Source organism: Lepidothrix coronata, unplaced genomic scaffold, assembly GCF_001604755.1.
Source record: "Lepidothrix coronata isolate B3197 unplaced genomic scaffold, Lepidothrix_coronata-1.0 Scaffold61, whole genome shotgun sequence".
Classification (NCBI taxonomy): domain Eukaryota; kingdom Metazoa; phylum Chordata; class Aves; order Passeriformes; family Pipridae; genus Lepidothrix; species Lepidothrix coronata.
In genome coordinates, this window is record NW_016690241.1 from 1,389,571 (window position 1) to 1,533,749 (window position 144,179).

The 144,179-nt window shown below is 40.9% G+C and overlaps 2 protein-coding genes across 5 annotated transcripts; one reads left to right on the forward strand and one right to left on the reverse strand.

Annotated features, from left to right (window-relative positions):
• Positions 1-52,898: 52,898 nt before the first annotated feature.
• Positions 52,899-62,015, reverse strand: DLL1 (delta like canonical Notch ligand 1). Its single transcript, XM_017817445.1, has 11 exons — positions 61,100-62,015; positions 60,548-60,859; positions 60,220-60,280; positions 59,702-59,959; positions 57,235-57,295; positions 56,625-56,755; positions 56,312-56,481; positions 55,957-56,173; positions 54,170-54,962; positions 53,939-54,053; positions 52,899-53,576 (listed from the first exon to the last, which is right to left on the reverse strand). Exons 1-11 carry the CDS (start codon positions 61,157-61,159, stop codon positions 53,571-53,573), a joined length of 2,184 nt encoding a protein of 727 aa, XP_017672934.1. The 5' UTR covers positions 61,160-62,015; the 3' UTR covers positions 52,899-53,570.
• A 6,476-nt stretch (positions 62,016-68,491) lies between these two features.
• Positions 68,492-117,622, forward strand: FAM120B (family with sequence similarity 120B). 4 transcript variants are annotated; one of them, XM_017817615.1, is made up of 10 exons: positions 68,492-68,538; positions 69,277-70,324; positions 74,259-74,439; positions 80,210-80,305; positions 86,186-86,358; positions 90,355-90,447; positions 106,331-106,537; positions 110,396-110,504; positions 111,732-111,845; positions 115,644-117,622. In XM_017817615.1, the coding sequence occupies exons 2-10, from the start codon at positions 69,305-69,307 to the stop codon at positions 115,694-115,696; spliced, it is 2,046 nt and encodes a 681-aa protein (XP_017673104.1). In that variant the 5' UTR covers positions 68,492-68,538; positions 69,277-69,304; the 3' UTR covers positions 115,697-117,622. The 4 variants fall into 4 exon arrangements, with proteins under 4 accessions (XP_017673104.1, XP_017673105.1, XP_017673106.1 ...); XM_017817616.1 differs by having other exon boundaries at positions 68,512-68,538; positions 70,141-70,324; XM_017817617.1 differs by having other exon boundaries at positions 68,531-68,538; positions 70,144-70,324.
• The last annotated feature ends 26,557 nt before the right edge of the window (positions 117,623-144,179 follow it).

Here is a 144,179-nt window from a genome sequence, read left to right on the forward strand (position 1 = left end):
CACAAATTACTCCTTGAAGCTCAGTTCCTATTGGGAGTATCTTCAAATACTACCTTATCTAAATTTCTTGCCTCCTTGGAGACAAGTGTCCTATGGGTGAAACTCACCTGGCCTAACTCTAGCCACCAAATCTGTTTCGCTTGGCCATGGGTCCAATGTGAATGCCCTGGAGTTTGAGAGAGCCCATAGCCCTTTGGCCTTGACAAATCCCCAGTCAGTGCCTCACTCAGCCAGGCCAAGCTGCCATCCTGGTCTTGCAGAAAACAGCAAGCTCTGCAAGTCGCTATGCCGCTTGCATGTATGTCCAGCCAGGCTTGAAAACAGTACCAACCCTCCCATGATGCAACAACAGACTGCTTTAGATGGGCATGATCATAAGAGAGGGCTCCCTTCCTTCTCCAAAATATGGCTTGTTCCATGAGACCATAGGCAGGTTCACAAGACTACATGTGAGACCACAAAGCAAGTTCATCTTCATGCCCATCACTAAGTGATCCTGTGATTACCTAAGAAAGGCCTCGATTTTCCAGACTCACTGTCTGGAATAGCCCCACTGTCTGCTCAGAATAATGTGAGCTGTAGGCACTCATCATATGAAACATATGGATTTAAGTGTCTAACCTTTATTCCCCATGATCAATCATTTTAACCCTGCCACGGTGTTTAGACATTTAGCTGGAGGGGGATGCAGCAACCAGCAATCAGACTTCTGTGGGGTGTAGCCATGTAAACGTCTTCTCAGCTATGCAAGTATGTAAAACTGATGCAGACATTTGGAGAAAAAGAGAGGAGCATCTTCTGCTCACCAGTTTGGACTGGCTCAGCTCTGATGCATGCCCCACTGCTGCTCCATCAGCCACGAGACACACACACTGCCTGCAGCAGCATCTGCTATTCAGAGAGATGGAAGGAGCCATTTTTTTGTCATTAACAAAAGGCAGAGTGTCTATTAAAAAATAAAAGGCATCACAAAACAAACAAAATGATTCATTGGGATTTTAGAACTCACCTCCAGACACAGCAGGAGGGGAAGAGCCTGCCATTGCCCATTCTGGCTGCAGAATGGGATCAGCCCAAGAAAAAGCATGTTCCCACAGTAGAGAGTTTGAGCTTGTTTTGTCAGACACTGAGGTTCAAATGACCTTTCTTTTTTGGCACAAGGATTTTGGCAGCCTGGAGAGTGCTGGTGCTAAATAACAGTAACACCAGCTTTTCCTTGAAACCACATACAGTAAACAATGCAAACAGTGTTTCAGGGACTTGGTGGGGCTGAGCTGCCGATTGGGATGCAGAGACAGATGAAACTTTGGTGAGAGAATGAATAGCTCTTATTTACTTGTAATCCCCACCTTGATGGGGGGCACAGGCATGCATATGAGAGCAATTCCTTTTTCAAAAAGATTTTTCACCTTTTCTTGTCTCTGTGCTCTGTTTCTTCGAATACCTTCTTGGATGTCATCTCTTCACCTAATGTGTCATGCAGAAGAGGTATCCAGTCACAAGAACAATATTGAAAAACAAATGTACAGTATTAACAGCTACAGAAAAAGCCAACATAATCCTGCACTGCAGGTTCTCTACCTCAAGTTACCTTTTAATCCAGCTATTTGTGACTTTATGTCATTTTTTTGTTTAAAAACTTTTTAATGCATAAGAAAATTTCAATGAATTTTGACAGAAGGATAGAGATATTTGGTACTTCACCTTCTCACAAGGTTTGTGAAAGGCTTTGTGAGGAAAGAGTCCCCCTTAAATTCTGATACAGATGGACTCTGCTGTCTGGAGTCTCTCAGTCATTGTTAGACATAAAAGAATCCAAGCAGAGGCTTGGCCGGATTCCTTCTTTAGACCTGTCTGGTCTGCATCTTACTGAACAACACTCCATCTAAAAGAGTGAGCATGCAGGTATCTACAGCTCCCTTCAACTTCCTACTAGGAGCAGACTTCTCAGAATACCAATAGAAGACAAGAACAGACATTTCAGTTGGAAAAAAAAAAAAAAGGCAATCCAAAAAACCAAAGTATCACTATCTTTTGATCAGCTTGGCTTTAGAATCATTCTAGGCAGCAAGGCAGAAGGCTTGCGGGGAACTCTCAAAGACACAAGAAAGGTATTACAAGGCTCAGTATTATCTGGAAATGTTTGATTTATTTTCTGAAGGCACTATGCCTCTCAAATGCTCCAATAGGCTTACTTTCTGTCTGGCTGGTTTTCCTCTGTTCCACTCCAGACCACGCTGTTAAAAGACATCTTTCAAATTAAGTATTTTACACATTATTACAATATTTAAATGAATCCAGGTGGTAGTTTTCAAAGGAGCGAAAGGTAGAAAGTCAACATCTCATTTCCTTTCAGAACCTTTGAAAATCCCATTTTTAACTTCTATCCCAACTCCCTGCAGCAGTTAGTGTAGGAATTCATGCAGGGAGGACATGCAGGGAGGGTGCAGTCACCCACCAGCTCAAAAGATGAACTAAGCTGGTGGTCATTACTCTCTTGGAAGGCGCTCAGGTATGGTATCCATTTGGCAGGGACCTATGTCCTCTTCACTCACCAGAAAGGATGTGGTGACACAGACTGAGCTCCCACAAAAACATGCAGCTGTCCAAGTCTCAGACTGCGGGGAGTGCCAGAGTCTGGCACTGGAATTGGATAACAGCAGAGATGACAGCTATGTGACATGCGAACAGGCAGATGATCTGCTCATCCTGGTGGCAGAGCTGAGAGACGAGGTGTAAAGGTTAAGAAGTATAAGGGACCCAGAGGAGGAGATTTACTGGTGGAGCCACTTTACACCAGTGCTGTGGCAAATGCACCAGCCGACTGCATCACAAGAAGCATAGGACCCCCTACCATCTCACTACCAGGCAGAAGAAGGGGACCTCAGAGATGGGGGGAATGGAAACAGGCAGCCTACCTCACCTTCTCAGGTGCCCTTATACAATAGATATGAGTCTCTGGGAACTTGAGTTCCAGGCACACGACAATCTGGATGAAAGTCCATCCAAGCTGGGCGAATTGCGTAGGGCAAGTCAGCCTACCCCCCGAATTACGACCTCCTCAATAAAGAAAAAAAGAAGGGTAGTTGGTATCAGTGACTCCTTCTGAGTGAAACAAAGGGCCAACCAGTCCCAACCCATAGGGAAGTGTGCTGTCTCCCTGGGGCCTGTGTAAGGGCACTGCCAAGAAACTCTCTTGTCTGGTACGGTCCTCTGATTATTATGATTTTTCAGGTGAGCAACGATGAAGTCCAAGCAAGAAGTCTGAGAACAAACAAGAGGGACATCAGGGCAGTTGGTCAAGGAATTTTGAGAAGTAGTATTCCCCTCTATCTTGCCAGTTTCAGGGAATGATGGGGATAGAAACAGGAAAATCATACAGATAAATATATTGAGGTGCTGAAGTGCGTCCAGAGAAGAGCAACAACAAAAGCTGGTGAAAAGTCTAGGGAACAAGTCGGGTGAGGAGCGGCTGAGGGAGCTGGGGTTGTTTAACCTGGAGAAAAAGAGCCTCAGGGGAGACCTTACAGCTCTTTACAACTACTGGAAAGGATGTTTTAACCAGGTGGGGGTCAGTGTCCTCTCCCAAGTAACAAGTGATAGAAGAGGAAATGGCCTCAAGTTTCACTAGGGAAGGTTTACACTGGATACTAGGAAAAATTTCTTTGCTGAAAGGGTGATCAGGCATTGGAATAGTCTACCCAAGGAAGTTGTGGAACTACAATCACTGGTAGTGTTTAGAAGGCATGTGAATGTGGCACTTAGGGATATGATTTAGTGGTGAACACTGTGATGCTGGGTAAACTGTCAGACTTGGTGATCTTAGAGGTCTTTCTCAGCTTTAATGATTCTATGATTATAATGGGGATTTCGAGTTTTAAAAGTTACCAAAAAATTGCAAATAATCAAGCATACTCTCAAAAATGCTAGAGCCTAGAAGGCATATTTTCAGTACTTGAGTCCTTGACTGACTTTAGGAAAGTGTCAGAGAACACGATGACAGCTATAATCTGTCTGCATGTGGGTTTATATCCTGTCGTCTAAAGTTTCCACCTGGCAGAAAGCTCACCACCTTGTATTTTTAGTTTGGTTTTGCTATAAAGTCACAGTGGTGTGAAAACTCAGCATCCTACGGAGTCAGTCCGGGAGATGGGACCCATAAGGACATACTCAGACCTCTTCTAGAGAGACAGACTGCCATCTCCACCATAGCCATCACCTATCCTCACACTTGGTGCCAAGATAACTTGGCACCAGGCAGTGGTTGCAAGGCAGGTCTACCTTTCCAACAAAAGATAATCAGGGCCCTTGCCAGCTTTGATCAGTGCTGGATCAGTGCTGATGACCTAATCTGCCAGGCAGAGTTGTCTTCCTCACACCTCACATCCTGGGACTCTGCTGCTTCAGACATACCTGCACATTTGGGTCTTCTGTGGGGCTTGGCAGCTGGAGATGTTTGATAAGTGCTTTGTGACTGAGCAGTTCTCTTTATTATGCATTTTGTGTTGGGAATACATAAAAGAAATTATTTCTAGTGTGTAGTACCTGGACTTCTTCACTCTGAATTAAAAACAATATGGTCCAGCACCATCTGTCTGGTTACTTCTAGGCAGAGAAGAAAGCAGAAGCAAGGAACATACCAGCATCTTCTGCTTTCCATAGAAAAATCTGATATAAAAGTTCTTTGAAAGAGAAATTTGGGTTTGTATTGACCTGAAATATATTAAAAAACATGAGGAGGTGTTTGTCTTCCTCTGAAAACTGATTTTTTTTCACAGAAAGAATATATGTGTTATTGGTTTTGATCTGTTCAAGTATAACAAATACTGACTTAACTTCATGGAAGCAAAAAAGTCAAGATTGAGTCAAGAAAAACTTGCACAGGATCAAACCCTACTACATGCTGATTAACATCTACTCCTAAGGAAGACATTTATCTGCAATACAAAACTATTTCTCCTTTTCACAACACGAAATTATTTTTCTGAGAATAGTGGGTGCCTGGCACTTTTTTATAATCTGACCATAGATTATCCTTCTATATATCTTTCTGTCTGTCCATCTGCTGATCTATGTGGTTCTGTTCTCACCACAGAGATACCCGCAACACCTCAAATATAAACAACTTCAAATTCCTCGGAAAGATGAGAGCAACATGTGCTCTTTCTTCATGCAAAATACCACTTTCTCACCAAGGAGATGAGGTGGAGCGCTGAACAGAAACATCCAGGGGTCCCACCATCAGTGGGAATCAGAAGAGAACTAAATTAAATTATTTATTTTCCTATTTATCTGAAAGAATGCAGAAGAAGGAAAGGCCAGAGGCTACCTACAGGATCTGCATGCATCAACGCAGCTAACAACAGGCATTTGATCACCTCAAGTAGAAATAAGTCATTTATATTTAGAAACGTAAGCAAAAGCATCATCTGTTCAGAAAATAGCTCTCTCATTTAACTGTGGTGGAGACACAGTGTGTCCACATAGATGTCAGTGGCACAAATCCTATTTTCTCGGGTCTGGTTAGATGAGTTGAGAGTATGAACAGCAGATTTTCAGAACCAAAGGAGTATTGGAGATGGTTTGGTCAGCTACCTGGGTATAAAGCCACAGCCCATTCAAATGCCAAGAGAGCTGTTAAACATTTCTTCCATTAAACTCAATCAATGCTACCTCTGCTTTCCCTGTGGGCAGATGGTCATACCACCCAAACCCAGCCTGATCCTTCTTGCACCCCTTATATCGAGCTCTGTTCTCAGCTCTCAGGCCTTTCCTCCCCACCAAAATTAGAGTTCTGTTTCTCTGCTTCAGCCTCTGCCCAAGGAAGTCTGCCTGGCTGCTGCTAGTGATGCTCTCAGACTGGAGTGGATGGTGACCAGAGTTCCTTTCTGCTTCTGCACTCCTGGAATGAAGTGCCGCATTTTCAAATCTAGACAATGAAGTTTAGCACCCTGACCCTGCATTACGTTCCACAAACATCTATTAGATTAGTAAAACAGGTATTTAGGGACCAGTGCACTCATTTGAATGTTCAGACACAGTAATTTGGCACCTGATCCTGGTTTGAAAACTGGGTCAACTGTTAAGTTTCTCCTCTGATCTGCCTTCTTTCACTGGTGACAGTCAGCAAAAGCTACTTTTCTAATCTGAAACAGCCTTGCAGATTAATATGTCAGAACATTCTCAGAGAATTAGCATCTATTGGGCTGCAAAAGTATGTGGTGACTTTCTGAAAAGGTAGACTCTCACCAGCCTTTGCAGAATTACATCCTGAGAGTTAGGAAAATTCTCACAAAAAACTGATATATCCAATGTGAGGGACCTCTAATGTGTCTTCAGTCCTTGAAAAGTTTTCATAGCCAGGGCCGGGTGATGCTGTGAGTGTGTTCGATAGGCATAATTTTCAGCTTCCCCTGAATAGGGGGAAGTAAAAGACTATATGAAGGACAGCTGGAAAGACTGAACAGGGGAGTGTTTGTGAAAAATATATTCTATAGGCTGAGTGGATACTGAGTTTATATCAGTTTCAATTCTGATCACCTGTGTGCCAATGTATTAAGGAGGGCTTGCTGATGCTTATTTCTCAATTTTATTATTTTGTTGTGTCAATCCTGTACACAAAGCCGCCCACAACCTGAAAGCTTGTGTTTCTATCTATTTCAATTTAGAAATTACCAAACTGAGAGCTGATGACCTCAAGCTCTTTGTTTACTAGAACAAACCCAAAAGTCTACAAAACCACATTAACTCACTTGGATCAGCTACACAGAAAAATCATGGTCAGGCTGGGCTCAGTGTTTTACTGGGCTGTGCCAATCCTGAACCCCATCCACTTCCATGGAGCCTGTGAGAAGGGATGACTGAGGCAGGAAAGCAAATCACAGAATCAGAGTCTTGCTGCCTTTCCGTCAGAGAGACCATTGTGCCTAACCCCCAGCCCAGCTTTTCTCACCTGAAAGTGATCCAGTCCTGGGTGAACACACAAGCACTATCACTCTTTAGCGTAGTTGCTACCTGGGAATTTAAGAGGCAGCCTAGTACCCAGTGACATCTTTTCACCCTGATTCATTAATAATAACTTCCTATACACCATAATTGGTGAGAGTGACATAATTGTATCCAATCCCTCTGGTTGTTGTCTGCAACCTACCATTCCCTCTGTGTCATCTTGTGTGAACTCCTGCCAGTTAACCTTCAGTCCAGCCCAAACCTTCTGTAAATATTAGATCATCCTTTCCACCACACCAGCAACACCAACTGTGGTGAAAACATCCCGCTAGGTTTCAGCCCATGCTGCAGACACCACCCTTGGAGTTTTCTGGCTCATCCTCAGAGATGGGACACTTGAAACCTCTGAGATCTCCAAAGGGAAAGAGATGGAGGTGACCAGCTGTTGATTGGCTTGATTGTAGCTTTGGGTATTATCATGAGCTGCTTACAGTGACCTTGTGCTGGCCTCTGTTATTCTCAGTATGCTGGACACACTTTAATTCAAATTATCATTTATACTTAGTGTTTCAGCATCACCCTGTAAAATTCAAGTTCCCATTTTGAGCAGCATGCTTCATGTTTATGGTGATAAGTCGCAAGACACTCATCGACAGATGCTTGTTGCTCAGGCTGGCAAATTATATCTGGGATCATGTGCTGTGTTTTGGCTATGATTTTTTTTAAGTCTCAATTCAAGACAATTTTTTGCCAGTTTTAAAGCATAGCTGAACTACCAGAGGGATTCATGCTTAGCTTGGATGTGTTTACTATCAAGTGTATCATTACAGCTCCCCTTTTTGTAAATTCGCTGACCTTGTGCATTTCCCTTGATTAAAGAGCACACCTGACTATTTTTCTGTTTTGAAAGAGATGCTCAGGAGGAATGGGAGTTCCTCAATGCTCTAGTGAGACCTATCCATCTCCAAACCCTACTTAAAGAAAGTTACCCTGAATACTCTCATGATGTTGGCAGAGGCTGGCTCCAGCGGTGTGTCACTCCGGCCAACCCTCCCAATGATAGAGCCAAAGCAGGGAGATGTGAGGGCCAGCTCCACAGCCAGGAACTTCCAACTAGTCATGTCAGGATTTCTCCAGCCACACACAGAACTGGAGAGTAACAAAATACTGTGTCAGCACAGGGCATGTTTAAGTCTTCCAGAGAGTTTGTTTAATTTTTACAATTCTGCTAATATAACATAGGGAGTTGTTCACATTTCACATTGTTTCTTCTTTACTGCTTCTTCTATATTTTTCTTATCAATTGTTCTTCCCATAAATGCTGCTGCTGGAGAGGTGAAGTTACTCCATTAAAAAAAATGTCATTATCATTTCTGCAGCCTGACCAGGCTCCTCTCTTTGTTACACTGTACGCCACTATGAGCTGGGAGGATGAGCTCCACGGCAGGACCCCCACTTCGAAAGCACTGGGGTGCGCACGTGCGTGAGCGTGTGCGCGTACGCAGAAAGGGAATGAGAGAGGGAGAGAATGTGTGTGTCCCTAGTTTAATTAGAAAATTTAATTGGATGGAGTTTGGGTCATTTTTCCCCCCTCCCGTTTAGAGCTGGCTGCAATAAACAGACTTTTCTCTTTCCCTTTCATCCTTCAGTGGTTTGTAGTTCTGCATCTGCTCTGCTGGCATTGTCTTTGCTAACGGCCATACCGATCAGGAAGCCAGAGCCAGGAGGCAAATGAAGGGACTGCATTGATACCACTGATCACTGAGCCCCACATAACTGGCAACTGTTTCTGTCTTTTACCTCTGGAGATGAGTTGAACAGATTGTGTAAAATTTGGTGGCTTTCAAAAAAGAAGGGGGGTGGGGAAAGAGAGAGGGACATCTTATTGCTTCAGCCCTCTCTCTACCTGGTACCCAGGGGTCTGTTGAAACAACATCCTTAGCACAGGAAGCAAAAGTGAAAAATTCGTGGAAGTGAGCAAATCCGCTGATTTCAGGGAATGTTTGTACAAAAAGACTGAGAGACTAAACACACTGCTCCTTTTTCTCTGTGAGCAGATGCTGCAGGCTTGAGTCCTACCACAGAATCCTCCACCTCTCAGCTTTGGCTCTGCTGTGGCAAGAGAGCAGGCAAAGCCTCGCACCATATGCTTGGGAAAGTGTTCATCTTGGACACAGAGGAACAAGTGCCAGGAACAGCAACTCACATTCGAGAGAGTCTGAGGATATAGGACATTTCTCACAGATGCTGTTTTCCCTTGCTCAGCAGCATCTCATCACACAGGATATGGGCCACAGTCATAGGGTGAGATGGGTATTTGTCATCTCTACCCAAAAGAAATGGCCTGAGGAAGATGACTGATGGCTTTCTTGCTCTCCTCAGCTCATCTTCCAAGCAAGACAGTGAAGATACTCTCCCTCACCATATTCTGCTACCTTTCTGCACACATCAGCAGCTCTCCTGATGTTTGCTGTGTGTTTGAGAATGCAGAGGTGGGTGTTTGCCCATCCTTGTCTAGCATTGAGGAGGACTATGAAAAATAAACCTCTATTAGAGGATAAAGTTTTATGCAAACAGTTCCTTTCTCTGAATTTTAAGACTAAAAGGACAAGGCGGGCCCCCACCATGTCATCCTGTTGGTTCCTCAAGTGGATCAACTTCAAACACAGGCATTATATGGTCCACACACCCTATAATCTCTCTCTCTTTTTCTTCTTGCTCTCCCTGCCCCCTTGCCACCACATTACACAGTCAGGCTGGGATCAAATTCAGCTTACTTGAATGTATATCATTTCCAAGTTGAAGTCTAATCTGCAGCCTTGTCCCCAATGAGATACTCAATTTACTACTCCTGTAACTAAAGCTCATTGTTACGGCTATAATAATCAAATGTATCACTTTCCTAAAGGATACTTCTGGTCAACATTTTGCATTTTTTAGAAAGTTCTCTATAAAACTCTTCTCTTTGTTATGCCACACGCAGGCTTCCTGCTTCATTCAACCTTTCCTTTTCTTTCTGTGTCCTATTCATTACACCAATGTAGAGGCAAAAAAAAATTATATTTCCCTTAGAAGAATCAAAATTGTTCATGTCTATGAGAGAATAATAGCATGACCAGGGGACTACAGATCAATGTTATCCAGATCAGCACTTAAATGGAAATCACTCTGCATGAAAAATTCACGATGCCCTCTATCCTTTACATGGATAATGGGGACATCTGGTTACAGCAGACAGAATCATTTTACGTACATATATATGTGTGTACGTATTGTGTGCTTTCGATGTAATCCAGACAGTGACTGACATTGCCAGAATTAGTTTTTGTAACTATTTTGAGGAGACTAATAGACCTTTTCCTAATGAATACGAGTTCCTAGTAGAAGCATTATCAGGATAGGACAATGGGCTAGATAAGATCACTGCTGAGACCCCATGATGCCTGCAGGTTACCTGCTGCTATTTTTTAACTGATATTTTTCATATTGATAAAAGGAATGGTGGCCAATCCTCTAGCCCATTCATTTCTCCTTTGATCTCAGCTCTGCTGAGGTTTCTGCAGCCCTGGAGCTCTTGGCATCACCTACATTAAGGAGGAGGAAGTGCAGAGCCTCTCCACATTCCATGCACTTTGCACACTTTTTGCCCACCAGTGTCAAAAGCAGTTTATTCTGTGACAGCCTCATAGAGCAGCCAGGGGAAAACTGTGTCTTAAATCTCTGACCACCATACTGAGGACTGTACAAACCACGCACTTATCTACCACACTGACTCCCCTTCTGAAGGCTGATGCCTCAGTGCTTTACAACCTAGGACTGAACAGGACCCTCTTACCCTTTGAACACAACTGGAGGACAAATGTCAAGAGCTTCTCTGGCCTTATAATGTGGTGTACTTGGGCTAGAAAGTGGAAAACCCAAACTTGATCCCATGCTCCCACCAGTCTGCAGAGGGAGTGCCTTGAGGAAGAGGCTGGGAATGGCTGAGTGGAGACGCAATGCCTCCACCTCTCCTCCCAGAAGTGGCCACTGCATGAAGGCTTTGAGGGCCAGGAGAAGCAATGCCAACATAGCCCTGTGCTGCAGTCTCCACATTTAAAGGCAGACACGAGTCTCAATTTCTCAGCCTTACCCCACTGTGGATTTCACTTAACATGATCCGGTCTTTGGATAGAAGTTGCTCATTTTGATTTGTGATGGGGATATCTCTGTCTTTAGTTAGGCTTTTGAAAAGAACATTAGGCCTATATTGTATTTCTTCTCAAAAACTCTCACAGCTGCTTCAATTTTGCCTGTAAACACATCAAAAGTTTAAAGAAATCAGTGAACTTCCCTCCTCTTTCTTGGGAAAGTCAGGGGTCAGTGTGCAGTGTTGCTCAGCACCCCAGAGTCCACAGGGTGCATCTCCTGGCTATGCCCACTGGTAGCCAAGGCCAGAGGACAGGAGGGCAAGTCCAGGGTCTGCGAAGAGACAGGGCAGCACCACGCTACTCACCAATGTGCAGTAGCATAAAGGATGGAAAGGCGGGCAGCAGTGCTGCTTTTAATTGTTAGGCCTCAATGTCAAATGTAAAGGAAGAGGGCAACATGGAGAGAAGACCGACCCAAATGTTTTCAGGATACATGTATACAAAGGTGCACATATGTTAGCATTAGAGATTAAGAAAAAACCTCTCTTATACCTGGAGAAAAGACATGAGCAAAAGACATACAAGACCAGCAATCCAGAGATAGAAATGATAACAGATGAATCAAGATTATCTCCAATCACAAAGGAAAATCGAATAGTACATTAGCTGTTCAAGTTAATGATACGTCAGCATATGCTTTTATTATCTATATATATTCAGCTGTCTTGGATAATATAATCAGATGAGATCAGCACAAGAGGATCCTATACTATGCACTTATATCCTAATAAATATGCACAAGAACTACTTCACACACTGCTCAGGCCAGAAGCTGCTCTCTCCATTGCCATTAATATTGATTGGTGTTTAAGTTGAACTCGCTGTCAGTCCATTGCACCAGCTCTAATGTGACAGCCATGGTTAGTGCAATTTCTGTTTCTAACACAAACCTTAATCTTTCTGCGCTTTCTCATTCCCTCAGCATCTGCTGTCTCCGCAGTTGCTGCCTCAATCAAATAAAGGTCCAAGATGGGGTTTACACAGAGGAGAATTTTTCGTATATTGAATATAAAATTTTTCCCCATCATTCACACAATTTTAAACATTCAAATGAGGAAATTAACTGTTGAGTGGTACAGACTAGATCTAATCTCATTAATCCTACAATAACTGAAATACAGGACTTCCCCTGAGGCCATGGATTAATGACCAGCTAGGTGGAGCTGCTGACATGAAGCACAGCCAAGTGCTATTAACCCCAGCCAGGCATTATTTGATCCCAGAGGAAACGTCCTGTGCAAAATTCGTTAGCACTTGGGCGAGAGGAAGAGGGAGGAGAAGGGTGCACGTGGGCTGGGTGGGTGGAGGACGCCCTTCTGGCTGTCGCACACAGGGCATTCCTGCATGCTCCCCTCACCTCCCGACTTCCATTCATTTCTCCTGCATCTGCCCCAACCCATGCTGACCAGTGGACACATAATTAAGATGAATTAATGATCTGAAGCAGAAACTGTGTTTAATGAAGCCACACTCAAACTTGTGTGCTAATGCCAGCCCTGTTTGCCTACAAATATTTACTAACCCTCTGTGCATAAAGTGACGAGCCACCTGTTCTGCTCTCTCATTATGTCTCCCGAAGTCTAAAGGTAGCACTCTCTGGTTAGACCTGCAACTTCCAAGCCACTTGAAAGGCTCATAAATGTTTTCAATAAAGCTGAGCCAGATCTGCCAAGATCTGTTTGTTTCAGTCTCCCTCTTTTTTTAACTCCAGACGTTGTTCACTTCCTAGATGCAAACTCAAGTAAATGTTCTTGCCTCTTTTAGCATAAGAGATAATTTCCTGGCTAAAGGTTCCCACCAAATAATTTCTGTCTTTTCAAACAGAAATTGGAAATCCTTTAGGCTGTATAGGTTGCTCCCAGCCTCAACAAAGTGCTCCAAAGGGAAAGAAATAGGCAATAAATAATATTATTAGTAGTAATAATGATACTAGTAATACTAGTAATAGGAATAGTTGTAGAAGACATAGTAGTCATAACAGTAGTATTTAGCATCACCGTAATGTAATTAATAATAGTAATGATTTAATTGTCTAGTCTTGTTTTCATTGAACTAAATGGGAGTTTTGGGATTTACTTCAATGGGAACAGGGTCAGATCCTGAACAAGCAAGGGTTATCCTACCAAAAAAAAAAAAAGAAAAAAGGAAGCAGTGTAGGATTAAGCCTCCCTCCCATTTCCACTCCAAGTAAAAGAAAACCAGGAAAGATTAGAAAGCTGTAAGGGAGATAGACAAGCAAGAGACAAGCAGAGGTTAAAAGCAAACGGAGCTGCACAAATAGCACTGGATGGTGCCCCCATTCACACCATCAGGGGACTGTCCACCTGAGCAGCCCCTTACCAACAGGAGTGAGGGACTCCGTGCACAGTTTCTCTGGAAGAATTAAAATGTGCCTTACATTTCACCTCTCTGCTCAGTGGCTTATGCTTTGCTGCTACACTGAGGAGTTAGGTGCTCCTACATGCTCAGGCTACCATCTATCCCAATGCGTGAGTGTGGGAAGCTCTAGGATTCACGGGAGGAGACAATGTTCCCACATAGGCAGGTAACTCTCCTCCTTTGGCACACAGAATGGAGGCTGCTGCACACAGACAAGCTGACCTCCTTTGGCACACAGGATGGAGGCTACTGCACACAGACAAGCTGACACACTGGTGTGAACAACTGCAGCTTGAACATTTAAGTGACACTAGACACGTCTTTCTCTACAGCAGGCCAAGTCTGAGCTCACAAGAGCCAAAGCTGAACATATCATACCCTGTCAAAGGCCAGGAAAAAGGGCCCTAGAAACAGCCCTTGCTCACTGTTCATCACAGTTTTTGGGAAGTTAGACCCAGAGGGGCACCTCTGGCTATGGAGGTAGGCTGAATCATGCACTCCTAGCTAGAGAAGGAAGAGTGGTTGTGAGCACAGATGCACTCAATATCTTTTTTCCACCTCTGCCTCCCCTGATCCTGCCATCGGCCACAAAACTTTCTGTTTCACATCCATATTTTTCTGGAAATGGCATGACACAAAGCAAAACTCTGCAGTATTACAAGGTCATGAAAAAAAAGGGAAGGAAAAAAAAAAAGAAGGTACTGCCTGCTTGTTCCTCCATCTCACCATAGCCAAACATTAACAACTGTTTGTTCCTTTGCAGATAGTTGTCTGCTTCCAGTCCTGACATATGCAATTGCTTTCTGGTGTCCCACCTGACAAAGCACAGTGTGAAAGGATGTACACATGAAAGCTGGGGTAAATTCAAAAACATCAGTCCCAGCCTGCAAGGGAGCTGAATTCAAGATCAGCAAAACATACAGGAAAGGACAATGTATAATGGAAGTAGAGGGGGACAGAGGGGAGTGTGTGCAGGGGGAGGGGAATAACATAAACACTCACGCATGAAAATATTAGATTATTCTTGTTGCACAGTGACTTGAATTCAAAGTATTTATGTGGTCATTTCCATTTCTTTTCCCAAGAGGGTGCTGGGACTGGCATGGCTGTCATAGGAGTGTGAGAAGATGCCAGCACAGGCAAGCAGTTTCCAAGGCAGAACTACAGCAATGCCTGATATTGTATTAATGTGAGTGCTGGCCATCTGGCCATTAGGGACAAGCTGCTGCCAGGGTGTCTCTCTTTTTCCATCTCGTTTCAGAAGCTCTGGAGCCTGGGACTGAGACCCCTAGGGAGATTCTGGCTAAAGATCATTCCAGCATCCACTCAGATGTTGTAGAGAAAGGGCCAGAGAGCTGATAAGGCAGGAGAATGTGCTCACACCCACACAGAAAAAAACAACAGAGAATAACACTGAATGGGGGGTTAGAGGCAGAAAGAAAATGAGAGCAGATGAACAAGGGAATGGTTTAAACAAATAAGAGGGAGGAAGCAGGAAAAGGAAAAGAAAAACAAGAGGCACAGCACTTACTCAAAGAAGCCTTTAAAGGAGGAGAGAGGAACACAGAAGAAAAGGTTCAATAAGGAGAAATAGCTATCATTAAAAAGGCAGGGGCTGTGAAAGGACTACTAGCACAATGCACCTTTTCGGATTTTAACTACTGAGGGCTAAAGTAAAGGCTTTCAATTTGCTCTCTTGTCCCAGGAGCCTACTGAAGCCAGTGCTTGGGCTAAGAGATTAGGGAGTGCGGGTAAAGGTGCCAAAACTTTGTCTTGTCAAAATAAATGCTCTTCCTTACGATTACTTATCTACTTTTTAATGGCCATTGGAGCTGCTTAGACTGGGAATTTTTTCAGTTTATAGAAAAATAAGTACAAAGCCCATAGTCACCATTTTATATCATATGGAAAATTGCATTTCTGGAAATGTCAGTGGCTTTACTGAATTGCTGCTAAATCAGAAAACTGAAAGAAAGAAATGAGGGCATGTAATTCTTCTGTAAAAGACAGCAAAACATCTCCCTACAAAATAAATCTTGGGCTAATGGGCAAGGAAGTGTCGTGGAAGATCGAGAGTACTGGAAGAACAGCCTGTGAAACCTCACTTTCTGCAAAAACTGCTCAAGAAGCAGTGCTACAGTGTGATTTCCTGAGTAAATTACTGAAAAGTAGGCATCATACACAACTGTTATTTCTGTTGCTATTATTACTATACTGCTGTTATTTGGGTCCAAGAGGATCTGTGGGCAGATCTGGAAGTCTGAAAGTAGGATCCCTTCTGAGATCTCCCATTCTTCCTCATTTTACCTAATGTGTCTCTGATGGTATTTTAGGGATGTTTTTCAAGAACATGCTTCTGGCATGAAAACTGAGGCATTAACTCCTCACAGAGGAACCTAAGTCTATCTCTGGGTCATGCCAAACTAGGAGGGGGAATCCGAACTGCATTGTGACACAAAGGACATTTGGGTCTGGGTGGTGAGTTTGGTGCGGGTCTCACAGCTTGGGGTTATCAGTAGCTCCATAGGACATGGATTACAAGAAAGGGGAACTGGGAGAGCATTTTTCACTGACGTGGATCATCCAGAGTGGTCAAAGAGGATACCAGTGCTCTGTGGGTTAATCTGGTTGGACAAAGCAAACAGAGAGCCTGAGTCTCTGCTGCTCAGTGGGGCTAAAGATGAGAAATGAAGGTGTTCCCTTCTCACTGCAGATTACATGGAGAAGAACAATCTTCCCCAGCTCTGAGAAACCTGAAACCATTACTTCTTCCTCAAGGAGGTGGGTCACAGCCTGTCCTGGAGCAGGAGAACAGGGGATCTCTGTATGGCTCAGAGAGGTGACACTCAGCAGAAGGCTTCCTTGGGACACCACCTGCACAGGTGCACTCATGGTGCTTCTGCTTGTTATTCTGAGGCCACCAGGCAGCCACTACTGCTCTGTGGCAGCAGTCATTCGGCTGGGGCATGGATACAGCTACTTGTTTTGCCAGGAGGGCATGCTCTTGCAGCTGTGGAGGATATGTCTCTTTCTTGCCTCATCTGCTTGAGACAATGGAGAGATGTAACACAGGGAAGAGTAGGAGTGAGATGAAGAAAAAACTGTGGGAAATCAGACCAGGACCCAGGACAGCTGGCTTCTGGAGCCTCTAGAAGGAGATAAGAATCTGAGTAGCCCTCCTGTAATCCAGGAGGAAACAGTTAGCAACCTGCTGAGCCACGTGGATCTCCACAAGTCTATGGGACCAGATGGGATCCACCCAAGGGTGATGAGGGAGCTCACCAAGCTGCTCTCCATCATCTACCAACAGTCCTGGCTCACTGAGGAGGTCCCAGATGATTGGAAGTTGGCAAATGTCACGCCCATCCACAAAAAGGGCCAGAAGGAGGATGTGGGAAACTACAGGCCTGTCAGCCTGACCTCAGTGCCTGGCAAGATTATGGAGCAGGTCATCCTCAGTGCAATCACACAGCACCTACAGGATGGACAAGGGATCAGACCCAGCCAGCACGGGTTTAGGAAGGGCAGGTCTTGTCTGACCAACCTGATCTCCTTTTATGATCAGGTGACCCGCCTGATGGAAGAGGGGAAGGCTGTGGATGTGGTCTACCTGGACTTCAGCAAAGTCTTTGACACCATCTCCCACGGTATACTCCTGGAAAAGCTGGACAGGGGCACTCTGTGCTGGGTTAGGAAGTGGCTGGAGGGCCGAGCCCAGAGAGTGGTGATAAACAGTGCTGCATCCAGTTGGCAACCAGTCACTGGTGGTGTCCCCCAGGGATCAGTGTTGGGCCCAGTTCTGTTTAATATATTTATCGATGATTTAGATGAGGGGATTGAGTCCACCATTAGCAAATTTGCAGATGACATGAAGTTGGGGGGCGGTGTCGATCAGCTGGAAGGCAGGAGGGCTCTGCAGAGGGACCTGGACAAGCTGGAGAGTTGGGCCAATTCCAATGGGATGAGGTTCAACAAAGCCAAGTGCCGGGTCCTGCACTTTGGCCACAACAACTCCATGCAGCACTACAAGCTGGGGACAGAGTGGCTGGAGAGCAGCCAGGCAGAAAGGGACCTGAGAGTTTGGATTGACAGGAAGCTGGACATGAGCCAGCAGTGTGCCCAGGTGGCCAAGAAAGCCAATGGCATCCTGGTTTGTACCAGGAACAGTGTGGTCAACAGGTCCAGGGAAGTGATTCTTCCCCTGTACTCAGTGCTGGTGGGGCCACACCTGGAGAACTGTGTCCAGTTCTGGGCCCTTCAGTTCAGGAAGGATATTGAGGTGTTGGAGCAGGTCCAGAGAAGAGCAACAAGGCTGGTGAAGGGACTCAAGCACAAGTCCTATGAGGAGAGGCTGAGGGAACTGGGGTTGTTCAGCCTGGAGAAGAGGAGGCTCAGGGGAGACCTCATCACTCTCTACAACTCCCTGAAAGGAGGTCGTAGCTAGGTGGGGGTTGGTCTCTTCTCCCAGGCTGCTATCAGTAAGATAAGAGGACATGGTCTTAAGCTGTGCCAGGGGAGGTTTAGGTTAGATATGAGGAAGAAATTCTTTACAGAGAGGGTAATCAGACATTGGAATGGGCTGCCCAGGGAAGTGGTGGATTCACTGTCCCTGAAAGTTTTCAAGATGAGACTGGATGTAGCACTTAGTGCCACAGTCTAGTAACCACGGCGGTAGTGGATCGAGGGTTGGACTTGGTGATCTCAGAGGTCCCTTCCAACCTGGCTGATTCTATGATTCTATAGCCAGCACCTACCAAGACAGGAGTTTGCAATGGGCGTTTCACAGAGCAACCCTAGAAATGATCATGAGACTCTATCAGTCTGGTTCTGTGATCTCAGCTAGACAGACAAGCAATGACACAGAAATCTATGTCAAGTTTTCCACAGTGTCAGTTCCATCAGGCTCACAGCACGAGAGAAAGCTGAAGATCATTCTGCAGGAAAGCACAAGCCTCTACATCACAAGTAGTGTTGAACCCAGCTTTACAATATGATTATGATATTCCCTGGTTAGAAGAACAACTAGCTAACAATAATGGATTACACATGTTGTTTGGGATTTTACCATGTCTCATGAAGGCAGAAAAACTATGAAGGACTTATTGTTCAGAAATAATATAATTCAGACTCCACAAAAATCAATCCTAATGCAAACATTTACAAATAAATATGACCTTTTTCATAAAGTGCGCTTTGACGTTACAGCCTAACCTTGGCATGTCCTGATAGACCAAGTTCTTCAAAAACTAAAGATTCTCATTATCTTTCAGGACCAGTCCTTAACCTCAGTGTCTCCTTAATGTTCATATGGAACTTTCTTCCCTTTTTAGGCTTATTTTTGTTTTTAACCAAGAGCCAATTAGACAGATTTTGAATAAGGTTGGAGGACTTTTTGTTCAAATGAGAAATTTTTAGTCCCTTGAAGTGTAATGAGTTTTCAATAGAAATCCTCTCCTGCTGTGCATTGATCAGCTATTGATTGGTGAGAGTTTAAACTAAATTATCACTGCCAAATAAAAGACTTTCAGGATGAAGGAACTGAGCTGAGCACAGTGTTATATGAAAAGTAAGCCAATCCTTTGTGATGGAATCGAAAGGCCCTGGTCACTCTTGAAGAAAAATATGTTAATTGAAAAATTCCTTAAATAGGTAACAGCTCTGAAAGTCTACTTTACATAAAAGATATGAAATCACAATCAGTCGACACAGAGAAAAGGATCCCGCAGCTCAAGTGTTTTTTCTCTCTAAATGGTGCTGATTACTTTCCCATTCATGGATGACATGGAGTGATGGAAATTAGTCATTTGAGAAGAAAGGACTAATGACAGCCGAACCTGTGGGCACTGGAGGAAGTCTGGTGATTGGGTCCTCAAGACAGAAAGTTAAAACAAAAAAACTTCCTATTGGGTAGAAAGATTTATCCCAAACCTAGCAAGAAAACAAATACACAAGCTTGGTTAGGCTTCAAAAGATCTGTTTTTTTTAATTTTTGCTTTCACTAGTAATCACAAGAGTTTCAAACTTTGTCGAAAGAGCAATGGAAGAGAATTGTGTTGAGCACACGCAATTGGCTACTAACAAAAAGAAGTTCCCAAACAAGACTTTTTCTTTACAATTTGGAAATTAAAAGAATAGATCTTGCTGATTATCTGAGGCAAAAGTGAGAGGTCAGAGCTCCATCCAGTTGTTGGAATTTCGATCAAAGATCTGATCTACAGGGGCTGATCTACTAAAAAGCTTTTGGTAATCCCCGTTTAAGTTAGAAGGGAGCTCAGTATTCTTAAAGTCAGGGCAGATCTTTGAGAAGCTACCTTCTAGATACCTGTAACTCAAAATGTGATGGACTTCAGCATCTGCCAGGATTGCACCCTGCAGGAGTCCCAGAGCACTGCAGTCCAAGTTATTCCAAAGTTTCCAAAGCTGCATTCCCATATCCCTGCTGGAGCATGGAGATGTCTTGCCTTGGCCACCTCCATGCCTGCATTCAGCTCTGTCTCCATGCCACAAAGCCTACCTGCACCACCCTAGACGTGGCTCTGCCTTCTCTGCTGGGAACTGTCTTTGCTGCCAGTCCTCAATATGTCTTTTTATGGACCAGGTAGCATGTATTTAATACTGAATATCTTTCTTATCATGTCAAAGAATAATATGGAAATCAACACATTTCTGCATGTCATTTTATTACAAGCAAAGAAAGTTATTTCAGGAGAACAAATCTATAACAATATTTGAAAGATTTCAGTATCTCAAAATTCAAGATTCAGGACAGGTTTTTTTCCATTTCTGAATAGCTGGCTCCACAACTCAACATGGATTTCAGAACACCATCATTCAAATTCATATTTACAGGGTTCTGTTGTCTCTGGTTCAGGGATCAGTTTAGCTTGTTATCCAGATCACTGGAAAAGAAAAGTCTGGTTTGAACTCCACAAAAATTCATTTTCAATCTGGCACCTTGCACAACAAAATCATGTGCATTTCAAGACTTTGAAGACGTCAGAGCCAATGTGGTTGCTTGGTTTCTTTTAGTCAGAGAAACCATATCTATCCAGTAAAATTACTCCCTTTGATTATGCTACTCTGTAGATATTTAGCTGCTGGTAGTTGTAAGCTGAGTGCTTGCCCAGATTTCTATACAAATATTGCCTCCAAAAAGAGCCAGTAAAGGTCTGCCATATCTTCTCAGTCAAGTAGGATATCACAGCAGTTACAAAATAAATATTTCTCTCTCATAAATTTGCCAATATCATAAATATAGAGGCAAAAGCCAGAACCTTAAAAAGAATAATAAAATGCTTCATATAATACTCAACATTGTAGCTGTAGATACCTTGGATGTTAGTGTTCCAGAAGAGCCTTATCATTCATAATCAAAGACTGGATAGCATTCATGTGGGTAATATTTTTATCCAAGCAAATGTCTAGTGCTTTTTCTTTATTTTTTTAATTAATATCCCAAAGCTGTGAATTTCATCAGATAATTTTGTGTGCATCAGGAGGGCACAAGTTATGCTTTAGGCAAGCATGCATTCAACCAGGTATGAGAGAAAAGTAACTGGGAAAAATGTACAAACACAAGGTGAAACTAAATTTTCTAATTGTCCCATCTGGCTCACAGCTCTGTGAAACAATTTAGCATAAAAAAATCATTCTCATCTCTTCATTTTACACCCTCTGCCTTTTATCTGAGAGAATTCATTTTCAGGAAGTAACATCTATCTCCAGTGCAATCTCCTGTTGAACACACAGATTTCCCCAATTTTTTATTAAATAATTACAACAGAAGAGTATACTGAATAATGAAAGCTCAGTCTTCTTACTATTTCAGTAGGATGAGTCACCTGGCTTTAGCAGGAGAAAGACCAAGCCATAGACCCTGAGGCAAATGAATCTGATGATGCTGAAGATAGCAGTATGAGAGAAGGAAAACATGTTCAGAGGAGACTGCAAATATTTTCTTCCCCTGCTCTGCATAAAATATCTTCTTCATTCTTGCTTATCCTGGCATATTTATGCAACAGATAAATTTATAAATTAAATAGTGACTCCCTAATCTCCAATCTACCCTCAGCGTACAGATACATTGTGCTTCAAATCATAACTCAATAATAAGCATGAATTTTAGATTAAGAATTAACAGGAAAACTTCTAACAAGGATGTGAAAGTTAATCATCAATATTGCAAAAATTTACCAAATTATTATAATGAAGTAGAATTCAGTGGTTTTATTGGAGGATTTGACCCACAACATGTTGCCGGATTCCCTGTTATGTCTCTAGAAAATCAGTGCTTTGGGTGGCCAACAAGGTCCACTGGCCTCGAAAGTCAGGGTGCGGGGACAATGCTGGGTGTCTTCACAGAACACTCTGAACAAGCCTACAACCAGAGTTTCAAAATAGAAATTCAATAAAGGAAAGTCAGCTTTCACCTCTCCTGCACTTTGAATTTCAGAACCTACATTTTATGTGTCAACAGTTCAGGTTACAACGACCTAACTGTCAGACTTTGGCATCTGACATAACATGCCTACTGGGCATGTTTTTCAGACTCTGCAAACTCACTGGGAAATGAAGAATAATTTGTTTAACCATCCACACTACTCCTTTGATGCGGGTATAATGAAAATGTCTATTTCACAACAGAGAAAACTGAGGAATGGAAAAAATATCACCTACCTAAGGTGAGGAAAACAGCATCACAGACAATGCTAAACTGCAGATCCTCCAGTTACGTGACTGTGTTCTCCTAATTGCCAAATAAACCCACAACCCTAGCAGTGGAATCATTATGCCATCATCACCATCCTGTTTACTCAACAATCCAGTAATAGAGCAACAACTGGGAGAAAATACATTTTGGTTTTGAAAAATTATCTCAGAGGTTTGACAAGTCCTCACACAGAGACCTGTAAAGAGTTCAAACCACTCTTAAAATAAAACTAAAATCTAAAACAAGCTTCTGAAAAGGAATCTGTGTCACTTTCTGAAATGAACTGTTCATTTACATTCCTTTAATGATCTGACTGTATTGAACCCAATGCACTGAGCAACCCATGCAAGAAAGCTCATTTACACTTCCAACTTTGTTTTTCCAAGGGAGCTGTATTATTTACCTCCTCTTTTCCTTTGGAGCATTTACAACAGGAGCTATAAGCTAAATGTTTCAAGCAATAGATGGAAGATGAAAGATGACCAAATATATTCAAGCAGATAATAAACAGAGAGCATTTGTAGGTGAAAACAACCAGCTTGGCATGAGAGAGAGAGAGATAATGCAGAGGGTTTAATAGGAGGCTTTTAACATTTCCTGTTCGGGATTGGCTGGCTTATTAATGATTTAAGCACAAATTGAATTAACCAAATATTGAACATATGTTCTTTTAAACTCTCTTAAATCTACCAGAGCCTTGCATGAGAGAGCTATACAGCCATGCTGTTCAAGTAGGGGGAGGATGACAAGGGGGTATTGAGGGTGACTGGGTAAGTAAAACATAACCTGAAGGTGGTCAATTTAATGCTGTGTTAGTGGCCTGAACTTTCAGTTCCCAAAGGGAAAGGATGATTAATGCCACTACCAAATGTATACCCATACCTGACCCTGATCTCATCAAATCCTGCTGCCACCATCTGCTGTTTTTAATTCCTCTGCAATATTTGTATTTGCTACCTCCCTCCTACAAAGGGAGGGAGGAAAAAAAAATGTTCGCTGCTTATGAATGGTGTGATCTGGTTGTACTGGCTGAACGCTGGCCAGGAGGCATCTGTTGCTTATAGTCCTGACAGCATCTGCTACTATTTCTCACTTTTCCCAGCATGCTGTGAGATATGGTTTCTCCCAAAGGTGGCCTTTGTATGCACCATTGTCAATTCCATCATTGTCTGCCACAGCCTGTTCCCACGATGCAGTGGTAGTTATTACCACAGTGCAAAACCTTTTTTTGCAGGCTATCTGTAATCTAAGATATTATGTGATTAAGTTATGCAGTTAACCCTTTTCCTATGCATCAAATCATTAAAATAAAAAGAAACAGGCTAGACCATTTTTGGTAGGAAAACCTTCAGACATTGCAATGGATGGGAAAATGAAGCAAATTTTTTTTTTTGGTTAAGTTATTTTGGTTTGGGTTTTTTGGGGTTTTTTTTTTTTTGCTTTTAAAATAATGAGAGTGGCATTAAGTCGAGGTTTAAAAACAAAGAGACAAAAAGCAAAAAATGTCCTAACTAGTGGTTTTAATTCCTTTAAAAATACTATAAAGGATGCATTGTTTTTTCTCCTGATTCCTGATACGGCTATTAAGCATTGTAACCAAATGTGTGTGAATGCTATTATTTATGTGTCTGATCTTTAAATACCTTCTGCTAGTGGGATACAGACTGAGACTTCTGATGGACATAGGCGTCCCAAGCTGTCATTTTGCCTTGTCCTTCTGTCAAACAGTTAGTGTGTCAAGCGCTTCTCCTGGGAACTTTTAGAGTAAGAGACTGTAAGCGCAGAACAGTCCAGTCTCCAGAGAGCCACTTTTAACTCATGACAATATCCTTGGTGTCAGCTCAGAATAGCCCGCTATGGGGCAAGGAGAAAGAAAGCGCAACAGATGTTACTAGTAAAACCATGTTTACAATTCTGTAAAGTTATTGCCCTTATGTACCTTCTGACCAAAACCCAATTAAAAGATGACTAGGTTCCTAGCAGTTGGATTTTTAAGTCAATTCTGTTCACATAAATCTTCACATAGAGAATTGGTGCGATTAAAAGAGACATCACACCTCTCATATGTATGCATCCTTCCCAGTCCCCCCGAATAGTTTGTTAAACTGCGTACTTTCAAATAATATAGTTATCACTTACATCTGTATTTATGGCAGTATCTATATCCATATAAGCAGTGTAAATATCTCTTCCTAAAATACATAAATCACAAGTGATATTTTATCTCCCCAAATGCATTTATGCATCTTTTACCCTCTTTTTTCCCTTTTCTTTTTAACTTTTCATTAATTTGGGTCTACTTGTTACATATCGAATCATACCTAAATCCCCTCACAGCTACTCCTACAATTTTGGAAGAGTTAAAGTAAGAAAGGTAGCTGACTCTGGAAGCAATAATGATGATTACCCGATTTTTAAAATCCATTTTAGAGCAGACCAAAATAAGGGAGAAATGGAGGCGAAAAAACAACCATGGACTGTGGAAGAAGTCTTTTAAAACTAAGCCCCCCCACTCCCCAAATCTTCATATCTCCTTCTGCCCAGTCCTGTGGAACTGTCAGGCAGTGCAACACAGCACATGGTGACAAAGCAAATATCAGAGAAGCATTTACAAGACTACATTTGGCTACTGTTCCCATTAGTCTCATTTGTATTATATAAAAACTGTGGTTTTACCCTGTCAACTCTAATACAGTCAACCATAGAACCAACATGGAAGGAACCTAAAGGACAAATACTGTAAAAATGTACTACGCTCTTCAGTACCAGGTTTGATGTTAGATCTGCTGAGTTGCTGCTGGTTAAGACCATTTCAAATATATTGCTGAATCCACGACCACAGCCCTCTCTGCACTCTGAAATCCTTTTTCCAGAGGCAATGTATAATAGAAGGAAAACCATGGCTGGGTAACTTGCAGCTTTTCTACCACAAAATGGGATGAGCTTGGGGAAGTAAAGAGAGTAACCTAGAGCTAGACCTTTGGACTTAGAGCATCTAGTCTCCACGATGGCTGAAAAATCTCCACAGGCCCACTTTCATGGAGAAATTCATTATTTCTTTTTTAAAAAAATGAAGGAAGATGAAGTGTGCATGTGAAGGAATACATTTGTGAAAATTGTGTGTGGTCCACTTAAAAAAATTTTATATCCATAGGCAGAAATAAAATTATCCTAGCAGCCAGGTAACATGACTAGTGACAGAATCATTGAGCAGGATTATAATATACAAATGCTCTGAAGACAGATTTTCAGCCTACAGATTCCTCACAGGTTGGCTGTGGATGCTTGGTTCCTGCAAACCTATCACAGTTTCTGAGTCTGTATTTCCCTGAGGCACCACTGTATCCTCTGTTATTTCCGTTAAGATATAGAATTCTTTACTGCTATCTTTTGCAGGAGAAGCTGTGTGTTTATTATTTCCTGTAATAAGGTGAACCAAGGTAAGACCTGCTATGAAGGGCATTATGACCTTTCCGAGATCTTCAGTACAGCACAGCAAACACCAGGTGTGATGTAAGTAGGCACAAGCACAAAATCACTACTTTCAACAAAAAGAGATTTGCACATTAATGGCATAACATGGCTTCAATAAGCCTCACTGGATATTTTTTCCAATTTCAATCCAGCTCTAGCGACTCTGATGCTCTTTGTTTTCACCGCTCTCTGCTCATGGTCTGGCTGAAGTCAACAAATGGCTCCTGTGAGAGGTGGGGACACTTGGCCCCTCTGATGCCAGCCAGGGGCAAAAGCCTCACCCACATTAGGAACCAGAACTAGTGTCAGCCTGCCAGCAGCTTCCCTTAGTGAAGAGCAGCACTGGCATGTTTACAGACAAGCTTGTGTATAAATGTTTTCCTGAATCAGGAAATATTGCAGGGAGGCAGTAATGTTTTTTCTGTGTTGTTTCAGCAGCAGGAACAAGTATGGACAAAATTTCTTTTAGGATGGGTACGCGGTGTATTTAGGCAAGGAGCTGGTATTTAGGTGAGGAGCTGTTGTTTTTTCTCCGCTGTCAGCAGATCCCTTTGCAAACCAGAAAAAATCTTCAGCTGCATGCAGGCAGGTTTGGATAGCAAGAGTGAGCTGCTGGCTATGCTTGCTCACCCACTCTCTTTTTGGTGTTGATTCAGCCAAGCAGCTACAGCTCCCACCCTGTGATATTGAGACTAAAATACAGTGCAGGAGAGGCAGGAGAGGCCTGTACTAGATCAGGAAGAGGTCACTGGAGTAGATCGTGGTCCAGGGTTGATTGACCACCCCACCTCAGCACCAGTGTGCTGCTAAGGTGCTCAGCCCAGGTCTCCCAGCCATGAGCGACCTCCTTCCCATCACCTGTGAGGCATCAGCCCATGGCCTCTACCCAGCCACCCTGCATCCCCGTCCTCCTCCAGCCTCCTCTGGCCTTTCCCGGCCTTCCCTGGCCTCTCCCCAGCCTTCCTTCCCCGGCAACAGCGGGGCAGCAGCCAATGGGGCCATGCCGGGTCAGGGCGGCACGGTGGCGGCCGCAGCGGTGGCGGCGGCGTGGGCCTTTGTGCGGGGTGGCAGGTGACCACGGCAGGGGAACAAAGCAGGGTCAGGGCGGGAGCCGGGTCCCTTTTCTCAGGCCCATGTTCTCCACTCCTCACAATCTGTCTGAATTTAACTTGCCATTGAGGGCCCTGCCTGTAGAAAACAGCTTTATGTCGACTAATCCAGGCAGAAGTAAGGATAGACACAGAGACAGGTTTGAAGGCGGGGACGTGGCTATTCTGCTGCCTCTTTTTTTTTCCCTCCCCCTCCCTTACCCTCTGCCTCCAGTGAAAAGTTTTCTGAACAAAAAAAAAAGAAAAAAATGGTGACAAGATTAATCAGCCCGTGGAGCTGAAACACATGCTTGACTTAAACAACCTCTTTGCTGTTATTAACAACTGCTCCAGCATTTCTCTTGTTATGCTAATGGTACAGATTAGAGTAAAATCTATTCCTTCTTTGCTGAACAGGCCAATTGATAGAGGCCGATCTATTTTTCTCATCCGTTTTAATTCTTTTTTTCTCCAGGCACAAGTGTTTGCAGCAGCAAGAACAACAGAACATGAGGAAAAAAAAACCCTAAAGAGCACATAACAGTGACTAGCCCCCCCACACACTAAAATCATTAATAAATACAAATCTATATTGGTCTCCTCTACAGCCTGGAAACAATGTCTGAGTATTGTAAGATAGGCTAACCACAAAAGACAGGAAATTCAACACAGTGTCTGATGTCCTGCCTTTAGCTCATTTATTTTATTTAACACACAGACACTGAGCGCCTAGTAAAAGAGATGGCTTAGTTCTAACACCTTGCTGGGATGAGAAATGAAGGAGAAGGGAGTTTTGCTGGCAAGTCCTGGAGAGGGCAGCTTGACTCAACACCACACCATGTGCTGGAGCGTCATTTGGATGGAAGGAGACAGTCCTGTCACCAGCACAAGTTGTAAGGCCATTTGCTCTATGGCATCAGGGGGAGCAGGGTAGATGTCTGTGTGTCAGTCTGGGCTTGGTGGTTTGTGCCTCCTATTAGCTTGGGCTGGACCCTAAGAGCTCCTGAGTTTTACTATGTTTCCAGTCCCCAGCTTTTAAGTAATCAAAGACTGGAACCTATGTCACAGGTAATGGCAAAGATGACATTGCTATCTGAGTTCACAATAAGCAAAATATTTAAAAGCCTACTATGTCTGACATGTCAGAGAGGAGCTTTCAACAGGTAATAGCCACTGAATGAGAATGAATGCATCATCAACTTCTATGTGCAGTGTGTGTATAATATTTACATTAAATCCTGTATCACTTCCTCTGGATTTGAACTCTTCCTATTTAAATAAGTGGAAACACCATGATTCTGGTTCTGCATAATCCTAAACCAACTTAAATCAGTGAGACTCCTGCCATTGATTTTGCTGGTTTCTAGATTTGTCTCTATCACTGTCATATGTATACAGTAGCTGCCAAAAGGTGAACTGCTGCTGCCTACCTCCTCCTTCAGCCTACTCAGACCCACTCACAGCTGGTAGACACTGTAAACTTACCCAATTTCAATATTCCATCGCCTCAATGAGTCCAAAATTCACTTATGATGCCCTCAGTGACACCAGGCTGACCTGCCCGTGTCCAAAGACATTAAAGACAGTCCTGGGCAAGCCTAGATTTAGAGGTCAGCACTTTGCTAACACTAGATTTAATTGGACAGATTTCATAATTGCACAAAGACCACAGGGATTGTTAGATCATCTGCTCTGACTTTCTGCATACCATATGGCATCATATTTTTCCCAGTTATTCCCATATTGAGTCTAATAACCTGTACTTGATTAAAATAGATCACCCGTCCTGCTCTAATGAGATGAAATAAAAAAAAAAAAAAGGAAACTGCTACCTCCTGTAGTAGTTTGTGCCAGTATTTTAATGACTCTTCAAAAACATGTACCTAGTTTCTCATTTCAGTGGGCCTGGCATCAATGTCCATTTTTGCTTGATTTGGCTCTACCAGAGTAAAAAAGCCTTCCTGAACCTGATATTTTCATCTTGTGAAAGTATGTAGTTTTCTTTGCAAATGTTGTGTCTTTATGTCTTTTTTTTTTTTTAACAATATAAACTGGTTAAACTCCTTCAGGTGTTCACTGAAAGCCACTTCCTTCATCTTTCTTGGCTGTTAACTGAGGACTGACTGCTTTCACTTCCTAATCCTGTGCAGGCACTTAAAGACTGCTTTGACACCTTTGCCATAGCCATGCTCAGGAAGCTTTTCCACTGTGAGTGGCAACCCTCTCCAAAATTGTCATATTCTAGGAGGAAACCCCACTTTTTTCCAGGAGTGGCCCACCTACTTTGCTCCTAAGTATTCACCATTTTGCAGTTTTAAAGACATTTTGTTTGTCTGACATGACCACGTTGCCTCATATGACTGCTGTATCCTCAAGCATTCTACCAATCTTTTTATGTAAATTTATATTTAGAAGGACAGTTTTTTTCCTCCAAGATGAACAGGATTAGGCATGCATCTGGCTGCTATCAAGCACGCTACGAACAATCTCATTGAAAGATAATTACCCAGGGACACCTTCTTTTCCATACAGGTCAGTATCTAGCTATTAATCTATTTATCACATGATCTAGTGATATTTTAAAGAACTTTAGTCTTATTTAGTGTCCCATAGCTTGAATGCTGTATGAAATATATTGTATCTTTGTAGTTATCTGTAAAAGCTGAACTCCAAATCCCATTGAAGGAGTTGGCAGTTGTTTGACAAAATCAGCTTTCCTTGGTGTCATTAATACCAAAATATCTCAATCTTCTAATTCTTTATTGATTAAAATCTTTACCAGTCTAAGCATTATTTCCCCTCAGATAAATGGTGGGCTAACTGGGCCATTGTTATTTGGATCATCCCACTTGCCCTCTTGATATCCATGGTACTCTGAGATGAACTTAAACTGAACATCAACAAACTGGAGATTTCATCAGTCATTGGTTTCTGAACTTCCGCGTATAAGTTACTGATCCCTGTTGTTTCAGAAATGATTATCACTGAAAGATAGTGTCTTGTTTTTCTTCCAGTAACTGTGTCTGAAAGGAGCTTCTATGAAAATAGGGGTACACTGAGAACAAAAAAAACCAAACTGTGAAATACCTCTTTTTCCACGTGCAAGGAATCCATTTGTGTGATCTCCATCTCTTAATATTTGAATCCCATCATTAGGGTTTCTTTTGTGGCTACTGTAGATTAAAAATTCCTGTTCATTGTCTTCAGCAAATCCAGATAGGGATTTATTAAACTTTCGCTTTCCCTTATCAATTTTCTAAATTTCATCCCTTGTTATAGCATTTAATATGGATTTTAGCTTTTTCACTACATTTTCCTATTTCTGACTGCTGCTTTCAATATTTTGCCAATGCTTTGTTGTTTCTTCTCTTAAGTGCATAGTTACCATAAAACATCACTTCTATCCAGAGAAAATGTAGAAATGTACTGCATTTCGAGCATATCAACACTATGACAGACTCCCTAACAGAAACATAAGAAATCAGAAAGTCTTTGTTAGTCCATGCAAAGCAGCCCTCTTTCCAAGAGGAAGGAGATCTATACCAACATGCCAATGACTTTGATGCAACTCCAGTCCAAAGCTGAAGGCTGCACCACTGCATTCTCATGACTGCATCGCATTGGTAAGAGCATGCACAGTAGGTATCAAAACTAGTTCAAGAGTTCCCAGGCGGAAACATGGATGCATGTGGCACGTGGTAGGTGTGCAGTCACCTGCAGGAGTGTCACAGTATTCTGTAGCCTGTGAGCAGTGGCCTGACAGCTGGCCAGAGGCACTGCTCTGCTTGGCCTGATGGACATCGGACCCTGAATTCAAAGGGGTCTGAGAGAGACAGGGCCTACAGCTGATTTAGCTGCTTCCTGGCTCCTTCTTATCACCCTGCAAGTAAACTTGGGTTCCCTGGATAATTCTGTGTGAAACAAGCACAGGAGAGACAAATCCAGGCATTTTGAGACACCTACTAGGCAAAAGGATTTCTTACTGCACTGAAGAAATAGTTTCCCCTATATGAAAGTAAGAACTACACAACAAAAAGAAAACAGAACAAATATTTCTTATTTTCACCCACATACCTGAAAGTCATGAGCTTTTTAAACAGGATTTCATACCTACTTCGAACTCAAATATATCCCTTAGTGAGAATTCATCTCTACACAACACAAGGCCTATCAGTCCTACTATAGGACACTTTTTCCCCCTTTCACTTGGAATATGTATGATGTCATTTTTATTTCTTTCAGTTTGGCTGGTGGGGAGCAGTGGGAGAAAAGTGAGAGGAGAAACATTTTGGGCTCTGATACCAAATGCTTGAGTTTGAGTTTCATGAAAACAATACCAAAATGCAGATTAGGCAATATAGGAGCCAGGATGCTGTACAGGAACTCCTTGCCAAATTTTAAATAAAACTACTGCCCTTGGAGAGGAAGCTATTAGATTTTAAGAAGAGTCACCACATTGTCCAGCACTAATGCCTCTTATACCAAAAAAACTGCAACCCAACATAGTATTATAAAAAGGGATGAAGACAACTATTCTTTCAAATCAATGAGAAAAGAGCAGAAGTGGCATAGTTGCATTATTATTGTTATTGTTATTACTACATCATTTTTATTTCTACTACTTCAGCAAGAGACAGTGAACTTCCTGTCACAGAAGATAGCCAAGAAAACTGAACAACACTATAATTTCAATTTACCACCATCCACAGAATTTGCTTTGTTCCAGATACCATGCAATTCCTGGTTTACCCAAAAATATCTTTGTGGACAGAACCTGTGCCTAAAAATAAGCCAACAAGGGAATTAAACTCAGTAATAAAGAGACTTTCATGATATGTGTACATTTTTCAGAGAATTGCACAACATCTAGCAATAAACACTTTTCCAAGCTTTAACTACTTCATCATTAGTTGTGTTGTGCACTGCCTCCTCTGTTGTTTATGTTTCTGTAGCATCACAGAGCCCAATTTGTGGACCCATTATATTTAGGCATCAGTACTCTGTTGAACAATATCAGATTTTGTGGTCTTGCAAACCAGCTACTGGTTGGAGAGGAGATACAGACTCTGGAGATTTTCTCAGTGTGGGAGCTTTCTGGATGTCCTAGTTAGGACAGCTGAGATCAGTTCATCATGGTATTCTATAGCCTTCCATGCCATTACCCAGAAACTGTTCACACCCTCCGCCCATAGAGCCTGACTCATCAGGCTAGGTGTTAAGAGGCCTGTGAGATAAGAGAATGCTCTTGTCCTCACGCATTTTATGGAAGTCCCCGCTCTGAGCCTTTTATGGAACTCCCCGCTCTGAGGGAAGGATTGACCATTTCTGCCTGAACTGGAATATATATAAACCTGGAGTTTCAGAACTTTTGGCAACCACTCGTGGGATCCAGAAGGAAGACTGCAGCTCGTCGCTCTCAACCTCAGCTGGACTACAATCACCGCTTCTGACCAGACTGCAACAGCTCTCCCACCAGCAGGTTTTTCCCCTCTCCCTTTACTTTGGACTCAAGCGGGGCCCAGGGAACACCACTTTGTTCATGCCCCAGGGTACCGGGTTGTACATGTGGGTTTTGTGGGTTAGGACCAATTGTTTGTTTGTGTGATTGTGCTTGCTGTGTTGTTTTAATAAATTGTTATTCTGACTTGTGGTCTCTCCTTTGAGTTGAGTTCATTTCCCCTGCTGGTTGACTCTTAAACCAGCACACTGGATCAGAGACTCATGATAGCCATTCACATTTCTGTCAGTCATGAGGTACCTTAAGCATTCACATTTTAGCTGAATGCACTCCAAAAGTAAGATTGTTCCATAAACCAACTCCTTGGATGGCTGATAGTGTACTGTGCTCAGGCTGGGAAGAAACTGGTTAGGCAGTATTTCGTAAAAGCTCCAGGGGACAGAGTTTTTAGAATGAATCAGAGCATATTAAAGAAATGCCTAGACTCTGCATCACTGTCTTAGGGTTTGGCTCCAAAAACCTTTGTAGGCTGACACAAGCTCACTCTGCCCCCACCCCAGGTAAGCATAAAGTCTTTCTACCCTAGTCAAAACCAAAGAAACTTTGTTCTAGTAGCCATGCAACTGTATTAGTGCTGCATGGATCCAAGGTGGTTTCTCCTGCGTCTCTCAACAGGACCTCTTAGCAAAGGCTCAGCATCCCTCTAGCCACAACTTTTGGAATTGTCATGGGTCTAGTTACCTCACTGAACAAGCAGACTATCACACAGCATCATACGATAATGTATTCTGCATACTCTCATGTGCATGAGAGATGGGCAAAAACCACTCAAAAGTCCATTGCCTGAGACCTCTCAGCAAAAAATATTGCTGTACAATCCACCAGAAATCAGAAACAACCTTGTGTCTAGAATTTGTTCTAGTTAGATAAAAACAGGGGTCAAAGTCTTCTAATATGGAAGTGAATTCTCCAGGAAAGAGACAAAAATATTTAGTCTAGCAATTATTCAAAGACAGAATAGTGTTCTTCCTAAGAAAAGCAACTGGTAAAGCCACAGGTGCTGACCTATGCCAGAACTGTGCCAGACTGCCGTTATTGTACACTCTTAATGAATGATGCCACTGCTGTATTAATTTGGCTTGTATAAGAATATATTCTGTTTTCATAAATATGTATAATATTATAGTCTATGGTATATGTTATACACATATATTGATGTTACAGCAGGTATTGTCAGTGTATGACAGTCCTATACTTAGCTCACCGTTGGTCCTCTCTGCAAATTTTAGTCTAGCTGTTGAAGCAAGATGCACAGAAATTGGATAAAACCCAAAGATGAGAGAAGACTGAACAACTTAGGGTGGTCACATTCAGAAAAGTCCGAGAGACCCTAGGATGATAGCCTTCAAATATACGAAAGGTCTCCAGTAAAGAAGAAGAGAATAACCTGCTCTCCTTATCCACAAGTCAGGAATTCATTCAGACATTAGCAAAACATTCTGACAGTCATGACAGTGAAGTACCCAACTGGATCACTGGGAGTGGTTGCAGGATCTGTGTCACTGGAGATCTAAAAGAAGCAGATAGAAAATATCTGTCAGGAAGGGGGATGATCCTGCCTTTGTGCAGTGCTATGGACTTGAAGACCTTCAAAGGTGCCTTCCAGGACTATTTTTCTGGAGTTTGTGTTTTCAGTTTCCCAAATCTTAGTTCACGAAGCCTAGCCATGATGATGGTGTTTTCAGTATTACCATCTGAATGAAAAGGGCTCACTCTCAACAAAAGAACAAGAATTCTCCCTCTAAAGATGCAAAGACCAGTGTTAGCAAGCTCCAACTTGTAAATAGTAAAACCTTCAGAATAAGGTCTAGTGCCTGCAGACTTCTGTACGTTAAATGCAAGTGTCTGGAGGAATTAACTACTGCCTGTTCCTGATTTTCAACCATCACCCATGTACTGGAAATGCAACTGCAGACATGACAAAGAAGCAATTTTCCCAACAAAATCAGTTATTACCAGTGATTCATATGGTAATGATGGTGGTGAGGATGATGATGGTACTGCTCAGATATAGTGAGGATGATAATAACCAGTGTTTTACTGGATGGATTACAGGTTTAATCAAAATGAATAGTTTATCACAGATAATGAATTTTACAGAGGAATATGGAATACAGGGGAAATGCCATGTTCTGAATGCCTGAAAATTACGTTGATTAAAGTAGTGGGCTACCATATTTGCACTATTCATTTAGGAGAAGAGAGAATGTAGCATTTTTATGTAGATATTCTCTGCCATCCTCAAAAAATGTGTATTTATGTCATGATCATGGTAAGGAGAGTCATTACAGAATCCCACATCCTTGCTAGTATTGCTTTTATAAGCTCTAAAATTTTGCTTAAGTCCCATTGATTTGTTTTGTCCCTGACATAGAAAGAAAAAGCTATCCACATGCTAACATAAAACAAAGACTTGTGAACATCTTGTGAAATTCAAAAGCAACAAAGATCATAATTCAGGAGAATGTTGACACTCCTGTTATTACAGTGGGACTTAAACACAAGCATAGATGAGAGGGAAGCTCTCTCAAACAAAGAATAAATGAAGAAGGTCTGGAACAGCATATTATCACCAAAAAATCCCAGCACAGGTTCTTTTTCTAATAATAATTTTAAAAAAAAAGGTTAGAAACTTCATATATATATATACTGTAGGGGGTGGCTAAGGATCAAAAAATGAGAGATAATGGTGTGATAAGATAAAACTAAAGACTTGTCCATGTTTTAAAAATGAGTAGAGACATTTCCAAGCCAAGAGAACATTATTCAACAAACGAAGCAGATCTGGGCTACTGGTGTGTCTCCTTTCCCATTCATTTAACTTTTCCTTGTATTGCTTGAATGTTGAATTCTCTGTAAGACTGATCCTGATTCTTGTTCATGCTATTTTGCTACCACTGTTGATTTCAAACTAGGCTCTGCTTTACTTCACCAAGTGCCCTCCAAATTCAAACAAGCTGCAGAAATGCTGAAATCAATACATGCCTCTTGAAGGATAGATGTTTTGTAACACAAAGGGGAGAATGACTAATAGATTACTGGAGCCTTAACAAAACCTTAACAGATCTCCATATGGTGCATTGCAACTAAGAGAGTAGAGGATGGATTTATAATTTTTTGGGTGGAGAAAAGGAAAAGAAAAGAAAGCGTTTTAGACAAGAAAATGAGTGAGATGGAGACAGAAGTGATGTGTGACCATACACCAGATAGAAACCCTTCTTTCTGAGCCTTTCATCTCGGGTCACTGGTTCCAATCGAGCCCAGGTCGATAGCGAACAAAAATCATTTTAATCTGATGGCTATTTGCTGACCTATGTGAAATGAATTGGTTGTGTCAGTCCACTTCCCAGCTGACAGCTCTCCCCATCATCAAGGCCATTGCTACAGGTGGCAGTAATTGGTGCTTTTTTGATGCTAGCTCAGCTAAAAGGCTGAAGAATGGAAAAATCAGTAGGGCTGAACTACCTCCTCCTCTTGTTCATCTGCTCCCTTCAGGTGAGTGCTGGGGGAGGTTGGAACTGCTGTTGCCTGCACCACATCTGCTCTTTGAGCCAACAAAAGACTTTGGGGCAAAGGGGAGCCCTCTGAAGTGGTAAAGACCTCTTGTGAACACAGATTTCTTGGGGAGGATGTGAGGTAGTAAGGCCCCAGGCCTGCAGTGCCCTGCAGGTGGATACCACTGTTTGGTGGTGGCCCTAGGGGAGGATGTCAGTGAAAGCATAGGGCTCTGAAAGGACCCATCAGGCTATTGAGACCAATCCCCAGGGCCTAAGGGTCTATAGTTACAATTTTGACTGCAAAACAAGAGCAAGGAGGCCTAAGTCCAACTTTCACTGCTGTCAGTGGAAGAACATCCGGGGCTCACTCACATGTAGATATGTCCAAAGGATTTAAAGAGCATTTTCAGAGAATCTGAGTTTTTAATGAAACAAGCTCATGTGAGGGGGGATCTGAGAAAGTGAATTGAATCTAAGATGTTAAAATAATAATGAAAGAAATAAAATATGAACTTAGAGAGCTTAATAAAAAATACCTAGAGAGGACAGTTTTAATCTTTAATTTTTTCAGTGTTTCGCTGAACAGCTGATACCTCCCTTGTTGTGCAGAGATAATGTATTATGAATGGGGTATTATGAGGAGGACTTTGAATTACACTTTAGGCCACAGCCACCTACCTTGTGTTCCCCAGATGCCTCCTGAAAACAATGATTTTCTTATGGGACATCAGAGATGCCAGGATGGTCTGGCTAACTGGGGTGCCAACAGATGCTCCAAAGTCAGCCCACATGGTGCTGGCCAGTGATGTTTTCTACAAGGTAAATCTGTGCCTGCCCCACTGCAGACAAGAGGGAAAGTGGTGAAGGGTGTCATAACTGTGAGCAAAGCTGTGAAACAAAACCTCACAAAATGGGAAATCCACCTTGCAAGTATCTGTTTTCTCTTTCAGGGATACATACGGAACTATAAGAGGATGAGGTCCTATCATGCACTCTCCATGTGGAAGGATCCATGCTGCAAGTGGATTACCTGGTATCTCCCAACATTGCACTTAACAAGAAGATTACGTGATAGCCCGGTTATGAGACATAAATGCATGGGATAGGCACAAGGAAGGAAAGAAGCCTGAAAAGAATAGGAGGAACCTGTGTTTTGCACATTATGCCTTGTGCAAGTAAGTCTTTGCTCAATGTGCTCCTCTCACATATACGCAAATGTCCTTTTCAGCACCCACATCAAGCATCACCGTTATTTGGCAGACTGCACACTAAGGAAAGTAACACCTCAATTCTCAATGTAGATTCAAGAAAAAGACAAGATGGCCCCTCATGTGGTGCCCTCCTGAGCTCCCACCATTCCTTTTCTGTCATCAGATGGACTGTGGCTAGGGGCAGTCTGTGTGGAAGGCTGCAAGTGGTCCTCCCAGTCCGAAGAGGAGGAGTACTCAGGGTATCTTCGAAATCTGAAAGAAAGCTGCTGCCTTACTGCTAGCTGAAATTATTTGGAAGGCCATAGGAAGAGGTAATGCTCTAACAGGCACTGGTCTCACCTCATCCTGAGGAGGATGAAGTGCAAGCACTTAGAGGACTGCAAATGAGAGATACATAATATGACAACTGAGCTAGCTGGGCTTTGGCTGGAGTCTTGTACTCCCTAGGATCCCTTGTTTAAACAAAGTTAAGCTTGCTTTGCTCAGAGGTTTACCAGTAAGGTAGGTGCAAGATCAGTTTTGCTGCCAAGGATAAAGAGTTGGAATGAATGATCTGCCATGGGCAAGGAAGAGAAATGGCAGAGCTGAGATATAGAGTTTATGGAAGAGTCCATCTCCTTAATAAGCTGTGGGATATACAGTTTGTGATTCACAGAGTGGTGAGGATTTATATGAAGATGAATGTCTTTCATATGGCATTAAATGATAAACTAAAGCATCCATGTATGTTATATGATAGTCTTCATCTCAGAATACAAACCAGAACAAAATGTTCTGGGGCAGGTAAAAACATCATCCAGAGGTGAATTGTACCTGTGAGGTTTCCAATCTTCCTCTGAATTATTTGATCTTTTCATAAATTAGATCAGCTACATAAATTTTTCATATATTAGATGGGCTACAAATGGAAGAATGGTGTTTCAGTTGGACACAGAGAAATTTCCACAGTGGCTCAGACCTCTGGTCCATTTAATTCAGTACTCCAGTAGAGTCACCAGCACATGTTTCTTCAAAGCTGTTACCCCCGTGTAATAGACAGTTCTGTGAGGATATACCTGTTTTGAGCTGTTTCTGTCTAAATACTGCAATATTGTCACCTCCTCAGAACTTGGGTGAGCCTCAGTGAATATTCGTAACTTGTAAGCTCTGGGATTTAGAGCATTGGAGTTTTGCAGTAATTGGGAATTACATGAGACCACCTACTTCATTAAAACAAAATGAAAGACAGAGTCAAAGCCAGGCCCGCAAAGGTAAACAGTGCATGAATTCACTGCCTCCATATTTAAAACCTTCAAAGCCTTTCAGTTAAAATCCTTTTCCGCTCTGGATCTCAGCATGAGTCTGGCTGCAGGGAGGTTTTTTGTGGTGGCCTGTCAGCTTCCATCTCCAACACAGTGAAATTCAACTAATTGTAAGTGCACATTGCTTCAGGCATACACTGCACACTGCCACTCGGGCCATGCACACGCGCCATGACCCCATCTACCTACTGTAGAATGTGGTATTCTCTCCCCACACACACACACTTTTCTTTTTTATTACTTGCAATCACTGAAAAGATGACAGCCAGAGCAAGGAGCAGAGATCCCTGTTGTGTTTCTGCAAAAATCAATATGGAGGGATTTATTCCCACAATTGCATATGTGCCAAGAATTGCAGCAATCATTGAATTGTGTCTCCATTAATGAAAAAGCGTTGGCTAGAGAGCACAGTGTGAGGCTGTGCCTGCCTTTGGGCTTTGATCTTACCTGCTGAAGCTGACCTCGCTGCCATGTCAGGCTCTCTGCATTGCAGCTGAGGTTCAGAAATCATCAAGAGAAAAAGAGGAATAGAAAAATTAGAAAGACCTCACAGCTGAAGACCCTCCATGACCAAAAATGGCCTCTGTTAGTACTAACCCTCAGTTGCTTGTAAGGTTCTGCAAGGTTCATAGGAATGGTATAGTCACAGATTATTGGTAAACTGTCCCCAGCAGGCCTTTTTTCATTCTTCAGAATTTGCCATCTGAACTTCACTGAAGTTATCTGAGCTTGTTTCTGTTTCTGTTTTGGATAGGCCAGGCTTTACTTCTGTCAAAGAAGGGTTTCTTCCCTCACTCCTTAGTCTAGAGTCTTTTTCAGCTATTTCACTTCAGCTATCGCTTTGACCATCACAGATTAGGAGTGATTGCAAGAACATCATCATCCTCAAGTGGACTCTCTTCCAAGGTGGGACAATGTAGGACTATGTTTGCCTTCCTCCCCCTGAAATTTCCTAATTCTCCAGCCAGAGGATCATTTGTATCAGTTCTGCTGCTGCCAGTTAATCAGCAGTTATGGCTGCAAATCATACATTTTATCCTTCTATGCTCACTTTTTGTACATTTGTGTGCTCAGTGAGCAGCAATCACCTGCTCCACCCCAACGAGTATCCTTTGTACTGGTCTTTGCACTGGGGTGCATTAAGATCCAGAAACCCTGGGAGATCAGTCTCGTTAGGGTATTCAGACAGAGCACAGATGTCTCCAAAGTTCAATGAGCTTGGAGTGGAGGCAAGAGCCTGCCCCCAGGATCTTAAAACTCCTATAGCAGTGGGGGATATTTAGGGACCATTTTGATCCAAAGTTCAGAAGCTGCATGATGCTAAGTATCTCCCAGCAATAGGCAACTGGGTTTCTGAATTAATCTCTTTGTGCCTCAGTCTTGTTTAGTTCTTGTAAAGGGCCTGGAAGGGGTCCTTTCAATCCTGCCTTATGCCCTTATTGTGTGTTGGTACCTGATTGTTCACTGGTGACTCAAGGTGCTACAGTTGAATAAGTCATGTAAATAAGATCAATATTTGGTTAGTTGTTATCGCAATTTTCAGGCTGATCCTCATAAAGTTAGGTTCAGTTCTGAGCAACCTTCCTGACGTGACTAGCTTTTTTTTCCTGTTACTCTACTGCAGAAGTGTTTCTTGTCCTTCAGATCATCTGCTAGCTCTGCTCTCATGTTCAGTTGACCTGTGACACTCTATAATTCAATGCTTCTTCAGTGACAATAACATTGAAATTCAGTCACACAAGATCAACAATTTAAATAAATAATTCTGGCTGCTCTAAAAGAACTCATAATCCAAAAGGCTTTCACTGCCACTCACTGCTGAACCTCACCACTTACGCTCACCTAATTATACAACAGTTTTCTTCCCAAACCATTGCACCTGAAGTGCTGATTATACTGTACTTGGAGTGCTGTGTGCTCTCTGAAGGGCTGTTTGCCATCTCTGTGAGGTTGCCACTTGGTTCCTGAAAGCAGTGATCCTATTGCTATTTCTGCTATGTTTTAGAGGGAATAACTGAAGTGCTAAGGTTCAGGGGTGAGTCCACAACACTGCAAGCAGTACAAGTGCAACAATTCTCTTTTTGGAGATGGGAAATTAAAGCAAAGCAGTTATCCCAAAATCTTGTTCTCATTTCAGTCTGAGAACTATGATCCAGGTCAAGGACCCCTCTCCTGGCTGTAAGAACACCCTTCTCTAAAAATAAATGCTAGTCATGGGAGCTCTGAGGAAGATAATAGCTGCCACTAGCTCTGTCAGGAATTCATTTGTTAAAGATAAGACAGTCTCAAAAATATTTGAAGGAAGAATTCAGTTTAATTACATAAATTTAAAAAGTCTTAGAGGAAATCATAGATACAGATATAAATATATATATGTATATAGTCTCACCCTAACTGAAGTACTCTCACTAGTTTTATTGCTTCATTTCTTTATTTCTGGATGCTAAAAAAAAAAGTCCTTCCCAATACTAGAGTCAGGGGTGACTTTTTCTTGAACCTTTTGGTGTTGATATGGAATGTACTGGATTTTTCTAATAGAGCAAAGACAGCCTCTGCACATACAGACATAAGAAACGCATTTGCCAGTGAATTCTTGTTTTGATGACTTTAATGCTAGGGACCTATGGCTTTTTACTGATCTTCTGCAAGACATGAGTTTCATCCACAAGGCTTCAAGAGGTAAAAAATGGCACCATAGCAAACTGGAGGCACGAGTGCACCTCACTTGGCCTTAAATGTCTTACCCATTTGAACTCACATTTCCAAGAAGAGATTACAACTAGGAAGAAGCAGATTAGATAGGATTGAGTGGCTCAGCTGATCCTCACATGTATTCTGATAGGTTTTGTGTTTCTGGAAGTAGCTATTCAAGAGAGTTAGGACTCCTTCCTTTAAAGGAGACTCTAGGTCTGTCATATCAAATGGGTTGTCTCAGAGCACCTCACCCACCTTGTGGGAAGTGTGCCAGTCTCTAACGCCAAAGCATAGGGAGAAATATAAGAAGCACGGCCCAAAGCAATGAAGAAAATAAATTGCACATCCTCACACATCTTTCCTTACACAGATCCTTGAGAAGGGCCAGACCCACTGTTCTCACAGATTTCTCGGAGTCCTGACTCTTGTCTCCTGCCTTAACATTGATTTCTGCAAAAGCATATTAAATTTGACCAACCAGGAAACTCTCAGAGGATGTCTTCTTCTGACAGCTGAGCCAATGCAGGGGAGCAAATGGCTTTCCACTCTTTGAATTCACAAATCTTCTGCCTATGGTCAAGCCTGGATTTTTCCTTGAGCATTCTGGATATGAAGGCAAAACATTTTCTCACAACAGGGCGAATTCACTTGCCTGTTCCCCCCTGCAGTTGCCCTATGGTTTCTCTGAGAAGTCTAAAATGCCTAGAGTGATTGCTAGTATGGTTGATTTTTTTCCATGTTGGCAGTAAGTGGTAGTCATTAGAAGCAACTACTAAATCCCATATGTTGTGTCTTTCTCCCATAGCTTAAAGATATTTTTCATCTCTGCCTTTCCTGCCATGCTTCTTCTAAGATTTGCACACAGTACAAAACTCACAATTACTCCACTACTCTTCTATTCCTAATCTTAATAAGCAGTAATGGCTGAGGTATAGGGATTGCTTTTACTGACAATTCAGTAGGAGCTGTTGGTTTGAATTGCAGCAGAAAATTGTTAACCTTCAGCTAGTCATTAATCCCCAGGAAATGTCCACCCTGCAGATATTTCTGCTCTTATAATGAAAAGTGTTATGTAAAATCAGAGTATAATTATGAGGTGGAAAGCAGGGGAAAATTGTTTTTCTGAGAGTAAGTGACCTCCAAATTTTATTTGGTTTTGATTTCCTTTTCCTAACAGTATTAAACATAAGCAAAATGAGTACTGGGTTGCTTTAAACTGTTGCTTCCCTCCTATATAACTCAGTTTGTAGAGGCAAGGGGTTTTTTCTTTTTGTTTCTCTGAATACTGTTTATTTAAGTAATTGTTGGCTCTTTTCCTGTCCTTTGTTGACCCCAGGAAACAACTTTTTTTTATGTGTTTCCATTCTGGGATTTCTATTATCTACTGACTTGAGCTGGGTGTACCTCAGTGAACAGGCCCAAAAGAGAAGGAGAGAGCTGAAGTTACTCTTGAACTAAAGTCAACTTGTCTTCCAGCCTGAGGCCTAAGAAAACCATCACTTGAATCAAAGCACTCAGAAGGTAGTTTACAAGTCTACTTCCCAAGAACAAACCAGGATGCAGTGTTATCACCTTCATGAAGTTAAAGGAGGTGGTGTTATGACTTAGTGGAAAGAAGCCATGCTGTTAATTAGTCACATTTATTTGACAAAAAAGTGGAGGAGGGTGAAAAGGGGAAAGGAAGTTGGGAAAGCAAAACAGAACAGAAGGGAAAAAATCTTTATGATGAGGTACTTGGCAGGATGAAGGAACAAAAGGAAGGCTTTCTGCCTGTCTCCTGATATTTTCCAACTCAGCAAAAAAATCCATTGTGTAGCTTAAGGGGGAAAAAAAAGCTAAAGTTGAAAGCTTAGTGTGTGAAAGCAACTGCTCAACCATTGTGTAATATGGGCTAATGTAATGTCACTGTTTCCCCATGATGTAAGTTGCAATTTTTGTTCCAGTTGCTGTGGTCAATGTTATCGCTTTCACTTTTCAAAAGGGGGCAACGGGATGCATGGAGATGGTATTTCTCCTTACCCCCACTGCCCCTTCCCCACCCTGAAAGGAATACTTCTGTTAGGACATATCAGTGCTGACCAGATGTCACTGACTTTTTTTTTTTTTTTTTTGCATGTGTCCCTTAACAGCTGGCAAGAATATCAGCTCAAATTATTCACCACAAGCACACTCTTTCTGTTTGTCTCCAGATAAAGGGATTTGAAATCCTGGTTGTCAGAGAGGGATGCTGAAAACTGTGGAATGGATTTCTTTGGGCAGAGGGAATACTTTTTGGAGAACTTTAGATTGATCGAGGAGAGTCATGACTAGCATGCAAAACCAAAGATATCCCTCAGCATTGCTACTTCATGTTTTCAGAAAATGTTTTAGCCTGGGATGGTTTTTTGGAACCACTATGGAGTGGATTGTTCATAGCAATCAGTAATTCTAAATGTAGAGACACTCTACATTTGGTTATGTCAGATGAAAAAAATTTAATCTTAAATGTGGTTACAGAGGAGAAATACAATGGGTCAATGGTAGATAGAGTTCGCTGTGCATGGACACTCTGGAGTTGCTTGGGACTATATCCATATTTTTGCTACCTTGACCTACAATCTCTACATCTTGCAAATGGGCTGAGGGCACAAGGCAGTGCTAGGTTTGCAGTGGGACCACACACAGCCCTGGTGTTGCAGGGCTCAGGAGGCAGCAGTGGTGATACAGCAAGTGGCACCACACCCAGAACAACACTCAGTGGGTACCATGGAGCACAACACACAACAGGGGCTGATTTATCCTCATAGATCATAATCTAATGGCCCTTGTCACCTATGTCAGTGAGGATCACTACCTCCTGCCTAATCGCAACCTTCTCCCATTTCCCTCTTATTTAGAATTGTGTCTGCTTTTCTCTTCAGAACTGTCATAGGTAACTGGTGTTGTACAGAGTAGTGCTGTGTTCTCCCCCAGTAATGGCTCTGTTGCAAAATGAGTGTGTTTTCCTTATGTGAGCAGAGTTAGTTAAGTGGCTTGGTGTATGTAAATCACAGCATGATAGAATTATTTTTAACATTATCTTCAGACAAGTGAAAAAAACAAGATCAGATGAAGATAACTCGGAATTTTTGAACACTCACAGGCAGTGGGGATGCAAATCAAAGCTCTTCAGCTCTTGTCTCTAAACCAAAATGAACCATGGTGTTTATTTCATACTGCATCTTGTCTTTGGTGATGGTTTTAAATAACCACTTTAAAAGAAAGAAACAAAGTATTTTAATGAGGACAGAAGCCTAGGAAGAGTATGACATGTCCCAGCTATCGTAATGTTGTGCTTCAGCATATTAAGGCTTTTATTCTATTACTTATTGGCTCTGCTGTTGCTGTAGAGATCCTCACTATTGATATGAACAAGAATGCTTTTCTAAAGCATGCTAAGCTCTTGAAATTGTGCTTAAGTTGTTCGTAGTTGCTGAATTCCACAGGTGAACTACATGTTGTATTTCAAGTCCTCTTACTTTTGTTTTTTCGAGCAAGCAAGTAGAAGCTGATTTACTGTTCCATGTATTATCATGTTCCATATTTACCTACCCCTTAGTAATGAAACCCTAGCATTTTATCATGACATGGAAGCATTTCTATATGCCTCATCACCTCCACCAGTCTCTGCAGTCCATTCAATTATGAGCCTACCTGTTTCGAAATGCAGAGATGGGAACTGACTTTGGATTCTGTCCATTTTAGGATGACAGGAGATGAGGCTCTAGAATACTGGAAAGGGAGTCTTGGGTGACCCAGATTTCTGTAAGAAAGTCTAGCTCCATCTGAGTCAATACCAGCATTACTATTGGCTTCAAAGGGGCCAGAATAACAACACCTGTGCCTTCATTTTTGTGCTAATAATAAGATATTATGGTACTTACCATTGTTTATGAAGTGGTTTTAGATGCATGTAAAATTAAATTATTAATTAAGTATTAATTATAGTTATTGCTGTATTTTCCATATTATTTTCCATCACATTATTTTATTTGCGTCTCTGATGGCCCCAGGGCACAGAACAGATGTTTTCACTGAGCTGTCCTCAGTGACTTTTAAATTACTCCATCATTGAAAAATGGCAACAGTGCCAGTCTTTCTCGTGACATTCAATCTCATTATCCTTCATATGCTTATAAAAAAATAACTTCAGGGCCAAATATACACAGCATTGGAACCACCATCTCCAGATACCTCTGGTACAAAGAAAGAGGAACGTGGAGAGGTAAAGCAGGGAAGAGGAGGGGGAACAAAAAGAGTGAGAGAAAACAAGAAGAAAATGGACAGAAAGAAAGAAGTGAAAGAAAGCAAGTAATTCATGTAATTGAGAAGAATTATAGTTTAGATTGTCCTCAATTATTGATGGCCTGACTCTCAAATATTAATTTAGCTTGATTCTTGAATCCATTTTGCCTTGGAAATAATTGGGTAGTACACTATTACAAAAGGAAAAAACATTCCTCAAATGTCTTACATTGGAGCATTACTGAAAACTTCTGATTCCCCCAACAGAAAACCTATTTAAAAAAAGACAAGTCATTAATCAGTAACAGCTGCTCCCAGCACCTGTTATTTATTCCCGTCATTAACACTTCCTTTAGCATTTCTGACAGAAATGGGTATCTTTCTTAACTGATAGAAAAGTGATCTTTGGAACATCTCCAGAACTTGGTGGCTACATTTGATCTACAGCGTGTGTTTACATCTTACCCCAGCATGGTATCGCAGCTTTTCTTTTTCACTTGTGGATTCTTTCTTTATTTTAGATGTAGGTTTAAAAGCACTGAATATCCCATACATTTTGCTGACTACTTGGGTGTCCTCTAATTTTTTTATATGCCCTGGTTAGTCAGTGACAGGGGTAGAGGCACACAGCGACTGTGGGGTATATACAGGTGCCAAAGGATTCCCAACCAACAGGGGCCCCCACTGCCTAGTTCTCACAGAGGCAAATGGAAATTCAGAGGGCTTACGAACTGGTGTTTCAGTGCTACAGTGTTGTAACGTTTTTGTGTTAGTTTTGTCTTCTGTCAGAGCCTCCATCTCCCTGCTCAGATTAAGTCCAATCACAGAGCAATGAAGGAGGTTCCTCACCTGCCTTCCCCCATCCTACCCCTGTCTGGAGGAGCAGGGTTCCCCAGTCAAAACCATGCCCTGACCTACATGTTCCTGCAGAAGCCCTTGTCTGCTTCTTGCTCTTTCCCTGACCAGTGCAGGAGGCATCCAAACCTCTTCTCATGTAGCAGAAGAAAGCAAAGGAATGAAACAGCAACAAGCATTATTCAGAGGCACTTTTTCTTTACATCCACCACCCGTAGGCTTCCAGCACCAAGGCTAGTCGTGGGAAGTCCTACTTTCCACAATCATCCAAAACCCTCCTATGCACGTGCAGAAGTGAGCTCTGAAAGTCCAACCAGCTCTGGCAAGCCTGTTTGAAAAACCTTATGATAAACACTAATGTGTAATATAAAATAAGATATAAAAGATGTGTAGATGTGATGTCTGGAGACATGTTTTAGTGATGGACTTGTCAGTGCTGGTTTAACAGTTGGACTCAGTGATATTAAGGGTCTTTTCCAACCTAATCAACTATGATTCTATACTTCTGTGCATAGTTAAACAAAGCAGCAGTGAAGAAATGCATGCATACATGTAATATTGCTGCTCTTTGACACCTTTTTCTTTTTCTAGCACTCTCTTTTTACTTAATAAATGTCTCTCTCAAATCTGTTTCATGCTTATTCGCAGTCAAAACATTGAGATTTGTAGTGGTTTCCTACTACCTTTGGATAATGCTTTTCATCTGAAAGCCACTGTTTTCACTTAAGACTGTTGAAGCTGTGGCAACATTTCTGTTAGTCTTGGGGTTTATAATGTTGTTTTAGTAGAAAGTATGCATGGGGTTGGATTTAGGAGAACATTGTTTCTTTAATACAGATAGATAAAGAAAGCAGTGTATTGTATTTATCAAAAGGAAATGTCAGCAGAACTTTATAGTCTGGTAATTAGATAACACAGATAAGTCTGCTGAGTTTGTGTACTCACAACTGCCATTCCAGATAACACTTCCTGAAGTCAATTAGAAGAACTTACACAATATCATACATTTTTCATAGTTCCTGTCTTTAAACTGATGAAAGGAAAGAAAGAAAGAAAAAGAAAGAAAGAAAGAAAGAAAGAGAGAAAAAAGAAAGAATTAAGATACAGGCTACGACAAGCATGATATGTAGTTGTTCCATGTTAGTTTTTACTCTGAACAATCCCACTTGCTTTTAGTGAGAGTAATGGGCATCTGACTTTTCCAAAGACGCTCACAGTCACAGAAGCAGCAGCTGTGCCAAACCATCACCACTGTAGGGCAATGGAGAATTCCAAGGGCCCTTTGATTCAAACTAAGGTAAAACCAGACTGAAGTGAGAAGCTTACATTTTTCAGACAGGTGGCCTTTGTAAATACTCCCGTTCACATGTATAGAAAACCTTGTAAGGGAGAACCTCTTAGTTCCTTAAAAAGATAGACACATAACTAGTTGCCAAATTATCTTAAATGCAGAACTTGGATCATGTTGATCGCCTGACTCTCCTCCATACATTTTTAATTTTAATGTAGATGGGGTATTTTCACTCTATGCCTGTTGAAAACATTTTTAATTATTTATATTAATGGTAAAGTATTATGCTAAAGGTTCATACCTCATAACACTTCTTGCCTCATATAATTAGTTGTTCTTGAGGATAACAGTTTTTCCTTATCAAGGCTACCATACCAAAAGTATTTTCTGATGTATGGCCAAAAATGCAGTTTGCTTATACTAAATACAACCTTCCTCAAGCCACCAAAGTGATACTTAGGGCCAGAAAATGAGATAAGAGGGAGAATTTATCTTTAAAGATGTTTATATTCTCAAGCAAAATCAAAAGTAAAATATACAACTTTTTAGTGAGATAAAATTCCCAGATCACTTCTATTTTCAGGAAAAAAAAAAAAAGAAAAAGAAAAAGAAAGGAAGTTTTCAGATAATTTATTGTCTGCTGGGAAACACTTACTTGTCATTTTGCTACCATGCTTCATGAAGAAAGCGAAACTCATAAGAGTTTTTCAAGAGGGTATTTCAGTTTACCATAGCTGAAAAAGAGTTTCTCCACTGGAAATCTCCTTTGTAAAAATATTGACCTGTAAGTCTCGTGGAAAAACATCATTTTCTGGTATATAAAAATTTTGATTAGAAATGATCATGAACTGCCTCCAGCATTAACATCTTGGTAATGGTGGGAGCAGAAATGACTCTACAGCAAGTGTCCTCCCTGCACTAAGGGCTGGTCAGAGTTGGCTATCTGCTCTGTCCTTTCCCACAAAAAGTGCTGTCCTCACAAAGTTCCAGTTTCACATTATGAAAAAGAATACAGTTCATCCTGGATCTGATCCTTTCTCTTGCTCAGCCTTCAGCATCCTGGGAAATTACCATGTGGAGATTACACACATTAATTTGCTATAAGTACTCAAACCTTGTCCCAACAGCCTGGTATTTTTTGAATGATAGGCCGCACAGCCATGTTCTGGAGAACACAATGGTATAAAGTTGCTTTTACTAGAGTGCTATAGATAAATAAACAAGGGAAGAGAAGGTATCTGCACTGATGTATGTGACCTTTCTTTCAATATAGCTGCATCCACACTGGCCATTCAGCTTGTATAGTTTTATACCATAAAAAAAATTGCCCCAGACATATATAACCCACGCATAGAGCATACTTTAAAGTAGGAAATACCAGTTGATATAGTTGCCCCTAGCAGGTGACATGGGTCACTGACCCTCACAGTTACGCCCACAGCTGATACACAGTGTTCCTCATCTGTGTCAAGTTGTAAGGTATTTCTGAACACGGCACTAAGATGCTCTGGATGTCCCTGTCCTGGGAAATTAAGCAGCTCTTGGTCTCTACAGTGCAATGATTTGTATGGTTCCATTGCTGCAGTGGTCCCTGACAAACTTTTACCCCTACAGTTATCAGAGTCCCAGGCTGTTGTTCCTAGGCACAAAGCAGGAGCCATCCCCCACAGGAAGTCAGTTTGGAGGAGTAAGGCAGTTTGACACTATCAATACCGACTGGCTGAAGGGCCAGAGAGCAGCCCCAGCAGTGTTGAATTTATTGATGCAGGAGATGAGGCTGCAGCAGCCAGAGAAAAGGCCAAGGATGTTTCTTCCTAAGAAAAAAAGCCAACTATCATGAGGATGCTGTGACCTCCAGTCCCATCTCCAACACCTCTCCACTCTACAGACCAGGCAGCAGACTGTACATGTGGTGGGTCTGTTGTCCACCTCTGCTTCACTGAGAGCAGGCAGATCAGCTATCATGTTGTTACTACAGTAGGCTCCATGTTTCATCTGAAAATCTGCCTCACAAGCACATTCGGTCTTTTCCGGCCCAATTCTTGATTTCTCTGATTTGTATAGTAGGTAACACAAACTCAGGTAGAAAGCCAGGTCTTTACAGCCAGGTGAAAAATGTAGCTCCCAAGGAGGGAATGCAACAGAGAGGCTCCTCATTCACCTGACACAAGTAAATGTCAGGCATCAGAAGAGATTGGTTCTCAGTTTGGGATTTGGCCTAGAAATTGTTCTCAGGTAATTTTCTTCGAAATACATGACTTTGGATGTTAGGTTATAACAATAGGGAGTTTTCCCAGGGTCTGTCAGTAAAGAATTCCCATCTGTATCATTTCTGCAGCTTTCCTCCTTGACCCTCATTGTTCCAAGCTGAGTTTAATCTGTATTTCTACCTGTAAAATGGTTTTGCTGTAAGAGAGACTACCACAGCACAGAGACAACTATGGACCTTGATTGCAGGTGCTGATCTGCAAGAGAAGTCTGATGTCACTGTGCCCCCCCCATGTTAACACTATCATGTGTGGGCGTCCTTTCTGGGCCATGGACACACAGCTGTATCACATCCCCCCTGCACACACTGCACACACACTTATACCACCACAGCTGCCTCCCTCCCCCCACTATTTTGTCTCTTCACTGCCAGCGCAGGGTTTGCGTATCCTCTCTGAGATGATGGATGTTTCAATTGTGATAGGGGTCTCTATTCCACACAAGCATCTGAAAGCGCTTTGCAAAAATAGCTCACCACGTCTCAGACAAGCAATCTGACATGCAGAAATAGGAAATAGCCTTACTTGCCTTGAAGGATATTTTAACATTCCCTACCACTGTGCTATTCTCTCACAGGCACAAATGACCTTCTCCCTGTTAGAACAACCAGGAGGCCCCCATTTTCCTAAGGTCCTGGAAAGATTAAGTGACACAGGTCCAAGGTTGCACAGGAAGTCTGGAGGGAGCACTGGAAATAGAAGGGGGCCCTCCTGAGTCCCTCCACAGTGCTTTGACCACAGGACCATCCTTCCTCTCCCAAGGTTACACATCAGGTCTGTGGTAGAGCCAGGAATAGCATCCAAGTTTCCTGACACACAAGCTGTCCTTCTGTGCTGTGTACAAAGTAAGCACAAATATCAATTTATAAACATGTGTCTTGCAATTAAACTTAAGACATGCTGTCTGAAGCCTAAGTTTCCTGCGTATCAAAAGCTGTGACACACTTCATTAACAAATCCCCTTCCACAACCAGGGCAGCTAATACCTCCCGGCAGCTAACCTCTTCTGCTGCTTCAGTGCCTCTAACTTCCTGACAGGTCTTGTCTGTGCCAACAATGCAAATGCTGCTTGCCACAGAGGCACAGGTTTGCTGGCAGAGGTGTAGACTGAGGGGTGCCCTTTCTGGCCACTGTTGAGACCTGGTACCAAACAAGGAGATCAAGTCCTAGGGAAGACTTGATCCCTTCCACCCTAGGCTGCTGCAGGGTGGAAGGGAGGAGATGTTGCAGGCTAAGGTGGGGGCATGAAGAGACGGTACCAGAGTGGCAGCCTGAGGAGGGACCCCAGGCCCCCAAAGTCCTGGCATAGTGCATGGGGCTGGCACCAGAGGAGTGAGTTGCCCAGGGGACAGACCTGGTTAGGCCAGCCACAGGCTTTCATATTCCCCACCCTTGGGGGCACACGCTGCATGAGTACATGTAGCTTCCCTGGAGAGAGACAGAGATGTGCTGTGTCAGGGGGGGCACGGTGCCATGTGTCCCTGCAGTTCACTGGAGCCTTTCCATTAATTTAATGGGCTTTGGATCAGGCCCTGAATTCTCAGCTGTCCCAGCTCAATGGACTCCCCAGGCAGGCTCTCCTCTCATTTTAGATAGAGGATGCCTTACGGAGACCCTGCTGACCAGGAGGTTCCAGCCATTCTTTGGCAGCAGAGGTCCTGTCCTGGAGTGAGCACAGCCCCATCACTACCCCCAGCCCACAGTGTACACCACCTGCACACATGACTCTGCACCTGCATCTGCTACCCTCTCTCTCAAGTAAAGACATGCACAACTTCCACCCCCTGCCCAGAATCATCCATTTTGTATCCCAGGAAGGCCCAGATACAAAAGGCGAGGAGTGTGGATTCAGGGCTCCAAATTGCATACCTCGAACTTCTCTGCTCACCAGGAGCCCCGTATACACACCCCGTCAGGTTTGGGGGATGTAGAAGAAATAAATCCTGCATGTGACAGTAGCCCCAACCCTGCTCAAGACAGAAATGGAAGAAGCCATTGGGCTGATCTGTGTACCCATCATTTCAGAATGTGCTTCAGAAGGGTGGAACCATGCCTTTCCTGTTGCCCACAGTACGTTTTTGCTCACTCTCCAAGCTCAGCATTGCTGATAAATAGCACGTTTGGACAAACCGAGCTTTCCAAAGCTGTTTTATTTTTAGACAAAGATAGGTGGATGCCAGTGATGTGCCTCTTCACAAAAGCAAGAAGCTGCGTGCTTTTCCAAACCTTTACCTGACACTATCTTAAAGTAGTACTTGCTGTAGAACAAAAGACCTGACGTTACAGAGATGCTCAACCACCAATGGCCTTCCTTCCATTACTGCTATTTCTACAGCATTAAGAGGGCCCAGGTGAGACCGTGGCACTGACTGTGCAAAGTGCAGTACGTCGTAAGAGAGAAGCCTGCTCCATAAAGCTTGAGAAGAAGAGGAAATACAGAGAAATAAAATTATTGGCCTCTGCTGATTAACATGCAGCATAACATGAAAGCAACTTAGTTAAGGCAAACTAAACTGAGGAAATTGCCTGAGCATTCAGGGAGATGGGGTCACACTGTCTTACTATGAAGGCAACTGGCACCAGGAGCAAAGCAGAAACCAAAGATCCAACTAATACTTCAGACAGGTACCATAGCAAGCAAAGTTGTGGCTACCAATCAATTCATTGGCCATTCTTTCCTGGAGAGGGAAGTGCCACTCCCTGGGAGGGATGACTGAGAGAGCTCACATCCCATGGGTGCACAACAAGGACCTGAGCTAGGGGCCCTCACTCGTGTGTCCCAAACTCCCCTGGACACCAAACAAGTGTTTGAGGTTGCAAGAAATGAAGAGTTGAGTCATGACAAGCCCTATGTCTGGATTGCAATGGAGTGCATTTGACTCTTGCTCCTCCTCAAGAAGTGATGCCATATGCATTTATATACACATATAGCTCAATATAACTGAGCAAACATTACTCAAGGTTTTGACATTTGTCTTTGGGGTAAGAGTGAGCAGAACCATGGGGTTAACAGTTCAGAAGGTTAGGAGGGAAAAGAATAGGGTCTACACACAGGTTGTTTCCCAGCCTTTGTAATAGGTTTCAGTCCTACCCAATGCACCTGTGAGTCCACAGAAGCCTGTCAAATGCCTGGTTGCAAAATTCAGTCAGTTCATCACTGGTTATTGAATAAACATGGCACTCTGTTTATCATTAATTATATTTATTTTGGAAAAATATTTTAAAAATGAATTTCTTCATTAACAAAACGGTAAAAAAAAATCAAATAACATTTGCACAATATTCCATAAATACATTTATATACAAAAAAATATAGTCACATAGACCCGAAGTGCCTTTGTACATATTTACCAAAAATTTAAATTATAAAAAAATGAACATCACAAAATACTCAAGCTTTACAATTATCATGAAAATATTTTTACAGATTAAAAAAAATAACACACTTTTTCTCACCTAGTAAAAACACATTTTAGTATCAAAAAAGACAATAAAGGCAGTGTTTGTGTCTCTAATCCAAGAAAAGACTGGCTCATGATAATCCAAAATATACACTTCAGGCAGTGCATGCTTCTTATGTAGTAAGTAAGTCCATTCATTTAAATATATATAGAAAAGCAACTGACCATAGTGCAATGATAAAATTCATAAAAGGCAGTGCAACAGTAATCCTTGAACACAGACCCTTGCCTGGTGTCCATCTTGTTTCTTTACTTTGCAGTCACTTTGCTAACTTCAGTAGAGAACCAGCTCAAGCCTGAATTTAGTTTCTCAGCAGCAGTCAGTGAAGGAATCTATCTCCCATTCCTCTTTCAGCAGCATTCATTGGGGCACGTCTCCTCTGAAATTGTTCTGAACAACCATTTTGCCATATCACCTCTGTTTTACACCTGGCAAGAGAAAACACAAGCAGAGATCGGGAGAGGTTAATGAAAAGCACAAAGAGATTTGTAAGGTTGCAGAGGGACAGAACTCTGAATGAAGCGCACTATGAGGTAGGTCAGCAGACAACAACCACACTGTCGTTGTACCCTCATCTACAAAACTTGTCAAACCCACAACATCCACAACAGCAAGTCTCTGAGCTTGTCTTTACAACATCCACAGCATGGCAAACTCAGGCTGGCTGGATTTCAACAGGTACAAACCACTATGGCACCATGAAAAATTTTAGCTGCCCTGACATGTGTTGGATGACAGTTGTGAACCAAGACTTTTCTCTACTGTTCCAACCACCAGGCAGTATACTAACCTCAGTTGCTATAATGCACTCATCTTTCTCTTCTGATATGACATACACTGACTGGTATTTTGTGTCCTTTGAAGTGGAATATACTGAATCTGGTCGCTTTCTTTCAGAAGAATCACTATTGAAGACAAAAAGAATAAAAACAGGTCAGATGGCTGTTGCTTAATGCTACCCATGAGAAATACACACCCCCCATCAAAGTCAAGCTGCACCCCGTGCTCAGATGTGAGATACCTCTTTAGTTGTACTGCACTTTTCTCCTCTGCTTCTGAATCATACATTTCACACTTGGCTTCACATTTGCTGTGCTCCTCCTTAACAGAGTCCTCATTCTTGAGTTCATGCACCAAATTGTAATCCACTGATGGGTATCTGACTTTGTAGCCATTTTTATCAGAGTTATCGCTGTGAAAGTCTACTTTCTTATTTGTGTTTTTAATCTGAGTGGCACCAATTACACTTATGGAAATGTCCTTCTCTCGCTGGCAGTTCGCCAGGTTATTCATGGTCTCAGTCTCACTCCTGCAGGCATCAGGCTGGTGGTGCCTCTTCTGCACTCTGAGCCTGATGCAGACGACCACAGCAGCACACCCCAGCAGCAGCATAAGAACCAGAATAATTCCAGCGCAGACGGCAATCCAGGGGAACTGGGAGTTCTGGCCTTCCGTGTACTTCTCAGTGAAGTCAACGATGACCGGTCCCTGAGGTGGCTCAGGGAGCAAAAATTGGCAGTTGAGCCCGCCGTACCCCCGGGCACACTCACAGACATAGCGGTTGTTTCTCTCATGGCAGGTGGCCCCATTGTGGCAAGGGTTGTGCTCGCATCTGCTCACCGGGGTGCTACAGTTCTTCCCATTGTATCCCGGGGGGCAGGTGCAGGAATAGTCATTGACACCATCCTGGCAGGTCCCTCCATTGACGCAGGGAAAGGAGGCGCAGTCATCCACGTTATCATCACAGTGTCTCCCAGTGAAGCCAGCCTGGCACTGGCATATATACGAGTTCCCCAGATCGACACACTGGGCTCCTGCAAGACATCAAGGGGGATGAGCACTGAGTGGTGGGCAGCCAGACGCAACAGCCTCCCACTTGCTGTTTCAGGGCAACTGTCACAATCAGCTGAGGAAAGCTTTGTCTTTGAGAGTTAGCTCAAACTTTGCCAAATCTGATTTACCATAAAAAGTACTTTTGTTTAAGAAAGATTCTTTTACAGATTTATTTTTCATTCTCAGTCCTATTCGCCTTTTTAATATTTCACTTTGTTTTGGACAACAAAGTTGGTCCAGGTCATGGTAACACCACAGTCTCATGTTACAGAGTTTGAGTGTCAGTGAATGAGGAGGACTATAGTAAAGAAAGTCTTCACTAGTTTAATCAAAACAGGGAAATTACTGTTACCAGATTACAAATAATAAAATTTAGCACTAGTTTGGCATTTGCATCCACAGACCTCAAAGACTCTTAGCAAAACATTTGCAAGTATAATCTTCCACGTTTTCATGCATGAAGCTTCAGGCCAAGTTACCCGGCCACAGCCATCCCTTGAGAAAATGCAATCTGCAGCAGTGGCCCAAACCACACCACTGCTTTCTTAGTACAGATCCTCCACCGAGTCAACTACTGACATGACAAGGATCTTTTTACAAGAGCGTATAGTGATAGGACAAGGAGGAATGGCTTTAACCTAAAGAGAGCAGGTTTAGATTAGATATTAGGAAAAAATTCTTTACTATAAAGGTGGTGAGGCACTGGAGCAACTTGCCCAGAGAAGTGGTTGATGTCCCATCCCTGGAAGTGCTCAAGGCCAGGCTGGATGAGGCTATGAACAGCCTGGTCTAGTGAAAGGTGTCCTTGCTCATGGCAGGGGTTTGGAACTAGATGTTCTTTAAAGTCTCTTCCACACATTCTATGATTCTATGATTGATCGGCCTTGTTACGAATTTCAGAACAGAAGCCAAAGTAAATCTATACTCAAAGTATGGTCTCCTTTCAGAAGACTACTGTAGCATGTTTGGCCTTACCATTAGCACAAGGGCTGGAACTGCAGTAATCGATTTTCTTTTCACAGTTGAACCCAGAATAACCCAGTGGGCAGCGGCAGCTGTAACCGCCATCAGGGTTATCAGTGCATCGCCCACCATTGAAGCATGGTCCGTCAGCACAAGTCATTGCACTCAGCTCACAGTTTTTCCCATAAAAGCCTGGGGGGCAAGTACAGGAATAGCTGTTCTCGAGATCCTGGGGGGAAGAAACAAGAAATTATCAAAATATTTAACTGAAGTTGCTCTGAAATCCAAAAAGGGATTTTGAAAATTAGTAAGACTGCCATTAACTCCTCCCTTGGAGTTTCAGAAGACACAAACTACTCAAACTTACAGTACAGCTTCCACCATTCTTGCAAGGGTTGGCGTCACATTCATTGATTTCAATCTCACAGTTGGAGCCTGTGTACCCAGGGCGGCAAGAACAAGTGTAGCTCCCCTGACCAGTGTTGGTGCAAGTGGCACCATTCTTGCAGGGCTTGTGATGGGTGCAGTAGTTCAGGTCTGAAAAAGATTATTTTTTTTTTTAAAGAAAGTAGTCAAGATACTTTCTACTTTGCAGGGCTAGCACAGTGTGGGTGAGTTGGAAATACCCACTGGCTTTCTGGGTTTTAAAAGAGACACTGAGGGAAGGACTGAGAACTCACCTTGATTGCAGAAAAGGCCACCCCAGCCTTCCTGGCAATTGCACTGCCAGGGCTGCTGACACGTACCATGGAGGCAGCCTGGGTATCGGATGCACTCATCACAATATCGCCCCTGCCAACCCACTCTGCATCTGAAAAAAAAAGAAAAAACGACAACAAAGTCTGGTCAGATTTAGACTTCTCACAGTTGGAAACCCTATCACAAACTCTGCAAACACACTGATGCCAGGGATCAAGTTTTCTAAAAGCCCTCAGTGATCCTTCATCAAGGAAAGTCACCAAGTCCAATCGTAGCATCAGCTTTCATTGGTCCCAGCTATTTATTCCACTTCCTAAGATAGAGCCATGGTTCCAGATAGTTAATTTGTTTACTCTAATAACAAACAGCTAAACCTTAGGCACTGTAAACTCATTAGGTTATTATTAATAGTACTGATGTTTGACTTCTAGAATTATACTTTGATCTGGCATCACCTGGATTTCTCAGATTTCCATTTAATATGAAGAAAGGCCTTTAAACTGACCGTTCAAGTGTTCAGTGGCTTACTTAACACCTGAGAATCAACATTAAAAGACAAAGAAGGCAGCAGGAGGGGAGCAGAAAACTTACTTGCATTCCCCAGGTTTCTCACAAAATCCGTGTTGCTCATCACATCCAGGCAAACAAATTGCTGTAAACAAACCAAGCAGGGAAAGACATCAGCACTGGTGCCAAAACAACTCTCTTTTACAAGTCTGATTAGGAGAGCACCTTGTGGGTGGGGAGCGAGTCCCTTTTACTAGGTCGGGGCAGTTAAGTACAGCTGAATTAATCTCTGGAGTCTGCAGGAGTATTGATCTCGCCCCGTAACTGGGCACTTTACTTATTACCGGGGATGAGCATTCTTCTTAATACAGTTGCACACAGACAAAAGAGGGCTCACAATTGCTCCCTTCCCCACAGCCCCTCACCCCCCTTCCCTTCCCAGTGAGGGTCAGAAGTCCTTTTTTCCAATTCTATGCACACAGCTCCACCTCTTAATATCCCCCGAAAGTGTGTGTGCAGATAAGAGTGGACAGCTGGTGTGCAGGGTGCCAGTGCAAGACAGCTGCTCTATTGTCTATTCTCTCCCAGCAGCTGCCCCACTGCAACAATACCCCGGCCCCGGAGCCAATGGGGCCGTCGGCCGGCGACCGGGCAGCCTATCCCTGCCCACAGCTAATCTATGGCACGCGCGTGATTTCGCTGAAAAAAAAACTTTTTTTTTTCTTATTCAAATAAATAAGTCTAAAGTTCTTCCTCCCTCCTTCCCCCCTCCGGCCCACTCCGAAAAGGGGCGGGCGGGTGGGTGCAGCCTTGGTAAAAGAGGTAAGCGAGCCAGCGGGAGGGAGGATGAGAGAAGGGAAAAAAGGGACTTCTGCTCATTACTTCGCCTGGTTATGGAACTCATTAAGCAGGCACTGCAAAGTTTTAATTCAACAAAGCCAGCCGGAGACAATGGCATGCGAGGGGAAAGGCGGGGAGGGGGGGAAGAAAAAGAAAGAAAGGATCGGCGCTGATAATCAGATCGCCTCCAAGTTGGAAAGAATGGAGCTAGGGGCAAGGCAACGGGAAGCAATCTGCAACTGGCTGCTCCACTCAGTAACGGCAAAACATTCTTTTTGCATGCACACATAAACACATCTCCCCTGCTAGTACGTTTGCATCGGTGTTATAATCTGGTTTTTTTCTGAGAGGGAAAACAGAGAAAAGTGTACATAATGAGTCAAGAAAGATGGACAGCCTTCTGCTTTGCTATGGGAATAGCAGAGGTATAGAGGCATCTGAATGTGCTGACAGCCCCAAAAGAGCTCATTATCAAAATGCTTCCTTTTCCCCCACCCCTTGACACAACTGGGCTGGGCACTTTTGATCATGGGAAAGGTTGTAGCTCCCATTTAAAACACTATCAAAGGAAATGCAGCCCCTCTGCCTGCTGTTTATTGTGCAACGCTGTACCATGAACTTCTAAAAGCATCCTAGCAGTCACTAACGGTGTGAAAAATCAATCTGGGACTGTTCCATACCACAGTGCAGGTGTGTTTAAACAGAAACAAAAAGACAAGAAAACTGAGTGGCTGCTTTACAGCCGGTAAAACTGTTTTCTCCCTTCTTGCCTGGCCCTTTGATGACTGGAGAGAAGCACTCGCCCAGTATGTCATTTGCCAGCATATTTCAGATCCACGTATACACACAAACAGAGAATGCCATCGCAAGCTGCAGCAGGAGCTCTGTGTGCACATTTGGGTGTACACCTCTGTGTATCTACAAAGGGCGGTAATCTTGTACAACCTGAAAGAATCTGACATCCCTGACTATCCTCTCTGTGACCTGCCTACTGTCCCAGATTTTCCTTCTGTATCAACACACCACATTCCTCAAAAACTTCAAGCTCAGGTGTGTGTTTCCTGTCCCTCACTACTTTATTAGTAGCAATGATCACGGCAATGGCAGAGAAGAGAGATGGAGAAGAAGTTGAATGTTTTTGTGGCCCCAGGTGCAACCATCTGTTAGTGGCAGCATGAGTACCCCAAAAGACAAATGTACAGTCTAGAAGCCACGGGAATTATCTTGGACCTTCCAATATTTTTCTCAATACAAAGATCAGTCTGTAACAAGCCTACCAATAAGCCTGACATATGGATATTGTCAAAGCCTACCTCCCTCCCCTGAAGCCATTGTACCCTGCAGATGGTCATATCAAAGTCACATGGTTGAAGGGGTGGATAAGTATTAAAAGTAGTCCTGATATATTTTAATAAACCCTCAAGCAACTGCTGAACATTTTGTTATCAGGGCTAAAGCAAATGAGCAAGAGTGTAATGTTGACACCAATATTTTTTTGGCTTGAAAAGGGGCAATGCTGAGGATCTCCCATGCCCCACACTGGTAAGGCCTGTGCACAGAACCAGACTTCAACAACCATTGCTTGATTCTCCCTCTCCTGGGAGGCCTGGGGGCCTGAAGTTAAGAGAAACATCCTCTCTCTGCCAACCCCAAGAGCTCAGGGGACACTGCTGCAACTGGCACCCAAGGAGACAATAAAGTGGATACTCACGCTCAGCGCAGTACTGGCCTTTCCAGCCTGGGTTGCAGACTTTCTCGCCACGTTCTCCACAAGTGAAGTGACCAAAGGCATCATCCCGGGGGCGGCAGAAGACAGAGCAGCCTTCTCCGTAGTAGTGCTCGTCACACACAAAGCGATAGGAGTACTTGAGGTCAGTGCGGCCACTACTGTGCAGGTCCTGGGACCACTCTTCACCCACTGCCAAGTGTCTCTGGGTGGCCAGGCGGCTGATGAGGCGCTCAGGGTTTTCTGTGTGAAAGCGGAGAGGAGATGAGAGGAATGATTAGGGAGCCCAAAGCAGGCAGGGGCATAGGAAGACACTCAAATGGGATTGTCTGATGGGAGGGGAACTGCAGAGTCAGGATGACATTGGCTGCATGCCAACAGGTTGACCTCTCTTGCCATGGTCTACCAAAGAGGAGAATGTGCTGCACACTGCAGAGAGAGGGGCCAAGTAGGGCTGCAGGGCTGGGATTTTTCTGGGGAAAAGTGTGTTTTGGGACACTTACCTGTTGTGAGGTCATCAGGTGAGTCCGTATGCAGAGCCTCAATGATGAGCGAGAAGGTGCCCTGTGGAAGGAAGGAACAGAAACAACCCACCAGGAGAGCATGAGAGCAGGTAGGCCCAAGGGGCAACACCACCAGTCCCCGGGAGTTATCAGTCGTTGTCTCTCTCCTACCCTGACACTTCAAAGGGATTGGTAGCCCCTTGGAAAGACACTTTCCCAGCTGGGGTGGCCAGGCACGTGGGATGGGATGGGATGGGATGGGATGGGATGGGATGGGATGGGATGGGATGGATGTGTGCCACCCCCTCCCACATCTCCCCCGACTTACAGGCCAGGTGAAGCCGAAGGGGAAGCGGATGGGGTTGCTGAAGGCAGGGTCGGCGCCGCCCGCGCCATCGGGAACGCTGAAGGAGTTGGCGCCGAGGACAGGGGTGATGGCGCTACCGTAGGTGCAGGGTGGCTCGGGGGAGACGCTGGCCTGGTAGTGCTTGAGGCAGACGCGGAAGAAGGTCTTGCAGTCGCACTGCTGGAGCCCGCCGGCGCCGGGGCCGCCCCCGCGGCAGCAGTTGCGGTTGCTGAGCAGCCCCTTCTTATTGACAAACTCCTGCAGCTTCAGCTCGAAGACCCCGGAGGAGCCGACCTGCGGGGCAGTAACAGCGGCCGTCAGCCCGCCGAGCAGCTCAGTCCCCCGCCCGACCCCGACCCTGACCGGCCGAGCAGCGGAGGGACTGGAGTCCCATGCCCCTCCCCGTTTCTCCCGGCTGCAACAGACAGCGACAGTCCCCGGCACACCCGCGGGACCTCCCGGTGTATGAATCCCCCGGTGCAGGGATCCCTCCCCGGTGCAAGCATTTCTGTCCTCCACCCCGCGGGCACCTACCTGGCAGCGGCTCAGCAGCACCGAGAGGAGGGCGAGCGTCAGCAGGAACCGACCTCCCATTTTGGAGGTGCAGCTCTGGTGCCCTCGCTTTCCTCCCCCTTGACTTCTCGTCAGAGAGAAAAGGGGAAAGTGTCTCTCGGAGTAAGGGAAAAAACACAGCGGCCAAAGCCGCCTGCCCCAGCAGAGCTGGAAGAGTTAGTGTCACGGTCTCCTTCTTTCAGGAGTGTCTCTGACTTTTTTTTCCTCTCTGTCGATACCTCTAGGTGTAGCCTGTCGGCAACTGACAGATCTTTCGGGTGGCAAAAGAAAAAGAAAGGAAAAGAGGACAAAAAATATTTTTAAAAAAGGGCTAAGATTAATCTGTTAAGCTCTTTTTCTTTCGCAATCCACGATGCTCCTCCTTTTCTCCAGGAAGAAAAAATAAAAATAATAAAGTAAAAGCAACTTAATTCCCAACAGAGGCAGAGAAAAGACTTCCCAAGGAAGATTAAAAATTGGCGATCTGGAAATCCCTGTAGAGGCAGCGGCGGAGGCAGCGGCGATAATTCCCGGTGCGGTGCGATGCGGGAGCGGCTCTGCGCGGTCGCGCTCGCCCTGCGCACGTCGGGGCTGGTGGGTGTCAAACAGCAGCGGCGGCGGGTAGGTCACGTCGGAGCCTTGAACCTCTTCTTTTCTTTTCTTTTCTTTTTTCTTTTTTTTTTTTCAAAGGAAGCGAAGTTCTCTTTCCTTGTTGTGGGTTTACTTTTGTTTTTAGAGGAATCCCAGCCAGCAAAAATAAACCCGTGTCTCAACAGCAGCGCACAGAGCGTGTCTGGGTGTGCTCCTACGGGGGAGGGGGGTGCCTGCTCTGCTCTAGTCCGCTCCGGTCCGCTCTGTGCCGAGCGAGAGTGGGCTCGGCTCGGCTCTGCGGCTCTCTCCGAGGGTGAAGCGCTAAGGATCTGCCTCTCCTAGGGCGCCTGCCGCCCTTATATCCCGCCGGCCGCCTGCATGCCTAATGAGATGCAAATGAGCAGCCCCCCAATCTGGCTAGAGCTGTCACAAAGGAGCCACTTTTCCAAACCCTCCTCTCAATGGATCGCCAAATGGTCAGTGAGCTGTAAAATGTGCAACCCTCCTCCCCCTCCCCTCCGCACTCACAAAACGTGTTCATTTACATTCCTGCAAATTTGGTAACCGCAAGAATCCCCCTTCTGCTCCGGGGAGAGAGTAACACCCCCTCTGCACCGGAGAGAGGCAGTGCAACACGCTCCCGCCACAGAGCAGCCCCGGGGACGGCGGGCTGTAATTGCCTCTTGGAACGTGCAAAGCAGCCGCCGTGACCCCAAAAAGTGACTAGGTGATCGTGATCACTCCAAGGGGCATATCCGGCCTTAAAGGGACGAGGGAGGTGGACGCCAGCGAGCCACAACGAGGGGAGTCCCATCCCATGAAATTCACACCGAATCTACCCCGGCATAACCGGGGTAATTGGGGAGGGGGGCAACGAATGTGGGCGAAGTGAGCCGAGGCTCTCTTTTGCCGTCGCTCCGCTCACGGCGTGCATTCCGCTTGCGGAGGGACGGGGGATTCCCGAGGGCCCCGGCGTCGGGGGAGCGCGCGGGCGGGTTGGCGGCGGGGACCAGTGGAGGGGACCCGTCTGCGGGGCTCCGCGGGTCTTGTCCCCGCCACCACTGCTGCCGGAGAGAGCGATTCACTCCTCCCGGGTCCCGCACCCCTCTATGATTATTATCATCACCAGCAACCTCTCCCTCTCTCTCTCTCTCCCTCTCTCTTTTTTTCCTCCTTCAGCTTAGTAAAAAGTGAGTTTGGTGTGTGTCGTTCGCGTGGCTGTCATTAAGGCCGTTTGTTATTGTGTGAGGGCTGAATCAGTTAGTTCTTTGTGCTCTCAGCTGTATGGTAATGTAGACAGCACCTGCTCCCTGCACAATGCGAGGGAGAGAAAGAGCTCCCCTCGGCGCACGCTACTGCCTCTACAACAATGTCCGCACATTTTTTAAAGAAATCCCTTCCAGCACTTCCCCCCTCCGTAACACACACTCACACACACACACACACGCGCGCGCACACACACACAGAATAAACCAGCCCAACTTTACACCAGCCATCACCTTATTATTTTTTTTTACATATCCACCAGACAGTACAACTTTTGTTTTGATCTCAAAAGCATGGAAAGGAATTTACTGATGCGGTGAAAGGAGGATAGAGACTATTACCATTTGAGTAGTTTTTAAACGATGGGTGGAAGCGGGGGATAAAAGTTGGAGGGTGACTCTGGCATGTCATTCGAAGTAATTTTTCACTTTGTTTGGGCCCTCTGTTTAAACACCTTTGGTAGGCGCAGGCGCATTCATTAGGATGCAAGGTGTAACTGTCTCTGTAAATGTCATTTTAATTGTAACAGATCATTTCAGCACAGATTAAGCTTGTATGCGAAAGGAAAGGATTTGGCTACAATAACCTCACTGTAGGTATGCCATGCTAAAAGCCTTATTATGGTGACTTTATTGGGTTGAAACGTGCATTTGCATGGCAAAATGTGACTTTCATTGAAGCAGATGTCTTGATCACAAATTATCTTACAATGCGCTAGAAAAAAAAATTCTTAAAGACTTCTGAAAGTAAAAGCATTGAGTAATACCAATTAAAAGAAAATCACTAATGAGTTCATTCAGCGCAGCTCTTCTCAACTGTTCCAGGACTGTAGCTGCCCACGTTCATTTAGTGGGGGTTTGTGGCACCTACCCCAAACCCAGACAGGTACCCCCGGCACTTAAACAAGCATCCAGATATTTGCAACATTTCACCACTCAACACGTGTCTTTTACATCTAATTGTGGTCGAACGAGCCATCCACATCCAGGTGCTCTTCTTCTCCCCTCTCCCCGCCAGTCGAAGCATAAGCGAAAGTTTAAATGTACAGGAATGTTTGAGTTTATTGGTTTTTTTTATCCGGGAATTGTATCTGGGCAGAGAGGGGAGCAGCCATCCCGCAGGCACCGCGCAGATGTAGGGATGTACGGAGGGAGGCCCAGGAGGGAGCGGAGCCCCGGCCGTCCGCCCCCACGGTGCCCAGCCTCGGCAGCGGGAAGCGGGGAGGCGCATCCCGCAGCAGCGCCGGTTTTCACTGCACATTACTTTTGCCACCTAGCGTCAACATCTTTTCAAGTGGCCTGCGCTGCTTCGCAAACTTTGCTGTGGCGTTATCGCCGGGAAAGGAAGAGAGACAGGAGAAAAACATCATATCTAGTTTACTAAGCGAGTGGGGCGGGGAGAAGAGAGCGGCAGAATCTGTGTTGAAATTTGGGGGTGGCCCATCGGTGGAGGCGAGAAGTGATATATCACCGCGGATCTTTTAATCTGCGCGAGATAGAAACTTGGTCCACTAGCATTCCCTTGCTTAAAAAAAAAAAAATGAAAGAAAAAGTTACACACGCGAGGGCTTTAACTTAGTGATAGGGAAAAAAACCCAAAAACAAACCACCAAACCACAAAACAACCGAAAAAACTTGCCCCCAAATCCTTAACAACCCCCCTTCGGTACCGGGTATTTGTTAAATTGACGTGGCACAGATTTCTCGATTACCGCTGCTGAGCGTGACTGAAAGGCGCCGTGAGAGCCGGCAGGATCCTGCCCACGGCGCTCATTCTTCTCCGGCTTAATTTATGCCACGCGATTCTGTATTGGGGAAATCAAGCAGAAAGCTCCTTTTTCTGCTTTTTTCCCCCCTCTCCCTCTCTCTTTCAGAAGCTGGGCTAACGGGGAGACTGTTTAACTTAAGTGTTTCTATAGGAGGCTGTTGTAGTTTAACTCCTGCCCACCAGTAGCTGAGGCGAACAAAGGAGGGACTCGAGGTCTAACTATTCATCCATTCTCTGCACTTTAATTTTCATTGATTTCGAAGACAAGGGGAGCCCTTAGGGATTCTCGCTGAAGGGGGATGACACGCCTTTAGACGCGATCAGCCCCCCAGCCAGCCATCTGCTCCCAACCAAATGGCGCTTTTTCGCTCCCAACCGCGTGTCTCCGCACCGCGCTCGCCCCCGGCCCCCGCCGCCCCCGCGCTGTTAAACCGTGCCCGCGCACTGACACCGACCCCCGCTGCCGGGGACGGACGGACGAACGACCGCCCGCTCCCGTCCCGTCCCGTCCCGTCCCGTCCCGTCCCGTCCCGCCGCCCTGCCCGGCCGCACCCGCCCAGCCGTGGTGAGCCGGCAGCGGGACCCCCGAGTGGAGGGCGCGGAGCCCTGGGCCCCTCCAGGGCGCGGTGACCCCGCGCGGCCGGGACGCTGCGGGCCCGGCCCCGCCTGCTAGCGGCTCGTTGGGGCTGGTGGAGCATTGTGCTTGCCCTCCTTGCCCCTAATTGTTACCCTTCCCGCAACGCCGGCCCCCCTCTCCCGCCCCGGCAAGGATTTACGGTGGCGCCGCGCAGCAGCGCCTAGAGCTCCCCATCAGCCGGAGCTTTTATTTCTAAGCGAGCCAGATTATGGGAAAAGTCACTTCAAAAGGGGGAGTGTGGGGTGTGGGATATGCGTGTGTGTTAATTAGGGCTACGCGCTGCCATCGCTGGCGCGCAACCTTGATTTTTCCCCGGACGGAGGGCTCCGGGCATATGGCGAACGGTGCGTCGGCGGAGGGACGTGTACGTGTGGAGCTATGTGTAGCCGAGTGTGCATAATATTTTAATTAGGTCTATAGTCCCTACGGAGGTATGTGTGCGAGGCTGCCCTCCCGCCGCAGCCCTCCCCGCACATCCCCTTCACCTGTCCCTCCGGGCCGGGCCGGACGGGATGGGATGGGAAGTGGGGGGAGGGCAAGCAGGGTGCCGCCGGGCCTGGGCTCTAGCTCACCCGTCGGCTCCAGGCTCGGAGGCATGATCGGGGTGCCGGTGCTGCCCCGGGCCCCGCCGCCGGGCGCCGCGACCCGAGGTGGGTGGGTGGGGGGCGCGGAGGTGCCGCGGTGCCGGAGGGGCGCTCCGCCGCCCTTGCCGTGTGCGGGGAGGGGGATTAAGAAGTTTAGCGTGTAGGTTAGCCCAAAGTTGCAAAGGCATGTGCTGATTAGAATAAGAAAGGGCAGTCGCGTGGCTCAGCTGGCACACAGCGAGGCCAGATGATAGATAAGCAGCTCTGGGTCTTCCCTTCCCCCCAGCCCCCTTTTTCAAATCGCAAATCATCTGCTCCGGCCCTATCCTAGCCCCTCATTTTCATTACAATGGTTGTGTGTTTACCTGTGATCCTGGGACGGGGCATTCCTTTGTCTCCCGAAGAGATTACCGCAGCCAGCTGCTCTCCAGCCCTTCCCTGGGCAAATCCCGAAGTGGCCCCTATATGTGTTTTACAGATTGCTCACGAGGAGAAAGCGAGCCCCCCCCACATCCCCCCCTCGTTTCCCTACCATACTTGTTTGTTTGGGTTTGCTCCCTGGCTTGCTTCCGACGGGATTTTGCTTGTTGGAAACTACGAGGGATAAAATTGGTCACTCGTGTGCGTGAGCTGTCGTTGCTCCCGAAATGGGAAAGGTGCAGGGCTTCGTACTCCCGCCAGAGGGGCAGAACCACAGGGCGTCCTGAGGATGACAGGACATTAGGGGCTTCCCCCACCTTACCTTTCCCCGGCCCTAAAGTTGCCCTCGGTCAGGGACAGTACTGTCTCCCAAACCTCCCGTGGGTGCCCTGGGCCAGGCAGGTACCATTCTTTCCCTCAGGCCCTGCTCCGGTACATGGAGATCCATAGGCCCTCATGCCCATGTTACTCTGGGGAGCAGCTCGGCCTCGCATTTGGAGTACTGGTATCTTGGCCTGCCTTAAAATGAAGGATTCTCATGATCTTCAACATGCAAGAAACCAAAGATTTTAACTAGAAAACCTTCTGAAGTCCCTTCACACATGAAATATCCCATGATCCTGAGATTTACCCTGTGCCTCACATCCCATTCACCCTGTTAGCCAAGCCTGGTGTAACCCCATGCAGCGCTGTGGCCTGGCTTGTCTTGGCGGGGGTGTCACAGACAAGGAGGGTGAGTGATAGGGCTCAGATCATGTACACAGGATAAAAAAATGTGACGGCACTTCTCAGAAAAATGTTTTGCATTCTGGCCATAAGATTTCACTGGATGGCTGGAAAGATTCCTTCCTGCTACCAGCTTCAGTAGAAATATTCACTGCCTTCACCTGTTCTCATAGGGAAACTCCTTTTGCCCAGCTTTATTAAGCATCATCTTAAGCCAGAACTCCAAATAGTAGCTGCAAACTACCACTCCAGACAGTAGCTGCCCAGACCGCTCTCTCCCTGTGACAGTAAGCACAGCATGTTGCTGTACTGCACTGCATTTCATGCATGAAGGATTTTTCTGTTCCCCTGTGGCCTGCAGCCCCTTCACACAGTGTGTGCAACTTGTGCATTGTATGCTGACTGCAGCGCAAAACCTGCTGCTAATATACTTTGGAGGAGGAGAAGGGGGAGCAGTTTCATCATATGTTTTCAGGGCTTTCCAAGCCACTTCCAATTTGCACAGCTTTTATTTCTTTCTGCATTTTCTTCCATGGCAGGGAAGGCAGGGAGGAGAGAGAAGGTGGGGGCAAAAACTCCTCTGCAGAAGGTGATTATGAGAAAAAGGATGGATATGGATGGGGCGGGCCTGAGCTTTTGGAAATGCTGTCCCCTTTTCTGAGAGCATCTGCCCGGAGACGAACAGATGTGGGCACCTGCGGTGACAGGCCACATATGCTCTATCCTATTCACAGGCATTCAGACACGGCTACAATGGTGAGGCTTTGTGCACATGAAGTCACCAAATATATTAATCTGCGCTCCCCAGAGAACCGCTCTGTTTAATTTTTCACCGGCAATAACATCTGATCTAATCTTCCCATCGGCTCTCCCGTGCCCCTCTCTCCCCTCCCGGACAGATGTGAAGTTATTCAGGTCCCCACCTGTTGCCGGCGGGGTGGGAGCGGGCCGTGCTCTCGGCGCGCCCGCAGCCGAGCCCTTATCTCTAGCCCGGGATGTGCGGCGGGTGCGCCCGGGGGAAAAACGGGAGTTCCCCTCCGCCGGCAGTCGCCGGGCACAGCAAAGCGAACCCGCCCCCCCTCCTTAGGTCGCGCTGCCAAAGAGCGACATAAATCTCCGGTGTGCGACTCGGGGGGGTTCAAGCGATTTCGGTGCGCGACGCTTTCATGTCCCCACGGTCCCCCGTCCCCCCGCCCCGGCCACGTTTGCTCGTGGGCACAATGGCCTCTCCGGCCCCATCGTGGCCGTACAAAGCCGGGGGACCCCATCCCGCGGGCGGGAACAGATGCGGGTCCCACCAGCCCGGCCCCCCTCCCGCAGCCGGCCGTGCCCGACGGGGATCGGGACCTCCCCTGCCCGCGCCTCGGCACCGCCCCCGCCGCTGGGCGCAGGCGCGGCCCCGCCCCAAGGGAAGCGGAAGCGCCGCTCGGGTCAGTGCGGGGCGGCGGTTGGCGGGACTGGGGGGCCGGGGGGTGGGCGCGGACTCAGCCCCGTCCCCGTCCCCGTCCCCGTCCCCGTCCCCGTCCCCGTCCCCGTCCCCGTCCCCGTCCCCGTCCCCGTCCCCGTCCCCTCACGGACCCCGGAGAGGCGGGGTCCGGCCCTGTCGGGGCTGGGCGCAGAGGCCGCCGCAGCTCGCGAGATCTTTAAAGGCCCCTTCCAACCCAAACCATTCTGCGATTAAAGAGGGTGGCATTCAAAAACTCTGTCTGGAGTGTGTTAGATCTTTAAACTCCGAGGATCCGGGAATACCTTTAAAAGCTGTCAATTCAGAATGTTGTGTTTTTTTTCCTTTTTGAATTCCATAAGCATGTTTTGGGGTTTTTTTAATAATAAGACATCTATACTCGTTTTTCTGCCTAGGCATACTTTTCTAAAGGCTATAAATCTGAAAATTTTTGTCATATTTATGAAAACCTTTTGATATTTACTTATTTCTCTGATATAAAAACCAGAAGTGGAAGGGAGAATGAATGCTTATGTCTGGTTTGTTGATGGCAAGGAAACTGTTTCAAACTGTTACAAGGCCAGGACAAGGCAACAAGCTATCAGCAAAAGCAGAAAAACAGCAGTTCAGTTTCCAGGCTGCTGTCTCTTTTTTTGCTTGTAGAATATCTTTATGGTTTTTTTTATTGCATTTTAGAACGTTGTTTTTATTTTTCTTCTTTCAGACTGCAGTGAGTTTTGGAGAGAACAGCCATGGGCGTTAGAGGTTTGCAGGGATTTGTGTCAAGAGTTTGCCCTGATGCGTGCAAAACAGTAGATCTGAGAGAAATGGCAGAAAAACATCGTGTCGATCATCCTGATTTCCCACCTGTTATTGTAGTAGATGCCATGAGTTGTGTTAGATACTGGTACACACCAGAATTTTGGGTGTGTGGTGGCCAGTGGCGGGAGTACCTTGCCATTTTAGAGGATTTTGTTAACGTTTTTATGGCAGCTGGTATCAAGTTGGTGTTTTACTTTGACGGAGTGGTAGAAGAGAAAAAGAGAGAGGAGTGGATCAAACGGAGGTGGAATAATACCAAGGAAATAGCCAGACTATTTCAGTTTATTAAGACTCACAGGAAACAACCGGGCAGAGAAATGTTTGTTCTTCCCTCAGCTTTGCCTACTTTTACACGTTATGCCCTGAAGTCACTTGGTCAAAAAACAGTATGCACATTGCAAGAGGCAGACTTTGAGGTGGCTGCATATGGTTTGCAACACAACTGCATAGGAATTCTGGGGCAAGATAGTGACTACCTCATCTATAATACATGTCCCTACTTTTCCATTGAGAACCTCCGTTTGGACAGACTGGTCACTGTTATGTACTCTCGAGAGGAACTTTGCAATGTGTTGGGTATTAGTTTGACACACCTCCCTCTCTTTGCTGCCTTGCTTGGCAATGATGTTGTTCCAGAAAGCTTGTTGGAAGGCTTTTGGCACAAATGTTTAGCCACCAGTCCCCACAAGAACAGCAGCTACAACAGAAGAACAAAAATACTTCTAGGTGTAGCAAATTACATCTCAAAAATTCCATGCTCATACAGCAGCTTGAAACACTTGGAAGACATGCTACCTCTGGGATCAGACAAAACCTTGCTTTACAGAGGAATAAAGTCCTATCTTTTACCTGGGCAGCAGTCTCCATGGATTCCTCCCAATGTAACAAATTGTCAAATGTTATCTCTTCAGCAGCAATCAGTCATCTGTCAAGATAAAGAAATCTTTCAGGTAACTTGTTTTTTAAAGCTTAGCGATCACTGTATTGCCATGACAACTTAGTGGAAGTTGGTAATTAGTACACTGAACCTATTGAATTAAATTTGCTTGTGCAAAATCTTTTGTCTGTTAAGTAGAGCCATGATTAGGACTATTGCATGCATCACTATGAGGGGAGATGCGGCACATTTAGTTAAAAGTGGTTCTCTTTTTGAAGCATCAAGCAGGTCTAATAATGTGGAGCAACTGCTATATAGGCCAATAGCTGGGCATAGAGATGTACTTCCCATGTATTACATGATGTATTGACTTCCTTTTACTTTGAGAACCCACAAGTCAGCCATAAGCTGGTCAGTGGTTTGCTTGGCTGTGCCTGGCACATGCAGTCAAGGTGCCAAAGAAAGCTGTGCTAAGAATGCAGAAGTTGAAATTGTGGTGGAAACTTCGTACAGAATAGTATCTTAGAATTGTAGAATGGCTGGAGTTGGAAGGGACCTTAAAGATCACCTAATTCCAAACCCCTGCCCTGGACAGGGACACATTCCACTAGACCAGGTTGCTCAGAGCCCCATCCAAATTGGCCTTGAACACTTCCAAGGATGCTCCACCACTTGTCTGGGCAACTTGGGCCAGTGCCTCACCACCCTCACAGTAAAGAATTTTTTCCTAATAACTAATCTAAACCTACCTTCTTTCAGTTTAAAGCCATTTCTCCTTGTCCTGTAACTACATGCCTTTGTGAAAAGTCCTTTTCCAGCCCTCTTGTAGCTCCCTTTAGGTACTGGAAGGCTGCTCTAAGGTCTCCCCAGAGCCTTCTCTTCTCCAGGCTGAACAACCCCAACTCTCTCAGCCTGTCTTCATAGGAGAGGTGCTCCAGCCCTCTGATCACCTTTGGACCTGCTCCAAGAGGTCCTTCCTGTCCTGCGGAGCCCAGAACTGGACACAGTACTCCAGGTGGGGTCTGAACAGAGCAGAGTAGATGGAGAGAATCTCATCTCTTGACCTGCTGGCCACGCTGCTTTTGATGCAGCCCAGGATGCAGTTGGCTTTCTGGGCTGCAAGCACACATTGCTGGTCAGGTCAAGCTGCTTGTCCAGCAACACCCTAAAGCCCTTCTCTGAGCTACTCTCAATTCATTCTCCATCCCACCTGTACTTGTGCTTGGGATTGCCCAGACCCATGTGCAGGACCTTGCACGTGGCCTTGTTTGAACTTCATGAGGTTTGCACAGGCCCACCTCTCCAGTTTCACTTATGGCTTCCTGCATGGGCAGGGACGTGCTGGTGTTGGGGTGAGAGATGGCACGTCAGATTGAGTCACTCTGAGAAATTGGATATATTAGCTTAGGGTAGCCTACCCGGCTAATAGAATATGAGCTACCTTGCATCAGAATTTATGCAATAGTAGTAAGTCTAGAGTACAATTCTGTAAATTCATGGCATTTAAGATAACATACTGAGATTTAAAAAAGGAAATCTGTACAAGGAAGTATATTTTAGACCCTATATTAGCCATCTGTCACTTCCTATTTTATTAGGTTCTCATAGACTTCATAGAGCCTTTGTCTCTCTTACTTATCTTGAGCATTTTCTTTAAAACAATTTTCTGTTTCCTCATATTACTTCAAAGTAATCATATCATTTAAATTTTCCTTTAAAAAGACTATAAAACATTTTATAACTACCTTGTAACCTATGCAATGCTCATTTCAGCTGAACTGCAGATATATTTGGGCTTTTTTTGTTATCCACATATAGGTACAATGCATGTCACTTTTGACTGTTGTAGTTAAATAGAAGACATTTTAAAAATCAGCAACCATACATCATAATAAAGTGTTGAAAAATAGCGTTTATGCTTGAAGTGCAAGGAAAAATTAGCCAGAATGTAGTTATCTACGTTGGATTATGGCCAGGACAATAGTGGCAATATCCTTATTCCTTAAAAGAATGTACCATGCGGTCTTTATGACAAGTGGTCATTATTTCTTAGCTTGATCTTTCATTTGAAGAGTTGCAGTTCTCTAGCATCATGCTGAGCTACTGCTGTAATAAAATAATAATGGTTAGAAACTCCATTTAAGAATGCCACTTCAACGTTGCTGCATAAATCCTATGTGAAGACAGTCCCTGGGCCAAGGAAATTAAAGTCAAAATGTTAGACATGTTAACTTCTCTTTTGTTTTTGTTACAGGTGTTTAAATATTTGTATATGTAATGTGTGTGCTTTGCTTCGTATTTTGAAACCCGTATGTAGTTCTGCTTACATTGCACATAATCTGAACTGCATGCAAATGAGACACACTTCTCAATTCCAACTGTGAGGACATAGCCTCGTGTTGCCCTTTCTCTCAGAAAAAAGAGCACAACTTTCTGGCTGACTGTAGGTATGAATCAGAAATATTTTTCAAGATACAGCACTGAATACAGCAATACTTCTGAAATCAGTTTGTATTTTTTTCAGGACATGAGGATATGTAGATTATTGGCAAATTACAATAAAGCAGTATTTTTAAATGACCCCATATCTGTGACAGTGGTTTGTATGAAAAAGTTTAATGCTTCATTCAAATCATGCTTAGAAATACTTAATTCTGGTTTTTATTTTATACAAAAGTAGACTTGGGGGATTACATTGTTTACGCATATTAGGAACACTAAAATATTTCTTTCGGGGCAACCATTAATTTATTGCTATAAGCAAGTGCTCTGTTGATTGGCGTTGTTCACAGAAGCCTACCATTGATTCTACGCTCATGTGAGAATTTCTTCTGAAAGTATGACATTTCAGTAGAATTAGTTTTGATCAGCAATGACCCAGTGTCTGACTGCAGCCTTGACCTGCTGAGTTCACAGGTTTGCAGATACTGGAATTCTGCAGAAATGGTGAATGGTGAACTCTGACCAGCGGTCTGCTAATTTGACAGTGAAAGAGGCGGTGATAGCTGCATGGTTGGCACAGCCCAAGTAATACAGATAGTGTGATACATGCAGGGAATGCAGAGCAGAGAGACGTCAGTGCCTGCTCACCATATGGCATGGGTCCTGAAGAATTTATTAGTGGCACCACATGGAAATAATTCACTCCGCTCAGCTGTTTGAACACCCCCATAGTTTTGGTCTGAGGTAGTGAAGTAGAAAGTCTGTCTGGGTCTCCACTTGGCCAGTCCAGGTTGCAAGTGTTACTGGTTGAAATTCTGCGCTGCCTGGGAGCAGCTTTGTTGCTTTTGCATCTAAGCCACTCCAGACCAGCAGATCCTGTTGGTACTGAGGCTTCTGTTAGCCTGTTGCTGTAGCCAGATGTATCTGCATCCATTGCGTGGTTAATATGCAGCCTGGGTGATGCTGTTACTCTACTTTGCAGCAGCAGCCTGTAGACCTGGTTTTCCTCACTGGAGGGGATTGCATTTCTGTACATGGGGAAGAGCTATTGCAAAGTAAATGTGTCATGAAGTTAAGTATTCTAATTTTGCCAGAATGTAAACTGCACAAAGTCAGCACAGGGAAGAAATAGAGCTGTCTTATGTAGTTCATCTTGCAATAAAATTAGAAGTTTGGGGTTTGTCATGCCTTTACTCACTATTTAAAGAGAGAAGATACATTTTCAGGTGACTAAAGGAGGACAGCTATGTCTGAATTCAGAAATCATTTTAAGAATAATTACTCTCTAAAAACCTGTCATTCAAGCTCCCAAGTTTTAAGAATTAAAAGAGGGACTAAGAAAGACAATAATAGGTTTCCTGGGGATTCCTGTCTACAAAAAGATAGAGGTCTGAAACTACAGTATACTGGTGTTATTTGAAAAAGGACTTGTTCCCTCCCTGGCTATTCCGTCTATTGCCACTGATAGAAAAAGAACTATTTCTTCAAACAGTGAATACATTTTGTTACATTTTGATCCTTCTTATTTTTGGAAATAATGCCTTCTTCTTTCTTTGAAAAAACAGTTAGCTAAAGAACAGCATATCCAATCTGAAAATTATTCAGTCTTCAATATCCTGAGTAATGGAGTTATTGAGTGCAGCAACTCTTTGGAAGATGATTGTGATACAGAGATTCCTGGACAGTCACTTATCTACCGCCCTGCTCGTCAGCATATTTATTCTGTCTTGTTGGAATCTGGAAAAGGTAAGAATTAAACTACCTACATCGTTATTCAAGTATATGTTCAATTTTGAAATATGAAATCTTGAATTCATTGCTTCAGTGGCTACATCAGCATTTAGGATAAACGGCATTTAGGATAAAAAGTGCATTTAGGAGAAAAACTCTGGGCAGCTGAAGTGTACTTCTTATGGAATCAAGAGAAAATGTGACTGAAATTGTGGGCTTTTTTCTACATGCTGTTCCATTTCACTGCTTTTAAAGTGATTTTAAAAAATTGGGGATTTTTTCCTTGTTAAATGGGAAGTTGTGAAAGTAGTTAATGATCAAAAGACTGAGCAAAACAATGATCTTTAGAAGATTTTTGAAGGTTTGAGAGTGTATGAAACCTTATGTTGCTTTGGTAAGCGTGGCTCCTGATGAATTAGTGAGTTGTAATACACTTTTGCAGAAACAATAATGCACTGTTAAAATTTTATGTTCTGTTGATTTTAAGTCTGCAATTTTAAGACCAGTCAAATATAGTTACTGTAATAATGCAAATGGAAGTAGTCATGCCAGCAATTATTAGTTCTTTCATCCAAGTGCAAGAAAATATGATTTCTTTATCCAGCGGTATAAACAGATTTTGTAGCAGGTACATATATCCGTGCTTCTATTCATCTCCTCCAAGACAGAGAGTTCTTTATTCACATCCTTGGAAAATTTCATGTTCTTAAGACTTCCATTAGTTAAATGTTATCTTTACAGTGTCTTTCAGGCAGTGAGTTGAAAATAAAATGTGTACTGAACTTTTGTTCTTTTGAATCTGTTGATTTCTCCACAGTAATCACTTTACATTTTATTGATGAAAGTGCACCGCCACCAAACCTAATATTCAAAATATTTGCTTAGAAAGGCACAGAAAGGTAATTAAGTACATGACTTCCTTCAGCAGCCAGAGGTTGAAGTTGTGCCATAATAGGAAAAAAAAATAGGAAAAACTGAATCAGAGTTTGCATAGTCATTTGGAGACAGTAACAAAAATCTCAGCAGTAATCATGCATATCTGTCATTTTTCATTTTTCGGCCTGCTGCCTCTACATTTTGTAGACAATTATAACTTGATTGAGTTTTGTTTATTCCTCTAAGCAGCAGGATATTCACTGATGTTTTCAGAAACACCCAGACCAAAATTTCTAATTAACAATTTTTTGCTGTGAGATGTCAGGGTAATAGGCAGATCTACATTTGTGTTACAGTGGGTTTAGAACTCCAAGATTAGAATTGAAATACAGAAACATTAATTTAGAATCATACTGAAAATTAAATTTTAATGTGAAAGATGTCTTCTTTTAAGAAAGTGATATTAGAATAAAACCACATGTAACATGTATTATTTATTCTTAGTTCAGGCTTCAAATATATTTGATTTTTGAGATAATTTTCTAAAATAAATAATAGTGTCCCCTCAATCCTTAACCCTTCCAGAAAGGTAGGTAGAGTTTGTCTGCATAACACCTCTATTAAATCTGCATTTTTAGTGTGTTTATTTATCTCTAATTGCTTTAACCATGTCACTTCCTAGTAGTTCATGGATTGTTTTTGTATTCCAGTGTATAGTTGCTTCTAAGTCAAGAGTGTAGATCATTAGTCAGAGTCTAATTGGAATTCATAAGTAAGTGTAAGCGTTATTTTTTTATGGATTCACTGCTAAACCTGCAAGGAAGTTTTGTTCTATACCAAGTAAGTAGAATCCTTTGCCAGTTTCCCTCAGATGAGGTCAAGTTGACTGTTTTTTTGTAGTTTCCTAAGAGGTTGGATGGGAAGAAGTACTGTCTGTGAGTTGTAGTATAATGTAGAATCACTTTGGATTAGCATTAAAAAGGAGTTTACTGGAACAATACAACCAATTAGATTAGTCCATGTGGAGTCTGCTGCCATAATGATACAGCTGCTGATGTAGCAAATTTGAAGCTGACTTGGCTAACTCTACACAATGTTCCAGTTTGCAGTGGTGATGTATGTGTTAGTGATCCTTTTTTTTATTCCTTAATATCTGTCAATTACCCTGGGTTGGAAACTGACCTCCTTGCAGTTTGCAAATCTGCTTATTTACTGTTAACTGGCAAAGCAGTCAACATTTAGTAAAAACAGTGGTTACAGTTTTAGTAAAAACAGGTTAAATATAATGTAAACTGTTTCCTCTACTCTGAAATAAGATACTGTTAGTTTTGAACATCTAGGGTGAGATTTCCAAGGGTGCCTAAGAGACCCACTAATCCATAGGAGCAGGATGTCCTTTGAAACCTTTGATATCCTTTGATATCCTTTGAAACCATTTGCCTATACCATGCCACTTTGCCTGAAGCCATAGTGGAATAAGTGTTTCTTTTGCTGCCGGTGTAAGTAATTCTCTTGCATAGCCACTCATTTCAGTCTCTATGCATCCTCTCAGTTGTGCTGGTGCAGCTGTTGGTGCAGCTGTGTCGTGGCCTAGTTTGAGAAACTGAAAATAGCCTCTCTCTCTCTCTCTCTCTCTCTCTCTCCCCTCCCTTTCTTGCAGTCAGGTAACTAACCTGGTTTTGTTTCCCCATCTGACTCTGTGTAGCCACATATAGCTGTGGTGAAACATCCCAAGGGAATGGCAGAGTGTTGGAGTGAGCAAATCAGTGGCCTCCTGTAAAAGTTAACAGTGCTGCTGAAAGAATTGCTCAAGGCTTTGGTATAGTTTGACGTACGGTAAGCATGTATGTATCTCTACTCATGGAAATGTTGCAGAATCACAGCCTTAATTTTGACCCTCCAAAAATAAATAGGGGGCTGATGGTGATTCTGATAACATGCCACTTGTTGCCTATTTTAAAAGTACATTTATGATTAATTGAGCTATTTCTGATTATTACCTGAAATATTCCATATAATGATATAAATTGTCAACTTTTTAACATCCTTCCTATAAAAAGTACTTTTGGAAAAATTCAAGTAGGAGGGCAAAATAACAATAAATAATGCATCTTGATAGGCCAGCCAACCTCTTTCTTGTGTGTGCAAAGAGTTCAAAATAAAGCCAGCAGGTTTTGGCACTAACACAGTCTATGGAAATATCTGCACCTGCATGACCGTTGCCAATTAGGACATTATGTAATGTAGCCTAAGCCCGTGGCCAGCTCCTGGAAGTCCTGGCATCACTCCCAGTTCTAACATTAGCAGGCTAGACTGATTCTCACTTTGACACAGTCAAAAACATTTCACTAGCAGAATTTTTGCCGGTTATCACCAGTGACCACTCAGGAGGGCTGGCATTATTGCAGGTGTAGAGGAACACATGTAACAGCATTTTCCAGCTATCTTGTCTTTTGCACATAGTTGAAACTTTCCTTAGGCTGCCTAAGCATTGCTTCCACAGGTTATTCAGAATCTATTTAAACAAAGGAACGTTATTTCTTAAATTTCACTGGTGATACTCTTTATGTGTGCTGGGTGAAAGGGTTAGGGATTTTTTTCCAGAGATATTTCCATGCAGAGAGGGTTGACATTTCACTAGTATTTAGAATTAAGACACATTTTGATAAGTTTTTCTGTGAACTGTAGAACTCACAAAGAGTGATACTCACTGCCAGTTTCCCCTCAGCAAAGCTTTTCTATTTCCTTGCTTCTTCCCAGCATCTTAATTTCTCCTCATGTCCTTGACAACTCCCTTGTGCAATATATGGTGTTCCGAAGCATGTTCTCTATTGCTCCCTGCTATTCCCAAATCCTATCTACCTTTTTTTCTCCGCTCTAGCTTTTTTACAGCTACTTGTGTATTGATTTACCCTCTAGTCTGTTTGGATAAAACAGGTAAGTTGACTTTCCTGCCTCTCTTTTGGTTGGTGCCCTAATAGGATCCCTCTGTCATCTGAGTCACCAGCTTCACAAAATATTTAGGACTTTAATCCATTTGGAATCACTTCTGCTTTGTCAGATTTAGTTGAAACAGAGCAGTGCATTGATGAATTAATTATAAGACAGCAGTCCTAATTTTATTAGGTTTGCTTCCTTGAGAAACTAGGCTAAAATTTAGGAGGCTGAATGAGCTGAATAAATACGTACTAAATCTTAAAACAATACTAAAACATCAGAATGTTTCTGAAAGTGACTTTGGGATATTAAATTGGAGGGGTTTGTGCATGAAATAGCATTATCACAGACAATGATTTATAATCAAAATGTGAGACTATTCAGCTACTGGAATGTACAGTTTAAGGCTTTTTTTTTTCCCCCAGAGTAGGCATTTTTAATTTTATACTCAATGTCATCAGTTTTTTAACAGTGAGGCATGGCAAGCCAGGTGTAATACTGTCCCCCATAGTCCATCTGTTGGTTCTTCAGTCCCTCCTCACCTTTATTGGGAGTTTGTGCTGCAGGTCCGTGGGTAAGGAGGGAAGGAAGAAGAAGCAGGGGTTGTAAAACAGATTTTGTCATGTTCTTTTCCCTGTTTCTTATCCCTGACACTAGAATTCCATCTGAGGAATTTCTGCCTTTGCACTACAGCACACTACTCATTCATTCCTGCCAACAGTCATCTCCAACACTGAGCTATAAACAAGATCAGGAAATTCACGTGACAGAACTTTTTTTGGGGTGGAGAATGGAAGATCAGTCTTGGAGAGATTTGTTTGGTTTGTTTTAATTTGGTGAAGTTTTTGATTAAGGTTCACAACATGGCATCAGAAATACTTGTGCAGTAAATTGCATGGAGATTGGAATTGATGATAAAAAGCAGGAATTTTTAAGAACAGTGGCTTCAGCACAGGATGAGAGCTGAAAGGAATTAGAGATGCAATTCTGTGAACCTCAAAAGGACAAGGGAAGGAAAAGAAGAAAAGATTTGAAACACTACTCCAAGTGCCCAGGACCAGCTAAACCTGTTTAAGTTATACTGTTTACCAGACTGTAGAGAGTAGAAATTTAGGGCACTATGACATGGTTACCATAAGCAAAATCTGGACAGAATACAGAAGCACCATTTATAAAAGCAATGATTCTGGGTTTGTTTGTTGGGTTTTTTTATGGAGACCTGCAGTGGAATGATTTTGAGCTGACCATTGTAAATTGGATAGACTGCATTTCAAAAATGGTTAAATTTTTGATTTTTATCTGAGGGTATTTTTTTGGTTTGTAGTTTTTTTTCCCAAGCATCAAGTAGTTAGATGCACAACTCAAGTACTGACATTTTTAGTTTAAGATACACCCTACTCTTTAGTGGGGGGCAGGGCAGAGTTGAGGTTAGGGACTAGGAAGCCACTTGAGCTATTACGCATAAACAATCCCTTTATACTAGATAAAAGGTCTGGAACAATGGGCTGTAAAAGCTCTACATCTTATGTGGGATGGCTCCATCTTTTCAGCTTTCAAATAGCCATCAAGGTCTACTTATAAAGATTTTGGCTCAAACCCTAACACAGGAGATGTCAGGGGAAGTTGGGAGGTGAATCGTATTAAGCACTGCCTGCATATGTGGCAGTGTGACAGTCCTGAGACTGAGGTAGCTCATGTAGGTCCCTAAGCTATGCCAGATGCCTCCAAAGCTTCCTGAACTGCCCCATAATGGGAAGACCTAAAGCTGTTTTCAAATGCTTTCTACAGACTCTTGTAGTTATATTTTTGGCTGCAGTTCCCAACTCCGAACTCATGTTTATAGTACATGATTGAAACTCTCTTCATTTGCTCTGATTTGTCATAAAGTTGCTAAAACTTTTTTCTTGGTCACAGCTGCTTACTAGTGTCAATACTTGTATTTGACTTATTAATCCAATTCTGTCTTTTTTAGGTGGAGCCTATCCTTTGGTAAAAGAGTGGTTTGTCTATTTTGGGAATCCTCTCAAGCAGCCGGAGCTAATACAACCTGTACAACCTTCTGTTCCAGGTAGAATAAAAATGTGTTTAAGTCTAAACTGAAAGAATGACCTCACTAAAATGAAGTTAGACAATCCATCATCATCCTTTTGATATAGAATCCAGAATGACCGTGGAGAACAAGGAGCTAAAGTACTGCATGCCTGTAATTGCTTTTTGTAATTATAATAGGATTCAGCTTTGAGATACATGTTATTGCTGTGTCTTGTTAAACCCAGTGCTAATTTGAACATCAGTTCTAAACTTAAAACAGTTTCTTAGAGGTTTTAGATACTGCTCTAAGGCCAGGATAGGTGGTATGTAGGACCATATTAAAATTTGTGCATTAACCTATTTGACAGAATGTGTTAATGAGACTGATGGAGACTGTAGAGAAGAGTAATTTTTAGATAACCTATGACAACTCAAAAAGAGATTCCAGCTTTCAGTAAAAAAAATAGTTAGCTTATCTGTTTCTGTGAAGCTGTTTCTATTGTCTTAAGCCTCAAGTTTTGTGTGGTTTTGTCTTCTTCCCTTTGGTAAAAAACACATTAATGAACACTCTTACTGAAATTAGAGTGATGAGAAATATATTTATGAGAAACTATAATACACTTAAGTGAAAAGATTGGGCACTGTCTATGTCACTAAATGGTATCATGCAATACAAGTTTAGGATTGGAAGTAAACAGTACTGTAACAATTTTGATATTTCAGAGGGAAAATTGTTGTGATTGTTCATTTGTCCATGCTATTGTAGTCACCTTTACTGTCACATCTCTCTCTCTCTCTGTCTAGTCATCTGCTATCACATGGATCAGCAGCACAAAAGTTTTTTTAGTCTCTTGTATGATGTGAATTTGTTCCATTGATTTACAATAACATTGATGTCTTCTTAAGAAGAGTTATCTATTCAACTTTTTGAGAATAATCACCAGCGCTTCTTCCCTCAGCACCAGAGCTTTCTGTAGTAGTCCTTGTTCTGTCTGCTGTAAATCCAGATTCAGAAAAAGTTGAAATACATGCACTTTTTTATAAATTTATAATAAATTTTCTTTTAAGGTATCCTAACCCATATATTTAATGAGAGTCTTCACATTCAAGGATGAAAGAAAACCAGTTGCTCTTTAGATATCAGACTTTTCAAAATCTTTTTTAAAGGGCTGTTTGGAAAGAAATAATTTATATAGACAAAGTACAAACGAGTTTTTATTTGATATACAGTGGTTTCACTGTCCAGTACCCCATATACAAAATTAGGACAGTGATTATCTAATTGGCTTTGTGATAGCATGAAATTGCTGTGAAATTTTGCATATGGATAAGAATATGCAGGGTAAAAGCTGATGAGTCTGTCCTGTGCAACTGTTTTATTTCAGCATACAATGGTCTGGGGACATGCATTTGTAAAAGAAGGAAACAAAATTTGACAAAGTATAAACCACACCTACATTTCAAATTGCCTGGCAAATATACTGTATTTATTGTTGTGAAGTTTTCAATCCCAGATATTATACTTCCTTCCTCCCTTTCTGGAGAGGAATCCACTTAATCTCATGTACTCTGGTTCTACAGCTCTGCAAACATGCTATATAGAACCCATCTTTATGTTGACAGTAAACAGGATTTAAAATCACTGTGTTTGTTTGTTTATAGCAACCACATAAGTGGAGTTTATAAAAACAGAATCTTCTCAGCCATAATCTTTGCAAATTCAGTAATGAAAGGCAGTTCAAGCAGACTATTAAAAGAGGGGAGGAGGACTTTTAGTGTTTATTTTTAGTCCTCTGTTGTCATTCCTTCAGCGAACAAATATTTTTCTAAAATTTTTACAGTCCATATTTGTATGCCTTACATTCACTCATGCATCTTTGATTTTCCACAGCATGACTTTCTAATTCACCATATAAGGTCCTCAACAGCACATCACATTTTTCAGACAGGGATCATATTTAGAGCTAAATTTAAAGAAGTTGTTATAGGAAGTTAGAGTTCAAAGCTGTCAATCAAGATCAGGTTACGCGAAAAGAGAAGAAAAACTTTACCAAAAACCTATTAGAAAATTCACAAGTATACTTAACTTTGGAAGGTTCTTTGTTTTATCTCTTTTGAAAAAACTTATAACTTTATCATCAAAACTAGTTTAGAGCTGTATTGAGTATATATGGAAAATCCTGACTCTTTTGAATTTGATTTAGATTAAAAAGTCTGAAGAAGCTATTAACTTTGAACTGTAGTTACATAACAATAAATATTTTAAATTTTGCATTGATCTTTAAAAAAAAGGTAGAATTTCCACTAACTTTTTATATAAAACAGAAGAACTGCCTTGTATCAGGAAAAGTTGCAGGTGATAGATTGAATGTTAGCTCTTTGTTTTTAAATAAAATATCGAATCTTAAAGGCAGTATGGTAAGTAAGATGAGAACTTAAAATATATTTAAAATACCATATGTATTATATATATGTTGTTGGGTTTTTTGAGCGACAGTCTTCTGAATTAACATCTGTGCTTGCTTGCATTCTCTGTATCTCTTTCTTGCTTCTGGAATGTTTCTTTTCAGTTGAATGAATATGATCATTTTTTCCCACACATTGACAAAGTAGCACTTAAATTGATAAAAAGTGTCATCAAGAAATTAATTTTGTTAGAAGATCTGTGATCCAGGAAAATACTGTTTAACATCCATATCTTGTGAACATAGCAGATATGTTGGACATGTGTGCGATTTATATTGAACAGAAGAAATTCTAAAGTCTTTACTGGAAATATATAGATTCTGCTGTTCATTTAATTTCTGAAAATCTGTAGGATATTGTAGCTTCATACCAAAGAGTTCGGATGTACTTTCAGTATTTTAATCATTGCCTCTTACAGGAATATGACATGAATATGCGTAGGTTCAAAATGCTGTCTCTGGAATGCTTATTTAATGGTCAGATTTAATTGGCATTTGGGTTTATGGCATCTTTAAAATTGGCCACAGTTGTTGAGAAGTACATTTTTATAAGCTTATTTTTACTGCTTGGTATTTACGTGCGTGTGTAAAAAGGAAGAAGTGTTAAAGTTCTATTACTGATGTTATAAACTAAAATTTCAATAGTCAATATTTCAAATATACATGAACAGTTAATATTATACATTTATATCTGTATGCACAATGATGACTTGTTTAAAGTTGGTGTGAATGCAAGGATCATCTTTGTAAAAGCCTTGAGTTAAACGATCTCATATAATTAATGCATTCCACAACTTTTGCATGTATTGCATATTCATAAATCAATAATTGAAATTCAAACAAATGAAATAAGTAGTTACGTATTCCCTTGAAGTGCTTTTGTTTGTCATGCTGCTTTCTGTATGACAATTTCATTAAATGTATGAGTATACAGGAAAAATATAAAAAGTAATTCAGTTCATGCTTTTTCTTTTAACTTGTCGGTTGTGTGTGTTTGTGTGTGGGCAAGTAGTATCTCTTAACCTGCATGGAGGTCTTTGTGATGCTCCTCTTCTTGAAGTTCCTGAGGACTACAGTTTACATTGTAGTGAATATGGTTTTCACGCAGTTTTTTGTGTGTTGACAATAATTGTAAGCATATGCAGCATTTGAATAATTCATAGGAACTTGTGGTTCCTACAACCAGTAGGATAGATAATTTTCTCATTACTAATCTTTTCAGTAAAGATGTATCAATTGTATATATCTAAGTATATTTTGCTGTGTTTTCCTTTTGTTATTGGTTGTTTTTTAGGTTAATTTAGTAAATATCTAGACATGTTCTGTAAGTAAATTATTTCTCCTGCCTATCCAAGTAAATTTCTCTTTCAGGAATGTTTTCTAATTACTGTAAATTATGTAGTGAGGATGTAACCAGAGCAGAGAACAGTTTTGGGGGTCTACTGTATATGAATCCTAGAATCTGCTGTGGACTTTATGTATGATGGGAAAGTCATTAAACTTCAGGGTATTTCTTTCTTTGTTTTACTTATCTTTCATTTAAGAGTTAATAGATCAGTCTTAGGTACTACATGGTATTTTATTACTTGTAGAAGAGATCGTCTCAGAAAAATAGCACCTTTGGTTGGTGTGTTCCAAAAAGAGAGAGCATCAAATTTTCCTTTCCAGAGTAAATAACTCATAATTTATCCATACTTCTTTTTCCCAGGCACAAGTAGGTGTTTCTGAAAGTGTAAGGAATTGTTTATGGAAGAGATGTCTTGAATTTTTTGTTGAGTTCTCTCAATATAGAGATGTAATCTTGAATATTGACAGAGTTAATGGTTTTATTCTGAAGAAAGAAGGATTTCTATTATTAGATATAACCCCGGATTCAAAAAAGAACTTTGCTTTAACTGATTTCTGGTGTATCTCTTCGTATGCAGAAACCACGTACAAATTGTCTCGGACTTGATAGGAAAAGTTTAAAGTTTGTTCTGTTTTGGTTTCCTGCATGCTATATTTGCTTTAATTCCTGGAAGTCAGTCTCTGTGGTTCTTTTTTTTTTTTCTTAAGGCAGCAATTACCAATATCAAAACCACTAATTTGAGTCTTTTTGGTGCTGTCTATACTGGCCCACTCACTGCCGCTATTTGTGTTATCTCTAACCTGCATTTCTACCTACAATCAAGCAACTGGTCCTTTTCTTAATAAGGTTAGAGACTTATAGATTTTATGATTGTAGTTCTTTACATGGTTAAAACTTTTGACAGGAGAGTTAGTCTTAAAAGTAGTAAAAAAAACATCCATCAGGGAGATAAAGAAAGAAAGTACTAACTTCTCTTCTAGTTTCCCCCTCTCCAAAGAATTAGTACCATTTGGTTAATGGGCTTTCCTGGCTAAATAAACATTGTCTATGTAGATTTCAGCACCTTGTCACTTTAACCATTTATTATCACCAAGTGTTCTTAACTGGTCTGCAGCTGCTGCAGAAGGAGAAGGTGTTACCAAATGTTGCTTAATTAGTCCACATTTAAAATTCACACCTTGTGTTATTTAAATACAGAAGCAGCAGTACTTTATGGTACAATTCTGTCTTTTATTGAGATTCTCAAGCATAACCAGTTAGCTGTTCTGTTATTTCACGTGCATTAGTGTTTATTTTGATAACAGATTAAATGTAATTTAAATGAGGAGCAAATTTTGTATTCATTCACATGTCACAAGCTGGGAGATGGCAACATGAAGTAAATATTAAGGATTTAGAAACAAGCATGAATGATAGTATAGAAATTCTTGAAAGATACATTTTTCATAACTGATGACCGTTCTTTTGTGTGTGTTTGCAGCAGTATTTCATACAGTAACCTATGGAGTGCAAACTACCAGATCACCTTGTTTTTTGTTCCCAACCTGGAACCTACTGCAGAGGAGTCATACCAACACAGTGTTTTATGGAGAATACATGTTTGCCAGCAAGTGGCATAGGTGATCAGTTTGTTCTTTAAAACAGGTGATTATAAGGGAGACAATGTAAGGATCCTTCAGGGATACACCAGTTCTAGGAGAGACAGAAGAAAAAGATCTAGTTGTTTTCTGCTGAATCGCTATTTATGATGAAGTGAACTTCATTTAATGCTCTGGATCCCCAAGGGAAAGAACAGACTTGCAGGCAAACTTTGGTTTTGCATAGGTTAAGTGCCTGCTGTCTCAAAGTTTCTATGTTGTTCTAACAATTTAATTCAGTCCATTCTGCTTAAACATGCCTGTATTCAATAAATTTTGTTTAAATTACAGGCCGTATTTTTATGTTTTTTTTTTTCCAATGCAAGTTTTGTCAAATACATTTTATTTTCAGCTCTGTGATCCTTGCAAGTACCAAGAGCAGATCAGTTGTTTCCTTTCAGATTGTAATGAGGTAGACGTGTTTTATCTTGTTGCTGCCAAAATAATATAATGGATTTCCTTTGTAGGTGGAACACCTGATTTGAAAACACTGTGGCTTGCCAAAGGACCTGATGTGGAAAAGCAACGGTATAGTACGTTTCTGGCATGCTTTCACCTTCAGGATGAGATGGAAGAACTCCAAGCTCTAGAAGCACCTGTTGCAGGATTCTGTTGCTTGCTGACCTATCTTATGATGCAGGTAACTGGGACAGTTGCTTTTTCTTCCACTGTCAGCGGATAGATGTGACTGACTAATAAACTATTTCTTGCTAGCCTGTGCTAGATTTTTGCCCTAATCTTTACTGTAGGCATAGTTGATCAAATATAACAGTACTGCATTACAGTATTTTTAATTACTCTGCTTAACATGCACCATCCTGCTCAAGAAATATTTGGGTTTTTTTGGTAGTTAATCATAACTCTCACATGCCCATGACAAAACCCCTTGGGCAGTTTAACAGAGAGAGTATAAACTGAGGGATTTCCCCTGTTTTTTGGGACCTATTTGCAAACTAAAGCTGCTCCTTTTGTGTCATCAAAAGAAGACATTCCCTCAGGTGACTATGCAGGCTATGCAAACAGCAGTATAAATATTTAGTTAGCTCTCGCTGCTTTTTCACACCATCTTGTCAATCTGCTCATTTTCAAGCTAGAATTGAGAATATGGCTCTTCTCATTAAATTCTGAGTAATAGAGGATCATTAGGTAGCAGTTCTGTTATAATTCCAAATATTTGGCAGCCTGAAGACTACCTTAATTGTAATAAAAAGGGACACAAGATTAAATACCATATTGCTTCATTGTTTACTTTTCTCTTAGGTATTTAATATATTGTCTGTACTTGCCTCATTTCAAATGCTGATCTCACAAGCAGATTTTCCTCTCTGAGGATGAGAAAATTATAATGCTTTTATCTAATCTGATAAACTCTGCTTCACTTGTGCCTAGACTGAACTGCATTTTGTCTGTTGTTCTGCTTTCTCAGACTTCACTTTCCTCAATAGCAGATTTATACTGGCATGTGATACATGAAAACAAGTTCTCCCTTACTTTTCCTTTCTTTTTGTGTTTACTCAAATTTAAATGATGCATTGAGGAAATACATGTGGGAATTATCCAAGTGATTCATATAGCTCTTTTTTTTTCTTCTTTAATTTTTGTGTCACAGAATATAAATTGAAGGTTTTTTGAAGATGAAACTCATTAAACATCATTTCATGCCTTGCAGTTTAAATTCAGCCAGATACATATCATGTACCAAGCTTTTAACATACTTGAAGTGTTCTTCATATTTGGATATGAAATTGCAGTTTCATTTATTTATCTGTTATCACTGTTTCATTTATTTATTGTGCTATCCTGCACAATCTTTCATAGCATGATAACTAAAGTGTTTGAGAAGGGTTTCTTTAGTGGGATTACAAAGAGGAGTAACGGGAGGGAACACTTACAGAAATGTGGATTTACTGACCCTTGATCACAGCATATTAGTAAAATAAAAAAAATACTTGTCAGGGAAATGGTTTTCAGAACTCATTATCCAATGGCTTCTGTTAGAAACAGAGATGAAAGCAGTTTCACAGTTCTTCTTTTCAACAGCATTAATAGCAGAGAGATCATGGAAAGGGCTTAGTTTGATGGAAGGTTTTTCATGGTGGTACCAGTTTCTCAACATCTGTCCTGTTTTTCTGATTCTCTTCTGGTCTCTGAGTTGCCGTGATACAATCTACCCTATGAATGAGACTACGGAATCAATTTGGATTTAAACATTTTTCATTGCTGAGTTTTTTTAAATGTTGCTTATTTCTCTAGTATTGTCCATTTGTTCTCCTGGGGTGTTGGAGAGGAAAACTTGAGAGCAAGAGTGTCAGCAGCCATGCTTTGAGCTGTCCATATTGCTTCCATTTGTTTTATAGCTGAGAAAACAATGCTTGTCTAACTGTGATCTAATTCTTGTCTTTACACTTTAGTCTTAAATTTCTATTAGAGAAGGAAGGTGGATTGTTTTCTCAAAAATTATTTAAGTTGACCAATTGTAGGTTGCCTTGAAGCAGGCTTCGAGCTTTCCTTCAACTCATGTGAGGGAGAATAAACTTCTTAAAAATTCCATTCCTCATTATTCAATCTAACCTAAAAATTAGGTTTTTATGGGAACCATCATATTGGCCAACCCATCTGGCTTCCTTGAAACTTATGTGCAAATATTTAATGAAAACTTCATTTTTTTTTAAGTAAGAAAAAATATAATAAACAAACCTTAAATATGTAAAGAAAGTGTTGATTTGAAAAATATTTTTTTCAGTGAGGGTACTTTTCAAATATCCTCCAAATTAAGAACAAAAATTTACGAAATAACAGATCTGTCTTTAAAGTTGGGAAAGGAGTGAATGAGTTCAAATATCAAAATGTGAATTCTGCAAAGAAAGGAGAAATATCTCTTTCAGTCTCTTATGGTTTTGAAATAAATCTGACAGTGGAATTGTGGTAACTCTCCAAGTTTGGTTACTGAATAAAATATTTCTCTAAAGGAGTGTTTTTACATTCGTAAGCATTTTGGCTCCTCTGCTCTGTTAGGGGCATTTTCTTGCTGTTGTACTTGCAAGCAATATTTGATTTCCTTTTCTTAGCACAAAATTGTGCAAGTATTGAGAATTATTGTGTAGGTGGAAGTCACTTTTCTGTTACTTCAATATATAAAATGTGCAGGTTCAGTAAAACTCTTGTTGCTGTCTACACAAAGGTGACACCTGACTTGAATTACAGGGTAAAGTTGGGCCATTATCAGATCTTAGCAGACAGGTGGAGTTAATGAATACCAAGGAGCATTTTGAAAGCTTAAAATTTTTCTAATATCCCTCCCATTCTTGTGCTTTATGCGAGATTTAGCAGCATCATAAAGGGGAAAGTATTTTACAGTGCAACAAACGCAAGGCCTGACTTTAAAAAATTTTTTTAAATTCTCAGTAGTAGTTAGATAATTTTTATCCTGAGGAGGAAAGAATGAGTTACTCCTCCTAAGCAAATGACATAATTATAGATGGCTTCTTAATGTTTGGGGTTTTTTCCTGTTGATTTACATTAATACTTTTTTGTTAATTTTTCTCTCCTTCATTTTATCTGTCACTAAATAGAAGCTCTTAATGGATTGAAATAGAATGTACAAAACATTCCCCCAAAATTAAGCTGTTTAAAGAAAGGCAAGGCAGAGTTTTAGGCAGCCTTTTAACTTTTCTGTAAGCCCACAATGCACATTTCCACATTTTGCAAGAGAAACCTTTCCTCAAGTTCCAATTGATAAGGAATTGTAATGTTTTATGGATCTTGCTTTAAAGCCCTTTTTATAGCCTCAACAGCTGTAACAGATATGTGGTCTTGGTGTGCATAATGTTCTTATAACAGGAAGGAAAGGATCAGAACTGAACTGGTATTGTCATAGGATCATCCCAGCTGGTCTCAAGGCACTGTCTTTCTCCTGAGGTGACCCTGTGCCTCTACAGAATGTCAGAACACCTTTTCACAGCAGAAAAAGCCCCCATTCCCCCTTCACTCATAGAAGTATTAGAGTGAACTGTTACATGAATTTAGAATTTTTCTTTATGTTACCCCACTTGAACATTTTAGATTTAGTTTTCTCATAGTTTTGAGTTTTCCCCACTTCGATTTGTAGCCTAAAAATCCTGAAATTCAGGTAAAAGTACGCAATTAAATATTTTAGATTATTTTTAAAGTTTGCAACAGATAACTGTGTAAGCATTTGAAAAAAAACCCAGTGGTCATCACATCTGTGGCTCAGTGAAGAGGGTTTTATCCTGGAAGTTAATTATAAAGCAATTTTTTTTAATCTCATTTTTTTACTATGCTTGGTGTTACAGAGATTAAGTTATTTCCTGTTAGTAAGAAACTTCAAGGGAAGCGGAAAAGGGAATAAAGAGGGGTGGGCTTTTTTTTTTTTGGTGTGTGGAAATCCATGTATATACACTATACACGAGTATTGGGATATGCATTTCTTTCAAGTTGTGAAAGAAAGTATTTTGTTCCCTGAAAGCGTGTTTTCCTAGACAATGCATTCGTGATGGTCATAATTCCATGAGGTCATTGATCTAAGTTTGATGTGCTTGAGCAAGAGGAGTCAATTTTCAGGAGAGTTTCTCTTCAGAGCCTTCAGATAATGTGTTATTTTTTCACCTGTTTTTAGGTCAGTAGCCTCTCTCTGGAAGACTTAAATGCATTTGTGGCACTCATTCTCTGCCTCAAAGGGAAGTCAGCTGCTCAACTGGCAGGTCTGCAGGTATGGACCAGAATAATTTGTTGCATAAAATGGTCATGAAAAATATTTTGGGGGAAAATTGTTCTACATTAATTTTTTGCAGATATGGGAACTAAGGATCATGGTAAATACATAGGCTTTTAATGTGCTGCATTTCATGTGAATACTTACATTTGTTAATCACGCAAAAAATTAAAATGGAAAGGACATTTTCTGGTGGTTGTGAAGTAACGTGAGCAAAGTAGTCTTAGATTTCTTCCTTACTTGGCTTCCAGACTTCGATCTGATTAAAAATTTTGTAGCGGTGAATCCTGTCTTACAACATTGCTACATTATTTTTTACTAAAGGAGGATTGTGTTTTGGGACATAGGTTGTATAAAAATCACTACATTAAATCAAATTTAAGTATACTTGAGGGAGAATATAAACATATTATAAACCTAACTAGAAAAATTGTTATGTGACCCACTGTAGTGAAAACTATTTGGATTACACTATTCTATAATTAGTCACGAGTTCTTTTAAATATTTTATATACGCCGTGCAAATCTGGCTTTTTCCTTTCCTATCTTCTTCAATCCACACGTGGAAAGGCAGGTTGCTAGACGATTATTGCAGTAGAACCATTTAAATTTATCTTCTTGCGTATGGCATTATACAAGAGTATTTTCAATGTCACCACTTCAAGCTGTATTCAAAGTATTAGTAGTGTAGAGCATAGACTGTACGTGTCAATGGCCATTTGAGTTGTGGGTTTAGGTAGAAGTAGGTGGGAAAGGATTAGAAATGGTTAGAACCTTAACATATCTTCACTCTGTAAATCTCGCTTATATTTTCAATAAATTCTCTATTGCTTTGAACCGTCCATGTGAGAATTTTAAAAGTACTTTTTGCTGATAGCAAGGTAAACCAACCACTGCTGTTACCATCCATTTGTTTCTAGTGCACAGGGACCAAATTAACAAAACCAGTGTGCTTCCAGTTTCATTATTTGATTCACTATAACAGATAAAGTCCAGTCTCCTATCATTTTTTTTAAAAATTCATCACAAATTTGTTCTGCAGCTGATCAAGTGTAAGATCTGTGTAACAAAAAGGAAGCTATGAAATGAAGACAATATGGAAAACAGCAAAAATGTAGGACTTATTTCTGTCAAAGACATTATTGCACATAGTGTTGCACTCAACATTGGGAGTATCATTACTTTATCAAATCTGTGTGGCAGTCATTCAGCAAAAGCATAAAGGAAACCAAGCTTAAGTGTTGAAACAATTTGTTTATAGGTGCACTTATATCTTACAATGTCTACTACATATATACATTAAGATACACTTAGGTATTACTACGGAAGTGTCTGAAGTGTTTGAAAGTTTATTCTGTTTGAATTAGAGGTCTTTGTGTGCTTCATTCGTGTTGTGATTCTACGAAAATAGAAATCTGAGTGTTACAAACATGTAATATTAATCAATGTATGCTACTTATCAGCATTGTAGTAATTCAGAGTTGTTCACAAAATTGTATTATTTTCCCACAAGCTTATGGCAGAGAGTTATGAGCATAAAAGTGCATTAAATGTGAATGTGGTCTTACACTGTCTCATGAAGTGGACAACATGTTGTTGGAATTTACTTCTGTGTGCTATTGGCAGGTCCTTTCCAAAGTTCTGTCTCTCTGCTGCGTAAGAAAGCACTTCATGCACTGTCACATAATGCTTTCTGCTGTGCTAAAAAACGACAAAAGATTCTATAATGCAGTTGAAAATTTTGTATCAAGCTATTTTGTAGAGCACTTCCTTGTCTTATTCTATTAAAATTCACAGTAGTGTCTTTGGTAATAGTTTGAGTCAGAATAAATCCCTCTAAAGGGAATAGTGAGGAAAGATTTTGGTCTCTTTCCCTTCTGAGTTTGTGAATAGATTAATAACAGTTTCAAACCTTTCCCCCGTTTGCCTTCAAATTAACCTCCCTTCCTGTGTTTTAATGACGTGGATTTCCTGGTGGTAAACAGTTGCTCTTTTTCAGTTTCTTGTATAGCTGTGTCTTGTCAAGCTATATCAAGAAAAGATGTTATGTTGTATTAATAGCCATAAAAATACTTTTTTTCTTCATATATAAGCCGCCTGTAATTTTGTGAAAGCACCAGGATCAGTTTCAAGATTTATACGATGTTACTCTCACTTCACAGGAAGAGTAAAAAGTGGTCTGTTTCCTGTTTCTGTGCTTCTGAAATGTGGTGTGTGGATGAATTTAATTATGTCCTGGGAATTTTCTTTTGAAAGAGCAGTACACTAAATAAATAGAGTACCTTATGTAAGTCCTCTAAGAATAATGATCAAAAAAGCAAGCTTTCTGAGTATTATCATTCAAGAATCTAATTTTCAAGATTCCACCTCAGAACAGCTTAAGCTGGTTTTGCTCATTACTATGTTTATCTGGTCATTTTACAAATTTGAGATAGAGTATTATTTTATATATAATAGTTAGTAAATAGGTTATCAGTAGGTATTTAACAGCTTAATGTTTGTGTTTAAAATCAAATGATCCAAGTGCAGTGAATTACACTAGTACATAACTAATTAATAAGTGGGGTTTATAGTAGGAAATCAGGAATAGAGTTTAGTCTGTTTACCATACTTTTTATTCTCCACTGAAAGGTTAAAAGTTATCCTTAGAAAGACTTACTAACAGAGCTTTGAAGGAAATTATGTTAAACTTAGTCAACATCTGCAAAATTTTATGAAGTTGTTTGCTCATTTGCCATTTTGGACTCAACACTATAGTATTATTTTAAATGTAGAAAAAATGTTTACTACTTGTAAACAATTCTGTGAAATACACTAATTTAATAAAAAAAAATCTGTTTCTGTAAAGGACTCCATTAGCAAGTATGTTGTAGTAGAACACTGAACTTCCACTGTGAAATATGAGAGAAAATATAGAGCCTGTTCTTCTGATAGAATGAAGAGAGCCTTTCATCATTGACTTTCAAATCTGCTTTCTAATATGCTGTCCATATTTCATAGTTAACGAGATCCATAAACTCACAAATCTCTGAAACAGAAATGTCTATGGTTTGAATAAAGTGGGTTAAAGCCATAAAAAATATAGTTTATCTCATGCTGAAAGAAAGTGGGCTGTGGACATGTAACTACATTGTGCATTAAAGATTACTTTCTGAGAATAACATAATGTTTATACATGAAGATTTGATTATTTTTCAAGATCGATGGTCTCATAATACCAAAATGTGCACATGATAGAGAAGACATTTTTCTGGTAAGTTTTTTTCTAGTTTTCTTGTGCTGCCCCCCCTTATATGGTAGATTAGCATTCTGCTTTGCCCAAGCCTCCCGTAGAGCTGATACATAAGGTCAGAATTAAATTTTGGACCCCAGGTTGTCTATTTCTCTTCTTTCTATTTTAATCTGGTGTGTGGTGTTGGCAAAAAGCCCAGAGAGCCATCAGGCTAACTTTGAGGCCATTGCAGAGAAAAAAAAGCACCAGCAGTCATGCTTTCAGTCTTGATTCTTATATTGAGCTGGCCACTGGTTGTTCAGTGTTTGTCAAGCACTGAAGTATATTCCTTCATTTTTTAAAGTACTTTCAATTATTTAAAAGTATTACTGATATGAAATGAGCACAGTCATTTTAGATCTTAAATTATAAGCTCCAGAGAGTCTTTGCAATTTGATTGCAAATGAATTTTCACAAAATATGTATTAAGTATTATTTAATTAGCTTTTGAAATAATAATAATAATAATAATAATAAATACTCAGCAAACTAGTTAACTAGCTTGACAGGTGGAAATAGCTTTAGCAGGAATTGTAGTTGTGCAGAACCTTTGAGTATTTTCCATTGTACACTGTCATGGAAGCAGAACTACCTTAGTAATAGTATTATACCAATATTGCACAAGATATTTTTCTCCAACTATTTTCCTGAGGAATACTCAGTCACATCCATGCAAAATAGCAGTATGTTTTAGAGTAATAGGTAGTAGTGTAGGTAACCTGGTTAACAGTGTGTAAGTATCTTGGTTAGGGTCCCTCAAATTTAAAGAAGGGCATTGCTAGACCTATTCTGTATTTTTAAACTCCATATTCATTCTTCTATGCCATGCAGACAGAAAAACATAAATAATGCCTGGATTCTGAACATTCAAGAATTTTTTACCTGTTTGGCAAGCCAAGCTACCTTTGTCAACACCATGTGATATTTTTCAAACAGACTCCAAATAGCCTTTGTGACCCATCTATATTTTTCAAAATATATTTGTTTAAAAAAATTCTTTCTTCCCCAGAGAGTGTATGTTTATTGTGCCCCTGCGACTGTTTCCTAATAAATATTTGCTTTAAGTCTAATTGGGTTGAATGAAACATGAAATGCAAGTAAGAATATTGTAAAGATTTCACAGATAACCCCCTCTTACATACAAAGGACACGCTTCTGTGATGTACGTTAGTATTAACTAAAGTGGAATTTGAGTGTATTCCCAAATGCTTTACTGAATTGGGATTTATATTCCCTCAAAATTTGCATCTGTCAAAACTGGTTTTAAAATGATAGGTGAGATTGTAACTGCAGGGAATGGGGAATGGGGGGAATTGAGGTGGTTTATTAATCTTGGCATTGCTTCCCAGCCCATTCTCTTATCTGCAGTCTTTAGATTTTCTGGAACAAAAGTGCCACATATGGGATGTGATTTCAAGTTGGGATTGGTTAAAACTTAGAAATATAACTTTCTTCTCATGTCCTCAAGACAGTCTGAAATGAACTAGTTCAAATAGAAACAGTCCACTTACACAGGTCAAGCATTAGTGCAAAGACAATTATCTATCAGGAGCTGAAGTTGTTCACTGCTTACAGCAGTTTTTGAAAGGCCCATCTCTAAATCTGTTTCTATTTTCATAAGAGTCTTTTGAAGTTCTGAAGAAATTCAAGTTTTCTCAGTCCTGTTGCATTGACAACTGGCTCTTCCTTTCTTTGCTGCTCTTGGTTCATAAGCATATAAAAAAAATCTTAAGTTAACCTATTCAACTTGCAGATAAGATTGATATTCTGCCCCACTCTCCCCATTTTCTTCTTGACCAAATTTGGTATATTTATTAGTATTATTAGAGCCTATTTCCCTGAACATTTTTTACATTTGACATAAGCTCTAGTATCAGAATTCACATAACTGTGGGAATTCCGTTGTGTGTCACTGGCACAAATACAAACCACAGGATAACTAGATCACAGAATCACAGAATTGTCAAGGTTGGAAGAGACTTTCAAGATCATCTAGTCTGACCGTCAACCCAGCACCACCATATTCACACCTAAAAACATTCCCGAGTGCCAGCTCCAGGTGACTCTTGAACGCTTCCAAAGACGGTGACTCCACCATCTTCCTAGGCAATTTATTCCAGTGCGTAACCACACTTTCAGTGAAAAAAACTTTTCTATATCTAACCTGTACCTACCCTGTTGCAATTTAAGGCTATTTCCTCTCATCCTTTCACTTGAGACATGGCATAAAAAACAGACCCCCACCTCACTACAGCCTCCTTTCAGGTAGTTCTAGAGAGCAAGTTTTGGATCATCTCTTCTACCTTCATTTAATTGGATTCAGTTTGCCCATGGAGAAAATCTTGACCCAGATTTTGAGCAAGAGCCTTAAAAAGAGGATTTATATTCCTTTGTGGAAGATGATCTTGCGTTTTTCTGCGTAATTGTGTAAGTTTGCTCAGCTTTTCTGTGAGTTTTCCCCTTTACTGTCCTGTGGTTCATTATTAGCAAGGTTTCAACAACACAGAAATAGCAGCAGCGTCTCAGTTATAAATTGCTTTTAGACTGTATATAGCATAAAGAATATTTCAGGATGCTTAAGGTAAAAGACGCTCAGGTGTTTCAGATAACAAAATTGCTGTTAATTTTTTAAATCCATGCCTAATAATGTAGCAGGAAGTGAAACATAGTTATTAGTGAAGGTAATAAAGCTCTTGCAAAATATTAAGCAAACAGACAGCTTTGAAAAACTCAGAGATAACCTATTACAAAGAGGGAAAACAAATATTTCTGGTATCAACTGACCTTTTCCTGCCAAGTTTCTGTTGGTCAAAGTGTACGTTTACTTCTGAGTTAAATAGTTTTCACTTCCTTGCATATTGTATGCTAGAAGGAACAAGCAGTCCATGAGGGTTGGAGGTGGTGTTTGCATGGTATAGGTGGGGTTGCTCTCCACTGCCTTTAAGGGCTGACCTGTGTCCCCACAGGGCAGGTGACATGCAGGGGCTGGAGCCAGGGAGGGAATGGAGCGTGCTGTCAGGAAGCGGTGGCACGCGTGCACCTGCCTGTCATCTGCTCAGGGCTGCCTGCACCTGCTTGCGTGCCTCTGTCACGCCTGAGTAGGAATGCAAGCTGCACATCTGTCTAGGCTTTCCCTGGAGAAGCAGATGGCTATGTGTAACTTCAGAGAAGCAAAAATGTTTTCTGAAATGACCTAATGAGCCATTTATAGGTGGATGCATTTATAGGCATATGGTTACAGTTCTTTGTTGGACGTACTGGAGTTTTTCAAATTACTATAGTAGAAGCGTTCCTCTGGAAGATATCAGAAACAACCAGGCTAACCAAGAACTGATTTGTTCCCTTTCTTTTCAAGTGTATTCTTGATTGACATGATCGTTGGCCAGGGGTTAAAAGTCAAGATGGTGTCCAGTTCCTATCAGTTTAACTTTGGTCAAATTGTTCAGTTCTTTTTCGTATTTAAGTTCTTGTTTGTAATACTCATGCACCAGTAGTCTCAATGATAGAAGTTCTTCAGCCAAAAATACAAATGCTGTATAAATGTGAACTTGTAATACATTAACATTATTATTGGTGTTGCACATATATTCTCCTCCCCTTCACCTTTATTTTTAGGTAATTTCATTTGATGTTTACTGAACAATAGCTAAGATTTCTTTTATAAAGAAATGGAGCAGTGTTAAGAGAAAAGTGATAGAAGTATGTTATAATATCCCTTATCAGCATTATATTTTAGCATCTCAAGACATCACCACTTAAGACAATTCTAATCCTAGTGTTATAAGTGAGGAAAAAACACGCAGGGACAGTAAACACTAAATGTTACCTCCAAAGAAAATCAGTGATTTATGGACAGATTTAATTGTTTAGTAATCTCATCAGCATGTCATGTCACACCAGCATTAGTAGGAAGCATATGCACATTAACTAAAAAGGTATATTACATTCATCTAGGTTGCTATATATTCCCCTGATAGATTTTTTGTTCCTTGCCAAATACAAAGTTATGTATGTATTGGTTTTAGCAAGGGCACTTAATGCATACCTAAGTATTCAGCAATAGTTTTCTATTTACTCTCTGTGTATAGAATACACAAACACATCTTGGCAGAAAATGTTTCTGTGCTAGGACTTAAGTTCCATAAGTTCCTACTAAAGTCAAGGAGAGTTTTACTTCTGAATATAATAAAAGCAGAGCTATGCCAATACACTTTTAAAAATCCATCCCTCTCTTCTGCTCAGTGTTTTTTACTTTTTAGCAAAATTATACAATTGTATTTTGTATTTGTACCTCGAGGCTTCAATACAGCAGGGGAATATTTCAGGCTAGCAACAGTGGCAAGTAATATTTTTCAGTTATAAGAGGTTGAAAGTATAGTGGTTCTGCGGGAAGTTTATTTTGGCATTGCACGACTGGAAAAAAAAAAAGGTACCTTTTGTTTTAAAACGGCTGTGGATCAATTCCTGAGGCTGGAACATTATCAACAAAGCACCTGCAGAGTCCAATGCTGGCTGAAGGGCTGCGATCCCAAAGTTTGGCTTATTACAGAGCATACATTTTCTTTTAAACGGCGTTGTTCTCTGTGTTAAATACATTGTTAAAAGTGGCCAAGTTACTCTCACAGAAACTCTTTCCCTATTTATTTTTAATTTGCTCTGACATAGTGACAGTACAAGAAAATGTAGAATATTACATGTAAGTAATTTTCTTTGAAACCTTTGTTTGTAGTCAGTTCTTTAATAGCTCAGAAGACCATCTTTATCCAACAGCTACGTGCACCAAACAAGGGTTCTCTAATTTCTCTGTATGTGTTCATCTAAACCCCAGCACAAGGTTGATGTTCTTGTGCCAAAAGGCAGCAGCTTTCAAGTTGTGTATGGCAGTTTTCCATTTCAAAAGGAATAGGTATTCTGGAAGTGATTACTCTATTGCACCTTAGTAACAACCAAATTCCTGATCTCTTGAACATACCTGATCACAGATTGCAGGTTGTCAGTTCCTTTCATAGGTCATCTGAGATACTGCTGTGTGACTCATAGTTCAATTTGTCTTGGACCTTGGGATTGTCGTGAAATAGAAGCAGACCAGTTCTTTTCTTCCTCAACCTGTGGACTTAACACCTAGAAAATTCCCTAGGTAGAACTGTTTACCTTGGACGTATCACTTCAAAGGGTGAACCACAGTATCAACAATCTTATTGTGCAGCTGCTTTGCAATACAAAGAAACCGAAGGAGAAAAAAGCTCCAACAAAACCTATATTGCACTGGCAAACAGTATTTGTTCTCCTGGAATTCTCTACACTAACCATCACGGTTCAATGACTTGTATTTGAAGAACTTATATACCAGACATGACATTAATAACAGCTGTCATAATGTTTCTGGAAGCTGCAGTGCTTCAGACATGCTAAATTTTGCCTAATCTAATTCTACTGAAATTCAGTGGTCTTTCTGTTGGCTTCAGTGGGAAATATCAGGCCCTTAAAAAGCATAAACTCAAAACAGCTTAAGAGAGAAAATGGTCATACATTAGGGCAATTGAGTAGATCTTGAACATCTATTCTGCCTCTGGGGAGGAAAAATAGTAAACTAATTTTTAAGCTTGGCTAATTTAGCCTTCGACAGTTGCAGCAGTGAACTGAGCAGTTGCAGGCTTACCCAGCTACCATTTGCCAATATATTCCATGACTGTGGAAGCACATGCTGCATTATCAAAGGCAGCCAAGCATGCTCTGCTGAGTAGTTCTGTTGCTGGCAGAATTTTTATTCCTAAAAGTTTGTTCCATGGACCAGTCCTATGATTAAACCAAGGGAAAGCGCTGGGTTAAGATGTGAATAAGGACTTTAGATCAGGAATGTGGTCAAGATGCAGATAGCAAATGAAGACCCTTGTTTTAAAGATTTTGGTAAAGGAGCTAGTCAGTGTAGAGTAGACTACAGAAATATATAGTGAGTGTCAGAAAGTAAACGAGTGGAAGAAGTTTGATGTTTGAAGGCTTACAATGGAAAGTTACTGGAAGAGAAGTGACCTTTTGCATGATTTTTAATTTTTTTCTCTGTGTCCCCTAATAACTTTTGAGTATGTTGGCTAATTTCAGCCACGTTTGACAAAGATGTAGGAGTCTGTGAGAGAAATATGTTAATGATGATTGTTTTAATTAGACAGCAGGGAAGATGGGGAAGGCACTCTAAATTGCCCAACAGGAGGAAACTTTAACATGATATCACCTTATTAGGGCATCCATATGAGAGGGAGACATCACTACAGGCATGGGGAAGAAAATTCTAATAATTACTGAACCATTTCAGATGCCAGTGACATAGCAGAGGCAGGAGCCCATCAATTCATGGTGCAGACATACCAGGAGTCTGTTGGCGGTTTGTCCCCCGTAAACTTTATTAGTTGCAAGGCAAGTGAAGCTACTCATACTTCTATATCTCATAATTCCACAACATGTAACTGTTGTATGAGAAAAAAAAAAAGGAAGGAAAATCAGATTACAAGAATTTTCAGAGTCCCAAACAAATAAAATATATTTTGCTACCAAATAAATTCAATATTATCTGTATGATGGAAAGGTGAGGAGGTTCAAAGATGTCACCAAAAACATGAGCAAGTATTTAAGATGGTAAAAATTAAAATCCAGATGAATCCATTCACTTTTATAGAAAGGATATGACTGCTGTCTGGGCTACAGTCAGATGGTTAGCCTGATGACTATAATTCAAAATTGATGTGAACATTCTGTAAATGTCCACATGTATTGTGAACTGTCATTAGCCTAGTAATCATTTAGATCAGAGTTCAGCAGTTGTGGCTAAAATAAAAGAAATAATGTTATTTCAATCTTTTTTACAGGTGTTAATGCACTGTCCATTGCATAACTGTATAAATAAGCTGAGAGGGCTAAACTTTTTAACTGGTGAAATTCACTATCACAGAACTTAATTTATGCTGGAGTTTGTTGTGAATATGATTTAAAGTTCTGATAAAAGTGGCTATATTTGAAAATTAAACCAGAAATTAAATATTATCTTTTTGTAACTGAAGGACATTTTTTTCTGGTTGCAAATTGGTGAACAGTATTAGGTTTTTTTATATTTTATGTAGGATGCTTAATGGTAAAAGCAATTTTTAATTTTTTTTTAAGTTTACTTCTGTGGTGGTTTTGGCTTAATGTAAATAACAGTGTTCTGCACAGAGGTATCATTTTACATCAAAGTCCTGATAAAACCTGGTAAATAAACTTTACTGAACATATAAATACTAAACACTTAGGTTGTTTACTGCTAAATATTTACTTCGAAGCCTTAGAAGTGTTTAAAAACTGGTTTTTCTAGTTTCTGTTGCAGCAGATTCCCTCATAGGATTGCTTTTCAATCCCCATTTTCCTTTGCACACACCTTGTTTAAGCAGGAAGAGCTTAATTTAAGCTCTTTTATTCTTTATCAGAATAAACCTTTGTCTGTTTTCAAAATACTGGTGCTCCTCTCCTCCGTCAGTTTGACAGGTCAAGGAAGCAGATGATGCACTATGCTCCCAGCAGCTTAGTGCTTAAAGCTGACTGATGCCAAGTAAATATGCTGTTTCACCAGCCCACCTCTGTAGGTTGACACTTCTGAAATTTGTCACCATTACACCAGTTTAGGTTATCTTTGCTCAAAAACAGAAAATATAGCTTCAGTGCACAGGGGCTTTAGCATCTTTTGACAACTCACACTAGGAATTCACACTAATGGCTGAAGGGAGGAAGATCTAGTCTCTGCTTGAAATTGTTTAGTGATGCTTTCCATTGCAGAGAATTTAACTTTACTTAAGTTGTCATCAGTTGACAGTCCATCTCTCTATGCTTGGAACACAGTGGGCCTTAGCGCTGTCAGGCAAAGCTAAGCCTTTCTGTTTTAATGACAAGTTCCTGAGATAGGATCTACCTGCTGCCTTTATTGCTCAAGCATAAATTGCCTATGGTTAAATATTTGATCATTTAAGGCAGAGGTGACTCTTGGGGAGTTAATGTAAGAAGTAGCATACTGATAATACACCGAGTTCAAATGCATGTAAAAAGAACTGGTTAAACTAGGGCAGTACGATTTTAATCAGAACCACTTGAATTCCAGCAGTTTATTGCTTGGATCAAATTACATTGATTTGTAACTATTGTTATTGAATTATTAATTTTAACTAGAAATCATCAAATACTAACCTGTCCTTGAGTATTATGTTTTCCCTTTTATAATAAAAACAGGTATGTTCTTTTGTGGGTGCGTGGGGTGGGGAAGGGAGGAGGGTGAGAAAAGCCTTTATGATTTTAAAGTTATTTCTTTTTAAATTTGTATTTCAAAATGGTCGTATTTTCTGTATTCAACTTCATCACAGGAAGAAGGCAACAGATTAGGAAAAAAAGTAAATGCATAAGGACAACTTTAATGTAAATAACAATTATTAATACAAAAAGAGCATCCCCAGAATGTTGTTGAAAATCCTACTAAAGGAACCAGTTTTTAAATGAAATGTGGTATTTTATACATTGAGATACAGAGGACACTTAAAGTAGCACAAGTAAAGAATTGTAAAATTATTATATCTTTACTTTTCTCCTTGGTTTCTAGAAATTTAGATAGTGAGATGCTTTGCTGGAGGGAATGGTTCTGGCCTTCATTTGTGCCTGCTGACATCTGGCACGTTCAGATACTTATCCTCACATTTCAACTGTCATAGAACCTATTTATTCTTTTAACAGAATATGAACCCTTTAAACTCCATACAGCTGAGGGGTGAAGGAGTTGTGGGGTTTTTTTAGTATATTCCTGAAAAAAGTTTGTGCAGCTTTCAAAATGCATAGCGTGAAGTTTACACCTCTATCAAAAAATCATTTGTGAATCCGCAAAGAAGACTCAGAGGACTAGTAGTATTTCCTTAAAACGTAATGTATTTTTACATCCTGATTAATTTTTACTATTATTTCATTAGATGAAATTTGAACTCGAAATTTACATTTCATATACAAGATCCATGTATTTTTTTCTTCCTGTAAGTTAAAACTGTTCAGCAGGATGTACAGTCTCTGGGTCCTGTGAGCAAACACTTTCCACGTTGGAAAGCCTCTTTCTGTGGCCGATGAATATGCACATGACCACAGAGATTGGCCTGAACTTGTAGTCCATGGGCCAGAGCCCTGTGTCCCTAGAGCAGAAAAAGGTGTCATATAGGTCTGTGATGATAGCTTTTCTAGAAAAGACATTTCTCAAATTGTTAGAAAAATATTTTATGCATAGTGTTGTGGGTGCTGTAGCTTATCCAGTTCAGATTGGCATTCTAAGCGTGATATCAGTAACCTCTGCTGAAGTGATGCTAGAGGACTGTGAACTTTTGAGTTCTCAGCCTTCAGTTAATGCTGGCAAATAGGAAAAGTAATCTTTTTCCCCAAGTGTCAAGACAGTGGGAAGCTGCTGTTGGGAGGGGCAGCAGCAGGGGCACAGCACAGGCAGCTGGTGCAGGAGGAGCAGTTCTCACGCACTCTCTGTCTCTCTCGCACAAATGTCATCAGCTGGTGGTAGGAGTAGCAGCAGTGAGATCACAGGGGTGTATCTCACATGATTCACTGGAGTCCTGAGTTTGTAAACGTAGTAAAAAGAACAGACACAATTTCTGAAAGAAAGTAATCTCTAGGGTTTAATTCCCTGCAAGACAAGACTCCTTTTCTTTTGGAATTTTGTACTCCTCATCGGGGCGTCTTAACATTGCAGACACCAAGCTGTTGTGAGCATTCCCGTGGCAAAGCAAGTCCGTGGTTTGCCATGCACACAGCCTCATTGTTACAGACTCGCCGTGCTTTCATTTTCTTTGGTTTTCATTGCCAGACATGGAAAATAGAAACTACCCATTAGTGAATGTATTTCCTGTCCTATTAAAATAAAGAAATCACTGTTGATAGTTCTCACCTTGGTCTTGCCAATATTGATTTCCATTAAAAATACAAACCCTACCTGATACCCACCACACACAAACACACACATACACACCTTACTCCACAATACTTTACTGCTTTGGAAAAGTTCTGGATTGATATCCCAAGACAATGAAGTCTTCCACCTGTAATACCTGTCACCAGCAACATTATTTTATCTTTCTTAACCAATATGTCTGAATTGTAATTGAAAAGAGCATAGGTTTTGTTGGTGGCTCAGATTTCATACTCACTTAGACAGAAGTAACAGCATCAATGCCAGTATTACACTGATCTCCAGCTTGAGACAGCGTTCAAAATACTTCTCTGTATTTACTATTTTGTGCATCACCATCAAATGCAAAATTTTTCAGATTCTCACTTGGACATTGTTCTACAAATACATATGCATTTGGTTTGCATTAACTTGAATGGCATCACCAAAGAAACTTGGGTTAATCACATTTCTGTTGGGTCTATGCTTAGAGTTTTCAGAATAAAATAAATATATAAAAGCTTTATTTTAATATTTATGGCCCAGATGGCATCCAGCATTCACACATAGTATTAATAATCTGTTATAGCAGCTGTTTTATATCCTTGATAACAGTGGGATTAAAAAGGACAGTAAAAGCATCTTACAGAAAGGTATGAACTAATAGTCATATGGCACACATCCACTAAATTAATAGACGGGAAATTGCTTGCTGCAGGTGACAGCTTTTACTCTTTCATTTTCTTAAATACTTGTTTTCATTATTCTTCATGAAAGTTTGTTTTCAGCAATTGAATCTTTTGACATCATCAGTACCAATAATTCAGTGACAGAAGATACCAGTTCATATGACTGTAAATTTCAGTCTGGTTTTGTACTGATCTATAATAAAGAGACTTATTTGTGACATAAATCATATTGATATAAATTTGGCCAAGTTTGATTCAGCTGGTTGGTGTGCTACCGTCACTCTTGACCTCTACTGCTAATTGTAGCTTACCATGTCCATTTTCGTTGTAGCATAAGGGCAAACCACTTGTCAAAATGTTCTGAAGTGTTTTATTGAAGTTGCTTAAAGTTCAATTTATTGTTGCATCGAGAACAAGACCCAGGAGTATAAAAGCTGAAAGAATTCCCTAGAGTTCTGAGGATTCCCAGCAGTTCTTTTTCTTTGTACTTTCCACTCATAAAGTCTTACTTTGTGATCACAAACCAAGCAGATTCCATTTTAAAGCTTGTAATGATGTGGACTCACTTCCTTAGCAGGTGTTAGAGTTTGATCAAGTGATCAGAAACAATCTGGTAAATGCAATGTAAGAACCTTTCAGCTGCAACATGGTAACTGACTGTGTGCAGTCTTGCAGTCTAGTTTAGTACAAGTAATACTGGTTCACTTAAACAACATTCCTCTTCCAAGTACCTTTCAGCATTGTTAGACATTTTGCAAACCCCCGCTTTACTTGCCAGAGCAAGAGGGTTGTGAGTGTGCATGTAGTTATTTGGCTCAGCTGGCAAAATGATAGCTTACATCTGGAGGCAATAGCTTCCTGAAACTCAATGGCCTGCTCCTGTACTGAAAATACTTATATTTTAAAGAGAGTCTTCCTTACTCAAGTATGAAGTGTCACAGTCAGAAAAAGATGGACCTTTCATTTTCTAAATGACTGCTCAAATTCTAGTGGGAGGTGTCCCTGCTCACAGCAGGGGACTCAGAACTAAATGATCTTTAAGGTCCTTTCCAATCCAAACCATTCTACGATTCTGTCCTATTCCATTTCTGGTATAATTTATACTGTAAGGACACAACAGCTGCCATGGATTACAGTATTGATGGCCACACTATTATGAATCTCTTCTGGTCCTGACAAACTGCTTCAGTACAGACTGTGAAAAAGGCATTGCTCTCTGAGGAGCTATGTACTGTTTACACAATACTTAAAATCACAGTTTTACCCATATTGGATTCAAAGCTTTCGTATTTTGCTATGCTCTGCCACAGCAGGCTGTTAAATTCACCCATCAAGTTTACTTTTGCTATGAGTCTTACTTGTCTTATTGAGTTTCTCATTTTACATTTTCTAGATGCTGTCATACCATTGCAGTATGTCTTCTGGAAAAATCCATGTTGAAGTGAAATAATTCGACTTTCATACTACAGTCAGAGGAAATTTTAGAGTTTTTAAAATAAAAGTTTGGATACAATAAACTTTATTCTGTCAAATCCTATAATTTAAATGACCTCTAAATGCTGTAGCATTTCCGGGGTAATCAAACTCTGGAAGGTCAATGGATCACTGTACGCATCAATTTCTACTCCCAGTTCATGTTTTACATTCCACTAACAGAACGTTTTCTGGAGAACTGCTGATGCTTGAAAAATACAATGGAGAATAGCCACTTATTTTGTCTTTCCATTTTCATTTTGAAAGTATCTATCTTAAAAACTTGAGTGAGATGCTGTGCTTGTTAAACTTCACTTACTGAATAAAACTAGATCCAGAATCCTTTGACCCATTCTGCTGTGAAAGAGAGGACCATCTTTGTCACAACTGTGAGACAGTTTATCATTTTCTCTGCTGTTCTTATGGTTATATGTGATGGTAATATTGCTCATATTCCCTGATTTGTGAGGCCTGTCTTTTGTGTGTGTGTGTGTGGATTTACAGCTTGCAGAAGTAGACTCCAGAGCTGTACATCTTGGCGCTGTCTTGGTTCGTGGCCTTACAACGTTGCTCATGGCCAACAGCGCCTGTGGCTTTCCATTCAGAATGGATGATTTGATGCCTTGGACAGTGTTTGATGGAAAACTTTTTCAAGAAAAATACCAGCAGTCGCACCGAGGTTGCTCTGTGGAAGAGCTTTTGGAAGGCAATGTGAGTAACCACATACTCTTAGACATTTCTGTATTCTTTGAAAAAATGTACCTGCCCATTTACTTCGTTGTTTTAATATTCATGTTTAAACTGTTCCCCTTTCTTTGTATTTTTCTTCTCTCTTATTCCTTTTTCACTCTCTCCACAAAAAATAATTAAAAAAACCAGTAGAAATACTGAGCCTATGAAGAGAACTGTAATTTTACCTTTATTTTTGTTTCCATTACTCAGAAAATAGTATAAGGAAAATGGTTGTCAAGTTCAAGGTTTCCTAGTACTGAGATATTATTGAGATCTTTTTCCTGTAAGATTTTAGGTAACATAGTAAGAACATCTTTAAATAAGCACATTGGATATAATTTTTAAAGTATTTAAGAGTGATATTTTCAAAGGCATTAAAGAACCTAAAGTTTGAGGTGAAGGTTTGGTAAATTCAAAGAGGAACTGTAAATCAGAAGAAGGTGTATATTTAGGTATTTTTTTAAACTCTCACCAAGTACCTTCCCGTACCTCTGAGTACTTTGGTCCTCAGTCCCAATTTATCTTACAAATCTGGGGATTTGTAAGATTTACATGCTATGTTACCAAAAAACCAGGGTGACTTCAAACATGTCTGGGCAGAAAGGTGCTATCAGAGTCCTGCTCAACACAATGCATTGCAGTGGCATTATGTCTAGGCTCGGAGGTAGGGTCTGCTAGACTGGGTGCAGGACTGTATTGATGCGTGAATAAAGTCTCAAACCAGACCTGGCTCATGCCCCATCAGCACAGAATTTGTGGAGAGATGGTTGGGTAGGTCTGTACTCATCAGTGAAGGTAACTCTGAAGACCTTCAATTAATGTGCCTCTTTTCATTGTGGACTTGAAAAGCCCGTATCATTTAATTACTTTTGAAAATCTTACCTTTGAAATGTTTTAATCTGCTATTGAATATATCACTTGAGGTTAAAATAAAGTAATTAGAGAGAAAAAATATTTCAGTTTTGATTTATGTTAATCTCGTGCATTCAATGCCAGTTGTTGTATAGTTTTCTTTTATAATTTTATGTCCAATTGCATACCATGCTGGTCTGGAGTGATGAGTGGAACACTTGTGGGTGGGTGGAATGAATGTGTTTTTAGCATGAAGGAGAAGAATAATCCTTTCCATATGTATTCAATCATATGATTAGGACCATAACTTCTTTCCAAGTCCTCTGGTTCCTATTAATTGGTTGGTTGATTTCAGTAGATTTTGGATTGGGACAATGGTTCACCCAGTTTTTCATGCAAGATTTTGCAGAACAATAGATGGTTTAGAGAATAGATAGGAAAATATAAAAAGTATCCAGATCTGTGTGAAATTGATACTTCTTTTCCATTTGGGTAGAATTCAGGGTAGTGGATAATTTTGACAATACATATCTAAATCTGTATAAGACATATTAATTGAGATAGGTATTTTTAAATGTGTTAGGTAGTATGTTTTAGCTAACATTTGAAAATCTTGGTGTGGTAATGTTTGAGCTGTATTTTATCCTGTTTTATAACAAAGATGAAGAAAGATGATTACTTCCCTAGAACAGAGTTAGAAATATGCTTGATCAACTAAAATATCTAGGTTAGGGATTTTAAAAGCCTAATGCTCTGTTTTACACAAACCCCAGATAAAGTGTTCTGTTGTGAGGAAAAAATACTCTAGCCACGTGAATTTTTAGAGTAGTTTAAATATCTTTTTCTTTTTTAGGTACAATTTTATGGTACATATATGGCAGAGATATGTACCCAGACTAACAAAATAGCTTTCCAGCTTATCAGTTTGAGGCAAGAATCTGTTTTGAGGCAAAGTGCCAAGAGATGCCAATTTAGCTGGGAACACTGGCAAGGCAGCAAGCATATGTGATTGGTTTTTCCTATTAAGTTCAATTTTAATAAATAAAAATGGTACTTAGTTCCTGGCAGAGCTTAATGTACTGCTGGAAGCCAGGATCTTTCAGCACTTGTTTGTTAGCAATCTACCCTTGAGCACCATAGATATAATCTGGTGATAGTGATAGCATTGTATTCAGAAAAGAAGTTATTCTGCGTGGGATGTTTTGTTATAGAAAATATAAATAATAGGAAAAAGTTATTCCTTTTGTTGTTCAGTGCTTGTCTCCTAACTCCTAAGGTCCCTTCTCTATGACCTGGACAGTTATATTACTTTGGAAACTTCAGGCAATCTCAGAATAAGTGCTGTTTTGACTACAATGGGCTTAAAAAGAGTTAATAGCTTTCTGAAAATTACGGTGGAAATACAAATATTTACATGTATATCAGAAATTTTGAACATTTTAGGGTTTGCTTCCTGCAGATTCTTGTACCCAAAGAATGTATACATTAAGTACAGTTGATATATTTGTGGGCAAGTTTTTGTGTGACTCAGCTCTTTGTAACCTAGCAGCTGTTAAAGATAAAAAATGGGCAGCTTTGGATAAGAATAAAAAAATAGAGCCATCTTGCTTTTTTTTAAAAATATGCTAAGCTCACATTATGCTAGTTCTCTGTTTTTCAAAACAGTAATCATATTAGTTTCTTTATCCACACAGAAAATTGGATATAATAGTCTCATAAAGCAGTGAGGCAATGATATTATCACTTTATTAGCCTTTTTATTGTGCTTCTCACTAATGAGTATGTTTATAATTAAGTTTTTAAAATTAAAACCAAATTACATAATGGGGTCATCATAAGTGATATGTTTTGTTCTTTTCTGATCATGCCTTTCATCCCACCTTCATAAACATATTCTGAATTTGTTCTCCCAAGAATAAAATGAAAGGTTTTTCCCATTAGAGGGTGTTCTTCACAAACTGGACTCAGCTTGTGTGGTAAAAAAAAACCCCAAACTTGTGAGTTTTGTTTAAGTCTCTATTAACTCAAAAAATGTAGTTGGGAAGTTCACAGCAGGGTTCAGGGATTCAGACTCTAATTTAAGAAACCTCTCTAATTGCTGCAGTCTTGCTACCTATTGGATTTTTTACCTTCTCGCATCATCTTCTTCCCTCCTGCCTGCTCCTAAAAAAGGCATTGTTATCCCGTAAAAATCTGTTCCGTTTTATGAAAATCACAAATTGCCCTATCACTCTAAAGTCTCTTTTCATAATTCTCTTTACTGTATACTAAAATTCCACATGCTCAGTACAAATCAGGAGAAAAAAAATACATTCTGAGACCTGTCACTTTTTCAAAGCTCACAGAAATCAGAGCAAGTTAAGGATATTTCACATCTCTCAGTGTTACATCTTTAAATAGCTTCAGCTTTTCCTTTTCACAGTAAAATTTTTCATCACGTGACAAGGTAAACATTTTTATTTAATTCCTCCATTTCTCTTTAGACTTAGTTCTATTTTATTAGTCAGGAGTCAGGGCTGATGTATTACTGTTGGGTTAAGTTTTGTTTCTAACATATGAGATTAAGAGACTTTGATTTTAACTGGTGTATTTTCCATGAGTTCATCAGTCCTTATCTGGAACCTTTAACCATCTCTTCCTGAGGTATTGCTGATAGAAGTCTAGTTAAGTATATCTACACGTACAAGGCAATAGCATAGGAAGGTAAGTGATTTACAGACATGAGCAGAGAAGAAAAACAAACTTCACTGAGAAAGCAGGAAAACACTTCTTCTGCACCCCTATTCATCTCTCCAAGTATCCACTTTTAATGTTAAATGTTTGAAATTTACTTCCTGAAAAAATGTGAACCAGATCTACCATCTTCATGTATGCATGAGTGTGGCTAAGACAAGTCTTTTAGTTGTTGTGTATGTGTTTGATTTGTGCTACACTTGAAGAAAGATGAGCAGAACAGTCATTGATTTTTAACCCTGTTGTTTGCAGGAGTCTTTGTATACACCCTTCCAGAATCTGAAGTCTTTCATTTGCAAGGTTTGCATGGCAAAGAAAAGAGTGATACAGAGCAGACCAAGAGGGAATGGATATAACGCAGGTTGGCATTGTGTTAATTTTCTCAGTAAAATTAATATATTGAGTTCAATTATCCTTCAACAGCAGCATCAATTACATAGGCATCCCATCAAGCTAAGTAAATTGTAAGGTCTTTCTCCAAGAAACCAAAGGAGAGATCTTAGAAAATATTTCCCTTTTTAACAATTCATGTGAATATAATTAACCAAGTTTAGATAGAATAATATTTCCATCTAGCTACATAGTTAGTGAGATATATGCAACAAATATCATTCATTGAGAGAAAAATAACTATTTGCTCTGAGACTAAAGTTATTTTTATAGGAAGAATTAAATGACTCAGACCTTTTTCTTCCATTCTCTCAGGGGAGCTATTTTAACATTGATAGTTGAAGGTCTGAGTAAGGCAATGAAGAGAGAATACTTTTTATTGGACTCAGTGATATGGTTCAAACTATAAGAAAGCAACCCGGAGAACTGTGTTGTTTTGTTTACAGCTTTGCTTTTTTCCCCCCAGCTTTATGGCTTGGTTTGCTAAAGACATTTGCTTTCCCTATGTGATCTACCTGATTTTCAGGGGGAAAAAAAACATCTGAAAGGTTTTTAGCATCAATCACAGATCAGCCTTAATATTGAGGCTTTTGAGACTTCAAAATAACTTACCCCAATCTCATTGTTTATGCTTATATTATGTTTATTACTTGCTTAGTACCTGATCAAGTATAATGTCTGTGAGGATAAAAATTACCCCTTGAGAATTTCTTGAGCAAATTACAGCAGACAGAATGTTTTTCTGCTAGTTCAGTACTTTGTATTATACTTCTGGTGCGGTACTACACTGTGCTGGTGCTGGACATTCAAAATTAAGGATATCTGTTGGTGATTTATAGTACCAGACCTTGTTAGCATCTGCTTTTCTTTGAGAGCTATACTTAACCATTTTAATTATGATTTGTGATTCCAATTTGGACAGAGTTTTCTGTTTGGTTTAATGACTGCATTCTCTGAATCTATGTCATAAAATTTTGATCTGGTTTCTAAATACACTTGTTAACAGCTTGTAATCGTGATGAGCATAGATGGAAATGAGGACAAGAACCACACTTACTAGGCTGACTTTAGTTTGGAAAAATCATAATTGTGCATGAGTATTTGGCATAAAACTAAGAAATATTGTTTCCTGAAAAATATTGTTTCTTCATTTAATCCTATATACTGTCAGAGTTGCTTAGTAAGTACTGTTTTTCAGGGAGAGAACAAAGAGATTTTAATCCCAGATTCCAACAACCACGCAGAAGTCATTTTGTTTCTCCATATCATAACCAGATGAGGGGGTTCGTACAGAGAAATCCTCAATCACAAGGTAAAAATGTGTGCACATTTGTGTTTTTGGAATTGTCTCTATCAACAATATAAAAGCTCTGTGTCTATATGCAGTTACCCTGTGGCTACAGAAGTAAATAACAAAACTTACATCATATTTGTGTACTACCATCAGGAAAATCTAACTCTGCAGGGTGAGGTAGAGTGTAGCATTATGATCTCTAGTCATCTTTTACTCACAATGTTCTGGGAAAAAAGCTTTCATGTGGTATTTATAAGTTTCATGCTTGGTCTCAGCTGAACCGTGTTTAAAATTGTAATAGTTCTAAAGCAAATTGGCACAGCTGCACAGAAATGTTTGTCTGAAGTCTTTAGCTGCATATTTTTGTTCATACTTCAATAAAACACTTAAGCATATGAATAAAGTTAAATACATTCTTAAGTGCTTTTCTAGGTCAGAGTTTCAGCTTCCAGGTCACTCCCTGAGTGAAACAAATGGATGTTCTGTCTTGCTTTGGCATTAATCTTAAGTCATTCACCAGTCTCACTTCTTGAACAGACATTTCAATGAAGCATCACTGTGGATAGCACTGTTGAGCTGACATAATTCAGTTCTACTTCCTCGTTACTGTGAGTTGAAGCACATAGACATAAATTAAAGAAAATAAACAAAAGTAAGTGCAGTGTCTAAGAAACATCAATTGTTTTATTAAGTATGCAGAGCCTGGATTTCTTTTGTGTTTCCAGGTGAGGTTTTCGAAGAAGATTGATGATATGATTAGGGAAGATAAATAATAAATAAATACAGTGAAGTCTTTAATGTGTTTCAACTGCCACTGTTGAATACTTGCTACCATTTGATTCACAAATAAGATTGTTCAGTCCTGTATGTAAAATGTAAAGCTAAAATATAGAGTATGTATGCTGACCATAAGCAAAACCAAAACTGGTCATTGTTATGAGTTCTCGACCATCTCAAGAAACCTAATATTCAGAGGTCAGATCATCTCTGACCAGCTCCAGAGATCTTATAACTAGATGGATTCCACAAAATATGTTCCAGAGTAACTGTGCTTCAGTGTTATAAATGTCTTTCAGTAGCATTATTAAAACATCATGGCTTCTACACTGGCCCTATTTCTTACCCTCAGGACGCTCTTAAAATATAATCCCATAACTGCAGTTAAATTGCCTCTGTTAGAAGTTAAACAGATTTATTGGAAAAATACATCTGTCCTTACAAAAGAGCCCTGCAATGCTTTAGAGCTCCTTTTAAACTGATCTCCCAACATGATTCATTTTAACAAAATTCCTTTTTCCTAAGTTGGCTAATATTAGCACAGGTATTTGGGTTGTTTCTTTATGTAGCTGATGTCTCTGCTGTATGTGTCTCACCAAAGAGAGAAAAAAGAACAAAAAAAGTGGCCATTTTATGTTCATGGTAGCTTATGTTATAAAACTTCCTACTAATATTACTTATATCTGCATCTCCCACTCTTTATGTACCTTCTCATGGTATACTGTTATATGGTTCCTGCTGTTGCATATGATATATCAATCATTGGATTAAATGCATTAAAAAGTAATGGAACAGTAACCACAGGACCCATATCTCCCGTATCAGGAGAATAATAATGATTAGGCAGCCTTTGCTCTTTCTTATCAGTTAATGTTTAAGAATTCCATGACTGTCTCAACTTCACCAGTAAAGAGTGCTTTTACTAGAGAGCATCAACCTGAGAAGCACTGGTATTTCTCTGAGATGATGGCTTGAATCCCCTCAGGCAGAACAAGAATTGCATTTAGGCATCCCTCATTGGATGGTGAATAGTAAACACTGAGCTGCTGTAATTTACAGCTCATTCTCTAGCTGTATTTTGAATGTAGGGATTTCAGCTGGGGGAAGGGGTTGGGTTTTGGGAGGGTTGGGGTTTTTTTGATTTGGTTTGATTTTAGTCATTTAACTTCTCTGTAAATTTCTTGGCTGTGTGTTACAAAGGGATAAGAGCATATCCGTATAATTCAGAGCAGGACAACTAAGCCTCACAGGGAGGATTTTCCCTTAGTATTTCTTATTTGATGATTTATGGATTCTAGGTTTGTGGCTGCAACACCACATCACAGGCCATATAGACTATTGGTAGGTAAACTTCATTAATTAGACGACCACTAAGTCATTTTTTGCATCACATTGTTATCTCATTCTACAAAAACCTAAAAATAAAGTGAGCATTAAGAACTGTGGAAATCACTGTGAATTATCATGTGTCTTTGCTCTCTTCAACAGTCCAGCTGTTAAACACTGATATTTTGTGTCATAGCATACAAATTACCACTTAGATCTAAATCAGCATACAAAATATAACAAAAAAAAGAGACTGAATAAGTAAATATAACCTTATCTATACTTTTACAGCTGTATTTTAAAATTTCTGTGATGTGTACAATGGTTCTCGCACTAATATTTTGAAATCTGCCGAAAAGTGAACTGAGGGCAAGGGAATGAGATAGGAGAGAGAGTGTCTATGGGTGTAGCTGTAACAGCTACATGAATGGTTAAAATCAAGGATACCCTAATAATTTAGAAATAGTAGAGGATGTTGGAAATTATATAGAATTTCTGCAAGTGGTAAAATAAACATCATAACTCTCTGTATGAGGGGCTCAAGGGAGGGATCATAGTGAGTAAGAGCTTGCAGAGTGCTAGAAGTAAGAGATGATAATTGTAGCTACCAGTCATCTACCACCAGACTCATAAACAGTGAGATGGGGACATCATGAAGCATTCTGACAATTTCATACTTGCATTTAGACGTTGTTGGATTTTGGGGGTCAACTCTATTCTACCTAAGAAAACCCTGTTCTTTAAAAAAAAAAATTAGTTTTGCTTCTTTGTTTCCATCCATCTTTGCTGTATTTTTCTTCCATCTTTCTATTAAAAAAAAAAAAGAAAAGTGGAATTGGGCAGCTTTTTTGTTTTTAAATAATTGAAAACCAGAACAAGGTCTTGAAGAAAAGCTTTTATGGAGCATTGAAAGCAGTTTTTTGGGGGAAACAGAAGATGAGTGTCAAGGAAAGAGGGGAAAAAAATTGTGAGAGGTGTGTCTCACTGAGAGAAAATCTTTTGTCCAAGACAAAAAGGAATTATCGAGATTTCCATTTCTTCATGGAATGTAATTGCATCAAGAGGGTACATTCACATCAGTCTTAGCACACTGTAAAACATGTAACAGGAGACAATGCAAGCGAGCTCTCATTTGCAAGATATTTAGTCAAGGCTTCCACACTTGTGTTGCATACTCTGTGTTCAGTCATGTTTCTGATTAATAGGATTTTGATAGAACTGTAATGCAGATGGAACTTGGTAGAACTTCAGTGCTGAAAAAAAAAGATATAATTTACAGTGTACTACTTTGCTTATAGGAATCTATAGCTAAAGCAGAATTGTACACAGGCACACTTAAACCAGTATGAAAATATCTTTAAATATAGCTCTGATGTCTGGTTCTAAATAGTGTGTTTTCCTTTCCTGAATTCATACAGTCTTATCTACCAGCCACAGTGTATGACCCTTATGACTCACTATACCAACCCATTAATTGGTCTAGATTTAAAAGTTACAGTCACCCAAGAGTTTTAAGAAAAGCAATGACATCATGGACTTTATCCTCCAACATCTCAAAATGTTAGACAGAATTATACACCAACTGGACAGGGACATGTACTTTTTTCAAGATATGTATAAATGTAATTTTTTGGGGGGGCTACCTGAATAAGCTCTTGATTTCCTGCTTTAATGTTCATTAAAAATGTTTAATTCATCTCCTCCTTTCTCCAGGTGGAGGATCAGGACAACCAGACCGGAGGAGATTTCACCTTCCTCCTCGATAAAGAGTACATGTCTACAGGTGGCAAACTGAGATGATGGGATAGTTACCTTTGAGATAATTTTTGTTTATGAGAGCCTCTTTTTATGAACTTTGTACAAATAACTGAACCACGTAATTGTGGAGGAAATCCCTCAAAGCTGAGGCTGTTCACCTTATTAATCAGTTTTCATGTTTGCTCTGTTTTTATGAGACCAGAATCACTAAAACTTAAGTTACAGATACCTGAGGCACATTAACATCCCAGTACAGCTCCATGGTTTTGTCCATTAGATAATAGAAAGTCTGAAGTGTTTTTTACAACACTGTTAGATATTTCTGAGTGTAAATTTAGGACCTAAACTATTATTTTTGCATATTTTTGTTATATTTGTTTATCTTACAAGACTTTCCCCACTGTGAATAATGTGTCATGTTCGTGCTGTATGTGGTTTGTGTCTTAATTGTGGATTATATCTGTATCTTAAGGGTTATACCATTGTTACTGAAACCTGTAGAAAAGTTTGAAACATGCCATCACGGATGTAAGCATCATCTGCCAGTGAAACAATATCACCTTTTTGTAAAAATGTAACTTTCTTACAAGAGACAAAAATTGCTATTACATTTGGTACTTCCAGTTAAACTACTTTTTCTATCTTTGTCAACTGAGGAGAGAAAGAATCTGTCATGTTTTACTTCTGTAATGAATAATACTTATGAGAGCTCGATATTTATTTTCTGTCCAGAATTCTAATTCGAACACCTATCTTCAGAATTATTTCTTAAAAATTGATAAATTTCACTTTGTTATTCAATTTCAGTGATATATGTATTTCTTTAATTTTAAAATTAATACATTTTAAATATTATTAAAATGTGATTATTCACTTAATGTTGTTTCTTTGGCCTTGTGCAGGTAACTTCTTGAATCAACTCTCAGTGGAACTTAGTTCCTGTTTAGTATACATTAGGTCCAAGTGAATAATATTGTCAGACACACATAACTCCATGCTATGATTTCCTTGCATGTATTTTTCTGTTTGTAATCCAATAAATACATTCTTTTGTACTTAGCATACAGCAACAATCCAACTAAAGAAATAAGCAATACAGGATTTCTAGTTCTATTGAAAGTTTTAACAGACTCAATTTTTGTACAACACAGTGTATAAATCCTTTGCGTTCCAAGGTTCCCGCCATGATGGGGTATTCCTGCTTCCTTTTTTGATTGATTTGTCACTGACTGTAATTGTACTATCATTTTTTTCTTACCCCCCCTCACCCCTGAAACTTTTGGAATAATATGGTCTGAGTTTTATGGAAAGTTCTCTAGTTTCAGAGATCTCATGATATATAATGGTGTATTTGAAAAGAACGTGATTGTGTGCCAGAATTTGTTGGTAATTCCCCCTTCAGGATTTGATATGAGAAAAGTTTTCTGTTGGCCTCAATAAATGAAGTTAAATACAGCTAGAGTGGGAGTTTTGCTGTGCTAGCTGTGGTATGCTGTGAATTGTTGGTAATAATTACCCTGACTACTGAAGAATTGATAGTGTCTCTGCAAGAGTTTTTTCCTTCTTAATGTTAGACCATAAGCAGAAGCTGCTTATTATTGTTTCCAAGCCAAAATATTTTTTCCCACGAGGAATTGTAGAGTGAAAGCATAAGCACGAAGTCGAAACATAGAGGTGCTACTTTCCTTTCTCACTGCGCTTTGAATTGTTCAGAGTACCATAAAGCTTATGGGCTCTAGAAGGAAATCATAGACAAGAATATGACCTTAGAGCTCCAGTCTTTATCCAGTCTAATAGGATTTCCTTAAATTTGGACTACAGGGTTGTTTTGAGTGGTTACAGGACAGGGGAAAAACAGGCGTGGATTTGAAGTCATGTGCGTTTGTGAAGAAAAGCGTTCTTGTTCAGCTGTACTGCTTACAATCTTCCCTAGCCTGTGCACTGGGTAGCTGTCATCCAATGTTCACTGAAACTGTGGATTGATTTATTAGCTTTATGTGTTCCCCTTCAGGAAAGGGAATCAGAGAATATTCTATAACATCAATAACTTAGTCAACTGTGACTCAGCAGAAATTGTAACATAGTCATTGTGAAAGCAAGAATGACAGGAAGACATTTATCAACTTTTCTCTTTTTATGTATTATCTATCCTTCCTCTGACACTACTTTACTCATTTGCGACACCATTCCACTGGGAATCTGAATCTGGACTGCAGAAAACATGGAAACAATGAGATAATCCTATGATGCTGTGGAACTGTAAGCCTCAAAACATAGTTTATGCCTCTTTTATAAAACAGGAAACCACAGTTTTCATTGCTTTGCTACCTTAGCAAGTGTTGTGCTGAGATGGAGGGGAACATCAGTGTTAAAGCTCTACAGATCTTTTTGTGCCATGCTGTCTGAGCAAAATTATAAGGATACTGAAACATATGGTATTATATTGTAAAGGTGTTCTTTATTTAAATGTTGTGGAAGAAGATCAAAAGTTTACATATTCCTATTTAAACATTGACTCTCTCTTGTCAGCTAAGCTGGGAGGTGGGCTAGTATATGTCCTTCACTAGGAAGTTTGATGGGATATTCCTCAGCAGTGCAGAGCCTGCTTAGAGAGTATCTTTTGTTGATATAGAAGCACGGACAGCTCAGTAAATAAGCAGAAACCTTTGGCATGTTTTTGCCATATAGGCATATCGTGCTTGAGAGTGTAGGAATACCATGGCACTTTGTGAATCTGGTGAGGGTGCTGTTTTGGATACATGTTGATGACCTAGTAAGATTGCTCCTGAATGTAGGTCATTCAAACTGGCTGAGGTTGCTCAAGGTAAGGCTCAGTGATGGTGAGTATACAAGCACCAGTGTTTTCTGGTGTCCCAGGTGCAGAGGTGCCTGATAGCTGAATGCCTGCACCCCTGAATGCACTACCGGGTTCTCCTGTCCCTCAAGGGGTCTGGCTACCTGCAGCTGGGTAACCTTGGATCCAGCTGGTGTGTGAGAAAGACCTGTGTAAGAGATGTGAGAAGTCTCACAGGAGTCTCATGAGACCCTTGGCTCAAGAGCCCAGGGTTCATTTAAGCCCAGGTCCTTGCCCTTGGTGCTTGGTTAATCTACTTCGCAGGTATTCCTGTGTCCTGCCTATCTGATTCCACCTTTGCCTTGCTGATTTGACTTCCTTGTTTGACCTGCATGTCCCTCACCCCCATAGACTTGTCCAGTGACCACAGGAATATTATGTGAATCCGTTTACCATCATCAGACCTGCTCTGCAGTTCTACTGTGGAACTGAACCCTCACAAGTCAGAACTGAACCCTCACAAGCCAGTCATGGCACTACATTGCCATGCCATGATTGGCTTGCCTTCCCCTGTGGAGCAGGCCACCCTTGCTGCCCTGTGAGCCCTGACAGCACAGGGGGTCAGAAAGTTCAGCTGAAACTGTCATAGTAATTGGATGGTGTCAAAACAATAGATGTGGTCTGTGGGATTACTTGCTGCTGAAAACAGCTTGAAAAACTGAAAACGGCTACAACCAGCAAAGTGTCTTTGTGTATCTCTATACAATTAGGACCTTGCATTCTTTGCTCTCCTAGACCTTGCTGCTGACACCCAGACCCTTCTTACCCATAATTAGGCTACTGAGTACACCATGTTTCAACATTACACACCACAAATCTGAAGCTGCTTCAGAACATGGAAGCTTATTTGTTAAAGAGTATGTTCTTGAAACTGATAATCCTAGAGCTCCGCTGCCTTGTACCGCTTTTGAAGCCCTAGGTGGAAGATCAGGTGTTAAGTTAAACCTACGGTGTCTTGGCTAGGATGTTTTACCTGGAAGTATGTAGTTGAGACAACACATGATGGGTTGAAGAGTTGTCTGTAAAAGACAAAGAGTCAGCTGGCAGGGTATTCTGTCTGAGTACTCACTAGCCTTAATTTATTTAATCTTACTACAAAATTAAGGACTAGTATTTGTTTGTGATTTTGCAACTGGGAAAATAGGTCTTTATTGTATTAAAAACCCTCAGCCTCACAGTCTGGAATATTTGTTTATTCAAGTAAGGAAACCAGTTACTGACCCCGATCTTGTATGGAGTGCTGCTCATTGCCCACGTAGCAGTTACAGTAGTGCACAACTTAAAATTCATTAACACACCTGAAATTAGAGTGTAGACAGGATATCAGTTGCAGTAATTGCAACTTCTGTCTCCCATATCTCTATATACTACAAATAGGGAGGTAATTGGGGCCAAAGAAATGATCTGACTACAGAATTTCAGTTTCATACAGTGTTGTATTCTGCACTGCGTGTTCATGTTTGATATCAAGTTGTATCTTGTCAATAAACATCACCAAGAGACTCTCCTCTCCTTATTGATGATATTTGTGACTGCTGCTTACCAGTCTTTTGGAGATGAAGGACTGGATTTGCTGATCAGATGCAATCACAAACCTGAAAGTTTCACAGGCCAGGGAAGGACAAAACAGAATGCTAGGGATGGATGTATACAACATTTAATATTTCAAGGCTTTTAGCTTTGTGTTGGTTCTTATTTTCCCACAGTTAATCATTGGATCATTTATTGAATGACCTTTTATTGGTAGTGGTCACACAGATAAGCAGGGATATATTAATTCTTAATATAGTTAATTTAAGCATGATATTTTATATATATTGATACTTCAAATGTATTAATCTGCTCTTTTTCATGCCAGAAGACACAAGAAATACTAGGCACAGGAACCAATCCCAGATATAAGCTCTCTGAAAATGTTTGATAACTGCAGGCTTTTTGAGTATAGTGCCCCCTGTCTCAAAAATTAGGTAGCCAAGTGTGCGGCTGGCCTTTGGATTCTTATAGAGCAAAACTGTACTGAAAGAGCTGTTCTGATGTGTTTTCCAAATATGCTTTAGGGAGCTCAAAAATTCATTATTCAGCGAAAGCAATTATATTTTTTAGAAAAGTGATGAGAAACTTGCGTGTCATTTATGGTGTTTGGAAAACTTAGGTCAAGGTAACCATTCAGGAGTTACCTTCATCACATCCAGCTTTATTTTGGTCAAGGCTTTGTTTGTTAATAGCAGAGGCCTAACCGGCTCTTTTTTATTTTCTGATAACACTTTAATTTTCATTTGTGATGATGATGCAGCTCATATAAAAGGATGTAAGTGTATAATGTGCTGCCTTCTGATAATCATCTTTGCCCCCTAGTTTAATTACCCAGCAAATCTTTTAGTCCTTCTGATCTACATTCTGCTGGAGGGTTTTAAATTTCAGTGAAGTTTATCAAGGTTTGAGGCATGCTGGTGATAAAGCAAGACCTCTTGCTACATAATACACATATGAAGGATCACCACATTTAAATACGGTGATAAGACTGCCTCCGAATCTTGACCATCTCTGGGCAAATTGCAAAACTTCTCTCTTCAACAAAGCCTTCATTTTGTAGGCATGATTTAGTTTCTACTCTACCTTCCCTATGCAGAGGGGGGAGACTCCACAAAGGAGCAAATGGGAGAGGCTCAAACAAATCCACTGGCAACCTTGCATTTCCAGTCGAAAGCAGGCAGCTACAGAGCTGATGCACGGCAACACACAGCAAAGGTGGCCAATGCATCTAGACCAAAACTTCTAGGTTTTAAAAACAATTCAGAAACCTTGGGCATAGTGAATGTCCATCATGGTTGGAATACACTTAATGAAGGTTTGTTTGGGGTTTTTTATTGACTATCTGCATACCTAGGCTCATTTGGTAACTGTGTGACATCTCTGCAAGTCTTGACAGTGATTGTGGTTTATGTTTTAAATAAAGGCTACATTTTGAATGATTACTGAAGTTTTTTGAACAGAAGAAATAATAACCTGCAAATTTAGCCTTCTTTGCCTTCTTTTACTCTGATGAGGGAATTCTTTTACTTCTTTGCATTACTGATTGCTATATTAATTCTTGGCAACAAATAGTGCTGTAAGAAACTTTTGCTTCAAGCAAGTTAAAAAATAGCATCAAAGAAAAAATATTACATGCTAGTAGGAGACAGTTTGCATGTCCTAACACTTACTTGTTAGAGTAGGAAAGAAATCCAAATTTGTCATTGTGCATTTGTTTACACTAACGTGTTATTGCTTGATACCTCCACCATCCCTCTCCCTGACAAACACCTCCATCTGTCTGTAGAGAGAGCCAACCTAGCAAGGCTGATAGCTTATTGTTATAGAAACTGGGGGGGGAGGGTTGGGGGGAATAGAGAGGAGGGGGCAAAAAGAAGAAAAGAATTAAAGCTTTTCTTCTCTTGCTAGTGATCCAGGAGTGCAGTGATTCAGGGGGTTGTTAACTGCTCTGTGTAATGCTCACTAGAGGCTACAGCTGGTGCCACCTCACAGCATTTAGATTTTGAGAGGACAACTGTCCAGCCTGCTGGAGGATAAGATGCCTTTCTGTGTGCTGGATACATCTATCCTTCCAGTTTCAACCCCAAAACAGTTGTACTTTTAAGCATGTGAGGGTAGCATGTGTGAAGTTTGTGTAAGAAATTTTATAACATTTTTCTCCCGTACAAAGAGTTTTTTTGCTCTTATATGACTTCAGTTACATCCCTGAAGGGCCAGACAGAGGTTTTCTTCCACTGAATTCTGTTGATTTTAAACTGGGCCCATCAGAACAGAAGTTATATTAGTTTAAAAGCAACTTCACAGAAGAAAAATTAAGATAATACGAGGCCAGAGTTGCTTAAAAAAAAAAGAAATTAAAGGCTATGTTTTGTCTTAGATGGCTTGTGCAACTGACTTCAGACTAACTGCACCCTTTTATATGTGTTAGGCTGACAGTGCTGGGAAATTAGCCCAGGCCTTCTGACTTCTGGTAGCTTTCCTGACTGCTGGACTACAAACTCACATGACAGATTGCATCCAGCACAGTAGGCTGCAGAAAGTAGTTAATGGAAAAGAGACTGCTTTGATGTTCACTTCTGGTGGGCTGATCCTCGGTTTAAAGGCTAAACATCTATTGTCCTCAGTAGGAGTTTTCTTTATGAAAAAGCTTTCACAAAGTCTGTAATTTCCCATTTTATTTTCTGAGACTGTGGTTTGCTCTATTTCTACATTCAGTAGCCAGCAAATATTTTCAAGAGTGATTTGTAACTTTTGGGTCTCTAACTTCAGATGCCACAGACATGGCCTTATTTCTCAGAAGTAAGCTAAGTATCTGTCCTCTTCTGCTAAAGCAGATGTCTTTAAATTATTTCCATCAGAGCACCAGAAATTAAGGCACCTAAACACGCTGTCTACTTTGCTGAACAATGAGGCTAAGCACTGCAGAGATGCACCTTAGAAAGCAGGCTCAGCTAGAATTAAAAAGGGGGGGAGGGTGAAGAGAGTGAGAGCAAATACAGTAACAGCCTGTGATTAGAAATCTTAACAATGACAGTGAGTTCTGTTTAATTTCTAACTGCTTAAAAGCAGGCCTGGGGAAATGCTCTGCTTAGAAATGTCATGGAAAGTGCAGCTGGTCCATAGGCTTTATCTTGACAAGCAAAGGATCTTTCCCATTTTGCAGTAACACTGCCATTTACTGGGCCATACCACTAGCAATTTGCAACAATGGGAGGGAAAAAAGCTGCCATTTGACCTAGAATGCAATTTTCAACTAATTAATAAAGTGACCATTAGTGCCCGAGGGGATAATAACAGGAATAAGAACAAATTACTGTGGGGTGCAAAGAAGGCTTGGGCATTGTATTGCAAATTTCTTATGGCACTATTCTTTTTTTTTCTCACTAATACTTTTAAAGTGCCCCCACTCAACACTTGCTCCTTGTAGGACCCTTGCAAACCACATAAGAATTAGCCCTTCAAAGATCAATCAGGATCTAATTGTTGTTAACAAAGTGCCACCTGGAGAGAAATGTTACAATATACCTTCATTACAAAGCATTCAATCTCTCTCACACTCACAAGTCCTGGCTACAGTACAGACAAAAAGAAGCAGTTGCTAGCATTAAGATCAGGCACCTGCAATTGCTTGTAAGACACTGCCAGTCCCTGCACAAATATGCTCCTAACATTGCATAAGCCTTGCTATAACTGCTCTGTTTATGCTTCCTCGGAGCAAATTTTGCTGGGATCTCTCTGTTTGCAGTGCTCTAACCTATCACTGGAGCCCTCATGTTGGTGGTGACGCTGGGCAAAGCAGCTACACCATTAGCCCTGCATTTTCAGGATATAACCTAGGATATGCTCTTAGTAAGGATTGTTCTCTGTTTTATGACCCCTGCTCTCAGTGTCCCAAAGGCAAATGTTCAGGAAGTCCCCAGTGAATTGGCCATGCCCAGATTTCATTTCTCTGCCCTGAATGAGATTTTACTTGCAGGTATATCACATCTGATATAGGTCCTGCCTGTGGTTGTACTTTGCAGCTTTGGTGGTTAAAATTCAAAACAAGGCCCATGTTGCCCAGTGTCTGTCACTTAATGCTTGGACACGCTTGTGGCTATGTGTCCACAGAAGTTGAAGTCAACCGATATTACTCTCATCTGTCCTGAAAATCTCCAGTGGACTGTTTTATAGCAAATTGAAAACTACTGTCCACAGACTTGCTTTGCTCATGCCTTGTTTACACAGTCAGGGAGTTGGCTTGACTGAAAGCTAACCTCCTCAAGAAACCAAAAATAAATGCTAGTCTTTGATTAGTTAATCAATCTGTCTGCTGTGGCCAGCACAAAGGAGAGACAGAAACTGGTAGTTTCAGAGTAGGTGAGGAAACACAAGACTTCCCTTTAGGGAAAGGACTTTCTACACACAGTGAAACCAGTCTCTTTTCCCAAGAGCGTTTTGTAAAACTTTTTTTTTTTTTTTTTTAAGATGTGGGGGATATGGAATCATAGAACAGCCCAGCTTTGAAGGGGCCTTATAAGATCACACCTGACTCAAGCTTCTATTGGAAAGGGAACCCAGAGGAGATTATTTAGCACCCTGTCCAATCCTCATCCAGTGATGAGGACCCTACCACATTCCTGCAGAGGCTGTTCCAGTGAATGATTTTTCTCACTGTAAAGAATTTTTTTATTATATTGAGATGAAATCCCTTGTCTTCTCCATATGGCTCCTTGTGAAGAGAGAGTCTCTGTCCTCTTGTAGCTACCCTTAAAGTACTGGAATACTGTGATGAGGTTCTCTCTGAGCCTTCTCTTCTCCAAAGAGTCTTCTTCAGCCTATTCTGACAGTGCTGGTTTCCAGCCCTTTGATGAACTTCACAAACTCCTTTGGACCCTCTCCAGCCTTTCAGTGAAAGACTCTTTTTTCTCTTTCTTGAATTATGAGGACCAGAACTGGACGCAGTACTCTAGGTGTAGCCTAAAAAGTGCTGAGTAGAGTGGGATAATTATTTCTCTATCTCTGCGGATGTAGCCCAGGATCCAATTGGTCTTTGTTGCTGCAGCAGCATACTACTGACTCCTTTTCAGATTGTTATCCACCAGGACCCCCAGTTCCCTCTCAGCAAGATTACTCCTCAGCCACACAGCTCCTGGAATGCACTGGGTACTTGGGTTGTATTGTCACAGGTGCAGGACTTTGCTCTTGTGTTTGTTAAACTTTGTACTGTTTTTGCTATCCCACCCCTCCAGTCTGAAGAATGAGGGTGATGTATAGGAGAGAGAGATAACTTTTATTTCCATAAACATTAATGTCCTGCTCATTCTGAGGATCAGGAAGCTGGAGAGTGAAGTAGAGGTGGAAACAATCTTCTCTCTTTCTGTTCCTTGCTCAGATTATTTGTTCAAGTCCTTATCCATACTGCTTCAGAAAACTGAGGGACTCACTGGAAGAGAATACTCAAGTACTTTGTCCACTTTAATTTTTTAATGGATGTACATGGAGGCAGGAACTTCTGGAGATCTAAACAATGTTAACATCCTTAGGCTTCTGGTCTTCCTAGAAAATTTACCTCTGTCCAGATATGTATATGGGGAGAAATGGCACACTCAGGACCTGTCTTGTTGGATAACTAATCCAAATTACCTACTTGCCTCATATTTTAGAACATACCTAGTGCAAATAAAGATACAGATTTTTTTTTTCTCTAAAGAGCACATTATACAAAACCAGACCAACCCTCGTGGATTCTGAAAGACTTCATTTGTTAAATGTCATTTCAAATGTTGGAGCACAACCTGCCCTCTTTAGAAGTCTCTAGGAAGCTTAGAGCTGATGGCTGCAGTGCATGGCCACTAAATGTGTGGAATATTACCCCTAATAACTCTGCAATGCTGAGGCCAGATACTGAGCTGTGCAAAACTAGAAGCTATGTGAAAATATCAGTATTTGACTCCCTGCACAACATTTTGCTAAAAGTGGGCTGATGTTATTCACCTCTGAGAGGGATTATAGTTTGAACAAGGGCAGAAGATCCTTACGTGAATCAGGCTATACAACTGCATAGTATCTGGGTAAAGCTTCAGAGAAGAAACTGTGTGAATAAACAGGAGGGCGTACAGGGGGTTATCCAGACTGCAAATCTCTGATCAAATTCATGTCCTCCAAAGAAAGCCACAAGGAACAGGGATGGAAGGGTTTGCCATTTCCAGAACAGCTTGGCAGTCCCCCAGGACTGTAGACTGGCTTCACTGGAGGGTCTGTTCTGCTGACACAAGAGATGTATGTACATACAAGTCCCATTAGCATTGAAGGGAGGTGCCTGCTAAACTTTCCCACGCCTTAGCAGAGGAAAAGACTTCTGAAGGTATCTCACAAGGTAACAGAAAGCTGCTGCTGCACATGTTGCATTTCTTTAATATCTGCCTGTGATACAGCTGTACACTTACATCATTTGGATGTATCTACTTGATATCTTGCTATCTGTCACAAAGAGGCATTTTGCAGCCATGTAGCATGCTTCCCCATTATCCTCAATGCAAGTCTATAAATATACAGCTTGTGTGTAACTCATTTGCATACTGATTCTCTGTGTCCCAGATCAATCTGGTGTTGATTCCAAGGACTATAGTCACCTTTGATTCCTAGTTTTTTATTGAATGCTCATCAGAAGAATTATATGCTTTATTTTATTTTTTTTCCTTTTGTGGCTGTTTTTCTGTCTATTGTAGAAACCACTAAAGTTTATTTGTGGGCTGAGGAAAGTTATACCCTTTGTGGTAATGTGTTGTGGTGCTTTATTTAATCCTGTGGGGTATTTGGGTGCATTTTGTTGTGAGAGGGATGGAATAAGTAAAAGAAAAAGCTGTAGAAATCAGAACTGGAGATCTAGAGCCCTAGAAGGTGGCAATCTGTTAATTAGTTCTTGGGAAAACCTGTCTGTGGTGAAAATAAAGCCCCATCGTTAAAATCCACTTCATTTTCCTTTTCTGCCGCTGAATGTTTTTAACAATGTTGCACTCTGGTTAAGTAAAAATCTAAAACTGCAGTGAAGTGTTAGTAATCGGTTCCTGAGCAGATTCCCTAATGCTATTCACTTTTCCCTGCTAATCTTCCTATGTGAGTTATAACAATGCAGCACCAAATGAGAAGGAAATGTCAGGTTATGTTTCAGGGCCAGCCTCCTGCCCACCCTCCATCTGTGCTGATGTCAGTGCTTATTGGAACATATGCTGCCTGTTGCTCACTGACCATCTGTTAGCTGAGCTGATGAAGTGTTCCTGTTGCTGGGACAACCCGGCCCTTGATTGCCAGTGGCACCGCAAACATTTTCCGCTCAAGTTTCACTTTTATCTGTGCTCTGGAATGGCAGCCCTGCCGTGGTACGGGTTACCCCATCCCTGCATTTACCCTCAATCTGGGGGGGAGCGCAATCAAAATTCAAGGTACAAGTATTAGGACAAACTAGTAAAAGGCTGTAGCAGAGCCAATGTGCCCATGAATTAACTGTTGGCATTACAGACTCAGACACAGGGGTAGGCATACTTTCCAGTGGGAGCCCAAGGATGAGACAACATGTCTGGTAGTAGTTAGAAAGTTTGTGTGATGAGACTGTGACTGAAACACCCATAGCCCTGAACACATGCGGGATTTCTGGATCCAAGCAAAAGGCAAGAGATGGGCTACTTTTCCCTTGGTTAAGAATAACTTGTTCTGGAATTGCTGTGTGTTGTAGTTGTGCCTGACAGCCACAAACATTTGGGACATAACTAAATCCAAATGTAACCATTTTTTTTATGGTGTGGAGTGAAGACAATGGTAAGCCATAGCAGTGATACAACCATTTGCCTGCATGCAGCCATTTAGCAGCTCTGTCTGGTGAGCTTTCCCCCTCTCTTAAAAATGTCTACAGACATTAATCAATCCTCCTGACAAGCCTGTGGGGCTGGCAGGTGGTATTCCCGTTTTACAGAGGGAGAAGCAAGTGTGAGAGCTGGCACGAGACGTGTGGCATGCCCACATCCCAGCCCTCCCCTGCTGAGATCACTAGACCAGATTGCCCTTCACTACACACCAAGAGCTCCAGCTCTGCCATGGTGCCAACAGGAGCTGCATATCAGACACAAGGGCTGAGCAGACCCTGTCCTGTAGTTCTTTCCATCTTCTGTGCGAAGGGAATAGAGCAGCATCTGACAAATTAACGTTGTTGGTGAAGGTGATCACAATAGCTAGGGTAAAATGTGATGGCCATTAGGATACAAAAAGTCTGGATGCTCCGTAGTGTTCAATGCTCTAAAGTTGTTAAACCTCTCGGTCTTTCATTTTTTGTGTTGGTATTCCTCGGTGTTTTCCCCACTGGCCCTGGGGTTTTGTTTCCAGGATGACAGCAATCACCTACATGATCTCTCAGCCCTAACTTCGGAACTGAGCACTATGCCATCATCCTTCAATTTCTCTCACTTCCCTTCCACTCAGCCTTGCCTCTTTCATGTTTTCCCAAAATTTTTTTTTAGATGTGTTGTCCCTTTGCAGTCCTTACATAGGAAAAGCAAACTTTTGTAGTCTTTCTCTCATCCAGCCTATCCTTTCTCTCTCCTATCACAATCCAGTTGTTCCTGCGGCCTGGCCACTCAGCTGTACTCTGATTGGCCTTTCTGCCAGTGTCTCTTGCTTCTCATGTTTCTAAAATTCCCTTTTCTTCTGTTGCTAGTACAAAAATCCTGTTCCCATTTTTTAATGCATCCAGTCAGGTATCTACACTATCTTTTCATAAAGCTAAGTTGTAAGCTTTTCAGAAAAAAGGCTCTTTATTTTTCATCCTATGCATCAATTATTGTTTTAATTAAATGACTGAATAGTACAATAATGCATGCTCAGAGACTACATGACATGTGGAAGAGCTGGATAAGATTTGATCCATACTGACGTAATCCTAGGTGTTAATAATAATGTACAACTTCAGCATGTGTTGCTATTTCAGGATGTTCTGGCACAACAGGCTGGTTTTATTCACCCCGGGGATTTACATTGCCTCATCTGCTTTGTGGTAAGTGCCTGAGTGTTGGGTCTTATTTTGTGGCACGTGTGAGGTAGTGCCCTGTGCTTGTGTCGAACAGCAAGTCAGGTCTCTTACCTTGCCTTTATTGTGGTACGATAAAAGCATTTATCTGATCTTATCACAATTACCACAACGGAGCCTGAGCACTCTAAATTCAGACTCTCTCTTGTGGCAACTTGCTTTGTGCCAGTCCTCTTTTAAATCCACATTGGTGTCCTTGTTTGTTGCCAGAACCATGCAAATGTGCCGGTATGTAGATGAAGATTGGGCTGATCTTTTCTCTCCTCCAAGAATGTCAGAGAGCTTGAGGGTTTTGGTATCTTTACAGACCTGGACTACTATGCATTTTGAATCAAAACAATGCAGAATTTAACACTTTGCTTCAAGATTTGACAACTTGGTTTTCCCTGAATCAAAAAGTGTAAAGGAAAACTGGTAGCACGAGCCACCATCTGTCCGACCTCCAGAAGGATTTGCAGTTCCCAAATGAAAGTGCTATTTTTACGCAGGATGGGACCGCGTGTTTTGTGCAGTTTTTAGGCTCAGATTAAATGATGGCACTGCTTTCTGTATGTGGCTGAGAAGATAGATGACAGTGTGGCTTAAGTGAGTGGTATTTAAACAGTGAGACTGGTAAATTAAAGAGTTTCAACACGTTGAGATGCTAATAATAATGTGAGATGAGGCTTATAAACATACTTTACTAGAAATTTTTAATGTTTGCGCATTTCTAGGGAAGTGTAGCGGGTAAAAGTCATTTTGAAATTCCAGATAGTGATGCCCTTGCTGCCATCATGGGCACCTGTTGAATGATTACTGTCCTCATCTTAAGCAATGTCAGAGTTCTGTACTGCTGTGCCTATCTACAGTTCTGGCAGGCAAACTGTAGATGACTTATTGCAAGCACATATACAGGTGTCTGAGGTGCATACACATGGCCTCGACTTGCAAAAGCAGAGGGGTGGATATGAATTGCCTGTTTGTTGTTGCTTAGACAGAGGTATCAGAACCACTTACAGAAGCACTATTGGGCTGCTGGGGAAGTTCCCTAGCTGGGTGGTATCTACTGACACCATTAGAGAAATGTTGAGTTTTACCAGCCAAGAACCTGATCTCTGCTCTGGTTGGAGTGTTAGGCATTCAGAGCTCTGCTTCATCACAGCTTTAACACACTTCCTGAGTCTGGATGGCTGGATCCTGTAAGAACAATAAATGCTTGCCCTTCTGTGCTCTAAGGTTTGCGAAGGGGGGCTGTTGTGTGTGACTTTGTGAAAAAATCCCTTCCTCACCACAGTGCTGGGAGCAGGCTGCCACTGACATCAGTCGCGTGAGGATTTGCTCTGTGCTACCCGGGTTCTGGAGATCACTCTCCACACAAATTAATTAAAAGATGCCTTAGGTAGGTGTCCAGCCGGCACAGAAGGAACCCAGCTCTGTTACTAGTCTGCAATCCCCAGTTTTCCAGCTGTCACTATGTAATATGGTCTCCCCCTCACGTAATTCCTTCCTGTAGTCCAATAGAAGTCCTTTAAAGAAGAAAAAAAGAAAGAAAGAGGAACAACAAGCAAGTAATCCTGTCATACGATCTGCCCCAGTAGTTTGGGGCCTGTTTCTCTTTCAGGGGCTGTGAGCATGCTTTGAGGTGCACAATAGAGATGCCTTCTCCATTGACTGGGGAGCTCAATGAGCCAAACTGGGCAGCAGCCCTGGTAACAGCAGCAGCAGCAGCAGTGGTGCAGCGCAGTAATGGGCCCAACTGTTAACTGATTTAACACTCTGCCAGCTGCAGTCCCTGAGCTCAGAGAGGAGCGGTGGGCCTTTGAATATTACCTTTCAGCCAATTAGACATATGTCACTTTCATAAAACCTTTCGCGTGCACTCCCACCGAGGGGAGGATCTGCTGGGGAGAAGGAGGGAACTGCGTTACCTGCCTCCCTCCTGAATGCACCACCTCTCCCTTGAGCAGGAATTTCTAGTTGTTTCTGGTATTATTTTCAGCACTGATGCAAGTGCCTGGAGTGGGGTATGAGGGAAAGAGAATAATTCTACCAGGAGTTTTTCAGACAGTCTTATAGGCTGCCTGGGATAGTAGGCTTCCTACAGCAAAGATGGGTTAGGGTCATTAGATTGAAATGAGACCTCTTTCATCACCTGAACACTGAGAAGGTTGACATCATCATCTGACTCTGCCTGAGGTTGTTGCACATGTAAAAAAACTCTGATCTCAAAGAAACTGTGGATTCAGGTGGAGTAAATGAGTATGCAGATATCAGAGGACTGCAGGTGCTGAATGTAGAAGTTTTGGGCTAACAATCAATTCCACAAAAAAAAGTGCACATAAAACTTTTACTAGTGAGCTGTAGCTCAGGGAGAGCACTTCGGGCTTCGTGCCTTGTCCAAAGGAGCTGCAGCAGCAGCCACTGTACCACTGAGTCAGCAAACACAGCCTGGGCTACCCACCACAGCCAGGGTCTGGAGAAGCGGGAAGTACATGGGAAATGAATGTCATGGATGTTTCTTTTCAGAATCAGTATGCAAGGTAAAAGTGTTTATGTAGACCAAAGAAGAGATATGCCACTTTTTATTACTTCAGATTGATTGACTATTTTTATTTCAGTAAGGCTGAAATTCTTATCTCAGTCATGTCTGTTTCTTTATGCTTTTTATATTAAAACACACAAAAATGCAACATTAAAAGGCGTATTAAATTGTGATAAAATATGACAGATTATAGTAACTTTTAAAAACAAAAGATTTAGTAAAACACGTTTAAAATAATTTAATTACAAATGCCAATTTAATAACAAGTTAATTGAAGCTAAGAAGTTGTGCCAAAATTGATAAAAATGAAAGGATAAAGATTGTAGTTTTTTTCATAGGAATGTAAAAATCCGAGCATCCTGGAGATGGAGGCTCTAATGGACAGAAAAACGTTTATTTTAAAATCCTGGCCTAAAGCTTTCAAGCTGGCACTGTTAGTGAATAGAAATGTGTAAACCAGATCTGTGTGAAGAATGCTTGTTTTTCCCACTGAAGATGAGAGACCTGCATGGGTTTTGCACATTGTCAGAGCTGGACAAGAAGCTTCGCATGGCGTGCAAAAAAAGAAGGGAGTTGGGGAATGGCTATCACTTCTGTAGCTTGGGAAAGGAGTGCTGAAACTTAGTTAGCTAGGTTGCTCTCTGAAAAAGTAAGTGTGACCAATTTATTCAATTTTGAGTTTCCCAAGTTTATTTTGCATTCTCCTCCTCAGTCTTTTAGATCACCTTCCCAGTAGGATGTTCTCTGTTTTAAACTTTTGGTGCTCAGGATTCAGGCAGTAGTGCATGTAAAGGGCAATGAGACAAGATGTATTTTGGTTTGAAGATGATGTTCAATTTAAATATGCAAGAGTGGTCTCCAGGTATTCAGTCCTTTTCACACCTGAAGAAAGGCTTGGCCTTAGTTTTTGAAAAAGAAATTTGCTTTTCCAAAACACTGTTCCCTTGCAATGTTTTGACCGGCTTTAAACAGTGATGACAGGATTATGGAGTGGTAATATATAAGCTGAAATGAGAAGCTATTTGGAAGATCTCAGGATTGTAGACAGACAAGTACTTTAGGCCAGCATAAGTTGTCAGTATTGATAAAAACAGTAGTTCCACACTTCCTCTGCTACTGGCTGCTTATTCTCTACCCTTGTACTATTCCTTTCACTATATTTTTATTAGCTTAATGGTGAACCAGAGCAGATTCGGCTGCAGTTGAAAGAGGACAAGGGTGCACCTGAATCCATTTTCCCCAGTCTAATTCATTGCATGGATACAGAAACCCTTGTTTCAGTAGACAGGGCATGGTACCACCAAGGATGGAATTGAGGATCTAGGGTAGGGAGAGAGCAGGACCACTTTTCCCCTGTGTTAGCACAAGGTTTTTGTCTCCACTGAAGTTTATTTTCCCATTTAACAAGGACAGCTTGCCCATTTTTAGTAGCTGGATCACTTGCCAAAAGAAGACAGTTGATGAGATCTTACAAGGCATGAGTGTCTTGTCCAGCCAACAGCTAGTGAGTCAGGCGTTCTTCTTGCCGATAATTCCTGTGGTCAAAATTCTTCTGAAGCTCCTTGCAGGTGTTCCTACGTCTAGACGTTGTTTGGATGTGATAACTTTCTCAATGGGGTAGTTCAGTGCTGCTAAGCATGTTTCTGATGACAATCCTCACTTTATCAGAGTACATAGTTCTTGGATAAAAAAGAGACTCTGAACACAAGTAGGGAACTGATAATTTTAAATATACCATAAATAAACAACATTGTATTTTCCCCCTGTGGAATCATGTCAGATATTTGCTTCACAGGTCTTGTATAACATGGTTATTCTCTTTTTTGTCTTTCTCTGCCAAATCTTCACTGCAGTGATCTTGCAAACTCTATTCCTTTTCACCATCAGTCATTTACTTGATATGGCTTGGAACTTGCATGTTGTTGTGCATTTGAATCCATTACTAATGCATAAGCATTCATCAGTTTGGCAGGAATGGATGTTACACATCTGTAATTCATAAGTTTCAAGACAGTTTTGGGTGATGATGATTCAGGCATCCACTGAATGTCCAAATTCCCTTTGGCATCAGTTGTCCAGCCATAACTTGCTGGATCCAGCAGTGTGGGTTCACATTGCAGGAATCATCTCCAAATTCCTACTTAATGGTTTGCATGCAGTTCATGCTGGAATAAGCAATCTTTGCATGGGGGAAGCTGGCTGGAGTCAATTTCATCCCTTTTGGCAGAGAAGGTTTGATAATGGCATCAGTTGTTGCACTTTTAGGGACAAACAGATGGCATGTGAATTCTTGTAATTTCTGAAAGAAGCCTGATGAAAGCTCCCAGGGTTGTCCAAACACTGAAACATTATATTGATAATGGCATTTTCTTTGCATGAGTTCTAGGGCTCCCAGTTTTCCTTTGTCTGAAAAAAAACACTAACAGCATCGCATCCCCAAAAGACATGCAGGCCAATCAGTACTCTGCATGCGTCAGTCCCAGGGGAGCACGCTATTATATTACTGTCAGTGAGTGATGCTTTGTGTCTGTTTTCTGACTTTCTCATGCATTAGCCAAGATCTATAATTCTGCTGGGTTTTACCCATTGTTTGAGCATGCAGTATAACACATATCTTTCTTCTTTAATGATCCTTTGAGAAGTCCTGTTTTCTTGTGGTGGTCTCTGGTTAGGAAGAAGGAGAGGATCACAGCTGAACTGAGATGTGATATACTTTACCTTTTTGCTTTACACACAGACACACACACTCCATCTTTAAAGCAAGAATTCGATGAGGTTTGACTTGCTGATGGTACAAGAGAAAAATTTGTCTCTTATTTGAATTTCATTTCCTGCAGTTGTGTCCTTGAAATAAATGCTGGTAGTGGATCTTCTTGGATTTCTCACTACCTTTTGTTGTTATTGTCTGATAAATGCTTAACAATGTATTAACTTTATGACTTTCTGCACCTTCGTATAGTTCAAATGAGCAGAGATGCCTTGTTAACACCACTCAGCCTTTGAACAAGGCTTTGTTAATAATGCAGACAGATGGGATAGTGATGGTTTTAGGGGGGCTTTGGTGGATTGGGTTTTTTCCCCCATCTGACTAAATAAACTAAGTCCTAGTCAAAGAGGTTTATCCATTGCTCTGTTCTTGCTGATGGGCTTAAGTCTTCCTTCTATCCTGTTAGCATTGTATGAAGAAGCCATGTGCGTTTGACTTAATTCATTTCTGAGGACTGAAAGGGCCACAGCTCACTCTCACTGCATACTTTGATGTGCACTGTCCCCTGTAAAACTGCTATACACAGCACCACTTGGATGCCTATTGATTTTTATTTGGTTGCTTTCAGCTCTGTGTTCAGCACTAAATTATCTTTGGCAAGCATATCCATCAACAAGTTGTCTGGATACGTGATCTGTTTTTCCTTTGCCACTCTGGCTGATACATACCTAGTGTCTTCTTCAAACCTGGTCTTTCAAACTCCAAAGGTTTTGTTTCTCAGTTGAACTATTATTTATTGGGGTTTACTTTTTCCGTAGAACCACTCTTGCTTTGAGATAAAAGTTGCTATCATATCTGGATTGACAAAGACCCTTTATGAAAAATGCAGAGATCACTTCATATAAAAAAGGGTTTTTTCCTGCAACATATTCAAAATTTGGATTATCCATTTGGTATTCTTCAGTGCTTTTATTTCGGCTTCTTTTGCTTGAAAGTACAAGTAGCAACACCACTAGAAATTAGTGAACTCTTTCAGACACAATTTCTTTATTGAAAATGGCAAGGATCCTGGTTCTTTGCAATGTCCCTTACTTGGGCATCAGCACGTGGTGTATTCCATTTTATTATTTGCTAGTCCTTTGTCTTCTCAAGTATGGTGGGGGGGATGTTCAGGGGGGCTGTGTCTTTTTTAAGTTTGAGGCTTTTTTCTGGTGGAAGACACATTCATACTCCTTGGGTCCTGTTTCTTCATTTTCCTAGAAGTTTCTCCCTTTGCAACCATTGTTCCTTAATCTTTTAACCCAATGACACCACAACAGATCTATTTTTGGCCATGGTTATTGATACTTCTCATAATCCTGAATCTGTGATGCTTCACTTTTGTTCAAGCCTTCGACAGTATCCTAAAACAGAATCTGATTGCAGATTTAGGCAGCTTTCAGAAGAGCATTTTCAAATGAATGCAACTTTAGCTTAAAGCTTGGTATTCCAAAACTGTGTGAAGTGTGTGTGCTTTCTGCATTGTTTCAAAAACATTCACTCCTCCTCTCTTCACTGCTTATTTCCATTGATGTAACAGTGGTATTTCAAATCTGCAATAAACAATGAGTATATCGGAACAAAGTTCACTATCGTGTAAACATAAAGAGAATGAACATATGTATAATGAAAACTAATATCATGACATTCAGTTTTCATTTATTTGGTGACCATCTTGGAAAAGCTAATCAGATTGACAGTAGTTATTTGTCACCAAACTGATAAACCATACAGATAAGTTCTGTAACAACAGACAAACCACAGAGATAATGAAAAGTCTGATAATTCATACAGATAAATCTATCCTAACTCAAAATTTGGCTCTTCAAATTATACCACTTAACTACCCTGTCATTAATTGAGAAGAAAAGTGCTGTACTTCCACTTCCGTGAGCACTCAAATGGTAACAGGAGGAGGAATACAGATATTCTTTACACTGTCCCTGACTTTCCTTAACCACACAGAGGGTATGAAACTTTAGCAAAAAGGCAAAATTCAACAACTCAATAAGATACAACGACAAAATAATGCAAAGATGGATTCCCATCAGAACAAATTGCATTCATTCAATGTTTTGCATTATTCAACTCACAAAAATTTCTGATAATACTATTATTTTTCTGGCTCCTGTTTGGAACCAGATGAATAACTCCCCTGTTACTGGATTTTCATACATATAGCATTGAAAACTCAAAACTTTCCATTCATTCTCTACTCTCTGTAATAAGAAGTGACTAGATGGATCTGAACCAGAAAATTGTTGAAATGGATATGTTCCTGGGAAGCATTTTATCCTTAGTAAAATAATATATTTGTCAAAAAATTCATGGGGTTGCAAATGCCCCTATTAGCCCTAGACAGTAGAATTTGTTAGAGCCATAAATGAAATAAATACTACCCTCAGAAAGCAACTGCCCATACAGAACATTGTTGGTAGAATTCTTCCACTCACCTTTCTTTGATTACCTGCATTTAAGTGGTAAGTGGAAGGAGCACACAAACATACAAGTGGTAACAGACTAAACAATCTGATTAATAACGTAGATTGACTGCCTGTGTAATGCTTTGTATTTTCCTTTTGATTTGGATGTTTTAAATGGCCCATAATGACCAAAGCAGGGAAACATGAGATTCATCCATCTAAGAAAATTAGTTAAAAATTTAAGACAAGAAGTTCATGGCAGGGGTAGAAGAACTAGAGGAGCACAATGTCTGGAGGATTTCTGCTTTGTGTTTCTACACTCCAGTATTCAATAAAGTGTTGGCTCTAGTTGAGGGTTTTCCCAATGACTGAGACATTCATAACATTTCCATCCAGATTCCCTGCATCTACTAAGATTAAGCATTTGCTAAGGACTTGTCTTCAATAAGGGCACAAACAGAACCACCTTCCTCAACACAGGTGTCCATTTCCATGAGACTTGCAGGAATTGTCGTATAATTTCAACCTCCATCAAGCTTGGTGGAAACTGGGTAGTTAACTAGAAGGCCATTAAGAGAGCTGAGTGTACCTGAAGATAGGCAAATGTGTAGAAAATTATTGAATTTTTTTTTTCAGTAAACTTGGCTTAAAATGGTTTTGAAATATCAGACTCTTACCTCTATTACCTGAAGTAATATTCCATCAGCTCCTAGGGACTTCATGGTTGTGAATCCTAGGTGATTTGGGCACTTTGTTATTGCTGATGTGTCCGTTTAGGAGTCTGATGTGAAGGTCACTTTTCCTAACAGCTTATCTCCTTTAAAAATTTAGGGAGGTACAATGAACATGAACATAGCTCTTCGAATGTGAGGTTTTGTCCCCTTTAAAACATGCTTTGCATGCTTGAAACCACTGGGTATTCTTGCCTTTTCTTTTCCCTTTTCCTTGGAAAACTTGAGAGTCAAACACAGATACCATATCTGTCTTAGAGTAGAACAAATAAGGTAATTAGCCAAAGCAATACTCAGTCTATGCAAAGCAGAGCTGAGGAAAAAAGGAGGAATTTCTCACAATGAAAGAGGTACTTGAAATTACCTCCAGATTCTCAGTAACTGCTGTCAACTTGAGAATTTAGCTGGTGTGCAAACCAAAAAGAACAAAGCCTAAGCAAGAGGAAAAGGGAAAACAAGGCACTTAAGATTATCCCAGGGGAGATTAGATGAAGATCCCACTACAGGAACTCTTGACACTCCAGACGCAAGCTTAAGAAACTGTCCTGAATTAGACGCGCCAGAAAGCAGAGCTAACAATAGCCAGTAGGCCCAGCAGGCTGAGCCGTGGTCCCCAGGGGCTTCATTGTCCGTCAGAAATTAGTCACTGGGACAGGGAAGGTGAAAGAAAGGGAGAGTCAGAAACAGCTACTGTCCTCACTTAGAGCCCTGCAAGTCAAGTGAGTGACGTGGGCAGGATCGTCTCTCTTATTTCAAGTTTGTAGGTCATGTGGCTGGAATGGCTGTTTATCATGGCAAACTTTTGGATGCTTAGTATTTATTTTATGTAATATGATATTTAGATTAATATTGTGCCTGTTTTTAATCTCAAGTTGCATACTGCTGAATTTACTTCTTCTTCTTTGAAGCCTTTTTTATTCAGCTTTTTACAAGATGATGCTTCAAAAACCAGTAACACTAAATGATATGAAGCCTGTGGTATGTAATTTGCTTTGTCATGTCTATTAAGATTTCATGTTCCTTGTAGACAGCTGCACTAACCCCCATTCAGAGCAGTGCTGTAAAGTAACTGCTGCTGATAAGGTGTGCAATAGTATTTAAGATCCTATCTGCCACAAGAAAATACAGATGTTACACCTGAAGTAAATCATCTGAGGTGCTTACAGACAATGGAATAAATGTCAAAATTGTTTGGCTGTAGAGAAGCACTATAGCAAGAGTGAAGAGTAACATCCTTAGCGATTTTGCATTTGTCTTTTTTTTGCAATTTTGCATTTTGACTTTCTATCCCTCAATATCACTGTGGTGGCATTCAGACCGTAGCGGGACATGTCGGTGTCCCTCATACTCATCCCAGTGACTGGTGAGATATGGGTGTGGTGGCTGTCTTGCCCCACAGCTGCTGCAGCTCAGAAAACACTCGGAACAGGGTGTGCTCCAGGCACGTCTCTCATTTCTGGGGTTGAGGAATGGTGGAGACAGTGCCTTACATTTTGATTTCAAGCTCAGGGCATTCCTGGAGAACTCCTTACAGACAGTACGGTGTAGTACTTGTAAAAGCACTACAACCTGAGCTTGTAAGAAAAAATGAAGAAATGATTTAGAGCTGTATAATCTTTAAAAGCTATAGCTCTTAGGTTCTGAAGCATACTCTGTGTACTGATAGCACTATGAATATAAAATTCATCAACACGTTCTTCATCTAGGAGGATCTATACAAGGAGGCTAGGGCAGGGCTCCTGGTAGAAGGCCTTGGCAAAATGTGTAACTTAGCAGATGAATGCCATTCTGTTCAACTGGATCTATTTTGCAGAGTGTTTTGTGTCACTCCTCCTAGACACACCATGATTCAGCATTCAGGAGCATACACCTCTTGTCATTAACTCCACTAGCTACTGGTTTTCTAACCCTTCCCTTCATCTGAGTGTCAGATTTTTCACTTGCAAATATCTCCAGAACAACCCTTCTCATCCAAAGGAAGCAGAAGGAAATTGCCCTCCTTAATGAGCATGGGCTCAAAGAGGAAGAACGCTTCCTGTCTTCTATGAACAGGGTTTGGGTCTGTCATAGATACTGTTTGATGTGGCTAAACTCTCCCTCAAACAAACTGCAAAGACAGGGTCCTGACTCTTTCTTCTGTTACTTTTCACAGCTGGCAAGTGCCAACTTACGCATTGAAGCTAAAACCCAGTTTAGAGTAACTGAACTGCATCTTACTCACGTGGTTTCAGTTCTCTCCTGCAGGTGTTGACCTGAACTGTTGGGTAGCACTTCATAGGCTAAACTGTTCCCTTGTGCCACACTAGCCAAGGGCAGCTTCATTTCAGCAACTTGTTTTGCACACTGTTACCTACAGGTTGAATCCAATGAGATTCTTACTCCAGCTGGTTGTTCCCTTCCTTTCAGCAAAAATGTTGTGAGGAGAAGGTTTAAGTAAGGACTGCAAAATGCTTCCAATCCTCGGTCTAAATTAAAGCAGACTCTACTGAGAATATTGGATTTAATTCCTTCACTTCAGCTCTGAGAGACTGAAAAGGCCACTCTGTCAGCGGCCAGGTGTAGCCATGGGGTCTGAGTCTGTACTTCCTTCAAATAAAGCTGTGCTGTGGAATTCACAGAGTTAAAACAGCTTGTATATTCATATTGCCATCATTTTATGGTATCTTTAATAGGCTAATAGTAAGGCTGATGGGAAAAATCCTGGTGTGTGTTCTTGTTGATGTTGTTGTTGGTTTTTTTTGTTTTTAAATGACTGATAGATCAGCTTTAAAAACAAGTTTCAAGGGTTTCAGTAAGAGCTCAAAAACATGCTGGAAACAGAGGCACTTGTGAGAACTCCAAGTGTGAAGCTTTAAAGTCTTCATATGCTAAAAGAAAGAATCTTTAACACTTCAGTATTTGTCTTTTATTCAGCTATCTTCTGTTGTTGCAAATCCAGTAGGAGCTGAAAACAGGCAGCCTCTTCACAGTGCCTTTTTTTTTGGCTGTTTCATAAACATACACTAGATACAAATTTAGCCAATAAAAGGTTCATGTTGTATGTATGTATGTATAATACATGCACAAAAGGGCTATTCAAAATGCATAGCAACCACTCGGCAGGGTTTAATTTTCCTTAACAGTTTTCCATTTTCCTTTAAATTTGAGATGGGAGTGGGGGGTAGCAATCAGAATCCTTGGCATAAATAGGATAATAATAAGGAAGTTCCTGGTATTGTTGATGTAACAGTTTTTAGCAAAGCATACAACTGAATACAGATAAAAGAAAGTTTCTGATTAAAAGAGACTGTATGAATGAAAAATGTGAAAAGTTACTGGAAATTTCTCACAGCTGTTAAACATTGTTGTGTTAATCATATGAGAAATGAAAAACTAGCTGATATTTTTGTAACATGTTTATTAGTTTGGTTAACAGTTTAAAAAAAACACATTTTAAAAACTATTAGCGTTCTGTATGAAAGCACACATAAATTATGTCAGCCAAACAGTACAGCAGGTTACATCATTGCCTTCTGTGACATTTTGAAGCCAGCATCTGCTGTGCATGATGGGTTGGCTTTTTCCAAAGCCTATCTAAGGGGTTTACAGCTGACTTTCCAAATATATGCCCTTCCATGTTCTTAAAGTGACATGCACAAAAACCACACACACACCCCCCAGTTCATTGGCAGGTTTAGATTTCCATCCCGTTTTCTCACTTAGTGGAACCTGTCGGAGTGTCAGTTCTTGTGTGTCCTGGCAGTGAAGTTCTGAATGTTAAACAGATGTTTCTGTTACAATAACATCTGGATGCCCAGAATGAGATTGTAATCCCATTTTAGCACAAGTGAAGAAGTAGAAATTTTTAGTAGTTGTTTGTAGCATAATGCAAGTTTTGAGACTGCTCAGTGCTGTAAAACTGAAGAATACAGAGGCAGGGGTAATTAAGTTTTTGATGCCTAATGATACAGATAATATTATTTTTTTTTTTCCCTCAGAAGAATCTACCCTTCCAACTCTCACTGAAATCTGATAGCCAGGTGCCTTCAGATATTTAATGGCCTGACATCTAGACTCTTCTTAAGCACCTAGAAAATCTAGCTTTTGCACTGTGCAGTTGGAAGGGCTGGAAATGTGCCTGTAGGTTTTTGTGAATGTTAGAAAGATAGATTTTAGAAAACTTGGGACCTAGAAAAATGCAAAATCAGGACTGGTGATAAAAGAGCAGTAGTCCTGACAGCCTCAACTGTGCAAGTCAGACTGCCTGGTTTATTTTGAGCTGTTAGTTTTTTTGGTTTGTTTTGCTTTCTGTGTTGAACAGCACAAGTCTCCTGTGATGTATTAGTGAAATAGGTAGAAGAACCTCATGATCTTCCATCTGCTTCTTGATGTCTATTTGCTTCTTTATCTTTCTCTGCTACAAAAATAACTTTTTCCTGTCTAGATTGACAGGAAAATCTTGTGATATTTGGGTGAAGATACATGCATACATGCATATGTGCATAAGTGTTTGTGTGTGTGTATGTGTGTGTGCATATATGTATATGAAGCGTTCCACCCACAAGCCCTGAAGCAAACAAAGCCTGAGACCCCTGCAGTGCACTAAATTCTCTTGCAGTTCTGATTTGTGCGTAATGCAGACAACTTCCCCAAAAAGGTTTTCTGTGCCTCTCTGTTCATCTGGTTTTTTTGAGAAGCCAGAAGAGGTGAAAAACATGTTACTAAGAGGCATCCCAGTTTCTCCCACGTGACTGAAGTGATCAGCTTCAAATTCCCCTGCAAAAGCCACCTGCAAAACACAAAGCTGCTACTGAGCCCCCTTTTTTTTTTCATTTTACCCTTAAGCTCTTCAGTGGCCTGAGACACCTTTTCCTTGGGGCAGCAGTTCTGCTTGCAAAAAGCCGATAATTTTATCAAAGCCCCAAACTCTGGAGAACATGGGCTCTGCCATCACAGGGCTGCTTTACAAGGAGGCATCTGTGCTTAGCATATGGCAACTATTTATTATAGCTGTTGCATTGAGAAACAACAATTCCCATGATAATTGTTTCTCATATATCAAGATGCTTCAATCTCTGTTTCCCACAACATTCTGCTTGTCTGGTATGTGTGTGCCAATGTCACCACAGTCCTAGCAGACAGTTGTCTACGTTTTGTCATTACTCAGGGTAAACAGACATGACTTGAGTGGGAAGGAGAGAGGGGGAACTGGACTGCTAATTTAGTCTGTGTTTAAAGCTGCACTGTGAAAGAAATACTGAATGATTTTTGGACAATATTTGCAAACCTCCCCTCTTTCAATACATTCATCCTTTTTCTTCAAGCGCACATTGTTTAAGGGCATTAACACTTATTATCTGCCAGCGTGCAGTACGGATGATGCTTGGTCTTGCAAGGGAATAGAGAGACTTTTCCATCCCCCCCATCAACTACTGCTCTCTTCCTTAGTCCAAAAGAATCACTCCTGTGTTCCCTTGAAAATATATAACATGTACGGACATTTACTCACACATGCATACATACCCTTTCATCACCTATATACAATATATACTGTTTCTCCTTTCGTATACAGTAATCACAAATATACCTTTCATATGCTGGATGTCAAAATCCCTAGACACATACATTAATCAAATAATTTAAAAAAAAAAGAAAAAAAACCCAAAGAAATAAAACCACACTATAAGGTTGCCTCCCAGCGTCTTGTCATCAGCAACACCTCGACTTTTGCTGCCTGACCTGGCTGTGTCATTCCTTTGTGGGCTATGAGTTTTGAAGAACATTACAGGGGCATATTTTAAGACTGCAGCAGTCCAGTGTCTCATCTCTTTGTTTGCCTAAATCGGTGCAGCTCCATAGACTTTCAGCATCGGTGTTTTGGCCCATGCCAGGTAAGATTTGGATCTATGATATATGATGATGCTTCCTTTTGTTCATTTTTTTTTTTTGATTTTATGGTTCTTTGGGGGAGACAAGGGAGAGAATGCGCCTTTTATGAGTCAGTAAAAATATATTGTACTTGGAGATGACTGAACAAAATCAGCATCTGAGAGTTCTGTGCAACAGATAAATATTACACTCGTTTCCTCAGATAGCCAGAGCCTCTCCTGAGAAGCTGTAAGCATTAAAAATCATGATTTAAGTTTTATAAATGAAATCTAGGATTTAAGTTATACATCAGAATTTAAGTTTGATGCAGCAATCAAGGATTAGGTAGAAAACATGCTGACTCTTATAATGTTACAACATAGTCACACTACAGCAAAACTCAAGCATAATCAAGGTTTGATCTCAGCTCATTCTGTGCATACTAAAGGAGAGAGAAGAAAAGTCTATTAGTTTTCAAGAAATTAGGTTCTGTTCAAAACACAGCCTTACCTTCTTATGAAGGACCCAAGTTCTTCATGCCATGATGAGAGCTCTGACAATACTAGCATTTTTTAATCTGACTCTTGTTCTTTTGTGTAGCACGAATGTGTTTACATTAACCAGAGGACATTCACATGTACTGTTATTCCTTAGTTCATCTGATTGCAATAATCAACTTCTCTGATTTTATGTCAAAACCTGAGATGAAACAATTTTGGTTGTCAGTTGAGGTGGTGCAGCTCTCAGTGAAGTTACATGATTCTGCTGCTTTACACCC

Coding starts and splice junctions, on each gene's coding strand:
- DLL1 (XM_017817445.1), bottom strand. CDS start 61,159: ATGGGAGGTCGGTTCCTGCTGACGCTCGCCCTCCTCTCGGTGCTGCTG. Junction 56,756..57,234: donor GAGAAACCTGGGGAATGCAA/GTAAGTTTTCTG, acceptor TTTTTTTTTCAG/ATGCAGAGTGGGTTGGCAGG. Junction 54,054..54,169: donor AGTGCAGTACAACTAAAGAG/GTATCTCACATC, acceptor TGTCTTCAATAG/TGATTCTTCTGAAAGAAAGC.
- FAM120B (XM_017817615.1), top strand. CDS start 69,305: ATGGGCGTTAGAGGTTTGCAGGGATTTGTGTCAAGAGTTTGCCCTGAT. Junction 70,325..74,258: donor AAGATAAAGAAATCTTTCAG/GTAACTTGTTTT, acceptor TTGAAAAAACAG/TTAGCTAAAGAACAGCATAT. Junction 74,440..80,209: donor CTTGTTGGAATCTGGAAAAG/GTAAGAATTAAA, acceptor TGTCTTTTTTAG/GTGGAGCCTATCCTTTGGTA.